This window comes from Manacus candei, unplaced genomic scaffold (assembly GCF_025592945.1).
Source record: "Manacus candei isolate 608988 ecotype Guabito, Panama unplaced genomic scaffold, ASM2559294v1 h1tg000014l, whole genome shotgun sequence".
NCBI lineage: Eukaryota > Metazoa > Chordata > Aves > Passeriformes > Pipridae > Manacus > Manacus candei.
The window spans coordinates 77,766,891-77,889,913 of NW_026138062.1; the positions used below are offsets into that span (position 1 = coordinate 77,766,891).

The following is a 123,023-nucleotide window of genomic DNA, read 5'->3' on the forward strand; positions in this document are numbered from 1 at the left end:
ACCCCATGTCCCCAAGTGCCACATGCCACGTTTGTTAAATCCCTCCAGGGACGGGGACTCCCTCACCGCCCTGGGCAGCTGTGCCAGGGCTGGACAACCCTTTCTGGGAAGAAATTTTCCCAAATACCCAACCTAAACCTTCCCTGGTGCACAGTACAGGTGTCCCTGTCCACATCTGTGTCCTCCAGCTGCTCCCGGTCACCCCTCCCCGGGCTGCCCTTCCACCCTGCTCCCGGTTCCCCCCTCCCGGTGCTCCCGGTCCCCCGCTGGCTGCCCCGGCCCGGTGCTCCCGGTCTCCTCCCCGACATTCCCGGTTTCCCCCCGGCTCCTCCTCCCTGGTTCTCCCGGTGTCCCTCCCACCATCCCCCCCCCCCCTCCACGATCCCCCCGGCTCCTCCCTCCTGGTGCTCCCGGTCCCCGCTCTGCTCCCCCAGGATCGCCGCCGGCTCCCCTCCCTGCCGGGTCCCCCCGGTCCCTCCGGGCCCCCTCCCGCCCCCCCGCCCCGGTGCCGCCCCGTCCCGCCCCCGCCGGTCCCATCGCGCCCCGCGCACGGCGATGCCGCCGTAGGGGCGGGCGCCTCCCGCGGCACCGGCACCGGCACCGGCGGGGCGGGGGCGTCCTGGGGCCATGTCGGGGCACGACAGCGGCATGTCGGGTCGCGACAGCGTGCAGATCCCCGACGACCGGGACTTCGGGGCGTTCCGGGCGCAGTGCGAGTCGGAGCGCGGCTGGAGCCTCACCTACAGCAAGGGCGGGGTGGCGGTCTGGGTGCAGCTGCTGGAGCCCGAGCGCGCCCTCCACAAGATCAAGGTGAGACCTCCCGCCCGGCACCCCCTGGGACACGGGGAGACACCCCCCCCCCCGCCTCGGCGCCCTCCGGGACCGCGGTACCCAGCGGCGCGGGGGGAGCGCGGAGACCCCGCGGGGCACCTGGAGGCAACGGGGACCCTGGGGTGATGCTGCACTTTGCACTTGGAAGGGGGCTAGCAGGGACCCCACAGCGACTGGGGACCCCACAGCGACTGGGGACCCCATAGTGAGTGGGAACTCGGGGGTGAAGCACCCCCCGGGGGACCCAAGGAGATAATGTGCCCCCTCGAGTGATGCAGCACCCTGGGGCGAGCAGGGACTTGGCCGAGCTGACCCCTGATGGCAAACAGAGACCTCAGGACAGGTGAGGTCCCAGGGGTAAGCTGGCACCCCGGGACAGGTAGAGACTTTGGGGGTAAGTGGGGACCCCAGAACAAGCACAGCCCCAGGGCTGAGCTGTCACTGTGGGATGAGCAGGCACAAGTAGGGACCTCCGGGAACAAGGAGGCTGCAGAGGGGTGACTGGGGACTCACACAGGGACAAACAGGGACCGTCAGGGTGTGGGACCATGGGTCCCCGGTGCTGCCTGTCCCCACTTTACCCGTAGGAACCTACCCCTAGAGTTTGCTGCACCCCAGGGCTGGTCTGGGGGACTCCTTGGAGCCTGTGGCCACCAGCCTACTGTCACTGGGGTTGTCCCCATTGTCCATCCCCTCGCCCAGGGCTCTTGTGTCCCCCTATGTCCCCACTGTGTCCCCAGCAGGTCCCTTCCCCCTTGGTGCTGGTGTGCTGGCACAGGCTAGTCTGTGCTCATCCTGGCTCATCCCTCTGGCAAAGCAGGGACACCAGGAATCAAAGGGACAACTTGCAACAGGAGCAGTGTCCGAATGGTGTTGCCGGTGGCCACGGGCCACCATGTCATGCTCAAGCCTCTGGCTGGTGTCCTTGTCCCTTTGGCACCTCCAGGAGGCTGTCCTGGCGTGGTGGTTGGCACGGCCCTCCCCGCGGCGCCTAGCCCAGGTGGTGGTGGCGCGGTGACGGTGGTGGTGCGGCCTGCTCAGACTGCTCATGCTGCTCACACTGCTCAGACTGCTCATGCTGCTCACACTGCTCAGACTGCTCACATTGTCACACTGCTCAGACTGCTCACGCTGCTCACACTGCTCAGACTGCTCACATTGTCACACTGCTCACACTGCTCATGCTGCTCACACTGCTCAGACTGCTCAGAGTGCTCACACTGCTCACACTGCTCATGCTGGTCACACTGCTCACACTGCTCAGGCTGCTCAGACTGCTCAGACTGCTCACTCTGCTCTGCTCACACAGCTCAGACTGCTCACACTGCTCATGCTGCTCACACTGCTCAGACTGCTCACGCTGCTCAGACTGCTCATGCTGCTCACACTGCTCACGCTGCTCATACTGCTCACATAGCTCACACTGCTCACACTGCTCACATAGCTCACATAGCTCACACTGCTCACACAGCTCACACAGCTCACACTGCTCACACTGCTCACATAGCTCACACAGCTCACTCTGCTCACATAGCTCACTGCTCACACAGCTCACTCTGCTCACACAGCTCACTCTGCTCACACAGCTCACTCTGCTCACACAGCTCACTCTGCTCACACAGCTCACTCTGCTCACACAGCTCACTCTGCTCACACAGCTCACTCTGCTCACACAGCTCACACAGCTCACATTGTCACACTGCTCAGACTGCTCAGACTGCTCCCTCTGCTCACACGGCGCTCTGCAGCAGCCACGCGAGCACTCGGCGCCGGCGGTGGCGGCAGAATCTGTCCCTGGGGCACTGGCACTGGCGCTGGCTGTGCCCGGTGCCGCCGCAGAGCCGCCGGGCTGCTCCCCCCGCAGCACATCGGAGGTGGTGGGGCTGCCGGTTCCTGCCGTGCCCTGATGGGAGTGGTGAACCCCGAGGAGGGGGGGTGGTCCCTGGGGTGTGGGACTCTCTGGTGCCGCTGCTGCCCTGCCCCACCCCCCCAGAGGTGGGGACCCATGGTTGGTGGGACGTGGAGCGTCCATCGCCGTGGTGTCTGGGCATGGGCATGGCTCTGTAGGGTAGTGCATCCTGACTCCCCACTGCTCCCCCCACCAAACCCCCCGTGTTCCCCAGCCCTGCTGCTTGCTCTTGGGGTTGCTGCATCCCAAAACATCTCCCAGCGGGATTGAGGTGACGCTCGGGTGTGTCCCCTGCCCATCCCACAATCCTGGTGTGCCACGTCGGCATGGCAGGGACCCAGCCCACTCCAGGATGTCCTGGCACAGCTGTTCCTGCCATGGCACCAGGAGCTGTCCCTTGCCTGCAGGGGTCCCTGAGCCAGGTCCTGCCCCTTTCCACACCCTTCTGGCTGGATCCTGCTTGGAAAGATCCTGCTGGGTGTTCATGTGTTGATGCCATGCGTGTGCCACTGGGTATTGGGGACCTTGGGGAGGGTAACAGTCCTTTTCCCCAGCCTGTGGCTCCCAGCAGCACCCGGACCCACCATCCTACCCAGGATGGGATGCTCCTGCTGGACTTTGATGGGATGGGCACATGTGGCATTGCTGACGTGGCATGGTGAAGTGCAGCCAAGGGGTTTGCCCCCCACGCTGGGGGTCTCCGCCTGGGTACTGGGGGTTCTCCACAGCCCCCCAGGAGCTGATTTCTCCCTGGATTCCTCCTGGATTGCTCCTGGATTCCTGCTGGATTCCTTACGGATTACTCACCTAATTAAGTGGAACCTGAAGGTCTTGCCTTGCTTTGAGGCTGCAGCCCCCCCTGCCCCTCCTCCCTCTTCCATTAGGGATGCAAGTCCCGTCTAACCTGTTTCCTGGAGTCTGGGAACAAGTTGGTGCCATGGCTGATTCATCACCGGGACATTCAATGGCCTCAGGGCTGGGATTTGGTGGCCTTGGGACTGGCTACATGTTGGGGGACCCCAGCCAGGACCCCCCATCCCACTCCTTGGAGATCTGAGTTTCCCCAGGGGAGATGGTGTCCCTACAAACCCTTGGGATGCAGTGGGAGGGTCTGGAGTGCTGGTGGAGCTACCAGTGTGGCTGAGCTTGGGGACCCCCTTGGTGGCCGTAGCCCCCTCAGGCAGAGGGCTGGGTCTCCCCCTTGGATATTCTCCTGTTCCACAGTCTGATGCCCATTGGCTGTTGCCTCGGGCTGGCATAACCCCAGCCCTGGGGACTTTGTTGCCCTTCCTCCTCCTCCTCCTCCCCCTCCTTCTCCCTTGCCCTGTCAGTCAATATTGACTCAGGGCTGGGACGTGCGTGTGGCTCTGGGCGCTTCCCTTCCCGGGTGGCACTGTCCCCTCTCCTGCTGCGACCCCCCTGGCACCCTGGGACATGAGTCACCTGAGGCAGCTCCTGCTCTACCAGCTGCACCAGGCTCACTGCTCTGCACTGGGAATAACCGGGAGCAGTGCAGAGCCTGCTCCCACATCCACCTGGACACGGTACCGGGCTGGCCTGGCTGCACCTGGGAGCAGGGGCTCTCCAAACATGTCACCTGGGGGGCACTCCCCAAAACCACCCTGCAAGGGTGTCCCTGGCTGAGTTTTTGGGTCAATGGAGGGGCTGGAGATGGGCTCTGTGGGGCAGGGTGGGTCTCTGGGATTGAGGATAAGCACTGTGGAGTTAGGGTTGAGTTCCATGGGGCAGGGATGGGTCTCTGGGGTTGAGGCTTGGGGACAGGCTGCATGTCCGTATCCCACTCAAGGGGCCACATGGGGATGTTCCCCGTTGCTGGTTGTTGCTGTGCCCCTTCCCAGGTTGGTCAGCGAGTGCTAGGGTGGCAGCTCCACCCCTAAATCCTGAACCCCAGGGCCTGGGGGGCAGGAGGGGTTGGTGCCATCCCTGGGGATAACCAGGAGCCGGTGGCATCCCCAGGGACAGCCTCTGGCTGCTCTCCCTGCCCCACGCTCGGCTCCAGCGCCCTCGGCAGATGGCATCTCTGCTGCTCGCACCTTCTCCTTGTCTCCTCGCCTTCCCTGGATCTGGCTGCCATGGTTACAGAGCAGCTCCTGACCTCGGGTGGTGCTTCCCACTCTGCTCCCCCCACCTAGCGTGACCCATGCTGCCCCACAGCACCAGGCACAGCCCCACACACGGGCTCCCCCTGGCTCCCCCCTGCAGGGATGCAGCTCTGGGGGGAGCCCAGTGAGGAAGGGGTGGGGGGTAGGTGGGAAGGTGGCCCTCCAGAAGGGACCCCCAGACCCAGGGCTCAGTGCCACGCTGCCTCGAGGTGCTGCTGGCCCTGTGTGCCTGGGCTATGGGGTGCCTCTGGGTGGCAAACTGGGCCAGATGGGGCAGAGCTGCTTGTTGGGGTCGAGGTCTTCTTGGAGGGGGGTTGCATTGGGTTCTTTTGGGAATCTAAGAGGAGACCCTGCCACCTGGGGGTCCCCACAGCCACCTTCCCACCTGGGGGTCCCCACAGCCGCCCTCCTGCCCAGGGGTCCCCATGGGCACCCTTTCCCCCCAGGGCCCCCCTGGGAGGTGTGTCACAGCCCCTGCCTTGCAGTGCAGGATGGAGTGCCGGGACGTGCCGGCGGAGACGCTCTACGACGTGCTGCACGACATCGAGTACCGCAAGAAATGGGACACCAACGTCATCGAGACCTTCGACATCGGCAGGCTGACAGCCAACTCTGACGTGGGCTACTACGCCTGTGAGGAGGGGCTGGGGGTCCCTGGGGAGGGCTGAGCCCCAGGGCTGCCACCACAGCGCCCCTGGGTTTGGCACCCGGGGGATCTGTAGGGCCTGGCATGGCATGGATGAGCCTGGGTACCGGTCTGGGGGGATTTGGGGGGCAGGAGGGGACCCTGCACTAGGAGGGGGGTGTCTCACTTCTGGAGCCTGCGCTGTCCCCAGGGAGGTGTCCCAAGCCCCTGAAGAACCGGGACGTGGTCACGCTCCGCTCCTGGCTGCCCATGGGCTCCGACTACATCATCATGAACTACTCCGTCAAGCACCCCGTGAGTTTAGGGGGGCACCAGTGGTCCTGTGGGGCTGGGCTGGGGCTGGGGCTCACTCAGAGCTTGCAGGTGGGTGGGTTGGAGGGGGTTGGGGGCTGCTGTGGGGGGTCATGACAGCCCTGCCTGTGACTGGTGCCTGCTGTACCTCACCTGCCCTGCCACTGACTCGAGTGCCCCCGTTGTGCCCCACCACAGAAATACCCCCCCCGCAAGGACATGGTGCGAGCAGTCTCCATCCAGACGGGATACCTGATCGAGGGCACGGGCGCCAAGAGCTGCACCATCACCTACCTGGCACAGGTGGACCCCAAAGGTAAGGGGGGGACCCCCCTGTCTGTGCCCCAGGACTCAGTACCCCCCGGTCCTGCCCTGGTGTCCCTGGGGGGCAGTCTCGCAATGTGTGCCTGGGGGGGCTCAGTGGGGTCTTGGGGAATCTCATGGGGAGCTCAGGGGGGGCTCAGGGTGGGCTCAGTGGGGGCTTAATAGAAGTTCAGTTTGGGCTCAGTGGGGGCTCAGTGTGAGCTTGGGGAGGCTTAATGGGGGTTCAGGGTGGGGCTCAGGGGGGCTCAGGGTGGGCTTGGAGGATCATCTCAGGTTGCAGTGGGAGCCAGATGCAGAGTGTGGAGCAATGCCAGGAGGAAGTGTTTTGGGCCTGTTTTTTTGAAATCTTTTATTCTGGGGGCTGAAGAGGTGCCCAAGATGCCGAAATTGCTGTTTTTGACCTCTGTGAGAGCAGAGAGCAGTTTGAGTTGGACCCTGTCCCCTGTCCCCTCTCCAGCTGTGTGTCCCCAGTGAGGGTGCCCGGGGGTCCCGTATGTGCGAGGGTCCTGGCTTTCAGGCACCCAGGGGGTGCTGGGGGTCCCACTCCCAGCCTCCCCCCTCCCTTCTCTCCAGGTTCTTTACCAAAGTGGGTGGTGAACAAATCCTCCCAGTTCCTGGCCCCCAAGGTGAGTTGGTTGCACTGGGGTGGGGGTGTCCAGTGTGGGGATAAGAGGTCCCTGTGCCCATCTCTCCCTTCCTCCCAGGCGATGAAGAAGATGTACAAGGCATGCCTCAAGTACCCCGAGTGGAAGCAGAAGCACGACCCCCACTTCAAGCCCTGGCTGTTCCCCGAGCAGAGCCGGCTCCCGGCCCTGGCGCTCTCCGAGCTCTCCCTGCAGCATGCGGATTCCCTGGAAAACATCGATGAGAGCTCCCTGGCCGAGAGCAAGGAGGACCGTGGCGAGGGCAGCGACGAGGACAGCCTGACCTGATCCCCCTGGAGGCTCCTGTCCTTGTCCCTCCAATGAGGACAGCCTGACCTGGGCCCCCAGGGGCTCCTTTCCCCGTCCCCCCACTCCCAACACAGTCTGTGTCCCTGTCCCGCACGCCCGTGCACGTGCACCCCCACTCTGGGCTCGGGGGACTCCCCACTGCTGGACCCCCGTCCGGGGATAGCGGGGACACACTGGGCCCCCCCAGGGTGGGAAGTTGGGGGTTGTCTGGTCACTTCCAAGCCCTCGAGGGACACCAGTGTTGTCCCCATAGGTGGCAAAGCCAAAGTGCCCTTCAGCTTTTGGGGGGGGCAGAGGAAAATGGGGGCCCTGTGCCTGCTCCCCAGCCCTGGGGACCCTCCCACTGCACTCCCCCTTGGCCCCCCATCCCTGCTCCCTATCTCTTTTATGGCCCAACAGAACTGCCTTCATCCCATGGACCCCCACCCCTAGCAGACCCCCAGAGGCAGGGGAATGGGGGGCTTGGGGATCTGCCTGCACCCCTGGGCACACAGAGGGGTTTGGGGGTGCTCCTGGCACTTCCTGGCATGCTGGGGAGGAGGGGCTTTGGGGTTTTGGGGCATCTCCAAGCATGTAGAGGGGGGGCTTCTAGGCTGCCGGCACCTCCAGCATGTTGGAGGGGACATTCGGGGTCTTACAGCACCTTCAGGAATGCGGGGGGATTGGGGAGCTCATGGCACCTCCAGATGTGCTGTGGGGAGTGCTCTGGGGGCTCCTGGGACCTCCGTGCATGCTGTGGGGCCCTGGGGGGCTCCCGGCACCTCCCTGCGTGTTGGGGGGTCTCGTGGGCTTTCAGCATCTTCAGGGTGGTTTGTTGGGGGCTTCGGGGTAAGCTGGCACCTCCAGGTGTGCTGGGTGTCTCTGGGGGCTCCCAGCATCTTCAGGCATGTTGGGAGGACTTGGGGGGGCTCCTGGCACCTCCAGATGTTCTGGGGGTCTGTGGAGGATCCTACTCCCCCCTCTTTCCAGGATGGGAACCCCAAGCTCGGTGCCTGAACTCTTCCTCCACTGGAATTCGAGGCCTTGACTGGGGTTTTGGGAGCTGGTCCTTGGCCATGCTCCTGGCCCCCCCTTTTTCCGGGGGTGCACAGGGAGGAGGGAGATTTTGTACCTTGTACTGGAGCTGATTATTTAGGAATAAAACAATTAAATCCGCCACGGGGGGAACTCGACCTCTGTCCTCTGGGAGCTGTCCCAGTCCCTGTAGTGGGCTCAGGCAGGGGGATCCCTGCTCATGGGGGGTGCTGCTGGGACCCTTGGGGGTTGTGGGGACCCCTTGGGGGCTCTGGGTGGTGATGATGCCACCAGAGGGTGATGGAAAAACCCCTAAACTGAATTATCGCCGGGCACTAATTAGGGATGAGGCTGCAGACCCCTGTAGTGGGTCATCCCACAGCCCCAGGCAAACCAGTAACAGCAGTAGCAAACTGGGGCATAATCTCCCCCCAAAAGCACCTCTGGGAGAGGAAACATGGGATGCTGAGCTTTGGGAGGCACTGGGGGTACATCCTGGCTTCTCCAGGGGGACAGAGGGGTCTGGGAGTCTGTGAGATGTTGGGGTGCCCAGAGCACTGGGGTGGTCAGAGGGGATGATCCATCCTGAGGGACAGGCTAGCACTCCTAGGGGTCTGGGAGCCTGGAAGGTGTTGGGGTGCCTGGATCCCTGGAAACACAGGTCAGAGGAGATGATCCACCCTGGGAACACCCCCAGGGAACTGTGGGCCCTGTGTGGAGCCCTGGGACCCCTGTGTCCTCCTGGGGTGCACCCGTAGGCAAAGCTACTGGTGCACCCCACTGCTTCCCCCTGGGTGTGCTGGGCGCCCCAACACCTCAGCAGACCCCATCCCCTCTCTGCACCCCGGTGGGGTTGTGCTGGATGGTGGGTTCTGGGGTCTAGTGTGTGCCATTCCCTGTGCCTCTGTGTCTCTGTCACCCGTGGGGCCAGGGTGGGCACTGGGTTGGGCACCGGGGACTCGCTTCCCATTTCTCCTGTTAATTTCCACCTGCTGTGCCTCCTCCCCTGGCCCCCCCCGTACCCCCCCCCGGCACCAATCCCAATTAAAAATAGCACCCAATTAAAAAGGGACCCAGCTGCCACCCCCCCCCCGCCCGGCAGGGCGAGAATGGAGCCGAACTGGAGCCAGGACACAGCGTGGCAGCTCCAGAGCCACAGGGACACGTGGGGGGGCAGGTGAGGGGGTAAAGTCCCTCCTGGGGGGGGTTAGGTCTGCTGGCTCTGGGAGGTGCAGCTGGAGACCCAGAGCTGGGGGACCGGAGAGAGGAGATGGCTCCATAGGGAAGCAGAGGATGCTCTGGCACACGGCTGGTCCTGGGGGGTTCCAGCAGAGCCAGGGGCTCAGGTAGGATATGTGTGGGGTGACATGGATCTTGGGGCTGTGCTGGGGACTTCCTTGGGCTGCTGACATGGATGATCCCCCAAACTCTGCTGGGAAGGGCTGCGAGGCCTCAGCCCCTCCCGGATGAGCCTCGGGTGTTGGCACTGGCCCCTGGCATCTCAGCGTGACACCCCCTGACCCGGGGGAGGCCACGGCACCCTCATCCTCTGCCAAAGGCTTTGGGAGGACATCTCACCAGGATGGCTCTGATGGTCGGGCAAGTGGGATAGGGAAGCAGGTGGGTGTGATCTGGGAAGCAGGAAGGGAGAGGTGATGGTTCTGGGGAGCGGGATGAGAGAGGGGAGGTGTGGCGTGGATCTGAGGAGGGAGATGGGAGATCTGAGGGGGGATGTGATGGCTCGGGGGAGCAGGATGGGAGAGTGGGGGGATGCGATGGACTGGGGGAGTGGGAATTCTGTGAACAGGGACTATGCAGGAAGCGAGGCACTTTTTGGGATATCTCTCGCCGGCGCCCGGGCTGAACCCCGCAGCGCACCGTCCCCTAATCGTGGGGCTGAGCCGTGGCCCCTCCTGCCTGCGGCCTCGCGTGGGCGAGGGGCCGAGGGGGGGCCTTTTCCCCCGGAGCAGGCAGCCAGCGTGTCCCGGTCCCCGAGCGCCGGGATGAAAGGACCATTGTCCGAGGCTGGGCGGCCGGGAGGGCTGGCCTTGGGCACCCCACGTCCCCCCCGTGTCATCAAACCCTCCCACTCTTCTTCTTACCCCCCGTCGCGACCTTGGGAATTGGGTGGGGAGGGACACCCCCCCCGAACACACACGCACACACACAACCCATTTATTATTTTTTTTGGGAAAGTCCCAGCGGTTTTCCCCTCGAACCCTCTTTCCATGAGGCAGCCAAAGCTCCGTGCGGGAACAAGTCCGGGCTTGGCAGGGGGGGCCCTGGGTGCCCCCGCCCCGGGAAGCGCCCCGGCATCCTCCGGGAGCCGCCGCCGACACCGCACAGAGGTACCGGGTGCTCCAGGGGGGCTGGGGGGGCAACCCCAGCTCGGGGGGGGGGGGGGGAACCCCACCTCCCCAGTCGTGCTTTCTCTCCTGGGGGGTTTGTGCTTCTCTCCACGTGCTGCTGTAGGTCCTGGGTAGACGGTGCTGGGCGGGGGGGGGCACTGGGGGGACTGGGAGCTGCTGGGAGGTGGGGGGAGTGTGTGTTGTTCCCCTGCTCGGCTGCGACAGCGCTGTGCCCCCCCCCCAGCTTGGGCACTCGAGCCCCCAGCACGTCCCAGATCAACCCCAGTACAACGCAGATCAACCCCCGTATGCCCCAGCTCACAACACGAGTACTCCTCAGCTCAATTCCAGTGTGCTCCAGCTGCCCCCCAGCAGACTCCAGCTCACGCCCAAGACACCCCAGCTCGATCCCAGTGCATCCCAGCCCAACCCCAGTACACTCCAGTTTAACGCCAGTATTTTCCAGTTCCCCCTCAGCAGACCCCAGCTCCCCCAAGCAGACTCCAGCTCAACCCCAGTACATCCCAGTTTAACCCCAGTACTCTCCAGCTCCCTCCAGCACCCCACAGCTCCTTCCCAGAATATCCCAGTTCACCCCCAGCACACCCCAGCTCAATCTCAGCACGTCTCAACTTCAGCCCAGTTTAACCCCAGTCCCCCCAGTTCAGTTCCACTGTATCCCAGCTCCCCTAAGCAGAGCCCAGCTCCCCTAAGCAGAGCCCAGCTCCCCTAAGCAGAGCCCAGCTCAAGCCCAGTGTAACCCAGCTCAGTCCCAGTCTCCAGGGGGCCAGGCACTGCCGACAGCCCTCATTCCCTTGATACCTGGCCAGGAGGAAGGATGTGTTTGGGGACACTGGGGACATGGTGGTGATGCCGATGCCAGGGGTGAAGCTGGGAAAAGGGGACCCCGAGGGCCTGTCTGGCAGATTAGTTTTCCGTTGGAGACCTGGCACGTCCCAGTTCCCGGCCAAACCGCGGCAGCAGCTGTGGCTGTGCCGGGGCCCCGGGACCCCCACCAGCCGTGCCTGTGCCACACTGACCGCCACCAGCGGTGCCCAGACACCAGGTGATGCTGCTGGGGGGCTTGCCTTGCCTTCCTCCTCCTCTTCCTCGCTCATTCCCAGTCTGTCTGGCGAGGCCTGGAATGTTACCAGTGCTGCGCAGCTGGAACGGGGACGGCGGCGGCTCCGTTCCGGGGTAACCTCGAGCTGGCTCCACGCGTCACCTTCGTGCTGCTGGGGCCACTGGGACGGGGTTTGGGGTGCCCAGGGGGTGCACCTGCATGAGGGTGGTCCCTCGGTCCCAGGGAGTCCAGCACGGCTGCAGGGGCAGCAATATTAATTTGTGGGTTCAGCCCAAAAAAACAGCTTTTGGAGGCACAGAGCAGAGTGCAGGGGTGGGTGGCTCTGCTGGGGTGCTGGGAAGAAGGTGCCAGGGAAAGCTCCTCTGAGAGCTGCCGGTAGTTTTCCAGGAGTGCTCCAGCAGCTACTGGGTGTGAGCTGTTATGGGCCACAGCCAGGACACCAGGGATGGGAATGTTCAGAGCAATATTGAGGATGCATTTGCCGTCAGAACCTAGAAAATCCCACAACAAAGTGAGCCGCTGGGATTCTGGGGGTGTCATGGGAGAGGCAGGGAGTGATGCTCCCCCATGCCAGCATCTTGTGGCTCCTGTGGCAGGACCCTGTGGCCGTGGGAGGATTGGTGCTTGGGGAATTTTTACAGATGGACCCCCCAAATCTACAAGGGATGGGGTGCTGGCTGTGTAGAAAGGCTTTTGCAAAGAGGGGGTGGGTGTGTGCGGTGGGGGGTCCCTGTCCCTCTGTCCCTGCTGCAGCATCTGTGTGACATGGCTTGGCTTGTCTGCAGTGCTCTGGTGCCCAGGGGTGGCCCTGGCACGGGGTGACCCTGCTGCTGGGAACAGGGCCTGAGCATGGGTTTGAGGTGCCCACTGCACCCTGAGGAGAATGAAGAGGAGGCAGGAGGGCAGCAGGGCTGGAAAAGGGACCACCCATCCACACGAGACTTTCACTTCCCACTTATGGGAAGATGAAACAGGGACCCACACAGTGTCGGTGCTGGATGCTGGTGCCACGAAGGAGGGGTTGTGCGCCCAAGGGTGACCTGTCAGGGCACCTTCCACCTTCAGCTGGGCTGTTGGCACGGGCCCCCACAACATCACCAGAGCCCGGGACACGGGGGCTGCTGTGGGAGGGCTGTGCACGTGGGGTTTGGCTTCCCGACCTAGTTTGCTTCCAGAAAGTGTGTCAGGAGCTGAGCGCATCCCAGCGGGGCTCGGTGGGCAGTGACAGCATTGCCAGATGGATTTGCCCCTTTTCTGGCCGGATTTGCCCATTTCTGGCTGGATTTGTGAGGCAGGCAGCAATGCTCTGGGAGGGAATGCAGGGAGCTCAGGTGTCCTTGTTCGTGTGTGCCACAGCCCAGGGTGTGTTTCACCTTTCCAGGTTTTGCTTCCAGGGGAGAAGGGGAATGCAGGTGGGACCTCGGGGAAATGAGGAAACCCCAGTTTTCCTGCCCCCTTGTCCCTGACTCCTGACCCTCCTCCTCATCCCCCACCTTCCACCTCTTTGCACTCCCCCATCTCCAGGCACAGGCATCTCAGGGCGGTTCCCACGTTGGGGCGGACCCTGGTGCCCCTGGGCGCAGTTGGTGTGTGTGGGAGCACTCAGGCTGCTCCACATGAACCACCTGGAGATGGGAACACCTGACAGTGGGAGGAGGCTCTGAGAGAATCTCTTACACCCCTGGATTGTGGCTCTGCAAGCCTGAACTTGATCCCTGAACAGCTCCTTGGGAGGTTTGAGTGCAATTTGCATTTTTTGGGCTGAGATCTTGAAAATTAAAAAGCTTCATCCTCCCAGGTGAAACCGTGGGCACTGCCACACAGATGGGCACCCACTGAGGTGGAGTGGGGAGGGGTTTGGGTGGGAGGGGGTCTGGGAGTGCTGGCTGCTGTCCCAGGACCCTTCTTCTGCTTTTGAGTGTTTGCTGCGAGCTGGGGATTGCGGTTGGGCAGTTTCAGGGTGAGGATGCAGTGCTTTCGATTCCCAGCCAAGCACAGCAGCGTCTGCGGTAGCGCCAGCGGGTCTGTGTCCTGGGTCCTGTGGGGACACCGGGGACAGCGGGTTCATCCACCAGATCCAGCAGGGATGTTGGGGACACTGGCCCCATCCTGGCTGGCCACGGTCCCTGGCTAAGGATCTCTCCTTAATTTTGGCAGAAGAGGGTAAAAATCGCTGGGGTGTGAGGCTGGTTGCCCAATGCTGCTGGAGCGTGATGGCTGACGAACCCCCTTCCCACTGGTGGCTGTCCCTGTTCCCACAGGTTCCTCCGTCACCCGGCTTTGTCCCCTTTGCCTACCGGGACACGGGTGGGTGACAGCTCAGTGCCCTCCCTGGGGATCCACAGGGGTCCTGGGGTGGTGGGGACACGGCAGCCACCCACCCGCTTGCCCGTTCTGTCTGGTGGCCAGCGCTGCTGCCCGGGTAGCCCCGTCCTCGGTGCCTGGTCCCTGCTGCGCTGCTGGGGAGCCCTCACTTGGCGGGGACCATCCTGCCCAGTTCTTCCTTCCTCTCCGGCCAAAGGCCCTGCCCCATCCTGCTGTCACCTGGGGCTGTAACGGCCCCGGGGTCCAGCCTCCCTGTCCCCGTGGTGGCTGTGGTCAGCAGTGGCTGTGGTTGGTGCATCGCTGGGCTGAGTCCCTGCAGTTCTGCAGGGGCCCAGGGCGGGTATTGCACCACGTCCCGGCTCAGAACCCGCTCGGCTTTCCGGAAAGTTCCCATCGCTGAGGTGGCGTTTGAGGAAGTCCTGGTGTGGGAAGAGACTCCTCAGCAAACCTCTGCTGCAGCAGCCAGACCACAGGCACAGCGGCCACCTCCTCCTGCCGAGCCCAGGGACCATGTGCGGGTAATTAGCTCTCCTTGATTAACAAGCCCATGGGGCTGGGCAAGGGGAACGTGGGGTGCAGGCAGAGTTTGCCTTCACTGGAGGAGGAATTGCAATGGGAACTAGATCCATCAAGAGGGTGCTGGGCGCCCGCCAGGCTCCTATGGTGGATTTTCCTGGCTCATGGCCACCATCCTGGGTGCCAGTGAAGGCACGGGCAGGGAAGAGCTGTGGACAAACCTGGTGCTCGGGTGCTGTTGCTGGAGCCGCTCGGTGCAGCTGCGCCAACGAATACTGATGGCCCTGGTCAAGCTGCCTGATCCCCAACACCTGGGTAGAGGTAACGGGATCACCTGGGCCTGCGCTCACCCCCGCAGTGCTCGTGGCTTCAGTGGAGCCAGGGGAGGAGCGCGCTCGCCTGCTGTACACAGCTCGTTAATCCGAGGAGCCTGGCCCTCGTTAGTGCCCCACCTGTGGGATGGGAAGCCACCACCTTGAGAGCAGCACAGCAGTAGGATGTGGTGGGCATGTCCCCCGCAGCACAAGGGACTCCTGCCTGTGCTGGGATCCTTAGCTCTGCTGGGGCAAGAGGTGAATCCCGAGCCCTGTGAGCTGAGGGCATCTAAGGTGGGCTGGGGCGACTGGCAGTGCCCCCGAAAAAGCAGCCAGCACCAAAGTTTGGGGACAGAGGGGCTCAGTGAGCCCCTCAGTCCAGAGAGTGGAGACCAGCCTCAGGCACCCCCAGGTCCTTCATCCCCAGTACTAGGAAAGTGAGGGCTCTGTGGGTTTGAGATGGGGCTGAGGGGTCTGGCCCCAGTGTTTTTTGGCATCCTTGTTCATTCCCTGGAGTGCTGGTTCCACAGTGCCAGGGTGGTGGCAGCTCTCACCATCCCCTTGTCATGCCACTTGTCCAGCCTTTTAAGTCTCTTACAAAACAGCCCCTGTGGTTTTGCCTAATCCCAGAGAGGAATGTGGTGGGTCAGCACAGTTAGGATTTGGGCTCGGCAGGGGCCCTGGCCAGGGTGACTCCCTAATCCCCAGCAGCCGGCTGGGTTATGTTGTCTCCCTGGGTTGATTTTTCTTCTGGAATATCCTCGTCTCATTTAGGACAGAGATTAAATGATTAATGACCGGAGGAGGGAACCCAGTGAGGACCTGATGAATGATTTACTTGGTGAGGGCGAAGGGCGAGAGCGGGACGTCGAGCTGCCAGCCCAGCACACCAGGGACCCCACAGGGCCCTTGCAGGAGCTTTGTCCCCATCCCTGGTGAGCAGCAAGGAGGGCCCTCGGCCACCATGGGTGGTGCTGAGATGGTGCTGGTGGTGAGCGCTGGTGCAGCTGCCCCTTCCTGATGGGTCTGTCCAACCACTGCGTGGATGTGCTGGCACCTGTGCCAACAGGTGACACTGGTCAGTGTGACTCCTGGGCACTGGCCAGGAGGGCACATGTGTGGCAGTGCCATACTGCTGTCACCGTGCTTCCCTCTGTTTCTGTGCTCCCCTGCTGTTTTGCCTCAGCAGGCAGCACCCGGCTGGGGTTGAGCCTGCCCGTGCTGGTGTCGCTGGAACCTGGTGACAGCAGAGTCACCCAGCACCATCACTCACCCATTTTCAATAATAGATGAGGAGTTTTTAGGTGTGGAGGTGGGAGAGGGAATTTTATTCTGATTCAGGGATTTTCGTGCTGTTGGCGGGGATTGCTGGGAGCAGTGGGAAAGTCCTGGATGCTGTTGGTTTCTCTGGTGCTGCCAGTGAGGAGCCCCATGGGTCAGCCAGCCCTGGGGTCCCTGTTGCTCCTTCCTTGGACACTTGGCCCTTGCACAGGACCTTTTGCAGCCCGAAGCAGAGCCAAACTGTGCTGGGAGGTGCCAGGGAAGTGGCACTGTGGCTGGATCCCAGCGGCACCGGGATGCCTGTGTCTGGAGGTGTGGGGGTCACTGGCTGTGGGGACCCCACAGTGCCACAGGCTCATCAGTGTCCGGTTAGTGTCGGGTCAAGGATGAGCTTGGCTCGGCTGCACCCTTTGCACCAAAACCACAAGTGCTGCCGGGGGCTGGGACCTGCCTGAGTCACAGAAAATGTGACTCTGACGGCAAATCAGACCGGCCTATTTACGGTTCAGGAAATCCTCAAGCTCCTTCTTAGCAGGTCTAAAAAAGCCTCCAGCCAACCCAAAATAAGACAGTGCCGGGGTCACTGGCAGCGCTGCGTGTGCCAGCACAGCTGGAGTCTGCCTCCCTCCTGGAATGGGCACTGCCGGGGCTGTGATGCTGGTGGGTGAGAAGGGCAGGGTATCCCACCAGCTACTGGGTGGGATAACAGGGATCGGCCCCACTGGCAGCTACAGCATGGCATGAGAGCTCTGCCAGCAGGGCAGAGACCAAGCAAGCCCCTGCTTGGCTGGGGGGGCTTCATGGCCAGTGTGGGACCTTCCCACACGCTGCTCTGTCCCCCAGCCCACATGTCACTCCCCAAGAGCGTGCTGGGGCCCTGTGGTGCCATCACCTGTGAGGCTCAGTGGGGATGGCCTCTATATTTTGACACCTAAATGGGGACTGTCCAATGTTCCCACAGCCCTGCAGCCCCACAGTTCAGGACTGGGTGATCCTTGGGGCATGGGGGAGTTGGAGACCCTAGGAAAACCAGGTGACTTCACTGGGAATGTTGATTTTGGGACCCCCGGCTTCAGCTGGAGCGCGTTTTGGGACTGACTGTGACCCCATTGTCTCCATCCCCAGGTCCTGATGCCATCCTGAGCCTTGCCAGGCACAAGAGATGCACTGAGTGGCACGGGGTCTCTGTGGCCAGTGCCCTGCCATGGAGGAGGAGGGATCTCTGCCAGTGGCTGCCTGGCTGGCCGCCCTTCACCTTGACCAGTACGTGGAGAGCTTCCAGCAGAGCAACCTGTGGTCGGTGTGGGACTGCCGGGCGCTGACGGATGAGGGGCTCACCCGCCTCGGGGTGCTGCTGCCCGGCCACCGCCGCCGCATCCTCCTGGGGCTGCAGAAAGCCTTCGCCGAGGCTGCGCTGCCCGCCGGGACCCCCCCGGCCCCCGCCGGGAAACCCGTCCCCATGAAACGCCACATCTTCCGCCTGAGCACGGCCACGGTGCCGGAGCAGCCGGAGCAGCCGGAGCCCCGGGCCCTACCCGTGCCCGGTGGGATGCCCGGTGGGACCCCACCACTTGAGCCGGAGCGGGCTGCGAGCTTCGCCCAGCTGCCCCCACCCATCCCGCCCAGGGTGGGCTGCCGCCCCCCCCTCAAATTCTCCCCATCGCTATCGGGGGGCAGCCCCGAACCCCCCCCCCGCGCCCCGCAGCCACCTCCCTGCCCTGGAGGAGCCCTTGCCGCCAGCCCTCGTGGAGAAGCCCGCTGCCGAAAGCAGGGCCAGACCCCCGCTGCCACCACTGCCAGCCAAGAGACACCAACTGGAAGCCAAGGGCCAGTCCCTGAAGGGCCCCCCGGTGCCTGACCGCCCCCCCGTGCTGCCCCCCAGGGCCGTGTCCCAGAGGAGGTAAGGGGGTGGCAGGGGGGTGGGCCTGGGGGTGCCCCAAGGAGCGGGGTCCCTGTGGGGGGCTGCTGTGGTGTGGGTGGAACCCTCAGGTGGGAGCACATCATCGTGACGTGGGTGGCCTGGGGTACCCGTGCCCTCCCCGCACCCCAGCACATCCCCCTGGGGGTACCCCTGACCCCGCCCAGCCCCAGCCCGTCCTGTGGGGGTACCAACCTCCCTCCAACCCCAGCACATCCCCTGGGTGTACCCCTGCCCCAGACCCCACATTTCCTGGGGGTACCCGCACGGGGTGGGGGGGCTAAGATACTTATTTTGGCTGCGGCTGGATGTGGCCACCCTGATCACCCCAGTTACCCTGGTCACTCCAGCCTGGCTCGGGCTGGGGTTCAGTACCCCCCCAGCAATGCAGAGCCCCTGCCTTGCCCCTGCCTGCAGCGTAGGCAGTGCTGAGGCCTGAGCAACTTGTCACAGTGGTGGGTGCAAGGCAGTGAACTACAGCACGGGGAAAGGTGGAGGGAGCAGGGGGCAGGCTGCTGCTGGCTACTGTGGCAGGATGACATGGGAGCAGGCTGGAGTTTGGGGGCAGCAGCACTTGCAGGCCCCCCCTTGATGTCCCACCCCCCCAGTGCACCCTCGAGTGCTGCAGACCTGCAGGCAGGTGTGAAGCGGGGTCTGGGAGCGGAGTTTGGAGCGGGCAGAGGAGCCCCTGGGTGCCAGCACCCACCTGGGGCAGGGTGGGGGAATGTTAGCAAGGCTGTGTGGCCCCCCTGGGAGCTCCCACCCAACCTCCCCAGGACCCCTGGACCCTTCAGCAGTCCAAGGCACGTGTTGCTGGAGCTGGGGTGTCCAGCTGGTCCCCAAGGGGAGGCAGAGCCTGCACCTGGGGGTGAGGTGGGGTTAGTCCTGAGTGATGATGCTGGATGGGACCCCCTGTGTAATCAGGGTGAGAATGGGGGGGCTGGTGGCTGGACTGCCCCTCCCAGCTTCCCGTCCCTGTGCCTCTGTGGGCTTTTTGGGGTGAGGGAGATGGAGATGACCCCCATGCCTGTGCTTTGCCCCCTGCCTGGTGCTGATGCAGCAGGGAGCAGGCTGTGATGCTGAGCCAGGGAGAGGCCTCAGGCAGCTGATGTCAGGGGTCTGGCACCCCATGGGGTGGGCAGCACCCACCCCTGGGGCTCCATGGGCTCTGGATCAACAGCATCCATCCTGGCACCGAAGGGACTGGCCCCACCACTGCATTTCTGCACCGAGATGGTCCCCAAAATCCCCTGGAGCCACTCTCCATCCTACTCTGGCGAGGAGCCTGCCAGGGCATGGCGAGGGCAGTGGCTGCCAGTTTGATGCCAGCTGTGCCAATTTGGTGCTGGCTGTGCTAGGTCGGTGCTGGCCATGCCATGGTTTTGGTGCTGGCCATGCCAGTTCGGTGCTGGCCCTGCAGTGGGTTCAGTTCTTGCTATGATGGTTTGGTGCCAGCTGTGCCATGGGCTTAGTGCCAGCCCTGGGGGTTTTGGTGCCAGCCATGGTAGTGTTTTGGCACTGGCAGTGCCGTGGGCTCATTCAGGCTGTGCCGTGGGCTCGGCGCCGGCCATGCTGCCGCTTCAGCCAGCTCAGGAAGTTTTGCTGCAGCGCAGGAAGTGCCGGGGTGACAAACTCCGCTTCCCACCGGCCTCCCCGAGCCCTGCCCGTGCTGCCGACCGGCCCTGCGGGGTCCCTGCCGCCTGCCCAGGTAGGGGGGTCACCGCTGGCACGGTGCCAGGCGTGCCGAGCGCGGGCAGGCGGCGGGGCCGGGCCTGAGGGGTCTGGGATGGGAGCCAGGGCTGCCGCTGCTCCCGGCTGCGAGTCTCGCTCCGCCGGCTCCAGTGGGTGTTTCCTGCTCTGGCCTGTGTGCCCACAGGCATTGTTGGCACCCCAGTCCCTGCTGGCCCAGAGCGGGCGCAGCCCGCCCCGGCACAGCGCCCCGAAGGCTGTGCCTTAGAGTCCTGGGGCTGGCATTCCCCCCTGGAGCTGCCCCGGGGCATTTGGGACCCTTGGGAGCTACGTGCAGGACCGCGGGACTTGGGAGGGATGGGGCTGTGGCCTGGCCGGGTGCCAGTGGCTGAACAGCACCCCCAGGACAGAGGGGTGGTCCAGTGGCCTGGGGGACTGGGGTCACCGTGGGGGACTGGGGTCACCATGGGGGACTGGGGTCACCATGGGGGAGCCCTGTGGGCTGTGCCAGTGCGGGGCAGGGCGGCGGCCGTGGGGCCCTGGCACTCGCTGTGCCCTGATGCACATGTAACATACAGGTTACACGTATGTGCTGGTGCTTGGTAGTGGCAGAAGGGGATATGTATATGTGTACAGGTGGGTGTATATTTGTACAGTTGTGTATATATGTATGATATCTATCTATCTCAAATATGTGTGTGTGTGTATATATGATATCTATCTCATATATATGTGTGTGTATATATATATATATGATATCTATCTATTTCATATATATGTCTGTGTGTGTATATATATATATATATATACACACCTTGATGCTCTAGTGAATATACACAGGCGAATATCTATGCATCCATATATGCTTTATGTGTGTATTATATGTATATATTGAGGAGATCAAAACTAACCAGTTGAACCCCAAAATTCTTATCTCAAAGTCACTTTAATTGTACGACCAGCAATACATTGGTTATAGGTGGGTTCTTGTTTCGGGAACATTTAAAAAATAAAGAGCTATTACCTCCTAAGAAATTCTTCCCTCTGAGGGTGGTGAGACACTGGCACAGGTTGCCCAGAGAACCTGTGGCTGTCCCATCCCTGGAAGAGTTCAAGGCCAGGCTGGACAGGGCTTGGAGCAACCTGCTCTAGTGGAAGGTATGTCTGCCCATGGCATTAGACGAGCTTTAAGGTCCCTTCCAAACCAAACCATTCCACGATTCTGTGCCTCTTTGGCCAGTGGCAGTGCCTGGCCATGCCCGTGGCTGGAGGAGGTGCTGTGGTGCAGGACAGCCGGCAGGGACAAGGGGTGCATTCAGGAGGGTGTGGGTGTGAGTCACCCCGTGGCAGGCATTGGGTCCTGGCCCTGCGTGCAGGGCAGCACGTGCTGGGAGCTCAGGGGACCCCCTCCCTGGGGTCCCCTGCAGTGATGGGTGCCCTGTGCTGGGGCCGAGGGAGCTCCACAGCCCCGGGGTGTCGCTGCTGGCCCCCACACCCTTCCCCTGCCCCCCTGGGGGGACCTGCCCCGGGTGCCTGTGGCTAGTGAGCACAGGGGGCGGGGGGCAGGAGGGACGGTGCTGGGCTGCCCAGGGACCAACTGCAGTGGAGATGCTTGCCCATGTGGGGGGTGATGCTTGCCCATGTAGGGCTGGTGCTTGCCCACATCAGGGTGATATTTGCCCATGTCTGGATGGTACTTGCCCGCATCAGGGTGATGCTCGCTGCATCCAGGCTGGTACAGGGCTCTGGCTCCTTTGGACAGTGAGGCAGCTGCATGGGTCTGGCCCTGGTGGCCCTGGGTTCTCTGGACAGGGGTGAGTCCCCCACCATAACCCCCTGTGGAGGTGGGAGTGCCCATGGGGGAGGTACCTCGGAGCACGAGACCTGGGCATTTCTGGGGTGACGCCACCCCCCCAGCTCCCGTCGCTTCCGGCTGTGCTGCCGTGGTCCCCGGCACTTCCTCACAGCTGCTCACAGAACATGTTGTGGTTTCCTCCAGGCCACGTTTGCCTCCGGGGTCTCACCGTCCTCCCAAATGCTGGGCCACCCACGAGCACCCCTGTGCCAGGAGGTGATGGGAACATCCCAGCCCTGCTGGGTGTGGGATGTAGCGATGCCACCTCCCACGGGATGATGCCAGCAGCCGTGTTCAGCACTAGGAGCTCTCTCTCACCAGCTCTGCATTTGATGCCCCCCTCCCTGTGCCAGCAGTGGGGCTGTGAGCCCCTCAGTTTTGGCCACTGATGGCTCAGAGCTGCAGACCCCGTGAGGGTCCCAGCAGCAGTGGGTGCTCGTGTCTGCACCCCGATGGTGTGGTGAGGCTGTTGGTGTGAGGGCACCCCCTCTCCATGGTCAGGGAGTGGTCTGGGTGCAGAGCAGCTCCCTGAGCAGCTGGAGGGGGTTGAACCCTGAGGGGGTTGTAGAAGGGCAGTGAATGATGTCCAAGGAGGTGATGACAGAAGACTCCTTCTTGGAGGGCTGGACAAGCTGGGCAGGGGTGGTGGCCTAGGCTGAGGTTTGTCTTTGAGGTGCTGTTGTCTGTGGGAGAGCAGTCCCCCTGCTGCCCTCCTTGGGGGAGAGGCCCAGATAGGGGACAGCAGATAAGGCACCGTTTGACACTTCTCTAATGGCAGATGTGGCACTGGCCAGACCCTGCCTGGAGCAGGATGGACATCCTTTGGGCATGGCTGCATGGGGGGTCAGGGGGTGATGGGGCACCTACACTGCCCCACAGAGCCATGGGGGGACATGAAGCCCAGGGATGCTACAGCACCAGAGGATGACATGGAGAGAGGGCACACCAGTGGGAAGGCCGTTTTGGGGAACTGGGGTGTTATCTGTGCCTGGGCTCTGTGAGTGCCCATCCTGTGTGTCCCTGGGGTGGCAGGACTGGGGCTTGGCCAGAAACCCTCCTGAGGTGTCCCCAGCCAGGAGATGGAGGTTTTCCTGGCCTGGAGCTTGCTTCCCTGGTGGTCATGAGGCTCATGCTGCAGCCTCCCAGCCCCAGAGCAGGGGCTGCACAGACGCAGACCCCAGCTGGGCTCTTGCCGGGCCCTCTGTGGCTTGTGCACTGCCACCTCCTTGTCCCTGGGTCCCCGCACCCCCGGGTGCCTCAGCAGCCACTGCCTGGCAGTGCTAGGAGCAATCCTGTTGGGCTCCCCTGCCCACGCTCCCCTGCCCACGCTCCCCTCCTTCCCTGCCAGCATTCCCTAATGTATGGATGGTTTGTGGCTGGTTCCCATGGAAATGCTGCTGAGAAATGAGGTCAGGCTGACCCAGGGACAGCCAGCGCTCCCGTCCTCTGCTTCCTGCTCCAGCTAGGGAGGTTTCCTTTCTGGCTCAACCCCAAGCCTGGGGAAAGCTCCTGTGCACCAGCCATGGGGCTGGGAGGCACCAGGGTTCACCATCTCCAGTCACAGTGGGGTGCTGGTGGCTCACTGACTCTGGAGAAGCTCCATTTCCAGGGGTTCTTGCTGCCCTAGCAGCCACCCCAGATCTCCAGTGTCCACCCCACTGTGAGGACCCTGGTGGCATGGAACATTCCCAGCACCCCCCATCCTGCTCAGGGGACCCTGTGGCCACCTGCAAACCAGCCAAGGAAGCGGCTCCGCCGTTGTTTAGACTGGAGGAGAGAAAACAATCTGCTCTGGGATGTGGCTTCAAGGCTGTGGGCGGCTTGGGGTGTCCTGGAGCCAGATAAGGATCCTGAGCTGCAGAGCAGACACAGGGAGGTGAGGTTGGATGCCAGGAAAACAGTTCCAGGATAGAAAAGCAGCGGTATAACCCCAGCACAGGGGAGGCTTTGCCGTGGAGTCTCTTAGGAATTGGTTTGTGGGTTTGGGTCTGCTGGGGTTTGGTCCCTTTGGGGCTTCCTCTTGCACTCTGGGACCCCCTGTTGATGGCTGCTGGGGTGTGGGGGTTTGGGAGGTGGGGCAGGGGCTGGCATAAGGCAGTACTTCCTCCTGTCTCCTGCAGCACCCCTGCCAAAGAGGAGGTCCCCGTCCCTGACAGAACACCCAGTGTCCCCCTGTCCCCACTGTCCCCCCTGCCCCGCACGAAGCCGCCAGTCCTGCTGCCCCCGGAGCTGCCCTGCAAGGCCAGCGTCCCCTTCGTGCCCGAGTTCGGTGAGTACTGGGGGGACCCTCCAGTCTTCCCCTGTCCCAGATCTTCCCTTGGGATATCTGGGTATCCATCTATCAGCGTTCAACCTGTGGGTGCTGTGCCTTCCTCCCCTAACAGTTTGTCGCTCTGTCCTTGCTGGGATCCTTCTCTCCTCTGTCCCCTTCCTTGCCTGCTGGGGGTGTCGGGGTGCAAGATCTGGGCTGAGGGTTTCAGGGGGTGCAAGATCTGGGCTGAGGGTTTCAGGGGTGCAAGATCTGGGCTGAGGGTTTCAGGGGGTGCAAGATCTGGGCTGGGGCTTTGGGTGCAGCCTTTCTTAGAGGAGAGCGAATGTGTCTGTGGGTGCTGGAAGCCCCTGTAAGCATTCATGGAGGAAAAGTGAACCTGACAAGGGGGTGAAATGTGGGCCCCCTTGCATGTCCTTGGTTCTGGGGTCCCAGCACCATGCCTTTGCATCCTCCAGCCCCCTCCCTGGGGGGTCCCCGGAGCTCAGCCAGCTGCAGGGAGCGATGCTGACCCCCATGGAGGGTGCAACCCTGGTTGGACTCTAATTCAGCTGGAATAGCTCTGCTGCAAAGAAGGGCTGAGCTCTGCGGGGCCCTGGGTGCCTGCTCAGGGCCAGCGGCCCTCCGAGAAGTGGCACTGGTTTAACTGAGAGCTGGGCTGTGTTTCAGAAGCTGGGAGAAGCCGTGGACAGGAGCTTATCTGTTTGTCATGGGGTTGCAGGGAGGAAAGCTGCTCCCACCCCGTGCCTGGCTGGGTTGGGGATGCAGAGTCTGCAGAGGGGGTCCCTGGTGCCAAGGCAAGCATCTACCTGCATCCCTCAACCTCCTGCAGCCTGGGAGCATCTTTGCCTGCTACCAGTGCCCAAACAGCATCACCTGGGTTGCGATTTTGGGAGGAATCTGCTCCAGGTTCTCAATGGGATTTGGGAGTGAGTGTCTACCAGGGTCAGGCTATCTGGGGCCACTTGTTCCCTGCGGGGTTACAGTCTTGGCCAGGAGTCCTGTTGCTGTGGGTGCTGGGTGAGGAGGAACCACCTCCTCGCTCCCATCCTCCTCTGGGATCTCGTTTCCGTGGGTGCACAAGCTCGTGAGCTGATAAGGAACAGAGGAGGAGGGAATCCACCTTGGAAAACAAGATGTGGGAGAAGCCCCTGGGACCCCTCAGCAGCAGGAGTTCTCCGTTAGAGACATGAGAGCCTGGACAAAGCTGTGGTGCTGGGGCTGGTGGCACCAAATCCCCCTAGGCAAAGCCAGGAGGGTCGTGACAGTGCTGAGAGGTGCCACTAGCGGGACTTTGCCCTTTCCCAGCTCTTCCCCAAACTCCTCGATAAAAGCCTTGTTGTCACAGGAATGGTGTGGTTTGTTTGCCAAGGGTAAAGCAAGGGGGGAGCCAGCCCAGCCATACCAGCATCCTCTCCACAGGCTCTGGGGTGGTAGGGGGGGATGGGACCCCTTGCTCCACCCCAGCTGATTCCCAGCATCTTCCCTTTCCTTTGTCAGATGACTCGGACTACGAGGACTCAGCCTGGGAGGAGGAATTAGCCAGACCCGTGGGGGAGATGGCCAAGGTTGGTCCCACCATGGGGTGGGAGGTGGGCAGGAGCTAGTAACTGTCCCGAGGAGAGCTGCTGGCCTTGGGATGTCCAGAGATACTGGTTAGGGCTGGAGGAGCACGTCGGCAGTGCCTGGAGAGGGAGTTGTGCCTTGCTGAGCACCCACCGGGTCTCCCAAGGGTCCCCGGGGAGCACCCACTGGGTTTCCTGGGGGTGCTGGAACCCCAGAGTCACAGAGATCCTTGGGAAGCACCCACCAGGTCTTTCAGTGCTGCTGAAATGCCAGGGTCCCCAGGGAGCACCCACCAGGTCTCCCGTAGGGGGTTGGAACCCCAGAGTCACCAAGAAGCACCCACTGGGTCCTTCAGTGTCCCTCGGAGATACCCACCTGCCTTTCAGCGGTGCTGGAACCCGAGGGTTCCTGGGGAGCACTCACCGGTGTCCCCAGGAGTCACGCACTGGGTCCCCCGGGCTCTCCGCAGAGCACCCGCAGCCGTGCAGCGCCCTGGCACACTCCCGTGCCCAGGGTGCATGCTAGTGGACACCTCCGGCATTGCATCCTGAATTTAAGCCCTGGGTTGGGAGCTTCTGTCTGCCCCCCGCGCTCCCTGGGGCGGGAATGGGTGGATTTGAGGGATCCCAGCAGCTGCAGGTCCCCATGAGCGCCTGGAGCCCCCCACTTGCCTCTGCTTGGGAACGCTGTGGCCGAGGAGGGGGAGATGTTGGATTTCTTGATAAGCGCCGACATTTTTAGCTGCTATAAATAACCACCCCGGTGTTCAGCTCCTCCCCTGACTGCGCTTCCCTCCCTCTGCAGGCCCCAGCGTGTCCCTTCCTGGGCACCCTGCCATTGTGGGCACCTGCCAGCCAGTGCTGGTGACACGGCATCGTGTCCCCTCTCCCTTAGCCCCCCTGCACCCTCACGGTGCAGCGAGGGCACCCAGGGGACCCCATGTGTCACCCCTGCCCGTCCCTCATGGTGCAGGGGGGCACCGTGGGGACCCCGGGTGTCACCTGTCTGTGTCCCTGCAGGAGGATGCTGAGCCTGGGACGGGGCGACCGCGGTCCCTGCGCTTCAACAGCCTCTTCAGTGACGACGAGCTCGGCGAGGACCAGCCCGAGGTGTCCCCTGCAGAGTACGAGCTGGACAGGGGACGTGTGTGTGGGCAGGGACACACACAGGGAATGTGCCTGTGTGCGTGTGGGTTCTGCTTGTGTGTGTGCCCTGCTGGGGATGTGTGTGCAGGGGCTACACACGTGTGTGCACGGATGGGACGCGTGGCTGGTGACGCTGTGTGTGTGTGTGTGCATGTTTAGGCAGGGGATGTGTGTGCACGTGCCAGGGGGTGCTTGCGTGGGGGGAGTCTGTGAGCACAGGCACAGAGCACTTGTGTGTGGGAGTGCACAGGTCAGGGCCTCTCGTGTGTGCACAGCTCCACATGTGCCCGTGCAGGACCCCTGTGGGGGAGCACATGTGTGTGCGTGTGAGCAGAGGGCAGCTCTGCACGTCGCTGGGTTGGGGCTGTGGTCCTGGGAGTGCCCCGTCCTCCCTGCCGGGGTGGGACCCAGGCCTGGGCTGCTCCAGGAGCTGGGGGATGTGCCCATGTCCCCGCTCACACACAGCTGGCGCCTGCATTGCCTGTGCCTCGGGGAAGGGCACAGGGAGGCTGAGGCAGGCGGGGGGAGCCTCAGCCCCTCCTGGGACCCGCCAGCTCTTAACCCCCTCCCCTGGCTCCTCGTGCCCAGTGGCAGCAGCAGCTGGAGTGACAGGGACCCCAGCCCGCGCCCGCCCGCACCCGACGCCTTCCCCGGCGGCAGCCCCGGCACGCTCGGTGACAGCATGGAGGGCACCGGTGCCACCGCCCCGCTGTCCCCCACCATCAGAGCGGGGTGGCTGGACAAGAACCCACCACAGGGGTGAGTAATGTGCTGGGGGTCTCTGTGTGCCATGGAGGGGTGATTGTCCTCCCCTTTTCCCGCCTGTAATTCCTGCTCATGGGGGCGTAATTTTGCTTTGGTGAAAATACATCACGAGGGGTTCCTTCTACTCCCTTCTAACCCATGATTTAGGTTAGAATGACCCAGTTTTGGTGAAAAAGCCTTTCTCAGAGCGGGTGCCACCAGTGGTTTCACTGAGCTGGCTGAGGAGGAGGAGGAGGAAAGGCTGCAGCTTGAGCTCCCTCCTGGACCCTGTGTCACTGGGAAAAGAGCTACCTTTGCTCTTGGGGAGCCCTGGAGTAGCGGTAACTCCAAAAGAAGCTGTCAGGGATGAGGTGAGGTGTCTGGGATGACCTGTGGGTTTGGGGATTGCTGCGTTTGCCACAGGAGGAGGCAGTGATGGCCCCCATCCCATGGGATGCCAGCCCCAAATCCCAGTGTGTGCAGCCCTGGCCCCTGAGGCTCATGGTGCAGAGCCACAGGGGTGCAGCAGAAAAACAGGGGGGGGTGTCTGTGTGCTCCAGGGCAAGCAAACCCAGGGGTCAGAGGGAGCCCAGAGAGCCCCCAGGGAGTCACAGGGAGCCCAGGGAGACTTAAGTAGTCCAGTGACCCCAGTGAGCAGAACAAGCACAGCGTGCACAGGGAGCCTACTTGCCCCCATCTCAGCAGGGAACCCACTCAAAGAGCCCCTGCTCCATCTGGGAGGCAAAAATCAAGCAGGAGATGTGAAGGATATTTGGGGACTGCTTAATCTGGGCTGTGAGGAAGCCCCAAGGCAGCAGTTCCACTGAGGAGGAGGAAGCTCCCCTGTTTGCAGCAGAGCATCCGTGCTGCTGGGGAAGTGAGAGCAGCTGGAAGGTCCCTGGGAAGCTGCTCCGGCAGCTGCTTGGCAGCGACTCAGAGCCTGGGAAGGCAATGAAAGGAAAACCAGGAGCCCCAACCCTGCAGCACTGAACGGCAGTGGGAGGTGAGAGCAGGGTGGGGGTCCCTGCCCCCGGGGACGAGGCTGGGCTGACAGGGAGCAGCGAGCCCAGGGCAGAGCCGAGGGCCGCAGTGCCGGATGCTGGAGGTGGTTACATAAAGGCTGAGTGTGGGGTCACGTGTGGCCATGGCCAAACCCTTCCTGAGCAAACAAGCCCTTGAGCAACCACCGTGTCCCTGCCCGTGCACCAGCCCCCGACCCCTCCAGCCGCGGGGGGCTCCGGGGATGCAGTGCTGGCAGGGGCTGCATGGCAGGGCTTGCCAGAACTGTGTGGGAAGGGGCTTGGCTTCTTCTGCAGCCCTGGTGCTGCACGGAGGGGCTGAGGGGTGTCGTGCCTTTTCCTGTGCTGCCTGGCTGGTCTGTATGCTGGGCTGGGGCAGGCAAAGGGGTCCCTGGTGGGCTCTCCTCCAGCCCCGGGGGTCCTCCCTCTCTTCTGTATCCCCATCCTGTTAGAGACACCCGGCTTCTCCTTCTGCCCCTGGTGCCACTGTCCCCTTCTGGAACGTGTCCCTGGATTGAACTCTGCCTGGCTGTTAGGTCCTGAGCAGTAAATAGGGATTTTGGGGAGCTTTTAGGGACAGCCCTTGTTCTCAGCTCCATGTTTTAATTGGTGCCTGGAGGAAAGCATGAAGCCTCCATTGCTGTCCCCAGCAGTGACATGAGGGCTGGGGACATGGCACAGGATGGAGGGCTGGGACATGGCACAGGGTCAAGGGTGGGGGATACAGGGCAGAATGGAGGGCTGGGGACATTGAGAGCTGGGGACACAGCGCAGGATGGAGGGCTGGGGATATGAGGCAGGATCAATGGTGAGGTGGCCCCAGGCTTTTGGCAACTGGGGCATGAACACAGAAGCAGAATTGTCCTGAGTTCAAGGGCATCCCCTCCAATGGGTCCCTCTGGTCCCCTCCCAGGTCCTACATCTACCAGAAGCGCTGGGTGAAGCTCGACGCTGACTACCTCCGCTATTTTGACAGTGAAAAGGTGGGTGGACAGATCTGGGGGTTCGGGGTGAGTAGGTGGTAGAGGAAATGCTCCAGCAAGGCCACTTTCCTCTGGGCACCCCAGCTGGGAGGTGTGGCTGTGCCAAGGGGCAGCATCCCAGGGACCAGCCGTGGCTGGGGTGAGATGTGGAACACTCAGAGCCTCCTGGACAACCACCCTGTGTCCCCGAGGCCCAGAGATGAGCGGTGTGTCTCCCCACTCCCTGCCCCAGGACGCCTACTCCAAGCGGCTCATTCCCGTCTCCTCCATCTCCCGCGTCACCAGCGTCGGGGACCAGAAGTTCGAGGTCATCACCAACAACCGCAACTTCGTGTTCCGGGCCGAGAGTGATGGTGAGCACTGGGGGTCCCTGCTCCCTGGCTGCTCCCTGGCTGCTCTCTGGCTGCTCCCCCTCCCCAGCCCATGGGATGGGTCCCGTTGGCTCGTGGCTCCGGGCTGATCCTGATGTGTCTCCTGTCTGGCCCCACAGCGGAGCGTAACGAGTGGATCCGGACCCTGCAGCAGATTGCAGAGGAGCGGAAGAGCAAAGCTCCGGAGAGGACACTGATGTCCTTGGCCACCGACGGTGCCCCTGAGCCAGCCGATAAGAGCGGCTTCCTGGAGCTGCGGGGCTTTAAGCACAAGCTCTTCGTGGTGGTGGCTGGGGACAAAGTGTTCCTCTACAAGAATGCAGAGGTGGGTGGCTGGGGGGACTGTGGCACTGAGAGGGACCCTGGTGCTGTTTCATGGGGGACCCCTTCCCTTTCTGCTCCCAACCTGAGCAGAGCAGCAGTGAACCGGGGCACCCGGGCCTGCCACCCCTCAAATGAGGACAGCACAGATCCCACAGCGTGGTGAGCTCTGAGCTGCAGCCCCTGGCTGGCCCCTCCCCGCTGGCTCTGAGCCTTGGGGTCCCCCAGGAGCATCATACCCACAGTAGCTACCCCCGAGTGTGCAGTGCCCCAAGGATGAGAACTGGGCAGGGAAGGGACATGGTTACCCCAGCTTCCAGGCACTGGATCCCATCATCCATTCCCTGCTCCAGAGGGGTCCCTGCTACCCCCTCACCTGCCCTCGCCCACCAGGACTATCGGCTGGGGATTGGCATCACCTACATTGAGATGAACGTGGGGAACGTTAAGGAGGTGGATCGCCGGGGCTTCGACCTCACCACGCCATACAGACTCTTCAGGTGAGCCCAGGGTGGGGAGGGCGTGCCGGGGGTGCTGCCCACCCCCAGCTGTGCTGTACCTCACCCCCATCCCCGCTGGCAGCTTCTCTGCTGACTCGGAGCAGGAGAAGGAGGAATGGGTGGAGGCCATGCAGCAGTCCATCGCCGAGGCACTCTCCAACTCCGAGGTGGCCGAGAGGATCTGGGCGGTGGAGTCCAACCGCTGCTGTGCTGACTGTGGCTCCCCCAAGCCTGAATGGGCCTCCATCAACCTCTGTGTTGTCATCTGCAAGAGATGTGCAGGTACCTGCATCCTGGGGGGCACAAATGGGGGTCCCCGGGGACCCCTAGACCTCTCCCACCCCAAAATGAGTCCCTAACAGCTCATCTTGGTGGCAGGGGAGCACCGGGGATTGGGCCCTGGCATTACTAAAGTTCGGAGTCTGAAGATGGACAGGAAGGTGTGGACTGAGGAGCTGATCAAGGTATTGGCACAGACTAGCCCCCAAAAGCCCTTTTGGGGGGACGACACCCTGTTCCCTTCGCATGATGGAGCTGCCAGCTGCGGGCTGGAGGCTGGGGCAGGGACCCCCCCAGCAGCCTTTCATCCGTGTCCCTGTGGACCCCTGGCACCCACCCAAGAATTCCAGCGACGACAGGCAGCACCTGTGTGCCTACACCACAGACAGACGGTGTCTGTGTGTCCGTGGGGACACGGCTGTGGAGCCGCTGGAGTGGCCGCGGGGAGATGGCTGTGGGATTGGCGTGGGGCCAAGGGCAGAGCAGTCCCCGGAGCCCTACGGCCGCCGGCGTGGAGGAATGTGTCGGTGCAGCCAGAGCCGGGAATGGGTGGGCGGGGAGAGCTGGGATTCGTTTCAAGACCTAACCTGGCAGCCATTTCTCGCCCGCAGAGCCTGGCTGGCTCCGTTCTTCCCATCCATCCTGCTCAGATCCTTCATTCCTGCCTGGCGTCCCACCCGCGCAGCCCCCGCCTCCGGCACTGCCTGCTCCCCGAGCTCCCAAACGCTTCCAGCTGCTGCCTGCGGCTGCTGCCTTTCCCCTCCCCTCTCTGGGAACGCTGCCCGAAACCCCTCCAGCATCCCCAGGCTTCCCGCCCGTGCCGCCCCCCCTCGACCCCCGCATGCACCCGCCCCACCCCAAAGAGCTTAGGGATGCTGGCAGAGCCCCCCGTGTTGAGTGATGTGGGGCTCCCTGAGACAGAGCTAAACCTCTTAATGACACTGCTCAGTGTGGACAGTGGAATGGCCAGGGGCCACCAAACGCCCTTTAAATCTGCCCCCCTGGATGCTGAGCACCACCCCGCTTCCCACAGCTGGGCGCTGCTTTCCAGATGTGATTTCCCGGGGCAAGAAGGGGAGTCAGCGGCTGCGGGGGCTGTCGGATGCTGCATGCCTGCAGTGGGTGGGGGCTCCTGCACCCTGCCCACCCAGGCTCCCCATTCACCCTACACCACCTATAAGCTCTCCCCCCCCCCCCCCCCCCGTTCTTCCTGCATCCCACTGTTCTCCTGGGCAGCAACCCCTGCTTCCAGCAAAGCCACCCCCCGAGCTCCACCCCCCAAACCCCCTCCAGCATGGTCACATCGGTGTCTCCTTGTCCTTGTCCCTGTAGCTCTTCCAGCAGTTTGGCAATGCGATGGCTAACGAGTTTTGGGCTGCAAATGTGCCCCCGAGCGAAGCCATCGGCCCCACCAGCGGCAGCCAGGAGAGGAGGCGCTTCCTCATCGCCAAGTACCGGGAGGGCAAGTACCGCCACTACCACCCGCTCTTCGGCAACCAGGAGGAGCTCGACAGGGTCAGTGGCCCCCGGGGCCGGGCACCTGCTTGGGGGTTCTGCCTGGGTCCTAAGCGGTGCTGAGCTGGGGTGCTGGGGCTGTTTTGGGGAGTGGGGTCTGTGCCCAAGCAGACTGCCCACCATCCTTCCCTGCCTGTATCCCCTAGCCCCCATTGCACACCCTAAGTCCCCACTGTGTATCCCAAGCCAAAGCCTGGGGTCTCCGGGAGGGACAAGCCAGCTGTGAGGACAGGGTGACACCTCTGCGATGGGGCACATGTCCAGCTGAAGCATAGAGCTTCATGTCCAGGCTGGAGAGCTTTGTCTGGTGTGGGATCCCCCTCCCACAGCCTAGACGGCCCCAGGGTTCACCTCTCCCTGGCTTGGAATTGTTTTGGGGGTCCAGCCCTGGGCTGGATGGGGCTCAAGGGGGCTGGTGCTGGTGGCACACACTGGTTGAGGCAACTTGAAAACCCTCCCCAGAGCACCTGACCGGCACCCCCAGCCTCCAGCTATGTGCCTGCTGCTGGCAGGGTGCCAGACCAGGGCGTCACCAGGGAATGCCATCCTGGCACTCTGGCCACCGGCCTTCGCCTCCTGTTCCGCCGTGGCTTCGGCTCTGCCGCGGCTTTGCCGGTGTTTGCACAAGCGCTGGGGGCGCGCGGGGCACCCGGGCGGCTGCGGGAATTCGCATGTGGGCTTGTTTGTTTTCCTACTCCGGCTCGGCCGTCCCGCCCCGCTGCTGCCGTATGACTTCACCCTGGCTCCTTAAGGGAGGGATTCGCTGCCTGCTCCAAACTTTTTCTTCCAGTTTGAGCCTCCTTTGTCCTGCTCAGGCGGCCGGGAGGCGGCCGGGGGTCCGGCAGCTCACGGCGCTCACCTGGCTCCTTTCGCTCCTTCTCTTCGGGAGCCTGTGGTCTCGCCACCCTCACCACCCTCCTCCTGGCGCTGCTGCAGGCTCTGTGCGTGGCCGTCACCACCAGCGACCTGAAGGAGACGCAGGCTCTGCTCTTCTGCGGGGCGTCGGTGACCTGTGACACCGGGGACTCCCAGTGCCCGACGCCCCTGGCCCTGGCTGAGAGGAGTGGGCAGCGGCTGCAGATGGAGTTCCTGCTCCACAACAAAACCTCAGGTAAGGGCTGGCCCCCCTGAAACCCCACCATGGGCTCAAACCCACCAACGACATTCCTGGAGTTGCTGCTGGGGCGTCCTGGGGGACACAGTCATGTGTTGAGCTGGTCCCAGCTCTGTGTCCTGCCCAGCAGCTCCCTGGCAGGGGCCTCTCCATCTGCTGACACTGCTGGGGCTCTGTACACCCTGGGAGAGGGAAGGGAAGCTTTAGGGAACCTCCTGTGCCCCTGGGGGGTCCATCCCAGCTGGGAGCTCAGGTCTTGGAGTCCTGCTGGGGATGCAGGCTGGTGCTGCGGACACCAGGAGGGACAGGAGGCAGGATTCCTTCACCATCCCGGCACCATGCTGCAGGTATACCTGGCAGCCTCATGGGACGTGCCAGATGGGCAGCCCCCACCTCTAGTATTGCCTCTGAGGTGGGAGGGCTGAACCTCTAACGCCCTCTCCCATTCTGTTGGTTGTTCCCCCACTTTTCCACCCCCAAATCCGGCTCCAGGTGGGCTGGTGACTCCCATGGAATCCGTTCCCTAGCGCGGGGGGAGTGTCTGGCCTCGGAAGGCTTGGGCAGGCGGGATGGAGGTGTGGGGGGAAGCCAGCGCCCGCCACAGCCGTCACCTCCCTCCCCGCCTCGGCGGCCAAGTCCGTCCCGCGGAAGTTGGAATTTGCCCAGGATTGGGGCTGGCCCGGCTCTTCCCTGACATGTCAGCACTGAAGGGGTCTGGGAGAGCTGCGGGGCCTCCCAGCCGCCCCGGTGAGCCAGAGGAATCCAATGCTGGGCTCGTCCTGCTGGGGCCAGCAATCTCCGGAGGAGCAGCGCTGGGAGGGGGGAGTAGGGACCTGCCTCCTCCTGGGTTCCCCCTCTCTAGAGCTCCAGGCCCTCCATGCTCTGACCTGGGCATACTTTAGGGGTGTCCCTGCACCTCATCTCTGCCTCATCCTGGAGAAAATGGGGGATGCCTCTTGCTGGCAGGCAAGGTGGGGCAACTGAGGTAGGGGGACGTGACTGTGGTCAGATGGGGAGGCAGTGGCAGAGCCCCAGCCTGTTATTTCAGCTGCAGGACAATGACGCTCTGCCCACAGAGCAGCAGGAACCTGGGACAGCCTAGGAGGGATCTCAGTGGTAGGGGAGCCTAGTCCCAACCTCTCCATATTGTCCCAATCCCGTCCCAGCTCAGTGCTTAGGGAGGGTGCAGGGGGGATGCAGAACGTGGGATGCAGGATGGTCTCCCAGTGGATAAACCTGACCCCGCTGGCTCCCAGGCAGCCCTGGATTTGGGGACTGGTGCTGTTCCTTGTACCCCAGCCGTGGTGGGAGCTCGGGGTGCAGCCTGTGGGATGTGTCTTGTGCCAAGATGGGGGACACCCAGCTGCCTCACGGGGCTGGGGAGGGGGCTGCAGCCCCCCATAACAGACTGGTCTCTCTGCTTGCAGAGCTGCCACGCCTAGAGATGGTGGGCAGTGAGGAGAAGCCCTACTCTGTGCCCCTGCCCTCCGTCACCCACAGTGGCTTCCTCTACAAGACCCCCTCCATGGCCAAGCCCATCAGCGAGCGGAAGGGCCTGGAAGGTACGTGGAGGTCTGTGAGGCAGGGAGATGGGGATACAGGGGACTGGGGGACTTGAAGCCAGCCCTGAGAGGGGGAATCACACCCTCCCCAATGAGAAGGCAGCGGGGAAGCGCAGTGCCACCTGGTTCGAGGGGGGTCGCGTCAGGTGGGCACCCAGCGGGTGCTGCTGGACCACTCAGGCTGGTTTGGTGGTTGTGTGGGCTGGGCAGAGCTCGGGGGGGAGAGGGGGGGTTTCCCAGCGCTCTCGTGTGCCACGCAGAGTTCAGCCGGCGGTGGTGCACGCTGCAGGACGGGGTGCTCAGCTACTACGAGAACGACCGCAACGCCGTCCCCAACGGCGAGATCCGGGTGGAGGAGATCGTCTGCCTGGTGAACAACCCACCCCACACCCACGGGTGAGGCCCTGCCCCCCGGAGCACCCAACAGCCCCTCTGCTCCTGCAGAGCCCGCACACTGGAGCCGCACCTACGGGGGGTGGCACGAGGAGAGCACATTCCCCAGCCCCACCAGTGGCCCCTGAACCAAGTGGCTTTGCAAGATGTCTGTGTATATCACTTGCAGCCCCTTTGGAGCCTCTTTGCAATTCATTTGTACACCTTTGCAACCTCTTTGCAGCTGCTCTGTAATCCCTTTGCAACCCCGTCCCAACTCCTTTGCATCCTTCCCCTCTGTAACCCCTGTGCAGCCTCTGTGCCTGATGGCAGCACAGCTGGAGGGCCTGGGGCTGTGGTGGGGGATCCCACACCCCATCAGCCATTGGCTCCCACCCCTGGGACACCCCTGTCGCTTCACCCCACCCGTGTGGGCACCCAGGCTCCCCTTTTCCTCCCTCAGGATCGAGAGCACATTCGAGGTGTACACCGAGGCAGAGCGACTCTACCTCTTCGGGCTGGAGAGCTCTGATTCCGCTCGGGAATGGCTCAAATCCATTGCCAAGGTGGGAGAGGGAGGGCTGGGGTGGCCGTGGGTGCTGGTGGCAGCCGGGTGTGGTGGCACTGATGGATCCCTCTCCTCCCTGGCTCAGTCCTTTGTCCATCCCTATGCTGAGGAGCTGCTGGCACTGGACTTCGAGCGGCTGGGCCGGCTGCACTACAAGGGGGGTCTCACCCTGGAGCGCACCCAGGAGGGCTGGTTCGCCCTGGCCAGCTCCACGCTCCACGTCTGCTCTGAGGACGGCCAGCGGCAGGAGCCTCTCCAGCTGCGCAAGCTGCAGGAGCTCTGTGCGTGCCCCTGCCCTGCCAGCGGGACCCCCTGCCTGAGAGGGAGGGGGTGTCCCCCAAATCCCCCCCCAGGTTCCACTCAGCTTTTGGTGGGAGGCTGGTGGGTGCTGCTCCCATGGAGCTCAGTGGCTCTTGGATGAGAGGGGATGCTGTCACTCTTCCTCCTCTCCATCCTCTTCCTCATCCCCATCCTCTTGTCTCCATCCTCTTCTCCCTTTCCATCCTCTTCCCCATCCCTGCTTGTCCCGTTTGGACTGGAGCTGGACCTGTTGGCACAGCCCCCGCCCAGCACGTGGGTCTAGGGGGGCTGGGTGCCCCATGTTCCTGTAGGTGATGGGCTCCTTCCCTTCCCTTCCAGCCATCCAGGGGGAACACGAGGTGCTGGTGCTGGTGGAGAGGCGGAGGTAAGAGGGGAGGGTAGGGGGGATGAGATGCCCCTCAGCAAAATACTACACCCTGCCCAAGCCCCTGCCTGTTCTGGGGTGTCTTTACCCTCCCTGCCATGACTGGGGACCCACAAAATTGAGTTGGGACCACCTGCAGGCCCCCAGGGCCAGCCTTCCTGGGGGTTGTGGACACACAGTGGGGTCTGGGGGGCGCCTGGCCCCCTGCTGAGGCCAGTCGTGCCGGCAGGACGTTGTACATCCAAGGGGAGCGGAAGCTGGATTTCCTGGGCTGGGTCCATGCCATCCAGAAGGCCGCGGGCAGCTCGGGAGACACCTTGTCAGAGCAACAGCTGACGGAGTCGGACGTGCCGCTGCTGGTGGATCGCTGCATCGACTACATCACACAGTGCGGTACGGCCAGCGCCGCGCTGCTGGGGGCAACCGGAGCGCTCGGGTCACCCCCTCAGTGGGGCATGGCAGGCTGAGAACCCAGCACTCGTGACACGTGCTTCCCTCCCTCCCTGAGCACCCGCGCCAGCTCCGTGGGAGGGCTCCACTTATGGCAGGGCTTTGGCTCCGGTCAGGAGCACCTGCGGGATGAGACGCTCCGCGGTGTCTGGTGGTGTTTGGTGGGGAGCTGGTGGGCCGGGACTGGAGCCTGTCCCTCACAGAGGGGGTCACATCCCCACTGGCTCTGTTGCAGGGCTGACGTCTGAGGGCATCTACCGCAAAAGCGGGCAGAACTCCAAGACCACCAGCCTGCTGGAGGTGCTGCAGCGGGACGCGCGCCGCGTTCGCCTGAAGGAGGGCGAGCACCACGTGGATGACGTGGCCAACACCCTCAAACGCTTCTTCCGTGACCTCGGGGATGGGCTCTTCACCCGGCAGTGGGCCCCGGACTGGCTGTGGGCCACGGGTGAGCCCTGGGGGCTGCTGAGGGGTGGCAGGAGGAGTGGGATGGGCTGCCTGGTTCTGTGCAGCCCCTTTGTCCCCTCCGTGGGTTGGGGGAACATGTCTGGGCTCCACGTGTTCCCCTGTGCCAGGGTCTTGACTAGCAGGTGGGGAATGGAGTGTGACCGGTGCTCTGGCATGGCTGGGGCTGAACCAGGGCAGAGCCAGATCCCCTCGCCCTTCCCTTCTGGATCTGGTCATTGGACACTGGGGATTGATGCACCACACTATGGCTAGGTTATGGCCCTGTGGAGCTGGGATGCTCTGGCTTCAGAGAGCTGGGATGCTCCAGCCCCATGGAGCTGAAATGCTTCAGCTCTGGGATGCTTCAGTCCTATGGAGCTGGGATGCTCTGGCCCCATGAATCTGTGGCAATCCAGCCCTGCAGAGCTGGGATGCTCCAGCCTTGTGGAGCTGGGATGCTCCAGCCTTGGCATACTCCAGCCCTGCAGAGCTGGGATGCTCTGGCCCCATGAATCTGGGATCCTCCATCCCCATGGTAGGACAGGAGGGTTTGAGGTGGGGTGTGAAGGGGAGGATCTGAGTCTTAATCTCCCCTTTGTGCTTCTCCATGTTCATCCTCTTCCTCACGTCCTTCTGGCAGCGCTGGAGGATGAGGAGGCGAAGGTCAGCGAGTACCGGCAGCTCCTGGGTGCCCTCCCCCCGGTGAACCGGGCCACGCTCAAGGCTCTCATCAACCACCTCTTCCGGTATGGAGGGCCTGAGCCCAGGCTCCCCAAGCCCCTGTGGGGCATCAACCCAACCCCTGCGGGGTCCTGGGGGGCTCTGGGGCATGGGAGAGCCCTCATCCCTTGGCTCACATCCCTTGGGGTCAAGCTGTGCCCAGCGCCAAGCATCATGTCCTGGCATGGGGGGCTGAAGGAGGGGGTCCCGGGGGGGCTCTGGGGCAGGAATCTTAATGGTGTTCTCCGCAGGGTCCAGTGCTTCTCTGGGGAGAACCAGATGAACACGCACAACCTGGCCATTGTCTTCGGGCCCACGCTCTTCCAGACGGATGGGAAGGACTACAAGGCAGGGCGTGTGGTGGAGGACCTCATCAACCACTATGTGAAGATCTTTAACGTAGGTTCACCCCTGGGTCAGACCAATGTGTGGACGTCCCTGGGGGATGTGGAGGTGGAAGGAGGAGGAAGCTGGGTCTGCTCTGTCTGCAGACATCTCCCTGCTTTGGAGATGAGGGGACGGGGTACCGTGTCTTTTCAAACCCTGGAAACCCTGAGCCTGGAGCCAGGGTGGTTTGGTCAGCCCTGATGGCTCCTCTGGCAGGTGAATGACCAAGAGATGAAGAAGCAGCAGGATGAAATCATGGCCATCATGAAGATGCGAGAGGCGTCATCCAGCGGAATGCAGGTGGGTCCTAGACATGGGGACCTCTTCATCTGGGGCCCCCAGTGCCTACTGTAGCATCTCCTGGAGATGCCCCATGCAGGGGGTGTCCATGTTGGCTGGGGAGATTTCACCCATGCATGGGAAGCTGTAGCTTGAAGCATTTTCCTGTTGCCCTCCAGCAAGCTGGGGACTTCATCTGCACCGTCTACCTGGAGGAGAAGAAGACAGAGACAGAGCAACATGTCAAAGTGAGCCCTGGGATGGAGGGCACAGAGGGTGAAGAGGGGAGAGGGACACCCTTGTTGTGTGCCCAAGCCTCTGTGGTGTCATGGGGACACACGCTGAGCTGGCACCTCTGTGGTGTGAGGATGGAAGGCCCGGGGCACTGGCTGATGGAGACATGCCCCCTTCCCCCCAGATCCCGGCCACGATGACAGCTGAGGAGCTGACCTTTGAGATCCTGGACCGGAGGAAAATTGTCATGAAGGAGAAGGACTACTGGAGCTGCTTCGAAGTGAATGAGAGGGAGGAGGCAGGTTGGTGCAGGGGTGTGAGGGTGGTGAGGAGGACAGGGGTGGGTATGGAGATGGGGATGCAGATGGAGTGAGGATGGGTATGGGGATGGAGATGCAGATGGAGTGAGGATGGGTATGGGGATGGAGATGAAGATGGAGATGAGGATGGATATAGGGATGGGTATGAAAAAGCTCCTGTGGGGATCACTGCACAGAGCAATGCTGGGATGGACTGCAGGCGCTCAGGGGAGGGCAGCTGCTCACTGCATCCAGTTGGCACGTGGCCAAGTGCTGCCGGTGGGCTGAGTTTGGGCCAGCACTTATCTGCATCCTTAGGGGTTCAAATGCCTCTGAAGCTTGATGGAGGGAGGTGTCTGGGCTCTTCAACCACCAAAGGGAGCAGCCTTGGCTTGCCCATAGGCAGCAGTGAGAGCTCAGCTTGAGCAGGATGAGATCCTGGTCCTGCCTGCTGTTGCCCTGACCTCCTGCTGACAGTGCCTGGGAGTTGGTCTCTTCTCCCAGCTAAGAAGTGATAAGAGGAAATGGCCTCAAGTTGTGCCAGGGGAGATTTAGGTTGGATATTAGGGAAAATTCCATTGCCAAAAGGGCTGCCAGCCCTGGCACAGGCTGCCCAGGGCAGTGGTGGAGTCACCATCCCTGGAGGGATTGAAAAGACACATAGATGTGGCACCTGGGGACATGGTTTAGTGGCAGGACCGTGGCAGACCCTCAGGCCACAGGTGTGACCCCCAGGATGGGAGCTGGCCCTGGGGGTACTGCCTGAGACCTGCCTGTCCTGTGCCTGACAGAACGACCCTTGCATTACTCTGAGAAAGTCCTGCCCATCCTGCACTGCCTGGGGACAGAGAGTTACCTGGTGGTGAAGAAGCAGATGTCCATGGAGAACATGCTCATCTACCTCGGTGAGAGCCAGGGGCCACAGTCTGGGCAGGGGGAGGAGAGAGAGGATGGGGTGGGGATGGGCAGGGATGGGGGTACGGAGGGGAGGGGAGGGGATGGGGGATTGGATGGGAATGGGGAAGGGGATGGGATAGGGTGGGACGGGATCCATGTAAGTGGAGTAGGCTCCAGCCCAGTTAGCACGTGGCTGGGAGCCCCCTGATACAGGGTCACCCATGGATGCTGTGCCCAGTGGGTGGCGGAGCTGGTCCTGCCTGCCCTGCCTGGGCTGGGCACAGAGGGGCCGTGCCGGGGCCCTGCAGCAACCAGAGCTGCCACGGTGTGGGCGAGGGTCTGGCTACACCCTGCGCCCTTCCTGGGGGGCCTGACCCCCCCGGGGGGCCGGAGCCGCTCAGGCACGTGCCCCCAGCCAGCAGAGTGGGTGACTGCAAGCACGGCATGATGAAATTCCGGGAGGAGAGGAACCTGCTGGGGCTTGGGCTGAGCACCGGCTTCCACGATCGCTACTTCATCCTCAACCACTCCTGCCTGCGCCTCTACAAGGAAGTGAGGGTGAGCCCTGCCTGCTGCCTGCCATGCCCCTACCTTCCCTTCCCTTCCCCTCCCAGCCCTGCCACGCTGTGACTCTGTGCGGGGTGTCCCTGGGGACATGAGACCCGTGTGGGCTGGCATCGCTCAGGCAGTGCAGGCAGTGGTGGGGCTGGGCAGTGGCATGGGCAGTGCAGGCAGTGCCAGGCAGTGTGGGCAGTGCCAGGGCTGACCCCAGAAGCGCTCTTGCCAAACCCAGAGTTTCCCGGAGTAGATCCCAGAGCTCCTGGTCAGTGCCAGGGCTGAGGGGGGCACACGGGCACCCTGGCTAGGCTGGGACAGCCACTCCCCACCCCTGGTTCCTGCTCCCCCTGATCTGACACTGCACCCTGGCACGTCGCTGCTCCATCGCCATGCCCTGCCCCTGGGCACAGAGGGGGCTGCAGGGAGGGGTCCCCCACCTCTGCTTTAACTGCTCTCCTCTGTTGAACAGAGCCTGAGGCAGCGGAGCCCCCCCTTGGAGAGCGTGAGTAGGGAGGGGAGCGGGGGGCTCAGCTGGGGTGCAGGGGCTCCAGTGCCCTCTGCCCTTACAAGCCTGCCCAGGGTTGATCCCAGATCCAGTCTGGGGTCAGTCCCAAATCCAATGCCTCAGCATGTGTGTGCCACTCACCGAAGCTGTGCCCGGTGCTATCATCCCTCCCGTTAGCCCCTGGAGTTCTCTGCTCCCTCTGGTTCAGGGGTCCTGCTGCCCTTCACTCCAGGCAGCCAGAGCTGGGTCTGGGAAGGGGCTGGAGAGGATGGGGATGGGCTGAGCTGCTTCCCCATCCTGCAGGCATTGGATCGGGCTCTTGTAAGCCAACGCCGCTTGCACGTGAACACGGATGGGGGGTCCCCAGCAGGGTCCCCAGCAGGGTCTCCAAGGTCCCAGGGCATGGCAAGGCACAGCCAGCACTGCCATGATGGCGGTGGGACATTTAGGAATGTGCTTCAGGCGGAGTGGGTCTGGGATCACCATTGCCATTGCAGTGTTCACGGTGCTGAGGAGGGCTCTGACGTGGGACCCCCACAGGAGATGTCTGGTGCCCTCGAGACCCTGTCACAATGTGCCAGTGCTGGTCCCAGCTCTGAAGGCAGCTGGCACTGTCTCTGGGGGACTGTGCCCCAGGGACAGGCCTTCTGTGTCCCTTTCCTGCTACCTGTGGCCCTTGCCATGGGTGATGGAGACCTGCTCTGCTCCATCCCGGGCTTCACCCCGGTCCCTGTCACTCATCACCCTGAGTTTTCCTCCCTGCCGGGGGAATGGACCCCATCCCAGCATCGGTGGGGACTGTGGTGGGTGGGGACAGGTTTGGCAGCCACCAACCCAGTGCTGGTTCCCTGTCCCCTCAGAGCCACAAGCCAGAGAAGGAGTGGCCTGTCCGAAACCTGAAGGTCTACCTGGGCGTTAAGAAGAAGCTTCGACCCCCGACATGGTGAGCAGCCTGTGGGGCTGGGGACAGAGCTGGGAACAGGCCTGGTGATGAGGACGGGATGGGAATGGGGATGAGGATAGGAGTGGAGATGGGGACGGGGACAAGGACAGGGACAGTTTTGCTGCTGGACCCGTCCCCTGCCGGCCGGGCCTCCTGCCACCAGGTGTCAGAGCAGCCCCGCAGGACGCGGCTGAGCCCGGTGCCACCAGCGAGGACTGGGCGCCCAGCCCTGTCCCCAGCCCCTGTCCCCTGCCCTGTTCCTGGCGCTGTGCCCTGCCTTGTCCCTGTCGCCGGGGGGAAGTTGTGGGGCTGGGGTGTTGTGGGGCTGGAGGGAGTTTGCAGGACTGGGGTAGGATGTGTGGGGCTGGACGGGGTGGTTGCAGAGACAGGGAGTTTGCAGGGATGAGGGGTCAGGGATGGGAGGGTTGCAGGGACAGGGGGTCGCAGAGATGAGGGGTGACAGGGATGAAGGGGGTTTGTTGGGGTATTTGACCAGCAGAGGATGGCAGTGTGGGATGTTGGGGTTCATGTTTTTACTCCTCTGTTCCAGCTGGGGCTTTACAGTCTTCTATGAAAATGAGAAGCATGAGAAGCAGCAATGGTGAGGGAAGGCGACATGGGGACACTGAACTCATTCAAACATGCAGCAGCTCTCTGGAGCTGTGGCAGGGGGAGGTGGGGAATCACAGGGTCATGACATGGTTTGGATGGGAAGGGACTTTGAAGACCATCCAGTCCCACCTCCCTGACATGGGCAGGGACATCATATGTGTGGGCACAGCCTGGCTGAGCACCCACAGCCCTGCTCAGGTTCCCCCTGGGGCCCATGTCTGTCCCCTTCAGTCCCCCGGGCTCTCATGCAGAGCGGTGGCTGAGGCCCCTGGAGCAGTCAGAGGGGACACCCACTGCCTCCTCCATCTCCTCTGGCGGCTGACACTGTGTCCCCACAGGTACCTGTGCTGTGACACCCAGGCCGATCTGCGGGAGTGGTTTGCCACCTTTCTCCAGGTGCAGGTAGGGAGCAGACAGACCGTCACTCCCTGCAAAAGCGGGACACCCCGTGGGGGTCAGCCCTGGAGGGGCGCTTGGCCGGCGAGGAAACCCTTTGGGGTATCCAAGTATCCCTAAACACCAGCGTGCCAGGGTGAAAGGGAGGTCCTGGGGTGGCCGAGGCTCTGGCCTCCATGGGAGGTCCTGGGGTGGCTGAGGCTCTGGCCTCCATGGCTGTCCCCTCTGTCTGCAGAACGGGGGGGCCCTGTGGCCCTCGGAGCGCCCCAGGACGCGGGCGGCGCGGCCGCAGCAGGACGCCAGGTTGGGTAACATCTCCCTCATCCCGCTGCGGGGCAATGAGAGCGAGATGAGGAACAGTGTGGCTGCTTTCGCTACTGACCCCCTAACCGTGAGTGACCTGGGGGCACCGGGGGGCCCTCCACGTGGGGCTGCATCCCCCCTGCATCACATGCTGGGGGGCCCTGCTCCCCAAACCTGGGGGGGATATCCCCGCTCCCATCCCTGCTCCCCTTCCTTGCGTACCACATCACCTCCAGTCACCCCAGAAGGATCTGGGAGGTCTGGCTGATCCTTTGGGGGCCCATGGGGGGTCTCCTGGGTCCAGGAGTGTCCCAAACCATGTGATGCAAGAAGAGGGGATGCTGCCATGCTCCTGATTTTTCCTCTAACAGGGGGGGGATTTCTGTCCTGGTCACAAATCAGCTCCCGATCCCGCTGTCTGTCTGTCCTTCTGCGCCAGCTGTCCTGCCCAGGGGCTGTCACGCGTTGGGTGTCCCCACCCCACACGGGTGCTGATGCTGGAGTCTTGCCCAGCCACGGGGCCGGCGGTAGGACAGCGATGATCCCACCGCCCCCGAGCCAATCCCTCGGGCCCTCGTTGCTGTTATAAACCTGGGACACGGCCATGCCAGCGGGATCCCATTGCTGGCATCGGTTGGGCATCACCCAGTGGGCACCCAAGGGTGCCCCAAGGACAGAAAGCAGCATCCTTGCTGCCCTGGGACTTCCCCCAGGCTCAGGTTTATAACGGGGCAGCGGCGAAGCCCCCCCGGGCTTTGCTGTGGGCTGTGCTTCGCGGTGTGCGTGTACTGGTGTGCTCTGGGACAGGGAACCAGCACACCGGGGCTCCCAGGGACAGTGGGAGAGTGTGCCCGGCCGTGGAGCCAGCATGGGGAGGGGTACTGGCACCCCAGCAACCCTGGGGGACCATGATTTCCCTTGGTGGGGGTTTTCCCTGTGTCCCCCTGGGCACCACGCTGCCAGTGATGCCCAGACATGGAGGAGAGGAGGCTGAGGATGAAGGGTGACCTGTCTGCTCTCTGTTCCCAGCTCCTGCGGAACGTCTGAGCTGGAGAACTGACATGCCAGTGAGTGTCCTCCCCTGCCCACCCCCCCTACCCAGACCTGGTGGCAGTGGGAGCCAATGGCCCTGCCTGTCCTATTGCTACCCCGGCTTGAGGACATGGCACGGCTCCCACAAGGTGGGAGAGGGATGGAAGTGGCTTCCCCCTCCCCTTCACGGACCCTTTGCTCTCCGCTTGTGCTGCAGGTTCATGCCCAGGTGGGGCAGCCCTCGAGGTCCTGTGCCAGCCCCGCACCCCGGCCCCTGCCGGGGGCCCTGCTGCCTCTGGAGCCTCCCATGGCCTCTCACCTTCCACCACGGTGACCCACGGGCAGCCAGGAGTGGAGATGGCAGCAAGGCCACCCACCCCCGTGGAGCTGGGCTCAGGAGCCATGGCCAGGCAGCCCACGGGATGCCAGCCCCCTGACCCTGCTGCCTTTGGCCACCACTTCTTCTCCCAGCTCCGGGCAAAGAGGCAGAGCCCGGCTGGGGGCTGTGGTTGAGGGTTTTTACTTTTCCTCCTCCATCCCCTATTTTTAATTCCTTCTCCTCTAAAACGACAAGGCAGGTGGGAGCTGCCCTTAGGGTGGGATGTGGGACCAGCCCTTCCCATGGGACGCAAACCTGGCCATAGGCACCAGTGTCCTCATGCTCCCGTCACTCCTGGGGAAGGGTCCCCTCCGTGCTGGACAGGGCAGGGTGACAAAAGCCTCAGCATCCCCCCCAAACTGGGGAGGGGGTGCACCCGGCCTCTGTCTCCCATCCACCAGGGTACAGGTGGCAGGAGCAGCCCCTGCTTCCTGCTGCTGCCTCTGGACAATATTAAAGGTCTTGAGAAACAGAGTGGAGGTGTCTGTGTCTGTCAGTGGGGTGGGGGCACCAGGAGCTGGTGACCCTGTGGGTGCAGAGGGACAGCCCTGGATGCATCCATTGGGTGCTTGCCAGGGGATGGGTGATGGGTCCCTGCAGCGTGAGGCACAATGGGCTCTTCAAAGCCAGAGGTTGGAGCGGCCTCCTTGGATCGTGGCAGCCCTGGGAGTTCCTCCCCACAGCCCGTGGCTGAGGCCACTGCCTGCCAGTGCCCGTCACCTCGGAACCTGCCGTGGAAACCCCTCGAGCTCCACCCGGGGATGTGGAGATACAGGTCCCCAGGGAGGCAGAGGTGTGGGGATGGATGGATGCAGGGGGCTGGGAGCATCTCTCCCCGCTGAGTTGCCTGCGACAGCCCTGGGTGGGGGTGTCCCCCCGCCCCCTGCTCACGCTGAGCCCCCCCGGGGCTGTCGGTGAGTCACACGTGGGAGTGGGAGGGTTGTCAATCACCCGCAGGCACTGCCAGGTGCAGGATTGGGGATTGGGGACTGGGGATTGTGGCAGTGGCGCTGGTGGCACCTGCAGCGCTGGGAGGGGTGGATGAGCCACCCAGAGCGACACAGAGGGGAGGCACCTGTGTCCCCACCGCCCCCGGAGACCAGCACCCCTCAAGCCTCACTTACACCATTGGGTGGTTTGGGTTCCTCCTTGCTGTGCCAGGGTGAGGACCTGGGTGTTGGAGAGTGGGGAAGAGCCTCCACCAGCCCTGACTCTGTGACCCCTCTCCCCTTCTGCTGTGCCAGGCAGTCCTGTCGGGCTCCTGGTGCCCAGGGCTCTGCGGGCAGGGAGCGGGTGCCTGGCACCAAACCCCAGGGAAGTGCCATGAAACACGGTTAGTGCTCAGCTTTGTTCAGATACTAATCCATCATTCTATCCATCCACCAGTCCATGCATGCATGCATGCATGCATCCATCCATCCATCCATCCATCCATCTGTCCATCCATCAATCCGTCCCCTCATCCATCCAACCATCAGTCCGTCCACTCATCCCTCCCTGCCTCTATCCCTCCCCCTATCCCACCACCCATCCCCCTCAGCAGCTCTCCTGTCCCTCTGGCCCTGCAATTGTCCCTCTATCCGCCTCCTTCCCACTCTCTCACCACCAGGACACCCAGCACTGCCCTGCTCAAGGAGCTGACCAAGCTCTTCCTGGCTCCCAACCAGTTGAGCTTCCATCCAGGGCTGGGTCTCCCTCCCTGCACACCCCACCAGATGGGGGGGCTGAGTGTGGGTGCAGCAGCAGGATGCTGAAAATCCCTCTGGATCCCACGAGCATGAGGTTTGGGGTTCCTTTCATTTCCATCCTGTTTTTTTGGGGAACGGATGGGCAGAGAGCTGCTGACAGCCCATTAGAGGGGATCCAGGATGCAGTGGTGATACTGGGGCACCCCTGCCCTGACACCCCCCAGCCCAGTGCAGGCAGGGGGGGCCGGGGTGCTCTGCAGCACCAGCAGCACTGCTGCACTGAGCTGGTGCAGTGCTGCCCTGCCGAGGGGTGAATCCAGCCGGGAGCCCGTCACTCCAGGGCGGGATGGATGGGGCCCCTCTCCAGCTCTCTCTATACATAGCACTGAGGAGGCGAGTGCCATGTGACACCCCACACCGGCGAGTGATTAATTGCAGAGACATTTACAAACAACTTAACAAACCCCAGCACGGCGGTGGGGGGTGTGTTGGGCGTGTGAGGGTGTCTTTTGTCCCCTTTGCAGCCACCGACTGGGATCCCACTGGGACCTGGCTGGGACCCGCTGCCTCTTCCTGGGGTGCTGGAGCCCTCGGCACGTGGCAGAGCCAGAATTGTCCTTGTCCTTGCCCACGGTCTGGTGGGGGTGGGAGCATCAGTGACCTTGTGTGCCAGACACATGGATTTGGTGAATACCAGCCTTGGGTCATGGTGATGGTGCTGCCATTCCTGAGTGCTGCCTTCCCTGGGTGTTGCCTCTTGTGGGGGGGAAACCCCACATTCACCCTCCTCATTTTGGGTAGTGCCAGGTGATGCCCAGACAGCCTGGTGTGATGCCACAGTCGTCCCATGGCACCAGTATGGGATGTCTCCACGGGTCTTCCCATGCATCTGTGCCCACGTCAGCTCAGCCCCCCACTCCACATCCTGCCAAGTGGCTTCTACCCCTGCACCCCCCTCCCCAGTAATGAACTCAGCAGACTCTCAGCTTCCAGGTTTAATAGAGAGCAACCACGCTCCAGCAGACTTTAAACCAGTCATTATTCTATCAGAGACCCCATTAAACTGTCACTGGATTTTTCCAGCCTTTCTCCCATTATTTTTCACTTTTCCTTTTGTCCTGCCTTTTCCCCATCTATGTGTGTGTCTGCCACCCCACTCGGGATGCTCCCAAGGGGTTCACCACCTTCCTCTGCCATCAGTTTATCCATACAGAAAACGGGCTCAGGCTGGGGAAAGATTTGGAGAAACCTGCTGCTCCCCAAACTGACACGGGGGACCACCCATCCACTTCCAGCCTGGCCAGAGCAATGGGAAGGGGCTCTGGTTGGTGAGGGTGGGAGAGGAGAGCCCCTGGGAGGGTTTTAAGAGCAGAAAGTGATGGGGCAGAGGAAAGGCCTGGCTGCTTGAAGTCTTTTATCCCTGGCAGTGCTCCCCCTGCTCTGCCTGCTCCCTCCTCCCTCCCTGGCAGCCGCCCACTTGCCACTCCAACTTAATAAGAAAAATAAAGGAAATTTAAATAACTAAACAACTGTCGGGCTGGTGGGGGGGAGGAAAGGGTGCAGAGGCGGGTTGTGCCCAGGAGGGTCCCGTGGGATGGGGGATCTGCCTCTCCCAGTTCCCATGGGATGCTGGCAGTGGGGGTGGTGAGCGTTTGGGGCTCAGTGTCTGGAGGGAATTGAGACAGTGTTTGGGGAAGGGTGGCTGCCCTTGGCTTGGCAGGGCCAGAGCTGGGCAAGGAGACATGACCAAAGCAAGGTGGTGATGGGCAGCAGAGGCGGGAGCCAGATCAGGATTTTCCTGGTCGGGGGGACCTCCTCAGTGGGCACAGGGACCAGTGGGCACAAGCAGCTGCCAACCCCCTGCCCAGCAGAAGCCAGTGGTGTCATTGCATCCCAGAGCACTGGGGTCTGGCACCTGAGGAAGGATGCTCCGACTGGTGGCTCTTTTTCCACTTCTGTTGCATCACTGGCTCTGAGGGGGAGCTGGGTTTGTCTTTCCCCATTAAGCAGACGCTAATTTGCACTTATTTAAAAAAAATGGAGCTTTCAATCTCTCTGTTAACATTGGAGCAGCGACGCTCCTGGGTTGTCAGCCCAGAGATATCCCTGCTGGATCCCTGTCTGGGGCTGGGCACGGAGCTCAGGGAGCGGGATAGGATCCCCAGGGAGGTGTGTGCAGATATACAGGATTGCTGACCTGGCACCACGCCGGCTGCTCTGTGTCCCCTGGGGGACAGCCCTGCTCCCCTCCACTCTCCAAGTCTGGTTGGGATGGGGAGAAAGGGGGATGAGATTTCCAGGGATAGTGGGGATCCTGGGCTGTAGAAGGGTCAGAGAAGGGAACTGAAGCATCTCTGGAGCATCCTTAGAGCATTCTTCCCCGGGTGGAAGCCGCAGGCAAGCTGCAGACAGCCCCAGTCATTTCTCCAGTGAGAGAAGGCAGTGAAATCCCTGCAGAATCCATCTCCTGGAGCCCCGTGGGGAATGACCACAGCGCTCCAAGCAGGGGCATGGATGTGCCAGGTGTCCTACAGGCTGGACACCCATCCCCAACCCAGCCCTACACCCAGATGCACCCGAGTTGGGGTGCAGCCTCAGAGGAGCAGGTGTGGCTCTGCCCATCCACTCGTGGAGGATGAATCTCAGGTGGCATCTGGCTGTGGGTCACCAGGACTCCAAAATCTTCATTTCCTCTTGTTCCACCCCTGGGAGGCTCCTGAGGAGCCCATGCTGGGCTGTGACTCCTGTGACACACACGTGTGCATGAGCCTGCCTGCACCGACACAGCGCGCCTGGATCTGCAGCTCCACGCACAGCCACACATCCAAACACACACACACGGGCACTCAGGTGCACACACGTGTGTTTATCCCACCCAAATACGTGCCCAGGTGAGCAGCAGCTCCATGCACACGTGGCCCTGCACCCCCTGAACGATGTCACCCCACCTGTGTGTGTGCTGCCACTGGAACAACAACGAGCTTCAGCTCACTGACGACGAGGAAGGCTGCAAGTCCCAGTTTTGAGTGTTCACAGGGCTCAGGCCTCGAGTCGAAGGAAAAATAATAAAATAAAGAAAAAAATAAGAAAAGCAATGAGATAAGGGAAACCAATAACACAAAGGGAAAATAATAAGAACGTAAAGGTAAACCTAAAAAATGGTTGGGACTTCACGTATCAAAAAATACAGGGGAAAAAAAAGCAGCTCTTTGAGGAGAATCACTTCAAATTGGCTATTTATCGGCACAGCATCCTGCCGGGAGGTTTCCATGGCTACCTGGCAGCCAGCAGCCGGGGCGGCAGCGTGCCAGCCCCATGTGCCACACCGCGTGTCCCCGTGGTCCCCCCCTGGGGACGAACCTTTGTACCGCACCCGTGCCTGATGCTGCGGGTGTTGGGCGCCCTCAGCCCTGCTGTGGGGGGCTGCCCCCAAAGGCCAGACCCCGAGGGTTGGTACCCACCTGGGGGGATGCCCGAGGGGCTGGAGGGTGGCAGTGGAGGCACGCTGGGAAGGGGATGCCCTCGCAGAGCCCCCCCTGCGTGCTGGCACGGCTGTGATGGGATGACCAGAGGGTGGTGTTATCCCAACCAACATCTCTGTCCTTCTGGGGAAGGACTGTGTTGCTTTAGTGGGCATGGGTTCTTGGCCCACAGGACACGTGGCATATCCATGTCTCTGCTCCAAAGCCTGTGGTCACTAAACTGTGGGACTCCAGGAGATTGCTTCCACAGGGAATTCACTGCGTTATCCTGCTGGGAAGAAATATCTGAGAGCTTGTTTGCAGGTGAGAGAGCAGAGCTGACCCCCCACCTGGGAGAGGGTGATGCTCCAAGTCACTTCTGCAGCCCAGAGGAGCACCGAGTCCCTCCCATCACCCCTGGAAATCCCATCCCTGCTTTTCCCCACCCCAAGATGCCTTGGAGCACGGTGGAGAGCAGGGCTGTCACCCAAGGGACGGATGCTGCCACCTGGGCAACGGCACCGCGGGGACGTTGCTGCAGACTTTGGTCTCGGGGATGTATCGATCTGTGGGAGGTGGGAAGCGTTTGAGGGGCAATGAGAACGGGGGTTGGAAGGAGGGGACAGAGGGTCCCCCCAGGCCCAGCATTGGCCATGAGCGCCCCATCCCCCTGGCTCAGCACCGGGCAAGGTCACCCGTGTGACGTCCTGAGCGCGGTGGAGCCGGCGGGTCCCTGTCCCCTCCCGCAGCCGGCTGACAGATGTGAGCAGGCAGGGGACGCCGGGAGAGGCCGGAGGGCAGGCTCAGTGACAAGCGCTGGACGGGGCTGCAGGAGCTGGCACCAGCCGCCCTCCTGCTGCCCTGTCAGTCCCGGGGGCTGCGGGCAGAGGGGGCTGCAGAGGGGGGGCCGGGGGGGCTGCTGGGACCAGCCTGCAGTGGTGTGATGGCTGATCCAGGTCTGTCACCCTTCCACCTCCCCTTCCCCATCCTTACACTTCCCATCCTTCCCTTTCTCTCCTACCATTTCCCCTTCCCCTTCTTTCCCCTCTCCTCTCCCCTTCCCCTTCTTTCCCTTTCACCATCCTTCCCTTTCCCCTTTTTTCCCTTTTCCTCTCTCTCAACCCCATTTCCAACCCCTGGGAAAGCTCTTGCCCCCTCAGGCTACCCAAGCTGTTTCCTGGGGTGTTGTTATGATACGGTTATTAAAATTATTAGATAGATGCCTCTGCCTGAATTAAGGTGCAAATGAGACCACGTGTCAAAGTCAAAATGTTAATTAACCATTTCAGTCTCATTGGTGTTCAGGAGCTCCATCCCAGAGCATCCCTGCCAGCATGGGCTGTCCCAGGGCCTTGACTGTGGGTGCAGAGCTCCAGCACCTTTCCAGCTAGCATCCAAACCAGGATGGCTCTGGCACAGGATGGGTGGGCACTGGGGACAGCGTCTCCCTGGCATGGGGATGCAATGGGAATGCTGCACCCTGACAACCCCCAAACTGCTCCCTGGGACACCCATCCCCACCCCAAAATACATGTGGGGGGGTTTCTCCCTGCTCTGCCCACACCACAGTCAAAGCTGTTGGACCTGTGGATGTGAGGAATAATTTTCCAGATCACTGTAAATTTCTTTCCTTTTTTTTTTTTTTTTTTTTTTCTTTGAGAACAGCTTGTACCGACCTTGCAATAAAAACAAGGCTTCGGGTTCCTCTGTGTGTTTTTTTCTGTTCTTTATCTGTTCCCAGGATAAATGTCAATGAAAATGGAAAAGCTTTTCTCTGTTTCGCCGTTTTCTTCCCTCCCTGAAAGAGTCCTCATATTTGAGAGGGAAAATGGTGGAAAAATCAGAGAGGGACACCCCCCTCGAAATTGCTGAAATTGAACTTTCTCATGGATATTTCTATGGGCGTGGTAGGACCAGGAGGGATTAAACAGATATGTAGATGGGGCCCTTGGGGACATGGTTTAGTGGTGGGCTCGGCAGTGCTGGGGGAACGGTTGGACTTGATGGTCTTGGAGGGCTTTTTCAACCTTAATTAATCTGCGGCTCCACGATTCAAAGCAGGAATCAGCATGGCTTGGACCATCCCGGGAAGCTGGGCTGGGTGTCTTCAGAGGAAGGAAGGTATCTCCTTGCATGCACAGCATGGGAGCTCACAGCTCTGAGAGTGATGTAGAACCCATTTGCAGGGAAAGGATCCACAGAGCAAATTGCTTTGTATCAGCAAATACATCTCCATTAGTGCTGGAATTGGTATCCTGCACAATGTGCACTCGAGGACAAAGCCCGGCTATTCAGAGCTCACAGAATTCAATCCTGTGGCTGAGGAGTCTCAGCAGAAGGCAAAGCAAGGCTTGTTTCATATTCACACCACAAATATCGGTACGAGGGCACAGAGCTGGAACGCTGCCTTCGGAACGCTGACAGCACCTCGCCTTCCTGGAAGTAAATAAAGACATGCAGCCTGTGTCAGTGCCCAGGGCAGGATCACCAGCAGCTCTAGCAAGGAGAAGCAAGAGAGATTTGTAGGAGACACTGTGTTGGACTCTCCCAGGACCCTCTCCTGCCAGCCAGGAGGTCCCTATCAGACGCAGCAGGAGGAAGTTTCTTTGTGAATCTCACTGGCCACCTTTGAGCAGCAGGTTGGGCCAGGGAAGTCCATGCCCTATAGCAACCCAACTAGACAGGGGACATCACAGGGAGGGGACGGGCCACCACGGGCAGCATCCCCACCGCCAGGCACATTCCTCTGCCTCTCCGTGGGCTGGAAGGGCTACCCAGCAATGTCCACCCAGCAATGTCCACCCAGCAATGTCCACCCAGCAATGTCTACCCAGGGATGTCCACCCACCTGCCTGGGCACCCAGGCTGCATCCAGTGATGCCCACCCAGCAATGCCATCCTGGGTGCTTCCAAGCAAGAACGAGCGGGGATTTCTCTGCCAGCCCCCAGCCAATGGAGAACCCAGGGCAGGAGATCTGCAGGTTCAAGCTGGGGGCTCACCCATGTGGTTGGGACCTGCTTGTGGGCAGGGACCCACTCTCTGTCAGGGACCTGCCTGTGGCCAGTGCTGTCCAATATTAAAGAATCACAGAATTCTGATTTGGAAAAGCTGAAACCATCAAGTTCAACCGTTCCCCCTGCACTGCCAAGCCCGCCACTAACCCTTGTCCCCGAGTACCACATCTCCATGCGTTTTAAATCCCCCCAGGGATGGTGACTGCAGTGCTTGACTGGGGAAGAAATTGTCCCTAATATCTAATCCAAACCTCCTCTGGCACAACTTGAGGCAGTTTCCTCTTATAGAAGAGGAAATATATTGCTTAATGCCGCTCAGTGCCTTTGGGAAAGCAACCTGCTGGTCGGGTGTTGCCTAGTGCTGCTCAGCGCCCCTGGGACAGGGACCTGCGGGACCGGCGCTGCTCGGTATCGCCGTGCGCTGCCGACGTCCCCAGGTAGCCGAGCAGACGAGGCTTGCGGTCCCGGCAGGGCCAGAGGCGCCGGGAGGGACGGCTGCGGCCGCGGGGAGCGCGGAGCGGGCAGGGCCGGTGCGGCGTCCCCAGACAAAGGCGGCCCCCCCGGCGCGGAGCGGCTCACGGGCGCGGCCGGGCGCGGGGCGCGGGGCGCGGTGGGCGGCAGGTGCGGCCCCTTCGGCCCCTCCGCCGAGCGCTCGGCCCCCGCCCAGCCCCGCGGAGCCGCAGCAGCGCCGTCAATCAGCGGCGCCCCCCCCTCCGCCCTCCCCTCCCGCACGCCTCGGCGCGCTGCATCGGGCTCGGCGACAGCGCCGAGCTGAGCGCGGTGGGAGTCTCCGCTCCCAGCCGGCACCGACAGTCGGGCGCGGCGGCGGCGGGGCTGGCAGGGCTGCCGAAGCATGCGGAGCCATGGGCCAGGGCTGCGGACACTCCATCCTCTGCCGGAGCCAGCCGTACCAGGCGGCCGCGTCTGACCTGTGAGTCCCCTCCCGCCGGCACCGGGGATGGGGGGACCACGGCAGGAGGGAGGGATGCTCTGGGAGTGATGCTGGGCAAAGGAGGGAAAGAGACACCAGGGAGGCAGGAAAAAGTTCCTCCTGCCTGACAGCTGGCAGGGAGGAGGTGGCAGGGGAATGACAAGAGTCTGTGACCCCCCTTTCCCCCACCCTGTTCCCCACTTGCCACCTACGTTAGCCCAGGGCAGGTCATCGCTGGCGTCCCTGTGACAGAGGGCTGCTGTGAACAGAATCTCCCTGTTTCCCCATCTCCCTCACCCCACGATCATTTCCTGCAGGGGTGGAAGGCTCCTGGCCCAGTGGTGGGCTGCAGGGGGGCCCTGGGTGACTTTGTGAAATGCAGGTCAGGCCTCTGAACTGTGTTTTCGGTGGCTTCACGCAGGTCAAGAGAAGCCGCCCCTTGCACACCCACCCACGTACACAACAGGTCTGGGGGTCCCGGTGCCACAGAGCCTGTCTGCATCTGGCGAGGGGGGAATAGGGCTCCAGGGGTCACAGTGGTCTCGTTCTGCAGCAGAGACATCGGGGGCTTTCAATGAGAGCGTGGGGTGACCTTGCTGAGGGATGACAGTGCTCCCTGGAAGCGGGGAAGGGTGATGCTCTGAAGCGCCCACGTGGGAAGAGGGGCTGAGCTGGATAACGGGGATCTGGCGGTGCCTCAATTCCCGTGGCCCACGGGCTCGGCTGGGGCTGGCGGAGACCCCCCGGCTCTGCCCGCGCATGTGCAGCGCTCACGAGGCTCCACAGCTGCCGGGGAGCAGGCTGGGCACGGGCCATTCACAGGACCTGGGTGCTCTGCCTCCTGGGTACCGGGAGATCTGGGGTGCTCCCGGTCGCTTCCCATCCTACCCCGGTGGGATCAGGCTCCACATTGCCAGAGGGTGAGCTGAACCGCGGGAAAGGGATACAGGTGTAGGGCAACGAGGAGGGAGGCTGCTCAGTGCTTGGATTCCTTTGTCTGACAGTGCCAGCTCCACATGCTCGGGCTCTGGCTGAACTGCCTGGCTCAGCAGCTCACACAGGGAACACGGGGACCACCGCTCCCTGGGGGCACCTTGCTGCACTGGGATGTGCCCAGGAGCAGCCCCAGACCTCCTGGAGCAGGTGCTTTAGGTGATGACAGGAGTATTGGGGTTCAGGGAAGTTGCTGCCCAGTCCTGCCCCAGCCCAACACATTACCCTCCAGCATCACCGGTTTTTGCACCTTCGTGAGGTCACCTTTGGATGAGAACTTTACCCCTCTCTGTAGAAAACACCCTCCAGCATCTCTGGGGTGTGGGGCTTGGACCCACCTTGTCAAGACCCCAAGAGCTGCCAATCCTCCTACGCTGCCACGGGTGCTGGGTCTGTCTCTGCAGGCAGCATCCTTCCCCCAGCTCTCCCGGCTCACTCCCTGGTGCTGTGTGTGCTTTGTTCCCTGCAGAGATCCTTCCCTGGTGCTGCCTGCACATGTGCACGTGTCCTTTTCTTTAAGCAAAACACACAAAGGTCTTGAAATGCCATGCAACCCCCATGTTCCCTCCAGCTGGAATGCCTCTGCTGCTCTCTAAAGGCTTTTAAAAAAGGTAGATGATACAAAAACTTGGCGTAGCCGAGTTGGCTGTGCCCCTCAAGCTGCCCCGGGCAGGAGAGGTGGGGATGGTGAGCCCAGCTGCTTCCTCCTTTTACCCGGGATATAACCACATGTCCCTCATAGATATTTGTCCCTGTCCCTGCATACCCCGAGGGTTATACAGAAGTGGAAAAGCTTCCCGGGAGCTGTCAGAGGATGATGCCCTTGGCCCTGCAGCGCTGGCTGGAGGGGTGGCCGTGGTGATCCCAGCGCTGCGGGGGGATGCTGCCGCCTCCCTGCTCCCGCTCCAGCCCCCTGGTGTTCGATGCTGGCCCGGGAATGCCGCGTGCGGCCGGGATCCAGCGGCGGCCCGGCTCTCCCACGTGCACGGTGCGTTTCGTGCAGGGAGATGCAGGTGCAGCCAGTCAAGTGCCATTTTGCCTTATCCAGGTCACGTTTTAACCCATTTCCGCCTTTTCCCCCGGCGGGAAGCGGGTTCCCGGGTGGGCGGACGCTGACCCGGTTAGCAGTGGGTGGGATGTCGGAGTGCCCGTAGCTGCTGCTGTCGCAGCATCTGAGAGCAGCCGGGGCAGGGGGAGAAGCCGCCGAGCTCTGTGGATGGAAAACACGAAGGAGGAGACGCTGCTTTGAGCATCCCTGCGGGAAGGACCCGGCTCAGCGGAGCTTGGGAGAGGTCAGGGCTTCCTTCGGGCCGTGGGCAGGGCTGCCCGCCCCCTGCCCAGCCCTCCCTGCTGCTTGTCTGGCAGCTGCCTGGCAGGAGCAACCGCACAAATGTGTGAGCTGGGCAAGTGTCACCGTGCTCAGCGCTGGGCCGGTGACAGGGTCAGTGCCAGGCACGCGACGGAGGAAGGACCGTGGCTGCAGCCACAGCTGGGATGAGGCTCCATCCTGCCCGAGGCACGGCCGGGAGCCCCTGGGCAGCGGCAGTGTCCTGACCAACCTCGTGTCCTGCGAGGGGACAAAGATGGTTCTTATGCATCTTTGCAGGGGGGTGTTAGTCTGTGCTGGCTGTTCCAGGTCAATGCCAGGGCCCGGATGGTGTGTGCCCACATCAATGCCAGAACCTGGATGATGTGTCCCCATCAAGGCTCATGCAAGGGTGATGTGTAACGCTCCACCCCCATTTTACCTCCCTGATGCACCAAACTGGGAGCTGCTTTCTCTAGAGTCCCAGCCTGGAGGGTACCCGGGAGCAGCTGGGGGGGCTGATGGCATGAAGTGACATTTGTGATGCTGCTGATGTCCCTACCTGCCACTGCCCATGTGTCCTGGGAAGGGAAACTCTAGTCCCTCCACGCTGTGCATCCTCACACTCCTCCTGCTTGCCTCTCAGCGTGCAGCCCAGGGGCATCCATGGCAGGTGACCTTTAAAGGACTAGGTGACCTTTAAAGGTCCCTTCCACCCCAAACCATTCCACAATTGTGGGGCTTGCTCCAGTAGCATTAGCCCTGCAGAACCCAGAGAGCAAGGCTGTCTGGGACACGGGGGCACAAGCTGGGCTCAGCCACCTTTTGGAGCATCTGCAAAGGTGAGGGTGGGCTGTTGAGCCCCCTGGAGAACTCCCCAGACCCTCTGCTCTGTGGTTATTGCTGGTCCCTGGGCTGCATGTGTAAAGTGCCATGGAAAATACCGACTCCATCGCCCCATCAGCGTGGCTGGGGTGGCTCTGCTTCCCAGGGAAAGGGGTTCAGTGGGGTGAGGGCAACCTGACCCCCCATTGCTGGGGTTCTCAGGTGATGTTCTCCAGGTTTTCCAAAGCCTCAGGCTCTTCTTGCCCCTGTATCTGGGGTTCTTCAGCGTCACCCACCTGCCTGGGCACCCAGCCCTGGAGCTTGGAGGTGCCTGGTAAGGGAATGGAGGGGAAACTCCTGTCTGTGAGCATCCTGCATCCTGCACCTCACCATGGAAGATCCCCAGGGTGAGCCAGGAGCCTCCCTCCATCACCCTGGGACATCCCACTGAGCATCCTCAACTTCAGAACAGCCAGTGGTTTGGAAGTGTTGGGAATCAGGCCGGATTCTGGCTCTGTTAGTGAGGGATCTCACCAAGTGTGTCCTGGCCATCATCTCCAGCAGAGCCCTGCACATTCCCCACGAGCTGTGCTGCTCCGGGGGCTCCAGGAGGCTGATCATCCATCAGGGAGTGAATGCAGGATTCCCCAGGGCAAGGATGGATGCAGCAGCCCTTTCCGGGAATCCTTCCTTCCTCCTCCTCCCCTCTGACCCTGGTCCCTGCTTTGGCTTTTGTCTCCTTCCCAGCTTCCACGTGGCTCAGTGGGAGCTGTGTTGGGCTGTGGCCAGAAATGCCGGCAGGGCCTGGAGCTGCCTGGGACTTTCTGCCTGTCCAGCTTTCTCCTGTCCTCCTTAATGGATGGACCTGTCTGGAGGGGGGAGTGAGGGGGATGGAGAGTGCTGGGAGATGCTTTGCCTACCACTGCTCCATCGGCACAGCAGCAGCAGCGGGGTCAGGGATGGAGAGGCTGCTGAGGGTGGGCAGCCTGGGGCTCGGATCACCTGGGTGATGATCCCAAGATTTGATATTTGGCGGGGGTTGGAGCCTGGACTGTGGGATGGACTGGATGGTTCAGGTTGGAAAGAATCTTAAAGCCCACCCAGTTCCAACTCCCCTGCCATGGGTAGGGACGCCTTCCACCAGACCGGGTTGTTCCCTGTCCGATGTGGCCACGCAGGAAAGTGTAGGAAGGTGTTTGGGAACACCTTGTAGGAAGATGTCCCCAAGCCTTGTCACCCACATAGCACCCTGGAGGGATGGACCAGCACAGTGGTCTGTGGGACTTGCTGAATGCCAGCTCAGGAATGTCCCTGAGGCTGATTATTTGGCAGCAGCAGCCCTTGGTCCTGCTCCTGTCCCAGATCCTGCTCTCAGCCCCAAATGCTGCTCCTGTCCCCACATCCTGCTTCCCAGCCTCAAATGCTGCTTCTGGACCCAAATCCTTGTGCCCTGCCTGCAGCACCAGTGTATGGAGTCAGAGGGGAGGAATGACTTGGGAGCATCCTGGGTGGCTTCAAGCCTTCTGGGTCTTTGTCAGTTTGTGTTTTCTATGATAAATCAAATAGAGAGAGGAGGAGGATTTGGAGGTGGGGTGGGGTTCATTTCCCACTGAAAATATTAACCCCTGATTTTTTGGCTGGGGCTGGGGAGGGGGTTAGGGCCCAGCCCGAGCGTTGCAACCATCAAGGACAGCCTCACCACGTGTTTTGGCATTCCCAAAGCCCTCTGCTCTCCAGATGTGCTGGAGGTCTGATGCACCTGAGGATGGAAAAGCAGCCAGTAGCTGCTGGTGCAGACCTGGCATGAAGTGCTGACTGAGCCAGAAACCTCCCCTGGCTCCCAGTCTCTTCCCAGCCCCTTCCCAGCCCCTTCCCAGGCTGTTATTAACTTGCACGTTTCAGCTGGGTGACTCAGAAGACACCGAGGAGCTATTTATAAGGAGGATTTGAAAGGCAGAGACTGGTGGAGGGTTTTCTCCCCCCTTCTCTTCCCTTGAGCTGTTGGTGGCCAAATGTGGCTGTGCCCTGCTGGGCTGTGGAGTGGGGTCTGGAGAGGGATCTGTCTGTGTCCCCTGGGGTTCAGTGTCTGCTTGTTATGGGGTGAGGATGCTGATGCTCCAAGTGAAGCCTCCGGGCAAACCCCTCCTTGTTGATGGGCACCCCAAATCTCACCCCGTTGCAGCAGAGCCCTAATGCTTCTGCCTGCGAGGGCAGATAACAGGCAGGGCTGCTGGAATTTGAGAACAGAGGGAGCTGCAGCCTGGAACAGGAGCCCTGGCAGGTCTGATGGCCCCAGCCTGGCTCTGAGGCGTGGAGCCCTGCCAGGCGGTGGCATCGATCAGCCTGGTGAGGGTGTCACTGCCCGGTGGTGATGCTCCATCCCTCTGCTCCAGGATGTCCGTGTGGCTTCGCGGTGGTTTGAGGTTTATCCTCACACTGGAGCTGCCCCATGTCCCTTCTCCTGCAGCCAGGATGGCTCCACAGCCCTGTCCTCGAGCAGCTCCTTGCCTGGAGCTCAGCTGGAAGGACACAAGTCTGTGGGTGCAGCTGTGTGTTTCCTTGCTTAGGCTTTAGGGTTAGCATTAGGTGAGGATTAGATTTTGGGCTAGGGTTAGGGTTACGGTGGAGGTTGCTGTTACCTTTAGAGTTAGAGCTCGGGTTAAGGCTAAGTTTGGGGTTAGGTTTATAGTTAGGTCTCTGTTTAGGTTTAGGGGTAGGCTGGGTCTAAGTTTAAGGTTAGAGCAATGGCTAGGCCTTGGATCAGGGTTGGGGTGAGGGCTGGACTAAACAAAGCATGAGTCTCCCAGGACAAAGGCACGTGGCCCACCCTGTGCTCCCTTGGCATCAGCACATCCTCCCCATCAGCACAGCCTTGTGGCCTCCCCATCCACGGCTTTTCCCCTTTGGCCGTGCCAGAGCCTGGCTGGGACCTGCCGTGGGGTTTGGTTTTGTCTCCCACCCGTCCTGGGCTCCCCAGGGAGGGGAGAGGTGCTGAGTCAGCAGCGCTGCTGGCGGGAAGCCCCAAAACTCGAGTGTTTTGCCGAAGCTCGGCCGAGGAGCGGCGGTGCCAGGTGGGGACCAGGGGGTGTTGTTGAGGCGTGAGAAGTGTCTGTGAGCCCCAGGGTGTTGGTGCCCCACGGCACTGCCCCGGGAATGGTGTGGGAGCCGGGAATGGTGTGGGAGCCGGGCGGTGTGGGTGGGCTGTTTGGGGAGGACAGAGGGGCTCTGCGGAGGAGGGGGCTTGGCGCTGCTGGAGACCCCCCCGCCTCCCCCCGCTGCGCAGGCAGGGACAGGGACAGCAGGTCCGTGGGCTGCAGAGAAGTGCCGAGTCAGGCAGGGTGTGCGTTGCCATGCATGGAGCCGGGAGCGCGTCGGGAATGAGCTCCACGTGCCAGCCGAGCGTGTGGAGAGCCAGAGTGCAGGCAGGGGGACCTCAGTCCCCTCCCTCCTGCGACCCCCAAATCTGCAGGCACAGCAGAGAGCCACAGTGCTCCCAGGAGGGACCACGGTGACGCCCTGGGAACCCTGTTTCCATCCTTACCTGTGCGGTTCAGTTGGATTCTGGCTCCTGAACCGGCCCTGTCGTGGGGATCCCAGCTCAGGGGAGGGGATGAGGCTGGGGACTCTTGCCAGGTGGCACCTGCTCTGTCCAGGCTCCGTGAGGCAGGGGAGCTGGAGCCAGCAGTTCAACCACAGGAAGGCCATTAATTAATGGAAAGCGCAATCCAGGATTAAAAGCCTGACCTGCTCCGGCACTGGTCCCAGCACCAGTGGGATCTTGGCTGTGCCAGGGACCATCCTGGAAGGATACACCAGGGGAGGTTTGGATTGGATATTGGGGAAAATTCCTTCCTTGAAAGGATCCAGCACAGGCTGCCCAGGGCAATCGCATCCCTGGAGGGATTTAACAGCCGTGTGGATGTGGCACTTGGGGACATGGGTCAGTGGTGGCCTTGGCAGTGCTGGGGGGAATGGTTGGACTTGACGGTCTCAGTGAGCTTTTCCAACCTCAACAATTCTGTGTTTCTGTGATTCCACGTGGCATCTCCGTGGCCCATTCCAGGACTGAGCTACATCTCTCAGCCAGCTCCATGTCTCCCCCAGTACCCACACCCGCCCCGGGGCTGTGCCCCCACTGCCACTCCCCTTCCCCAGCTGCCCCCTTCCCCTCCTCTCAGGGAAAGCTGAGGCTTTGGAAATTAAAAACTCAGCTCAGCTCCAGGGAATGGGGTTGGAAGTCTCAGACAAAGCTGTTCTCACCCTGATGAGCCTCCAAGGCACGAGTGGCTTCGTGTCCTCTCCTGTCCCTCTGCAGATGGTCCCTGCTCTCTGCACTCTGGCTCATAGGGATATTTGGATCATCTGGGAGGGGATCCCAGGCCACTGAGTGGCTCTTGCTCGTGCCATGTTCACAAATGGAGGATCCAGGGAGAAACCTGTGGTGCTGGTGCCTTGGAGAGGATTCCTGCTCCGAGGGGGCTGCGATTCTGGAGACGGATGGGGCATGGAGAGCAGAGGCAGGATCCTGGGTACTGCTCCATTGCTGCTATTTTCAAGAGAAAAAAAGGCAGAAAAGGGGAAAACCAGCAAAGGGCAGATGATGAGCACGTGCTGAACCGCCACCACCAGAGACCTTTTCCCCCCCTCTAGTTGCCAACTAAACTGACTAATTTAAAGATGAGTTGGCAGCGTCTGTAGTACTGTGTCTATCCAAGGACAATTCCCCAGGGATTCAGGGTAACTGTGTGTTGTCTCTCTTGCCTTGCCATTCTCCTACCTGGTTTGGCTCCCTTGGGGTGCTGGTGGCCTCTCTTGGAGGTCCCTGTGGTGTGGCACTGCTGCCCATGTCAGCAGCATTCCTGGTGACCCACCTTGGGGACAGCTTGGTGGGGAGTTCCCTCCTGCATCCAATGGGCTGGGTCCTGGAGCCATGGGGTGCTGCGAAATGAGAATAGGGATTTGCAGGGCTGCCATGCAATGGGGCCAGGGATTTGCAGCCTTGCAGCACTGCCAGGCTTTCCAGCCCCGTCACCAGGGCCAGCTGCATTCCTGTGGCTCCTGGCAGCCCCCAGACCTGGTCTCCCAGCCTGGCCATGAGGCAGCTGCCTGCACAGGACCCGGTGCTCCAAGGCCAGGAGCACCTGGAGCAGCGTGTTTGCCGAGCAAACAGGGCTCAGCCTCCTGCAGCCGGATCAGCAGCCTGCACGGGTTTGCTCAGCAAACAAATCCCACCTGGCAAAGCTCCGGTGCCGTGAGTCCCCTTCCCACCGCGCTCCCGCAGCTGCCGTGTCACTGCCCAGCACCCCTCAGTGCCTGCCCAGTGTTGTGCAGGTCTGGAATTACCCAGGGCTGATGATGGCTCCAAAATAAGTGTGGGAGCTTGGCAGCCATCCGTGCCTGTCCTGCCCACAGGTGCCAGGGTGGTGCTTAACCAGGAGCGCCCACGCCAGGATCCGTCCTGTGGATGTGCAGGGTGAAATCCTTCGGCTCCAGAGAAATCTTTTGGCTCTGGACTGGGTGATTGCAGGAAACAGGCAATTTTCTGTCACTGCTGGAGGCTGGGGAAGGTGGAAGCTGTGTCAGCAGGTGCTGGCCCTGGAGGTTGACTGCTCTGTGATGGAGGAGAGGTGTCTGGGTGTTTGGGGACCTCAGAGCTCCCTATCCATGCGAGACCAGCACATCCTGACATTGCTGCTTCCCTTGCTCCAGGCTCTCCCATGCTCCCCCTCTGCCCCAGCCCATCCTCCCTCCGGGGTCCTTGTCCCCCCATCACACACCGCCCACAACAAAGGCTTTACTGAGGTGGGGACAGACACCCCCTTCCCTCTTCCCTTTGCCTGGAGACTGGGAGATGTGATCCCAGCCTTCCTGTGGGTTGGTTGGCTGCTGCTGCAGCTGTCATCTTCCTCTGCCTCCCATTTATTTTCCCCTCCCAGATACACTCTTGAGCCCCAGAGCCAGGACTTCCCCCTTTGCCCAGGCACCGGTGCCCACCTCAAGGACCCTTTTTCCTCCTGTTCTGTCATCCCTGGTGTGCTGGAGGCGTATCCTGCCTTTTGCCTTGGCTGCCAGAGCAGCAGGGCTGTGGTGTGGCTGGGATGGGGCTGTGGGTACTGAGCATTTCTGCTTGCTGCCCACCACCCCTGCAGAGTGAGCAGGCCCTGGGGTCACCCCTGTCACCTTGTGGGGACACCGCCACAGAGCTCTCTGGTGCCAGGGCCAAGCCACCCTCCAGGCTTCCAGCTCCTCCAAAGTCACCAGAGTCACTTGTGCACTTATGGGCCACTAAGTGCTGTAATTACAGATATGCTTTAATTAACATAATTGCGTTTCTACACAAATAAAACATTTGGCACAGTTAATTCCAAGGCTGCAGCTCCAAACACAGGGCTTCCTGCCCCCCCGCAGTGGTGGCAGGGGGACTGGCAGAGAGTGGGGTTCTCACCTCCCTGCAGGAACATCGTCCCAGTCCCAGCCAGAGCCCGAGCCTGAGCCCCCATTTCCTCCTGGAGTCCCCTGCCCTGGTTTGGTGGGGACAGCTGTGCTGTCAGACACAAGGATTGCTGGGACACAGTGCTGGGATTGTTGGGACACAGCCTGGGGTTTGATGGGGCTTGGTGGGACACAGCACTTGGTTTGTTGGGAAGTGGCCTGGAATTGCTGGACCACCGTACTGGGCTTCCTGGGATGCATCATTGAGATTGTTGGGATGCAGCACTGTGCTTGCTGGGCCGTGCCACTGGACTTGCTGGGACACTGTACTGGGCTCAGTGGGAAACAGCACTGGGATTTCTGGGATGCAGCAAACCCAGTGGTTTGTTGGGACACAGGACTGGGCTTGCTGGGATGCAGCTCTGGGGTTGCTAAGATGTAGAGCAGGGCTTGCTGGGACACAGCACTAGATTTGCTGGAACACAGCGCTGGGTTTGCTGGGACACAGCACTGGGTTTGCTGGGACACAGTACTGGGTTTGCTGGAACACAGTACTGGGTTTGCTGGGACACAGCACTGGGTTTGCTGGGACACACCACTGGGTTTGCTGGGACACAGCTGGAGCCCAGCCTGTGCAGCTGTGCCAGTGGGCGCTCGCCCCAGCTGGACAATGGGCACTGCGGATCCAGCCTCTCCATCCCATCCCAGAACCTCCCACAGAGCTGCCCCCAGGGTGCTCCTCCCTCCCAATATCCAGAGACCCTACCCCCCAAAGGCTCCCCAACCCCCCATAGCAGCCCCCCAGTGCCCCCCAGGCTCTCAGGAGTCTTTGGATGGAGGCTGGAGCCGGCGGCAGCGTCCTGGCCCTTCGCCGGAAAGATGCCAGGAAGAATTGGGAAAATGGCCGGTGCTCATTTGCTAAATGCCCTTTTCATTTAAAAAAACAGAAGAAAAGGGGAAAAAAAATAATTCCATTTTTCTCCTGCTGAAAATGAAAGTGATTATGTAACGAGCAATAAATTACGGAGAGGAATGAGTCATTGGAGCAAATCCCGAGAAAGGCACATGGTATTTTTAGCTCCAACACCCCGCGCTGTACCCGGCATTAACCCTTGCAGAGCTTGGCCCCCTCCCCTTTCAACCTGCCCCCAGGGTGACCTCCCCCCTCAGCGGTGCCACATTGGGTTCTGTGAGGATTTTGTCCCTGTGACATATTCCCAAGGTAGGATGGAAATGATGGAATCTGTGGGTCCCCCATCCCACAGCCCTCCTTTGGTGGGATGCTCATGGGTGGTCCAGGGGATACTGCTCACCCTAGATCCATGTTCCCATCTTGGGATGAGCCCCTGCTCCGCTTCCCCTCAGCTCGTTCCTACCGAGATAATTAATCCTGATCCCTTCCCAAGACCCTGGGCACCACTGTTGTTTCACAGCCAAAGAGCCTGAAGAATTAATTTGGAAATAAAAGCGAGGAACAAATTAATTGGAGGAGAACCAGCTAGGGAGCAAATGAGTGCTCCTGGCTTAATCCAGGTTAAATTGGGGAGTGATTGCTTCGTTAACAACAGAGATAATGAGGGAGGGTTGGAGCAGGCAGGTGCCAGGTGAGACAGTGGCAGAAAGCACCCAGATGCCACGGGATGCCCATGGAGAGCTGTCCTGAATGGGAGAGAAAATCCTGGGGACACCGGTGAGAAGCTGGAAGAGGGATGTGGAAGGGAGGCTCAGAGCATCCTGGGACTGGGGCTCAGATTGTCCCAGGATCAGCACTCAGAGCATCCCTGGGGGCTCGGAGCGTCCCTGGGGTCAGGGCTGGGAACATCCCTTTCTTAAGTGATGTTATCATTCATGCCTGCTTTTGAGAATCCTATGGGATCAGGTATCAGCATGGGGACAGGGACCCCATTCCTTGTGTACCAAAGTTCTCTGGAGCCTCAAAGCTGGTGGGAACCAGGCCTGCTTCTCTGCCCCTGCACAGAGCCCTGGGTGCTCATGGTGGCACCTCATTCCACTCTCTTCTGGAAGCAAAACCACCCCCAAAGGAGGGGCCAAGGAGAGTGGCAGGGACAAGCAGGAGCTGGTGACCCAGTCCCCGTGTCCTGCAGCTGGAGCTGGGTCAGCTCAGAGTGATGGAGGCAGCGCCAGCAGATGTCACCTCCTCATCTTTTATTTGATCCGGCAATAAATTCCTGTTCTCCATATGCCTGGACTGAGCTGGGATCCTCCTTAGTGCCACTGGGACAGCTGGAACTGTGGCGTGGCTGGGGGCTGCTGTCCCCCAGTACCTGCTGTCCCCCAGGCACATGCTGTCCCTCCTCCTGCTGCGTGCTCTCACTCCAGCATGTGCTGTCCCCAAAATCCGTGTGTCCCTCCAGACACATCCTGTCCCTCCAGGCAACTTCTATCCTTACAGGCATGTGCTGTCCCTTGTCAAACACGCTGTCCCTGTGCACACGTGCTGTCCTTTCAGGCACCTGCTGTCCCTCAAGACACGCTGTCCCCAGGTGTGTAGTGTCCTTCCAGGCACAGGATGTCCCCCAGATGCACGCTGTCCCCAAGGATGTCACCTGTCCCATTGGACTCGTGCTGTCCCCCTGGATGCAGGTTGTCCCTCTGGACACGTGCTGTCCTCCTGGATTCAGGCTGTTCCCATGGACACACACTGTCCCTCTAGACACACGCTGTCCCCATGGATACATGCTGTCCCTCTAGACACACGCTGTCCCCATGGATACGTTGTGTCCCTCTGGATTCAGCTTGTCCCCATGGACACATGCTAACCTCCTGGATGCAGGCTGTCTCCAGGATGTCCTGTGTCCTTCACCCCTGTGAGGGTGCAGTGGGGGTGTGCTCTGTCCCTGCACACACAGGACACTCTCTCAGGACAGGCTGTGTGACCCTGGGGATGAAGGCCCACAAGCCAGGCTGGAGGTGCCAATGGCCACCACGGCCAGAGCTTGTCCGTGGGGACTGGCCAAGCCAGCTGGGAAAGCAGCTGAGGAATGGGGGGAGAGGTGTGGAGACTGAGCCAAGAGCCATCTCAGCCTGGCAGGGAGCTGGCTGCCCTGGTGGGACCAGCAGGGCTCTACCATCACACTCATCCCCCTAATTAGCCCCGTGGGGTGTGGGGGCTGCTGCTGGACCCCGGCCCCTGCCGTGCTCTGAACTGTCTCCATAGAGACCCTCCAAGGGCTTCATCACTTATTCATCAGTGGTATCACTCGATCAGCTGGGCCCTTCCTCATCCCTTCCTCATCCCTTTGTTATCCCACTCCAAATCCAGTGATAGCCTGAGCCCTGGGCCTGCTGCCACCAGGTCTCTGCAGCTGGCACCTCTGGGGACCGTCCCCTCTGAGGGGCTGGTGCCAGGACACCCCCAGCCCTGCCCAGCCTGAGATCGTTCCAGGCTCTGGCTCCTGTGGTGGATCAAGGGATCCACCTTGATCCTGGATCCCACCCTGCAGGGGTGTTAGGGCTGTCTGTGGTGCACACACATATGCACACACACACACATATGCACACACACACACATGTGCACACACACACACATGTGCACACACACAAACACACACATGTGCACACCTATTGACAGCTGCAGGCACAGCTCCTCCTTGCTCCCATGCATTCTCAACTCTCCCGCTGCTCCCAGTAGATCCATGCCATAGACCTGCCTGGTCCCATGGAACCTCCCAGCACCTCCAGCCTTGTGGTTGGCATAGCCTGGGTGAAGGATGCTGCAGCATTCCCTGCTCCATAGCTGCATTCCCTGCCCCGCGGCATTCCCTACCCCACAGCCACACGGCATTCCCTGCTCCACAGCCACACGGCATTCCCTACCCCACAGCCACACGGCATTCCCTGCCCCGCAGCATTCCCTACCCCACAGCCACACGGCATTCCCTGCCCCGCAGCATTCCCTACCCCACAGCCACACGGCATTCCCTGCCCCGCAGCCACACGGCATTCCCTGCCCCGCAGCATTCCCTGCCCCACAGCCACACGGTGTTCCCTGCCCCACAGCACTCCCTGCCCTGTCTGGACACCAAAGCCCTCTGGGGGGGGTGGCTGCATCCCAGGCTCTGGGTGGGATTTATCCATGGGGAAACCACCGAGCAGTAAATGGGATATCGATCGGGTGCCATTGTGAGGATTAGTGCCGAGCGGAAGAGCAGATGGATTGATTTCTGATGGGATTTAGGGCTGTCAGTGTAGTGTATCCCGGATTAGCAGCTCTGGAGGAGTAACACACCAATTCATCCATGGATCCAGCAGCTCCACTGGTGGCTGCATCCCTCAGGCTCGGCCGAGTCCCAGTGCCCTCCGTCCCACGGGCAGAGCCCGCAGCCCCAGACACCCCTGTGCCAGCTGCACTGGTCACCACTGGAGGACAGGGATGCCCTGGAAGGTGGCACAGCCCTGTGCTTCCCCAGAGCCAGGATCCAGCCCTGGGTCTGTCCTGGTGCCACGGTTTACTGGAGCATCGCTGATCCGACGTGACTCACAGCAGCCATGCTCCCCTCCCCTCCCAGTGCCCCCGGTGTCCCCACGGATGCTGCTCTGGGAACAGATTGCTGCAGTTACCCCTCCTGAGAGTGATCCCAAAGAGGGCTAGGGATGGGGAGAAATGGGATTTTGGGATTACACAGGGTGTGAAGGCCCATCTTGGTGCCTTAGCCCCCTCAAAATCCTTCCACTTTGACGGTTTGACACCATTTAGTGCCAGCACCCCCCAGGGAAAAGCTGGAGTGTGTTTATTCCGGTGTCTCTGGTGTGGAATATTCCATTTCCATGGAATAAGTGTTAATATTTACTTGCCTGTGTGAACTTTGCTCCCTCTGATGCCATCAGACACCCTCCAGCTGGGATGCGGGGTGGCTGCTCCCCAAGGGCCTGGGGAGAGGCAGGATGCACAGCGCTGATTGATCCAACCCGGGTTGGGAACAGGGAAAAACCACAGGGAGGATGGAAATGTGGGAAGCCCAACTGGGAAGCCCCCACTGCTGCCTCTCCCCACCACCCACGGTTATTTCCCAGCAGCTCTGGGACCGGGTTCTGGGGCTGAGTGTGTCCATCTGAGTGTTGTGACATTCCCATCCAAGGGATGCCATTCCTGGGGCACACAGAAGAGCCAGGGAGGAGCTCGTAATTACACCGAGTCATTGACAAGCCAGCTGGGAGATGAGCAACGGTGCATGGATGCAATGGGGTGCTGCAGCACATGTCCCTGCCCCACTGTGTCCCTGCCCCACTGTGTCCCTGCCCCACTGTGTCCCTGCTCCCCTGTGTCCCACTCCCCTGTCCCCAGACCCCTTTGTCTCTGCACCCCTGTGTCCCATCCCTTGCACCCCTGAGCAAGCAGTTGGGGACAGGGATGCAGGGACAGCCCTGCACTGTGTCCTTGTGCCCAGCAATAGCTCTGTGTCCCCCGGGCTGTGACCTGCCCTGTGGGTGGCTCTGTGACAGGGATGTGCCAGGCTTGGCACGGATCCTGCCAGCACCCAGCTCCTCGAGGTGTTTCCACTGCCAGCCCCGCAAGGAATCTGCAATTCCCACTGGGCATCTGCTTCATTCATGGAGCCCAGGACCCACATCTGTGCCGGCAGGACCTGTCCGGGCTGGGTGACACTTGGTCCCTGCAGCAGGGTGTCCCCAGAGCTGGGGACCCCATGCCTTGATCTTGGGGACACAGTGGCTCTGGTGCTGGCCTAGTCAGGGCCGTGGGCACAGTGAGACGCTGTCCTGGAGGGTCTCTGATTCGGGGTGAGGAGCCCGTGATGCTGTGCCACCCCGGGAAGAGGTACCTGTCGCCCTGGGTCACCCCCGGGGGCAGGAGGACCTCTGAGGCCGGGGGGGCTGCGGGAGAGTGCCCGGGATCAGCCCCCTGGAGTGGCCCCGGTGGCTCTGGCCACTAGATGGCCCCGCGGCTCCACCGGCCACCCTGACCCTCCTCCGGGACGGGCCCCCCTGTCCCGGCATCCCTGGGGTCGGGCTGCAGGAAGTGGGGTGCGGGGAGTGGGATGCGGGTTGCAACATGCAGGGCGTCCCAAACCCTCCCCTGCTCGGCCCGCGCCTCGAGGTGGCATTTCACTGCGAAATGGTGCGACGGGGGCTGAGCCCTGACGAGCCACCAGCGAATCCCCAGAGCACCTTGTCCCCGAAGAGCACCAGGGACACGGGAGTGCCTGGGGACACACACTCCCGAGATGAGGAAGAAGAGCAGGAGTCTTTCCTCCCCCTCTGCCCTGAGGAGGAGAATGAGGACGGATGGAGGTTGTCGCGCTGCCGGTGTCCCTCTCACCGCGTGGCATGTGGCCACCGTGTCACGGCCGAGCACCTCGATCCTCCATGTGGGTTCCTCGGGGCCGTTGGGGTGGGGGCAGAACCCCAAAATCCTTGTGCTTGTCCCTGGGAGAGGGTGGGAGCCGTGATGGGGGTGGTCATTCCTCAGCGAAGGCGGTGCGGTTACATGGGAGGGTGGGAGTGAACAGACCCTATGAAGGTCTCCAACATGGGGGTCTCTCCCTGTCCAAGCGAGGGGTGCTGGGTAGGACACCTCCGGTATCCCACGGGATGGGAGGCAGGGGAGCCCTTCTGTACTAAGCTCTGCATCAGAGTTACCCCAGGGCCGGGGATGGGGTGAGATTTCAGTGCCCCACCATGGAGGAGGAGGGGAGGACCCCCCAACTCAAATGTGAGGTGCAGCCCTTAAGTGTGTGGGGGTCACTTTATCTGGAGACTGCACGGGGGGTGGGGGGAGATTGGCAGGTGACCCCTGCCCAAGAAGGGAGCAGGGGCAGGGGGGTGGCCCGAGCCTCACGAGAGGAGGGTTTAACAAGGAGGACGAGTGTTCCCCCAGACGCCAGAGCCGTGGGGGCACAGCCGGTGCCTGCGCAATGGGAGAGCACTGCCAGCCCCCACGGCCCGAGCAGGGCCACCCGAACTGGGCAGTGATGCCCTGACTCTCTCCCCACTTGGGGACCCTGGCACCACCCCGGGATCCCCCGTCGCCCTTCTCACACTGGGACTCCCACCCCTCTCCATGCCGGGGAGTGATGTCCCCACCCCCTCTCCACATCGGGACCCTCAACCCCATCCCACACACGCACTGGGACCCTCACGCCGACCCCCTCCCCACAGCGGGGAGTGATGCCCTGATCCCCTGTCCGCATCGGCACCACCACCTCGACCCCCGTCCCACACCGGGGACCCTCACCCCACGTTGGATAGTGACGCCCCGACCCCCTCCCGACCCCACGCCCCCCGCCCATCCCCGCCCCTCAGGACCCCGCGCAGCAGGTGCGGGCCGTGTCGTGTCGGGGCGTGTCGCGGCGGGGCGTGTCGCGGCGGGGCGTGCCCACAGCCCCCGGGCGGTGCGGGGGCGCGGGGCCGGGATGGTGCCGGGATGGTGCCGCGGCTCCTCACCGCGCTCCTTCGCTTTTTCAGCCGCGGGTTCCTGCGGGCGGGGGACGCCGCGCCCGGCCCCGAGGCGCTACAGGTAGGGATGGCGGGACCTCCACCGCGAGGGACCCCCGCACCCCTCTCCCACTCGGGACCCTTCTCTTTCCCGCCGGGATCTCCATCCCCGAGCACCTCCCCTCCCATTCGGGACACCCATCCCACCGTCTCCCGTTCCACCCCGGACCCCCAACCTCCTTCCCCTCCCACCCGGGATTCCCGACCCTCCTTCCCTCCTATCCAGGACCCCCACTCGCCTCCCCTCCTACGCGGGACTCCCACCCCAACCACCTCCCCTCGCAACCACGACACGCGACCCACCTCCCCTCCCACCCAGGACCCCCATCCCACCCGCCTCCCCTCCCACTCGGTCCCGGGGGTGCGGGGAGTCCCGGTGTTCATGCTGGGGGGCGGGATTAGGAGCCGGGGCTCCCGGCCCGCCGTGCTCGGTGCTGCATGGGGCAGGGGGCTGATGGGACTGGGGGTTGCGGGACCCCCCACCCCTTTCTCGCGCCGGCGCGGGGGGGAGGTGGGTTTCCCGAACACAACACACTTGCACCCGCTTATCTCCCCCTTTTCTGTGAGGGGCTGTGAACCCCACCGGGAGAGCCCGACGGGGAAACTGAGGCACGGATGGGGCTCCCGGGATGGGGGGCGGCGGTGCTGTTTTGTGGGCCCCCCCCGGGCTTGGGGACACGCTGAGCTCCACGCAGGAAGGAGGCGGCGTTGGGGGGGAGATGCAGATCCCGGCGGGATCCCGGGAGGAAATGGGCTGGACCGGGGGGGGGCCGGTCCCGGTCCCGGGGGGGCCCCCACGCCCTCCCGCAGCCGCGCCAGGAGCTGGGCCGCGCCATGGGGACTCTCCAGGACACCGTGAGCCACCCCGGGGAAGGGGGCACCCAGGAGGTCCCGGGGGGGTCGGTGGTCTCGGGGCTGGGGGTCCCTTGTGTGCTGGGGGTCTGGGGGTGTGATGTGCTTAGGAATGTCCGGGAGTCCCGTGTGTCTGGGGGCTTTGAGTCCCCACTTCCCTGTGTCCCCTCGCTCTGCTGGCAGTGGGAGCCCCACGATCTCGGCTCTGTTCCACCCGGCGGCCAGCCCTCGGGGTGGGGGGTGCTGGGAAGGAGGCAGCCCCTTCAGCACCCCCAGCAGGACCCTGCCCTGAGCCCCCCACCCTCCTTGGACCAGCTGCACGTTCTGGGGAGGTGGAGGCTGAGTCCCAGTACGTGGGTGGAAAAACACTTGGTCGTCAGTGCTCCCGCGCCTTTGAGCACACCCAAATTTGGGGAGGGGGTGGCTTGGGGGGGGTTCTCTCCCTCTTGTGACCGCCTCTTCAGCTGGATGGATCCCTGACCTGTGTGCTGACGGTTTTGGGTGTAAGAGCCGTGGCCTTGGTCCCCTTGGGGGTACAGCTGCTTGGGGCAAATGGGGGGGCTCCGGGGGGCTCCAGGGGGCTGTGAGTTCAAGGCCGGAGAGAGGACCCATGCTGGGAAATGAAGGGAAGGAAACGCTCTTCGGGAAAGAGCTGAAAGCTGCTGACGGAGGGAAAGGAGCTGAGCGGGGCCGGTGTGTCCTGCAGGGGGGCACTGAGCCCCCGCGAATGGGCAGGTGAAGACTTGAGGGCACCAGAGCTGCCATGCAGTGTGGGGACGGGACGTGAGAGACGGGGATGGGTCCTGCCGACCTGCCCCCCTCCAGCACATCCCAGCCCGAGGTGGGTGAGGGACAGCTCACGCCCCACAAAATACCTCAGGCGCAGGATCCCCGCGCCCGTTGGGGTCCTGGGTGCTGGCTGCATCTGGAATCTCCATTCCCGAGCCTTGCGGGGGCGTGGCATGTAGGGCTTGAGGGGTTACTACCCCCTAACACCGGCCCCCTCCTCCCGACCACCCTGCGGTGGGGTGAGGCTGAAGATGTCTGTTCCTCCTCTCCCTCCCTGCCTCCAGCCCCAATGCAATTACCCGCGGACTGAATCATGAATCAAACCCTAATTGATACGTGTTCGCAGCCGGGTGGAGCAGGAGGGGTTGGGGGCCCCCGCTGTTCCCAAGGGTCGGGGGACAGGGGGAGGGCACTGTTCCCCGTGGCTGCGGGGGCTGCGCTGGGGCACCTTTGCCCACCCGGATCAGGGTGTCCCGGCCGGCACCGCGGGGCTGCCCCTGCCTCAGTCTCCCCCGCGTGGAACCGGCCGCGTTCGGGGGCCGGGACCCTCCGGGGGCAGTGAGGAGACGCGTGTGCGGGCGTTTGTCCCTGCGCTTCCTCCGGCGGACACAAACACATCAGCAGGGCAATAAAGGGGAGGAAAGGGCCGCGGCGGCTTCTTTCCGTGACGTGGGGCAGGGCTGGCTTCCTCCCCCACCCAGCAGGGCCGGGGGGGCACAGCGAGACCCCCAGACCGGGGTGGGTGGGTGTGCCCCAGTATTTCCCAGCCTGGTGGTCCCCTCGGGCCAAAGGTTTTTTTCTAAGGAGTGACAGCTCATGGGTGTGGAATCAGCCTGTGCCAGAATTGCAGTGCCCTGCTGCTGATTTCTGGGGGGCAGTGGGGTTTGGTATATAAGTCCCATGCTCTCATGCCCCATGGCATCACCCGGGAATGGGGATCTGGGGTAGGGGTACCCCGCTGCACCCCGAGCAGAGGGAGCTGGGATGGGGGTGTTCCTGCTGCACCCCGAGTAGAGGGAGCTGGGATAGGGGTGTTCCTGCTGCACCCTGGGCAGGGGGAGCTGGGATGGGGGTGTTCCTGATGCACCCCGAGCAGAAGGAGCTGGGATGGGGGTGTTCCTGCTGCACCCTGAGCAGAGGGAGCTGGGATGGGGGTGTTCCTGCTGCACCCTGGGCAGAGGGAGCTGGGATCAGTATGCTCCTGCTGCACCCCATCAAGATGGCATAGTGGCATCTCCCCCAGACTGTGACAGGCCCTGTGGGTGACCTTGGCTTTTTGGAGCCCAGCTGTGACATTTGGCAGGGAGGTGATAGGCTGGGATCCCCTGCAGGGCTGAGTCTGGGGGGGCCCCTCTGGGAGCCAAGTCCATAAATTTGGGGACTGGGCTGGGATCTTTGCAGCTGAATCTGATTGCATCCCTACCATGGCTACCCCATGGATATGGGGACCTGCCTGTATGTGGGGTGCATGTGGGGTGGGAAATGCCAGGGAGCAACGCTGGCTCCTGAGTGTCCCTCTTCCTGCTGCAGGAGAGGAGATCCTCTCCGGCTGCTTCCAGCCTGGCTTTGATGGGTGCAGGATGCCTGGCAGCTTTGGGTGCCCTGGACATGGCTTTGGGACCCCCCATAGACGAGGAGGGCTGGAGGCCAAACCCCTGGCTGGGTTCTGACCCATTAAACACCAGCACTGTGATCCTTTCCCCATATAACAGGCTTTGGGCTTCTCCTGGCTGTGCCTCAGTTTCCCCATCCGAGTAGTGAGACCCCCTGTGATTCCTAGACCCCTCCCTGGCAGCCAAGAGCTGGATCCCATCATCACACCCTCACAGACATGGAAAATAAGAGCGGTCCCCGTACGGAGAGAGCAGAGCCCCAGGGGGAGGCAGCTCTGCCAGCCCCCCACGCCCTGCTCCAGAGTGCTGCCCCAAATCGAATTCCTCCCCAGCTGCAGATGGCTGGCAATTCAATTTTCCCAGATCCCATCAGAGGCTGATAAATGAGGTCCCTAATCACTGTGCAGATCCCATTAGCGCCAGCCGTGCCAGGAGGGGTTGCAGGGATGGATGTGGGAATGCCGCATTCCCCTTCCTGTCCCACTGCTCCCCGTTCCCCCTGCAAGGGACCTGGGTGTCCCTGACCCCATGAGCCCCACTCTGGCTGCACCTCCAGAGCTTTGCCATGATGCTCCCAAGCAGAGCCAGGCCCGGAGAGCCCTGGCATGGCTAATCCACCAGGAAACATCTAGGAAAGTCCTGGAAACCTGGCTGGGAGGTGCTGGTGGCCAGTGGGGATGGGAAGGGGACCGTATGCCAGGGAAATCTTTCCAGGAATGCCATGTCCCAAGGATGCACATCATGCCAGTTGCCTCCTAGCACTCCTGGCAGTGCCAGCACCCAAGGCTTGGTGCCAGCTGGGTGCTGGGATGTCTGTGTCCTTCCAGGCGAAGGTATCCTCGTACCAGGGATGCTCCTAACCATGGAGCAGTTTTCCTGTGGCTGCCACAGGACACCCTCTGCTCGCCATGGCTTAGGGACAGGTGACACAGGGCTGAGTGGTGTCCCTGTCTCCCTCCACACCGTGGGACATGGGTTAGGGACAAGTGACAGTGAGACCCCCAGTGCTCGCCACCTCCCTTCTTAGAACAGTGAACTAATTAGGGACAAAGCAGTGACAGATCATTAGCCAGTGCTGGCTGTTCCAAGAAGGCCACGATGTTCTGGGGACGGAAATCCTTGAGGAGAGCGGCTGCAGTCCCTGTTTGTCCTGCCTGACAAAGGGACATCAACAGGAAGCAACCTTGACTCTGGCCCCATTCCCTCGACCACGGGGGGCTGGGCTGGGATGTGGGGGGATGGATTAGGAGCACCCCAAGGGCTAAGGGGGTGGCAGAGGTTGGGAAATTTGCTTGGATCAGTAAAAAGTCCCGCTCAGAACGTGCAGGGTCTGTGGGGAGCAGTGTCTGCCTGGTTCTGGGCTGTGGAAATTCCACCTGCAAAGGGTCTGTGCAAGTGCCCTGTGCAGCGTGAGCATGACAGGCCCTGGTGAGGCTGATGCATGGGTGAGGAGGAGGATGGGGTGAGGGTTGCCCTGAGCTCTGGGGAGATGCTGGGCTCAGCATGGCTCATCCCACCTGTACCCAACTCCAGAGCCACCCCGAGAAGGTCTTGCATGGCTGTGACCCTCTGCAGGTGGGGACACCGAGGCAGGGAACCTCCACAGACATGGAAACTGAGGCAGGCATGGGCATGCAGGGCCCCTTTTGTGCTTTTTTGGGGTGGCTGATTCCACGGGTTTGCATCCTCCAGCCCTGGGAAACCTCAGCACGGATTGCTGGGTGCCAGGGTGGTTCTGTGCCAGGCTCCTGCACCCCAGCCCCTGCTCCCCACCCATCTGTTGCCAGGACCCCAGGCAAACGACCATGGGGAGACGAGAGATCCCAGAAGTGTTTCCTTCCCGTTTGCCCTCATTATCCCCCTGGAAAAGATGAGGTAATTAAGGAGCTACCGTGGGTTACAGGTTGTTGCTGCCTGATTAGATTAAAGCAATGTAATTTGGGACTGAGAACGGGGCTGGGAGGAGATGGATGGATGGCTTCCCGGCCGGAGTTGGGCAGAGCTGCCAGCCCTCACCTCCATCCATCCCTCCATCCGTCTCTCCATGCTCTGCTGCCATGGACCTTGCCCCAGGGATGCTGCTGCAGGGGGATGAGGGATACTGCCTCTGCTTCCCCACCACTACAGAGAGGATTCCCCAGGGAATTGTGGCTGTGGGGCTGAGGGAAGAGGCCTGAATCAATGTGGGGGACAGGGTGACAGGCTTTTCAGCAGTGTCACCCAGCCCACGGCAGAGCTGGGGGTAGCAGGAATGCTGTTTCCTCAGCCCTACGGAGAGGATTCCCAGGGAAACTGCGGCTGTGGGAGGGAGCAGGGAGGGGGACAGGGCTAGGGTGACAGGGTGTTCGCAGTGTCACTCTGCCCACAGAAAAGCTGCAACCTGCTGCCTTCAGGAGCTGCTTCCCGGCTCTGTGCCTCAGTGCCCCGCTGGCACCGCGGGGTGAGAGGCCGGTGACGCTCCCGCCGGCCCTGCCTTGTTGTCAGCCCCTTGTTGCCAACACACGGCCAGGGCTCGGCTATATTTAACCGCCTGGGCCGGAGCACGGGGCCGAGCAGCCGGGGGGAGCAGCCCCCCGGGAGGGGAGTGGGGCTGGGGGGGGCTTAGCATCGCCGGAGGCGGGAGAGGAGGCTGAATCACGGCTCGGGGATATTTCGGGATATTTTTAGCGCCGCCAGATTGCTCGGCAAATGCTTGGGCAGGGCGGCGCGGGCGCAGGCTGGGCGTTTGCTGGCAGCTGTGGCTCAGCCTGGGGGGCCCGGGGGGATCAGCTGCTCCCCCTGGCGCTGTCACCCTGCGGCCGCGCGCTGGAGAGGTGACAAAGGCAGGGACATCCGTCCCAGTGCGCTTGGAGACAGCCCCGGCTGCAACGGGCGGGGGCAAAAGGGGGTCCCGGACCAGCGTCTTTCTCCTTGAACCGGAGGAGTGAGGGGAGAAAGTTTCCCCATCACTTTTCCTGGAAAGGTGAAAGTGATGGGAAAAGGTGGAGCTGGGGCAGAGGAGAGGGTGTGGGTGTCCCTGCCTGCAGGGTTGGGGTAGGCAGGGAGCCCTTGGCCAGGGCCAGGGACCCAGGGTGGGGAGCAGTGAGGGGCTGTGCCGGTGGAGGCAGGCTGCCTCCCAGGAATCTGAACAGGATTTTGCTTTTTGACTGTCAGATGTAACAAGATCTAGAGGCTGGCAGCTAAAAATGCATCCTATGTGAAGAGCCTACAGTGGGAGGGAGCCCTGAGCCCCCAGCCCCAGCTTGGTGGGACTGCGATGGGGGGACCTCATGCGGGGCTCTGCTCCATGGGGAATGCCCTGGGGAGCAGCTCCACTGTCCTTGAAGCCTGCAAACCCCCTATGAGAGACATGGGGCTGCAGGGGGGTCCTTTTCCCTGCCCCAGACCCCTCCTTGCTGTATTCTGTGCTCCCAAGCATCCCCATCCCTTTGCACCTTGAGCCTGGCACACCCACCGGGCAGCACACGTGTGGGATGTGGGTACTGGGATGCGCTGCCCACGGGCACAGATAGCTGTGCAGTCACCATCTCGGATGCTCTAATCGGATTTGGGGTCCCCAACTGGGGGTGAAGTTGTCCAGACGGAGTGATGTCCAGCTCCATCCCAAGGGTGATCACTCAGGCAGGGGCTAATGCACTAATAATCCACTGCCAGAATTAATTGGGCTCATTTCCCTTGCGTTCCCTGGTGGAAGAAGTCCCACTGGAGGGGCAGGAGCTGGGCTCCGAGGGCTCGCAGTGAGATGGACGCCTCAAGCTCAAAGGGTCACCTCTGGCAGATCATTCACTTGGAATCTTTACAGCAAAGCTGGGCTGGAAGCTTGGCAGGGAGATGATTCACTTCCTCGAGGTTCTTTGGGGAGGGATGTGGCAGAAGCCTGCCATGGAAGCCTGGTCTGCTGCCAGCATCCTCCTGTGGAGCCAGCACCCATAGGTGCTCCAGCAGCGATGGCAGGATCCATCTGGGGCCCCCTCGGCCCAGCATCCCCTTGCAAGGCAGGGTGGGGGTCCTGCAGCCTGGCTCAGCAATCCCCCAGGAGCAGGATGCTCCCAGGCACTAGGCATTGCTGCCTGGCTCAGCTTCCCCGTGGCTAAAGAGGAGTCCTGTGGATGGCAGGTCCTGGATTTGAGCTCTGCCTGGTACAAGCTCTACTTGCCAAGTGGCCGAGTGTCCCCTCCTGGGAGAGATCCCAAATTCCAGGTACCCTCAAGGGGGCTGCACACCCCAGCGGGTGCCTCACTGCACTGAATCTGCCTCTGCCTGCTCCTGGGGGCTCCTCCTCACCCTGGGGGTCTCCATTCATCCCCCAGGAGCAAGGCCAGGGGAAGGGGTACAAGTCCAGGGACTGAGACCCCGTGAGGCCAGTGAGACCCCCCCAAACCCTTGGTGTCCTCCCCATGGCAGGTGTGAAATGAGCCTTTCCTGAGAGGAAGCCATCCAGGATGGGATTTCTCTATTCCGTAAACATCCAGAGGGGCTGAGGGTGTCAGGGGGGACAAACCAAGGTGCTGTGGCCAGTGTGGGGAGCAGGGCACAGACGTGGCTGCCCCTCCCGAAAAAAGGAGAGACAGCCTCCTTTTCACTGCTGCTGAATTCCCTCCACTGGGAGGGAAAAGCTGCTTTTCCATTCCAGCTGGGTCTGTGTAAGCCTGGAATGGGTGTCGGGAGGACTGTGCTGGAGTTTCCCACCACCTTATGGCTGGGGATGGGATGCTGCTGCCACTCTCCAAAGGGAAAAAGGGGGGAAAAATATAAGGAAAATTAAAAAGGGCCATTTTCCATGGCAGGGAGAGCAGGCAGTGCTCCGGAGGCTGGGCTGTGGTGGGATTTGGCTTTGCTGGAGCCAGAGCAGGAGTCTGTGTTGGAGCAGAGACAGATCCTTACTTTGAGGAGATGAATGGTGTCATTAATCACCCACCAGCTCCAGCAGGAATACTGAGGCAGATACGGCTCTGGTGTTGCACCGCACCATGGGATGCTGGCCAAGGGCAGCTGGCAAAATTCCTGCTGGCATCACGGTCCCCAGGGTCACCCTGTCAGCTCAGGAGTTCAGCTGAGTGAGACCAGTATCCCTGCCCTCTCAGGCCAGAGCAAGGGTGACAGCATTCCGTGGGTGAGAGTCCATGGGGCCATGTGAGTGTGCCATGGGGACAAGGCAGGAACCTGGACAGGGACAGGGCACTGCTCACCTGCTTTACAGCAGCAGCAGCATCCTCGGCTCCTGAGGCTGTTGGTGATGCCATGACACGTCCCCTGCCCCACACCCTGTCCTGGGATCTGTTCCCAAAGTCCTCTCCATGCAGTATTTTCCTCCGGAGTTGCTGAGTGTGCAGTGCTTGGGATGAGGGCATCGGGCTCTGATGAGGGCATGGGGCTCTGCTTCAGCAGCTGGGAATTGCAATCCCTCTGTGCCTCCTGTTTCGGTGAAGTTAATTAACCCGCCGTGCCCCCTTGGGAAGCATTACCATATCTCTGCTCTCCATGGAAGCTGGGATGCGGAGCAGGCACTGGGAACTGCCCCCTGGGAGAGGGGTGCAGGTACAGAGCTGGATGAGCTGGATGAGGCCGGCTTGGTGGGTCCTGGTGACATTCCTGGTGACAGGCATGGGGTAGCCAATAGCTTCATCTCCGTGCTGGTGCTGGAGCATCCCATTGCACCAGGGATGCATCCAAATGCCCCGGCATCCGTGGAGTAGAGATGGATCTGGAGGAGCCTCACCCAAACTGGGGTGGTGCCTGGATGGGGCCCATGGCATGGAGTTCTGGGAGTGGGACATGGGGAACCCCATGGGAGAGGCTGTTTATGGCAATACTCAGGATGTGGCTGTGCTGTCTCCAGGCCCGGGCCGTGTCCTGGCAGAGCCCCCAGAGCGGGGCTGCAGCACCCCCAGGCCTGAGGGACTGGGGTCACATGGGGTGAGGGTGTCAGGGCAAACCCCTGCTCTGGGCTGGGAGTGGGACGAGTGGGACAAATGGGATGAGTGGGGTAAGTAGGATGAGTGGAACAAGTGGAATGAGCAGGATGAGTGGTACGAGTGGGACGAGCCGTTGAGTGGGATGAGAGGGGCGAGCTGGATGCACGGGACAAGCAAGGTGGGTGGGATAAGGGGGATGAGTGGTTGAGTGGGATGAGCAGGATGAGTGGGACAAGCATTTGAGTTGGATGAGCCATTGAATGGGATGAGGTAGGATGAACTAGACTAATATGGTGAGTTGGCTGAGTGGGACGATGAGGTGAGTGGGATGAGCCATTTACTGGCATCAGTGGAACAAGTGGAATGAGTGTGACGCCCTTCCCAGCCCACCCTCACTCCCCCTGCCTCCTCCTCTGCAAACTTCCCTGCCTGCCTGAGCGCTCTCGCCTCATCTTGGGAGTATCTTTTTTTAGCTCCTGCAGCTTTCCCCTCACCACTCCAGAGAAGGACCCACATTCCCAGCCCTATTAAAGCCACCACCCACGTCCAGTTGCCACCTGTCTGTCCCCGTGCCCAGTGTGCCACTGGCACATGACACCCCAAGCAGACCCGGGGTCCTGCTCGGACTTTGCCCCATCTCCCCCCGCCCCCGGGGGGGCCGCTGTGGAGGATCCAGTGGGACAGAGGGACGGCGGGACGGCCACCTGGCCCAGGCCTGGCTGTATTCTACAGTGCATGTGTCTCCAGTGTGTGTAAGTGACTGGAGATGCGGCCCTGTTGGAATAACATCCAGCGCCGCTGTCTCCAGCCGGAAGCGCCCTCGCCTCCAGCCGCGCTCCCACGCGCCATCAGATCCCGCCCCGCGGCCGAGGGTGACCCGGGCTAGGGGTGGGGTGGCATGGAGAGGGGCTGCTGTCCCGGGGGGGATCCCTGGGTGCAGGGATGGGAACGGTCCTCGGGTCTGGTTGTCAGGGATGCAGCCTGGAGCTGCCTGGCAGAGCTGGGACTGAAGGAAGAGCAAATCCCAAAGCTGTTGTCTGGTGTCTGACTCGGAACATCCACTATTCCCATCATCACGTCATCCTCATCCTGGTCTCCCAGACGAGGGCTGGAGGCAGGAGCAGAGCTGGGAGGGTTGTACCATGAAGGCCCCTGTGCCCCCCAGCTTTTCCATGTGTCTGTCCCAACACCTCCATCCCTCCACGGGGTTGTTAATCCCCAGATGAGCTTTTATCCATCTTGTCCCATTTCTCTTCCCAGTGGTGCTTTATGGCATGGCTAGCACCGAGGGCAGTGTGGCTCAGTGTCAAAGCCTCCCCCCCCTTTCTGGGATGTGTCCGTATCCCCCATCATGGACACTGACCACAACAGGAGGGCTTGCCCCCCCAAAAGGCTCCGGGCAGGCTGGAGGCAGCTGCGAGGGGTCTGAGGGCAGGCGGACCCGTGCCATGGTGGGGTGAGGGAGGGTGGGTGCCGCACGCCCCTCCCTCTGGTGTGGGGCCGCGGTGACGCCCCGTTCTGCTGTGCCGTCCCTGCAGGATGCTCTGCTGAGCCTGGGCGCTGCGCTGGATGCCCCCGCCCTGCGGGATGCCCTCCGCCACGCCCTCGTCACCCTGCTGCCCGCCGTGGTACGTGGGGGCCTGGGGGGAGTGGGGGGCAGAGCATCCTGGGAGTTGTGGGGTTGCTGAGACCCCCTGGGCTGGGGGGAGCCCTGGGAGGGGACGGAGGGTGGATTCGTTGCTTGATTTCTTTGGTTGATTCTGAGGTTGAGCCTGGGGTGGGGTCTCCCTGTCCCCATCCCTCTGCACAATTCTCCCCCTATATGGGCCAGGGTGCTGGGGGTGGCCCTGGTGCTCGTGATGGCCTGAGGGTGCTGGTGTCCTTGGGGGTGCTGGTGTCCCTAGGGGTGCTGATGACCCTGATCCTGATGGCCCTGGTGCTGTTGAGCATTGTGCCAGAGCCATTCCACGGGGAGCCCTGGCCATGGCTGGGTGTGGATGGTGCACACGTGTGCAGGTGTGTGCAGGTGTGTGCAGGTGTGTGCAGGCGTGTGCACACGTGTGCAGGTGTGTCCAGGTGTGTGCACATGTGTCCAGGTGTGTGCACGCATGTGCAGGCGTGTGCACACATGCATGACTCTGTGTGTGTGTTCAGGATGTATCCATGTGTGTGTGTGTGTGCAAATGTGGGTGTGCACGTGTGTGGGTGTGCACGTGTGTTTGCACACACGTGTGTGCTGCCCCCCTGCCCCCAGGAGCACGTCTACATCTACCTGCTGGATGGGGACACGCGGCTGCTCTGCGACGACCCCCCCCACGAGCTGCCCCCCGACGGGAAGCTCAGGTGAGCTCGGCCACCCCCTGGCCTGGGCGTGGGCACACGGGCGTGGCCTGGCTGCTGTGCACCCACAGGCGTGTGCACAGGGGGCACGAGGTTTCCCACCCCGACCCCATCCCCGTCCTCATTCCGGCTCCATCCTCGTGCCCATCTCCTTTCCCTTCCCATCCTCGTCCTCACCCTGGATGTGCACGTGTGTGCGCAGGGGCCGTGTGTGTGTGTGCAGGGACACACGTGTCCCTGCCCAGGAGGTTGCCCCTTTGCAGGGGTTTCTCTGCCCAGGTGCTCTTCCCAGGGGGTTCTCAAGGTGTCCCTGTCCCCGCAGGGATGCTGTGCGGAAGCAGAAGCGGCTGGAGTGCGAGGGGCTGCTCCCTGCCGAGCTCCCTGGCCGGCACCTGGGCCCCCTGGCAGCACCCCTGGCCCCTGGCACGCAAGGTGGGGGCTGTGGGGAAGGGGGGTCTCGGGGGACAGGTGGTGGGTAGGTGGAAGGGTGGGTGGAGGGCTGGAGGTGTGAGGAGGCGGATGGGTGGAAGGATGAATGGATGGATAAATGGGTTGGTGGGTGGATGGAGGGTTGCAGGGGAGGATGGCTGAGTGGGTGGGTCATGACACATGGGGGCACAGTGAGGACATGCACCCCAAGAGCTGAGCTCCACCCAGGACTGACCCTGTCTCGCTCACAGTGCTCATCATCCCGCTGGTGGACAAGAACAGTGGGACCGTGGTGTGTGTCATCCTGGTGAGTGTGGGGACACGGGCAGGACTCTGGAGGACAGAGCCAGGGCCTGGACATGGGGGCCCTCACATCACTCCCCCTCCAGGTGCACTGTGGCCAGCTGAGTGACTCAGATGAGCAGAACCTTCGTGCACTGGAGAGACATGTGAGTGACTCCCTCTGCACTGTGAGACCCGCTGCCTGGGGACCTGTGACCCCCCCAAACTTGCTGTTCCTTGTCCTTTCTGCCCCCCTTGCAGGCCCTGGTGGCATTCCGGCGCCTGCAAGCCCTGCAGAAGCTGCAGCCCTGGCCCCAGGTCAGCCTCTCCACCAGCTCCTCCCAGACGTCCCTGGCCAAGCCCGAGAAGGCGCCTGAGAGCAGCTACAGCGACCTGGACTGCAAGATCCTGCAGCTCTGTGGTGAGTGGGGGACTCTGAGACGGGTGTCTGTGTGCAGGGTGGAACCGTGCCCGGCCCCTCACAGCACTGTGACCCCTCCCACAGGTGAGCTCTATGACCTGGATGCCGCCTCACTTCAGCTCAAAGTCATCAACTATGTGAGTAGTCACCCCGCCGGCCCCAACCTCCACCTGCCCCGAGCCCCGGGACACACTAGGGAGCCCTGTTTTATTTCAAAACACAAGAAAATTCCCCAAAGCAGAGACATGCCTCGAGCGTCAGCTGTGCAGTCACCAGCTGTGACCAGAGTGAACAGCCTCGTCACAACCATCCACAGTCTCCAGAGTTAACAGTGCCACCCTCAACCCAAAAACTGCTCTCTAGCACCCTGTACACAACCCCCAGTAGTGTCCAGTGAACAGCCTTGCCCTTGCCATCAGCGATTTCCAGAGTGACCCTGCCCAGGCACAGGGAAGAGGTTCTGGGGCGGGGCACCTGGTTTTGCATGGCACGTGTGGGTGCCCTGGGCACAGGGAGGCAGAGGAGGGGCCAGATCCTGCCCTGGGAGTGCTCAGGACAGGCTGAGGTGCTGACCCCCTGCTATCCCTTCAGCTGAAGCAGGAGACCCAGTCGCTGTGCTGCTGCCTCCTGCTCGTCTCCGAGGACAACCACCAGCTCTTCTGCCAGGTGGGTGCCACGAGGGTCTCCCAACCCTGACCCCCCAGCGGGTGCCAGGACACCCCCTGAGCACGGCGTCATCCTCAAGGGTACCTCCTTCCCTCCATCTCCTGCAGGTGGTGGGGGACCGTGTCCTCGAGGAGGAGATCAGCTTTTCGGTGAGCGGGGTGGGGGTGGTGAGGGGTGGGGGGCCTGGGGGGTGGGCAGGAGGTACCACGGGCTCACTCGTCCCCTCCCCCCACAGCTCACCTTCGGGCGCCTGGGGCAGGTGGTGGAGGACAAGAAGCCCATCACCTTGAAGGACATCAGCGAGGTGGGTACCAGCCGTGTGCCCCCTGCCCCTGAGGACACACAGGGGTAACTCCGGTGCCTCCCGGGGGCCGGCGGTGTTGGTTCCACCCCCACCTCACCTCTGCCCGCAGGAGGAGCACAAGCAGCTGAGCAGCATGTTGGGCTGCGAGGTCACCTCCATGCTCTGTGTCCCTGTCATCAGCCGGGCCACCTCCCAAGTGGTGGCACTGGCCTGCGCCTTCAACAAGCTGAGCGGGGAGAGGTGAGCGGTGGCTTGGCCGGGGCTCTGTGGGGCTGCACCCCCTTGCTTTGGGGGTGCTGGAGCACTGTCACCGTGGAGGAAGGGGGGTGGCCAGCGGGGACAGGGAACTGAGGTGTCCCCCCGCCAGCTACACGGACACGGACGAGCACAAGATCCAGCACTGCTTCTGCTACACCTCCACGGTGCTCACGAGCACCTTGGCCTTCCAGAAGGAGCAGAAGCTCAAGTGTGAGTGCCAGGTGAGTGCCTGTAGGGCCGTGTCACACCGTGTGTGTGTGTGTGTCCCACCTCGTGCTGGTCACTGATGGCATCCCCTCTGTCCCCCCAGGCTCTGCTGCAGGTGGCCAAGAACCTCTTCACCCACCTGGGTAGGTGCACGGGAGAGCCCCCATGGCAGGGGAGCACACAGGGGGCGGTGGCACTGGGGTCTGTCCCCAGCCAGGGAGGACCCTGTCCCCTTGCTGGGGGATGGTCACAGAAGGGTGACATGAGCTGGCACAGAGCCTGGCATACAGTGATGCTGCATGGCTGCACATGTGCATGTGGCATGACCTTGGAGCTCTTAGGAACGCGTGTGCACACGTGCTGCTGCAGAACACATGTATGTGCTGCACACACGTATGGGCACTGCTGCACACACGTATGGGCACTGCTGCACACACGTATGGGTGCTGCACACATGTATGGGCACTGCTGCTCACACGTATGGGTGCTGCACACATGTATGGGCACTGCTGCACACATGTATGGGCACTGCTGCACACACGTATGGGTGCTGCTGCTCACACATAGGTGCTGCTGCACACATGCATGTGCTGCTCACATGCCACACACACAGAGCCCTGTCCATTCGTGCCCCCCAACCTTCCTGCTGTGCCCCTGAGCTGAGCCCCCCCCTTCCATTGCCCGAGTGTGGGGTGTGGGGGCCGTGCTGCCCCGCTGGGGGTCCCTGACCCTGCCCTGCACCCCCCACAGATGACGTGTCCGTCCTGCTCCAGGAGATCATTACGGAGGCCCGGAACCTCAGCAACGCCGAGATGTGAGTGGGAGGGGGGCACACGTGTGGGGGGACACGGAGGGGACACGGGGCTCCCCTGTGCGTGCCAACGGCAGCGGCGCCCCTTGCAGATGCTCCGTGTTCCTGCTGGACCGGCTCAGCCACGAGCTGGTGGCCAAGGTGTTCGACGGCGGCGTGGTGGACGACGAGGTGAGCGCGGGGCCAGCGGGGTGGACTTGGGCGGTCCGGGGGTGTGTCCCGCCCCCCGAGCCTTGCTGGTGACGCCCTCCCCTGCCCGCAGAGCTACGAGATCCGCATCCCGGCGGACCAGGGCATCGCCGGGCACGTGGCCACCACCGGCAAGATCCTGAACATCAAAGATGCCTACTCACACCCGCTCTTCTACCGCGGGGTGGACGACAGCACCGGCTTCCGCACCCGCAACATCCTCTGCTTCCCCATCAAGAATGAGAGCCAGGGTGAGGGGGCGAGGGGGGCACACTGGCACGGGGGGCACACTGGCACGGGGGGCACGGGTGCCTCCGTCAGCACGTGGTGGTCTGGTCACTCGTTATGTGGACGTGGCACTGTCCCCAGCACGCGGGCCTGACCCCCCCACTGCCCCCCTCTGCTCCAGAGGTCATCGGGGTAGCGGAACTGGTCAACAAGATCAACGGCCCTTGGTTCAGCAAGTTCGACGAGGACCTGGCCACCGCCTTCTCCATCTACTGCGGCATCAGCATCGCCCACGTGCGTGCCGGGGGGGCTCAGCCCGGGGGGTCACACACAGGGGGGGTCCCGGCTCTGCCACGGCACAGAGGGACGAGGGGATGTGTGTGTGGTCCCTGTTCTGTGTGGACAAGCGGTGGTGGCCATGGGAGGGGGAGGGCAGACGTGGGGATAAGGATGTGCTGGGGTGCCAGGGTGGGCTGGGGTGCTGGAGGGTGTCTGCCCACCCCCAGCGCTCCCGTACCCCAATCCCACCCCGCAGTCCCTGCTGTACAAGAAGGTGAACGAGGCACAGTACCGGAGCCACCTGGCCAACGAGATGATGATGTACCACATGAAGGTGAGGTGGCATGAGGACAGGGACCAGGATGGAGACAGGGGTGGGACCCCTGCTCCCAGTGTGGTGCCACCACACTTCACCCCGAGGTGGTGGCACAGTGGGGTGGCGTTGATATCCCAGGGCTCTCTGCTCTCACTGTGGCTCATGTGGCCCTTGGGTCACTCTGGGGACCTGGTCATGGGCCAGCATGGGCCACTGGCTATGGCTCCCACAGGTGTCAGATGATGAGTACACCAAGCTGCTGAGTGAGGGCATCCAGCCCGTGTCCACCATCGACCCCAACTTCGCCAGCTTCACCTACACACCACGCTCCCTGCCCGAGGACGACACCTCCATGGTGAGGGCTGTGGGGACAGTCCTCAGCTGCCACTGTCCCCTGCTGCCCTCTGTCAGGTCACGTACATCAGCCCTGGGGGACTGGGATGGGGGAATGTGGCTGCATCCCTGAGCATTTCCCTGCTGGGCAGGGGTGGCTTATGGTGGGCATTGTCAACCCCTGCCACCCACCCTGTCCCCTCTGCAGGCCATCCTGAGCATGCTGCAGGACATGAACTTCATCAACACCTACAAGATGGACCGTCAGACACTCACCAGGTGGGTCCCAATCCTTCTCCACTACCCACCTTCTTATCCCCATCCTCATAACCGTCCAACTTCCCTGCACTTATCCCACTCCTTTCCCTGTTCCCTTCCCTGTCTCCATCCCCATCCACATTCCCATCGCTGTTCCTGTCCCTGTCCCAGTGCCTATCCACAACCACAACCACATCCACATCATGATCCACCTTCCCTGTCCCCATCCCTGTCCCTTTCCCCATTCCCAACCTGTCCCATCCTCATCCCCATCCCATTCTCCATCCCCAACCCCATGACTGCCCGGGGGACACCTGGCCAGGTGGAGGTCCCCAGGGGGTGAGATTGCCCCCTGCATGGGCCTGTTCCCCTGCCAGGTTCTGCCTGATGGTGAAGAAGGGGTACCGTGACCCGCCCTACCACAACTGGATGCACGCCTTCTCCGTCTCCCACTTCTGCTACCTGCTCTACAAGAACCTGGAGCTTGTCAACTATCTAGAGTAAGGCCAGGTGCCATCCCCATCCTTGTCCCTCATCCCCTGGCCCAGCTGGGGTGCTCCCTGCCCTCCTGCCTCCCTCAGTTTCCCTCCTCCCCCTCCCCAGAGACATCGAGATCTTTGCCCTCTTCATCTCCTGCATGTGCCACGACCTGGACCACAGAGGCACCAATAACTCCTTCCAGGTGGCCTCGGTGAGCCGAGCCCAGCGCTGGGATGGGCAGGGGTGGGGGGCACGGGGACAGGGGCAGAGCTGGGGGGCCTCTTTGCCCCCATAGCTCCATCACTCCAGCTGCTCTGCCTTGCAGAAATCGGTCCTGGCCGCGCTCTACAGCTCTGAGGGTTCTGTCATGGAGGTAAGACCCCCCAGACCTCCCACTGCCTTGCTCTCTGGGGTTCTGGCTGCGTGCCAGCATCCCTGCCTGCTCCCTGCCTGCTCCCTGCCTGCTCCCACCATCCTGGTTTCTCCCACAGAGGCATCACTTTGCCCAAGCCATCGCCATCCTCAACAGCCAAGGCTGCAACATCTTTGACCACTTCTCCCGAAAGGTGAGCCCCCCACCTTGACGCCCCTCCCGGGCCACCCCCTGCCCGTGCTGAGCCCCTGTGTCCCCTCCAGACCCCCAGCTCCCCATCCCTGGATCTCTGGGGATGCGGGAGCTGGCGGAGGCACAGAGCTGGTCACGGCAGCTGCCTTGTCCACAGGACTACCAGCGCATGCTGGACCTGATGAGGGACATCATCTTGGCCACTGACCTGGCCCACCACCTGCGCATCTTCAAGGACCTCCAGAAAATGGCAGAAGGTGAAGCTCCTGGGATTGAGATTGGGTCTGGGGGGGTGGTGAGAACTCATCCCACCAAAGCTGGGAGGTGGCATTGGAGGTTCTGGCTGTCCACAGAGTCCTCATATGTGGAGTGGTGGGGCTGTGGAGCTCCTTCCTGAGCCCCCCACTCCAACCCCTCCCCACTCTCTGCCCGCAGTGGGGTATGACCCCAAGAACAAGCAGCACCGCAGCCTGCTGCTCTGCCTGCTCATGACCTCCTGCGACCTCTCTGACCAGACCAAGGGCTGGAAGACCACCAGGAAGATCGCAGTGAGTGCCACACCACGGGACTGCCCCCTGAACACCACCCCACAACCCTCCCAGGTCACCTGCATGGCACCAGGGACCCACCTGCCCCTCCACGCGGGACCCTGAAGGGTGCAGCAGTCCCCCCCATGCCAGGACTGTGTCCCTGCCTGATGCAGAGCTGTGGGGAAGGGTCTGGAGGGCAGGGGTTGGGGGGTCAGCCCGGGCTGCACCCCCTGCACTGACACGTTTCCCTTGCAGGAGCTGATCTACAAGGAGTTCTTCTCCCAGGGTGATCTGGTAGGTGCCACCTGGCAGGGCTGGGCTTGGCCAACACCCTTGGCAAGCACCAGGGAGAATGGGATGTGGGGGTGGGTGGTGAGCAGAGAGGTGTTGCCCAGGAATGGGGTGGGGGACTGCCACTGGCACTGTTGGCTAACATCTGATGGCTCCGTGCAGGAGAAAGCCATGGGAAACAGCCCGCTGGAGATGATGGACCGAGAGAAAGCCTACATCCCCGAGCTGCAGATCAGCTTCATGGAGCACATCGCCATGCCCATCTACAAGTGAGCCCCGGGGCTGGCACTGGGGTGGGGGGACCCCCTGCCACCCCCCACCCCTCTCAGGGTGGGAAGGGGGTGCTGCACGGGGTGTCTTGCATTCGTTTGGGTTCCAAGCAGTAGGGATGGGGCTCCACCCAGCTAAGGAGGTGCAGCCCCGTGCTGATGGGGTGTACCCCCCACCCCCCAGGTTGCTGCAGGACCTGTTCCCCAAGGCAGCAGAGCTCTACGAGCGGGTGGCCAGCAACCGGGAGCAGTGGACCAAGGTCTCCCACAAATTCACCATCCGAGGCTTGCCCAGTAACAACTCCCTGGACTTTCTGGATGAGGACTATGACCCCCAGGCCCCAGACCCCCAGCTCAATGGCTGCCTGGACCCCGAGGTGGGGCAGCCCCCCGAGGCCGTGGCCGAGTGAGGGAGGCGATGGGGGGGCCACAGCCATGGCTGGGCCAGGAGCATCCCCAAGCCTCATCCCCCAAACCATGGGGGGGAGTTTTGGGGGGACATCAGTGACTCTGGACCATGACAGCAAGGGCTGTGTGCTGCCAGCACCCACTGCTGGCCCTTCCCCACCAGTGGGTGACTGTCTCCTCCCTCTGGGGCAGGTGTCCAGGTGTCCCCTCCACCTGGTGGGCCCAGGGACACTGCCTTGTTGGCTGGGAGCACCAGGGGACACTGTGGGGCTGGGGGATGGATGTGCTTTAAACTGCCTTAAGGCTGCAGGCCCTGTCCCCGTGGGGTGACGATGAGAATGAGTCCTCAGTGGAAGCAGCCCTGGAGGGGTCAGTGTCCCTGAAATGGGTGTGTGGGGGCCAGTGGGACAGAGGGGGATGGCAGGATGGTGAGGGGCAGTGGGAGAGCCATGGAGTGGCTGCAGAGTGGAGGTGTGTGTTTCTGTGGACCGTGGATCTGGCCCACTGAAGGAGGTTGGCTCCAGCTGGAGGAGGGAAGAGGCACCTGGAGCGGGATGGCCATGGGGATACTGTGCCTGCATGCCCTGCTGGGTCCCACCATGGAGAAGCTGCTCTGGCCTCTTCCCAGTAGCTGCTGAGCATCTGTTGGCTAACATCCCCCACTGCCTGGGACCCCTGGATCCGCTCACCCATGGAAGGACTCGTATCCCTCGCCCAGCTCAGTCCCACGCAGCCACGTCCCCTGCAAGGGCTACACGTGTGCCAAGGCTGGGGGCCCTGCTTCTGCTTTGCACACACGGGAGGGGGGGGGGGCCTGTGCTCCGCAGGGGGTCCACCCGGTCCCAGCCGTGTCCCTGCTGTGTCCCCACCGTGTCCCTGCTGCGTGGGTGTTCCTGTGGTGCCCACCCAGGAGCCTCTTCACTGCAAGCAGCTTCCCTGGCTCCCAGCGCGTCGGGAGCACCCCTGGCTCGCAGTGGCTTCACAGCTCCAGCCATACTGACCCGTGTGCACGGACCCCGCCGGCGCCCTGGGCTCCCTCTGCTCCTGCTTGGCCCTGTGCACGGATGCTGTTGGTCTCCCGTGGTCACTCTGGCCGTCCATGGACCCTGATAGTCTCCCACCACTCCCCTGTCATGCTGACAGCCGTGCATGCACCCCACCAACCTCCTGTGGTTCCTCTGGCCCTGCAGACCACCCTACCTGGACCCTCACGGTCTTTCGTGGTTCCTCCTCTCCTACAGACCACCGTGCGTGGACCTTGCTGACCTTCCTGTGGTCCCTCCAGTGCCACAGCTGAACCCCTATGGACCCCCTCAGCCCCAGGGGGTCCACCAGCCCCACAGGGTCCAACTGTGTGTGACCCAGGGCTCCGTCACCCCATCCAAAGCCACTTGAAACACCCACGAGCAGGGGAACCGTGGTGAGCAGCTTGCCCTGCCGGGGGTCAGCCAAAGGGGGTGTCGGGGATGAGGGTGGGAGCTGAGCCCTGAGGGATTGAGGTGCACTGAGCCCCCAGGCTGCATCACCCAGCTCGTGGGAGCTGCATGGGTTCACCACCAGAGCAGGGGCAGGTGATGGGAGCAGCATGGTGAAATTCTGGCACTGCTGGCATCAGTCCCACGGATGCTGGTCCCACCAGGCTCAAGAGTGGACGTGGGGCCATTTGCTGTGCCATCCTCACTCCTCTGCAGCACTCCATGGCACCATCCCAGTGGTGCACAGCAGGTCCCTCCAGGATTTGGGCGACACTGAGGCCGTTCCTCTCCTGGGCTCGTCTGTAAGCAATGCCTTCATTCCCGTGTTCTTGGGATCCCTGGAGCGTGTGCCTGCAGCAGCCACGGGAGAGCCCAGCGCTGAGCTGCCCCCGCGCAGATGAAGTGACCTGAGTTCCTTTTGCCTTACCTACTCGGAGATGCCTTGAGCGAGACGCTTTGCCCGAGCCCTGGTGGGACCCACCTCGTGACCGCGTCTGGCTGCTGGCCCACGGCTTTGTCCCCAAGGCCCCCTCAAGCCCTTCTCCCTTCCCCACGCCCACCGGGGGGTCCCAGAAGGCAGCAAACCCCCAAGCAGCAGGAAGAGGACAGTGGCTCCACCTCTGGCGTGGCGTGGCGCTGGCATGGCTGTGGCACCAATGTCCCGGGGGTACAACTGTTCCCAGATGGGCCCCGCATCCCAGTGCCGACCCAGGGGTGCCTGGCGACGTGGGGGTCTCTCCATCCGATGGATGTGGGGGTGTCCTGCGCTTGGGTTCTGCATCCAGGGTACCACACCACGGGGGGTCACGCAGGGATGCCTGTTTCCCAGCTGTATCCCACTTTTCCAGCCCCGGCTGCTGGTGTGCATAGGTGGTCGATGCTTTCCTGGCTCCCGCCCCTGTACATACCCCTCTGGATCCGGGGGAGCGCAGCCAGCCCAGCCCAGCTCACCCACGAGTGTGCCTGGGCGTGTGTGGGTGTGCAAACCTCCTCCAGCTTTTCCGTCCTTCCCTCTCGCAGCACTGGTTGTTCTGGGCTCCAACGGAGCCTGGGGAGGAGACGGCTCTTCTCTTTCTTCCTCTCCTCCTCCCCTTTCTCCTTCTTTTTCCCTCCTCTTTCTCCTCTCCTCCTCCTCCTCCTCCTCCTTCTCCTTCTTTTCCAACTTCTCCACCTCCTTCACCCCCTTCTCCTCCTACTTTATTATTATTTCTCTTTTCTGGTGGGTTTTGGTTTTCCTAAATAAATTTCATACACCGACCTCCCTGTGACGGGTTGGTGGGTGGCCTCGTTGGGAACTGAGGGGCTCCAGTTGAGACTTATGCACTCCAAAATTGCCCTCGGGGGGGCGACTCAAGCTTGGGCCATGTAGTTCTGACCCCTCCTCCCCAGGAAGCTCAAGCCCCTCCCTGGATGTTCCAGTCCTGTGGAATGCTCCAATGCCCCAGGATTCACTGATCCCCACCCTGGGTGCTCCAGCCACCCAGGTGCTCTGGTTTCCCCCCCCCCCCCCCCCATGCCCTGTTCCCTCCTGGAATGTTCCAGAATCCCAGGATGCTCCAATCCACTGGGATGCTCTTTCCACCCCCATCTGCCAGATGGAGACTCCCCATGCCTGGCCAGGAGCTGGGCTTGGGCAGGATCCAGCTTGGACTGGAACTGCAGTGGAGTCCCGGGCTGGGATGCAGGATGGGGCCTGTGCCGGGACCCCTCAGTGCCTGGGCTGGGACTGGGGGAGGATCCAGCCCTGGGCTGCTCCTCTGGCTCCAGCAGCCATCCCTGCACGGCAGGAGACACCCCAGTCTGCCCGTCATCCTCGCATCAGGGCTGTGGTTTTCATTCCCACCATCCTGCTAAGGAGCAATTTATTATCCGGGATCAATGCGGCGCTTTCATCCCAGCCCAGTGTGACAGTTATCCCGGGCCATGGAATCTGATGCTGGAGGAGAAGTCCCCGGAGGGTTTGGTGCTGGCACGCGCTGGCGCTGCCCAAGATGCCAAAACTGGAATGAAAAACTGCCCAAACTACCAAGTGCCCCTCCACCCGCCCTGCTCCCAGCCGCGGTTCAAATCCCGGATTAAATCCTTTAATCCTCCGAACTAGTCCCAGAACAGGGCCTGGGGCTCCCGGCCAGGAGCTGCCCCGCTCCAGCCTCTCGCCACTGATGGCTCCGTGACATCCCTTCGCCTTCCCGGACGCACGTGGGGTATCACGGCCCCCCTCCTGACCCTCACCCGCCTCGGGCCTGCCTTCGCTTCCTGGCTGTGTCACCACTCCGTCCCCGCTTCCCGGGTGTCCCTAAGGTGGGGTGCACGTGTCCCCTGGGGGGTGCAGGTGTGCCCTGGACACCCCACCTGGGCGTCCCCAGGTGACGTCCCTCGGTCCCAGGGATGGGAGGGGGTTCTCCAGCGGGGGTCTGGAGGTGCCACCGGGATCACCTGGAGGTGCCACCGGGATCACCCGGGGGCCGCTCCCCTTTGGCTGCTCTGCGGGCGGGAAAGGCAGGCAGCCAATGAGGAGGGAGGGGCGGGGCTGCCTGCGGGGAGGGCGGGGATCCCATTGGAGGAGGGGCGGAACAGGGGCGGGGCAGGGATATGCAAATGAGAGGGTGTGTGTGCACGTGTGTCTGTGTGTACACACGTGTGTGTGCACTTGGGGGGGGCGGGTGTGAGTGTGTACACACGTGGGTGTATGCACGCGTGTGCACATGTGTGTGCACGTGTGTCTGTGCACACGTCTGTGTGTGCGTGCACGTGTGTGTGTGTGTGTGCACATGGGGGTGTGTACATGTGTATGTGCACATGGGGGTGTGTGTGTTCACCCGTGTGTGTGTTTACACATCTGTGCCTGTCTGTGCACACGTGTGTTTGTGTGTGCTTTTCAGCACGGGTGTCTGCCCATGTGTGTGTCTGTGCACACACCGTCTCTGTTTACACGTGTCTCTGTGTGTTCATACCTGTGTCTGCGTGTCTCCGGGCCCATGTCTGTTCACACCGGTGTCCGTGTGTTCACACACTGTGCTCACACACATCTGTGTTCACACATGTCCCTGTGTGCGTTCACAGACACGTCTCTGTGTGTTCTCCCATGTTCACACGCATGTCTTTGTTCACACACGTGTCTGTGTCCAACTGCATCTGTTCACACGCATCTGTTCACACGCATCTGTTCACAGCCATATCTGTGTATATGTGTGTCTGTGCCCCTGTGTGTGTGTGTCCCTGTGTGTCTGTGTGTCCCTGTGTTTGTCTGTATGTCTGTGTCCCTATGTGTGTGTGTGTCCGTGTGCGTGTGTCCATGTCTGTGTGTGTGTGTCCCTGTGTGTCCATGTGTGTGTGTGTGTGTGTGTCCCTCTGTCTGTGTGTCCCTATGTGTGTCCCTGTGTCTGTCTGTGTATCCATGTGTGCGTGTGTGTGTGTGTGTCTGGGTGTGTGTCCCCCCCACGTGTATGTCCCTGTGTCTGTGTGTCCGTGTGTGTGCGCGCCTGTGTGTCCTTGTCTCTGTGTCTGTGTCCCTGTGTCTGTCTGTGTGTCCATGTGTGTGCGCGTGTGTGCGTCTGTGTCTCTGTGTGTCCCCGCCCGTGTGTGTGTGTCCCTGTGTCTGTGTCCCCGTGTCTGTGTCCCCGTGTTTGTGTCTGTGTCTCTGCGTGTGCGTTCGTGTGTGTGCATCTGTGTCCCCTTGTGTGTGTGTCCGTGTGTGTGTCTGTGTGTCCGTGTGTATGTTCCTGTGTGTGTTTGTGTCCCTGTGTGTGTCCGTGTGTGTCTGTCCGTGTGTCCCCGTGCCTGTGTGTCCCTGTGTGTGTGTGTCCCTCTGTGTGTATGTGTGTCCCTGTGTGTGTCCCTCTGTGTGTGTGTCCATGTGTGTGTCTGTGTGTCCCTCTGTGTGCGTGTCCGTGTGTCTGTGTGTCCCTGTGTCTGTCTGTGTGTCCGTGTGTGTGTCTCTGTGTCCCCGCGCAGCCCCCCCGCCGCCGTTCCCCGCCCTTTCCCCCCTCCCCGTCCGTGCCCCCCCGCCCGGGGCCGCCGCTCGGGGGCGGGCGGAGGCGGCGGCGGCGGCAGCGCCCGCACCGGAACCGGGACGGGCCGAGCCCTGCCGAGCGCCTCCGAGCGGCCCCGAGCGCCTCCGAGCGGCCCCGAGCCCTTCCGAACCGGCACGAGCGGTTCCGAGCGCCTCCGAACCGGCCCGAGCGCCGGCCTCCCGGCCCGAGCCGAGCGGTTCCGAGCGTTGCCGAGGCGGCCCGAGCGGTTCCGAGCGGGCCCGAGCAGGGCCGCACCGGGCCGCACCGGGCCCCGCGCCCGCCCCGCGCCGCTCCCGCCGCCGCCGCACAGCCAGTAATTTTCCAAGCCCGGCCGGCGCTGCCCGGCTGAGCCCGCAGGATCAGCGGGGCCATGGGAGACAAAGGCACCCGGTGAGTGAGCACCGGGACCGGCACGGAGCGGGACCTCCCGGGGGCGGCCCCGGGCGCGGCGGGGTGGGTGGGACGGGCGCTGCCCGCGGCCCCGCGGGGGCTGCCCCGGGTCCCCCCCTGCCCGTGTGCGGTGCCCCCGGGGGGCAGCGGGGACCCGGCGATGGCGGAGGGTGTTCGGGGGTCCGGTCCCCGCCCCGCCGGGGGTTCGGGGGGTGCTCGGGGGCGTCGCTGCTCCCTCCCCGTCAGATGCGGAGACCGGAGGGATCGGGGGGGGGTATTGGGGGGGGTCTCGCCCCCGTGACCCCCGGGGGACCCGGGTGCTGGTGTCACCCCCCTGCCTGTGGCACGTGCCAGCCCTGGAGCGCGGGGACACGACGTGCGACAGCTCCGTCCCACGGGAACGCTGCCGTGGGGATGCCGTGCTTTGGGGACCCCCCGGGCTCCAGGGGCAGAGCGTGGCAGGGACCCGCCGGGCTGCCCGTCCCGGGAAGGGGCTGTCGGGATTTCGGGGAGAGCCCGCTGACCCCTGCCGGCCCCTGCAGCTCTGACGCCCCCTCCCCGGCGGGGTCTGGCTGTTGGCCCCGCTGTGGCCGAGGGGTTGATGCTCCCGTTCCTCACCCCAGTCTCTTTCTGTCGCCATGGCCATTAATCGGGGAGGACCAGAGATTTCAGGGTGCTTCTGCTCACCCCTCAGCACCGCTGCCCTCTCCTTGCTCACCCCCTGTGTCCCCTGGGCATCGGGTTTAGGGGGCTGTGGTGCCGCCGCTGCCCTCGCCGTGCCCACGGCAGGAGGGAAGGATGGGGGGGTCCGGCCCTGCCGGGGCAGAACCTTCCAGAAACACTACAGCGTTTTGGGGTGGCAGGATGGGATTTGTGGGTTCCTGTTGAATCCCCTCAGCATTTTGGGGAGGGGTTGTCCCTGCTGGATGGGCTGCCTGGATGTTGGTGCCTCAGGCATGGCCAATACCATCTGCTTCCCCCTGGCTCAGCATCCCGAATCCTTGAGAGCCAGCAGGTTGCACCCCCGGAGCGGGCAAGTAGTCCCTCAGATCAGGGGGCTGGAGCACCCCTTGGGTTCCCCCCACCCCTGGGTGCAATCCCTGGGATGAGCTGGCTCAGCCCACAGATGTTTTCGGGTGCCGGGGGAAGGCGCTGAGCGGCATTCCCATCGGCATTCCCATCGGCAGGCATGCCAGCAGGAGGGGCAGGAGCTGATCTTCTCCCTGCCTACGCAGCGCGTACAGAGGGAGCTGGGGAGGGGAAGAATTAGGCTGACAAATCCTCCTTCGTCTCCAGTTTGGATCTCCAACCCCAAATCCACTTGGATTGGTCAGGAGGTCGAGCTGCAGGAGCTGATTTACCATCTGACACGCCAAAAGCCCATTTCTGCTGATTCCTTCTGTGCACCCCACTTTTCCTGGGAGCCACCGAGCCCTGCAGTGGGAAGAGCTGGAGGAAGCAGCTCCCTGGAGGAAACAGCAGAGCTGGTGGCTGTTGGCACCACTGATCATCCTTCCTGGCTCTTCCCGCCCAGCACCCAGCCAGGGCAGCCACTGCCCCACGTGGGATGCCTGGATGCTGGGCTTCCTGGCCGGTGGCTCGAGGGTGGTTTCCCGGTGGCTGGGAAGCTCTGTGGTGGTCCTGGTGCAGCAGAGTCCACCTTGGTTGGCACCAGGCACCCCTTGCACCCTTCCTGGCACCCCGTGGTCCCATCCAGCCCCTCTGCAGCATCCCAGTGTGCCAGGGCAGCCCAGTCCCTCTGCCATCCCATTCATTCCCTCAGATGAAGCCATAGGATCTGGGAGCAGGACAGGGATCTCCACTGGGAAGATAAGAAGCCCTGGAAGGTGGCCCAGGACAGGAGACTCCTGCTTCCTGGATGTTGTTTAGAGAGCAAACTCTGGTAATAACAGCAGGATCCAGACACATCCCGGATCCCACAGCCAAGGCGTTTCCTTGCCAAGGAAGTCGGTGGAGCTCCGACCTGGGTGGGGGATGCTGCTGCTGAGCCTGGCAGGGCTGGATGGGTGGATGGATGCAGCCGGGAGGGATGGATGCAGCGGGGATGCAGGATGCAGGACTGGGCCTGTGGGATGCTTTAGCTTTGGGATGGGCTGGCACGGTGCTCCGGGCTCATCCCGGCGTGGCTGGCATGGAGCCACCGGCCGCCACCGCGGGGTTGTGCCGGAGCGTGTGATGTGGTTACTGGCAGCTCCTTATCCCTGGAGGTCCCTTCTAACGTGGCTCTGGCTAATTAGAGCCGCCTGCCAGCCTCGTTAGTGTGAGAGCCAGTGAAAACCATGGGTCCTCCGCCCTGGGTTCAAAGGCAATTGATGGTGTTGCCATCAGACCCTGCTCCAGTGCCCAGGGGAATCAAATCCTCATAAATCTTCCCAGCCGAGATCCAGTGGACCCCACTCAATTATTGGCCACCTAATAAAGCCATCGTTAGCCCTGGCCGGGTGCCTAACGAGCTCATTAAGGGATGGGATCCATGGCAGGGAGAGGGCAGGAGAGTGGAATCTGGCTGTGCGGCAGCGCGCCAGGGTCTCGGGGGGCACGGGGCCTGCCAGCCCGTGGCGTGGGGCCCCAAGTCCCTGATGGGCAGCGGCGGCCGCCACTTCCTGCCTCGTGTCTCCAGTGTTTCGACACCAGGAAGGGCTGGAGGGGGAGGGATGGCTTCACGCTTCCTCCTTCCCTCCCTCCGGATCCGGTGGCGGGCGAGGGTCACCCCCCTGGCAGCAAGAGGCCACCGTGTCCCCACATGCCCCTTCCCTTCTCTCACGGGTGCTTCTGGAAGCACCTGGCTGCTGGGATGTGAATCTGGGGAGATCCGAGCTCCTGCACCCATGGGGTGGGGCCAGGCAGGGCTGGTGCACCCACAACGTGGGGCTCAGGCTCTGTGGGGCTCCTGCAACCATAATAGGGAGCTGTGTGGGCATCCCGTACCCCCAGTGTGTGGTCTTGAATTCTGTGAAGCTTCTGCACCCATAATATGGGGCTTCTGCATCCCCAGTGTGGGGCTGTTTGGGGCTCTTGTGCCCACGGGGTGGGGCTGTGCAGGCCTTGAGCTGTGTGTGGCTCCTGCACCCTCAGTGTGGGGCTGTGTGTGGCTCCTGCACCCGCAGTGTGGGGCTGTGTGTGCCTCCTGCACCCGCAGTGTGGGGCTGTGTGTGGCTCCTGCACCCCAGTGTGGGACTGTGTGTGCCTCCTGCACCCCTAGTGTGGGGCTGTGTGTGCCTCCTGCACCCGCAGTGTGGGGCTGTGTGTGGCTCCTGCACCTGCAGTGTGGGGCTGTGTGTGCCTCCTGCACCCCAGTGTGGGGCTGTGTGTGGCTCCTGCACCCCAGTGTGGGGCTGTGTGTGGCTCCTACACCCCAGTGTGGGGCTGTGCAGGTCTCAGGTTCCTGCCCGGCGTGGGGCAGTGCCAGGCAGGGTGGTGAGGCTCAGCTTCCCGCAGCGCCCGCCATCGATCTGCTCTCACCAGATTCATTAGTGGCTCCATCGGTGTCCCGAGGGCTGGGAAGGAGCATCGCCCCGTCCCCGGGGGGCTGGAAGGCACACCCGCTGAGCCTCCAGCCTTGGACGCCTTTTCTGGGGCTTCCCGGCACAGCTTGGGTTGGGATCCAGCGTGCTGGATGCTCTCCGGGGTCTCCTCTGTGTCTGGGCTGCTGGGGAAGTGTGGGGTGACACGGGGGTGACAGGCTGGCAGGGGATGTTCCCCATCCTGCTTTTCTGTACCGTGTTTATGGTCCTGGAAAACCCCGCTGTGGGTTGCTCTGGCTCTCAGGAGGATTCATCCATCAACCCTCCATCCCCGGCTCTGGAGGCTGGGTGCTCTGATCTCCCAAGGCCTTCAAACCCAATTGTGGGGTGCTCATGCCCTTCTGTGGCAAGTTGGGCTCTTTATCCCCCCAATTTTTTAACTGGAGCAGCATTCCCATGAATTCCATCTTTCCTCTCACCGGTGCAGGGTCGCACCCTCACCGCGGTGCCCATAAACCCTCATGACAAACATCCCACCGCGGAAGTGCTGTCCCATCTCGGCTGGGAAAAGTCAACCCCCACCACTCTGCAAGGAAAAGGCGCCTGGGAAGGGCCGGTGGGATGTTCCTGACATTCCCAGTGGCTTGGCTCAGCCAGCAGAGTGTCCCAATGTTTTGTGTGCCTGGCAGAGTGTTCCTGAGGCTCGTCTGGGGGTGAGGGAATAAGGGGCCTGGGGGACCCAAAACCACACACTCACTTATCTGGGCTGGATCCTGCTTCCTGGGCAGAGCTTGGCCAGGCCACGCTGGGCTCCACAGCTCTCGAGGGGGTGGGATGTGGGGACGTGGGGATACAGGGATGTGGGAATGCAGGGACACACATGTGCAGGGATATGGGGATGCTGGGATGTGGAGAGGCAGGGATGCAGGGAAGCAGGGACACAGGATTTCAGGAATATGGGGATGAGGGGCGTGCCCACACATCTCCTGGTACATCCCAGCCCATTGCCAGGGTGATGGTCAGGTGGTCACCCCGGAGTGGCACTCTCTGGGCCGTGTGGGATGGCCGAGGGCCTGTCACCCCGGAGCAGCCCTGGGCATTTTGGCAGAGCCGAGCAGCTGCCCTGGGAAATTGTTTTTTCCAGCCTGAACCACCACTGCTAATCTTCCCGGATGGTTTTAATGGAATTTAAAGGCGAGGAGGGATTATCCGAGGAGAACCCATTATGGGTGGCTTCGTGCCAGGGCAGGCTCTGAAATCCAGCAGCGCCGGGCGAGGGAGCCCTGCCTGCCCCTGCCCGCTCCCTGCCTGCAGCAGGCAGGCTGGGAATGCTCTGGCATTCCTGCCGGTGGCATGTTGGACCCACGTCCTTCTCCCGTGTCTCTGTGGGATCTTGCAGAGGGAATTTGGGGGGTGTCTGGGGGCTGTTCCCATAGGATGGAGGATGAGGGTGCCTCCTCCAGCACTAACCCCCCTTTGCTGTTTTGCAGGGTGTTTAAGAAAGCCAGTCCCAACGGGAAGGTAAGGGGCACACGGCAGGGCAGCCTTGGGGGGCACAGGCATGGCTGGGAGTGGGGACAGGTCCCTGCACCCCAAAGCTGCCCTGCCGTGGCAGCGGGAAGGGAGACTGAGGCACAGTGGGGTTCGGGGGGGGCTTGTCCCAGGTCGGGGTTGAGCAGATGGGTTTTGGGGTGCTGGGGTGCAGGCAACCCTGCTTGTGGGGTTTTGGGTCTGGCAGCAGGGGCTGACGGCACCAGCCTGGCAGCTGCCTGCCCTGTGCCTCAGCTTCCCCATCAGGAGAAAGGTGGGAAGGTGGCACCTGGGGGCTCATCTCTGTCCCACAGCGGGGGGGACAAGCCCTTAGGGTACCACCCAAGTGTCCCCAGATACAAAGTTTCTCCAGCTCTGGGGACAGGTGGAGGGGTTCCAGGCTCTGCCTGGGATGGAGGGGAGTTGGCTTTTGGGTGCCAAAGGGATGGGGTGACACATGGGGATCGTGGGGAACACGGACCTCAGTGGGTGGTTGACTACATGGGGGGACCCTGGGGGCTGCTCTGGACACCCCTGACCCCCTGTTTCCCCCACAGCTCACTGTCTACCTGGGGAAGAGGGATTTTGTGGATCACATCGACGTGGTGGACCCCGTGGGTATGTGGGGGCAGGAGGGGGGGGCTCAACTGGGGGAAGACACACATGCTGGGGTGGGCTGGACCTGTCTGGGAGGAAGGATTTTGGGGAGCAGAAAACAGCTGGTTTGGGATAATATTCATGTCCCCCTGTGGCTTTGCATGTGCCCTGGGTGTGGTGGGTGCCGACTGTCCCCCTGCTGCCAGCGTGTCCCTCCCCAGCCCCAGCTGGCAGCTTGGAGGTGATGCCTCTCTGTGTAAAGGAGGGGCAAGTCCCCCCTTAACCTTGCTGGTGTCCCCCCAAACCTTGCCTATACATCCCCCACTAACCCTACCAGCGTGTCCCCTGACCCTGACAGTGTGTGTGTCCCCTCCCAGCAGCATCCCCTGACCCTGCTATCATGTCCCCTAACCCTGCCATGGTATTCCCTGGCCCTGCCAGTGTGTCCCCGTGTCCCGGTGATGTGTCTCTGACCCGGCTGTTCCCTTGCAGATGGAGTGGTGCTCGTGGATCCCGAATACCTGAAGGAGAGAAAAGGTAACAGCTCCCCTCAGGATCGCTGGGGCCACAGAGGTCGTGCTGCCACAGGGGGTGGCTGGTATCCTCATGTAGTCCTACCCAGGCATTGGCATCTCCCAGCCCCGTGTCCCCACGGAGGGTGCCCTGTCCTGTGGAGGACGGGAGTGCTGTGGTGGGCACCCCAAGGCACAGGTGGCTGCTGCATCCCCGTGTCCCCACCACGGCACGTCCTCAGGCCACCACTGCTTCCCGGCGCCGGTGGGACTGGCATGAGCCCCCACAGATCTCCCCGTGGTGCCCCCCTGGCACATGGATCTCCCCAGGCACCCCCTGCCCTTGTCGCCCTGCCAGTGTTCGTGACGCTGACCTGCGCGTTCCGCTATGGCCGTGAGGACCTGGACGTGCTGGGGCTGACCTTCCGCAAGGACCTGTTCGTGGCCAACTCCCAGGCCTTCCCGCCCGTGCCCGAGGAGAAGAAGCCCCTGACGCGGCTGCAGGAGCGGCTCATCAAGAAGCTGGGCGAGCACGCCTACCCCTTCACCTTCGAGGTGGGGGCAGGGGCAGCACCCTGGGGCTGGAGGGGACCGTGACCCCTGCCCCAGGGCATTTCCTGCTTTCCAGCAGCCCCCCAAAAGCCCCTCTTTCCCCTCCAGATCCCCCCCAACCTGCCTTGCTCTGTCACGCTGCAGCCGGGCCCGGAGGACACGGGGAAGGTAAGGTCCCCCATGTTCCCGTGCCACCGGGCTGTGGTGGGTGGCTGCTGCTGGGGTCACCTCTTGGGGAGGTGCAAAGGAGTTTCCCTGCCTCCTTCTCCCCCCTTCCTGGTTTCCAGGCCTGTGGGGTGGACTACGAGGTCAAAGCGTTCTGTGCTGAGAACCTGGAGGAGAAGATCCACAAGAGGTGAGTGGAGAGGATCTGTCCAGCCTGGATGGGAGCGGCATCCCTGGGGTGCTGGCAGCAGGAAAGGGGCACCCTGCTTTGTTACCCACCTTGGGAGGGATGGGACTGGGATGGAGGTGTCCTCCAGGATGCACCTGCTCTCCAGGGTAGCGCTGGGTAAGAGATGATCCTGGGGCTGGGATGGAGACACTGTGCAAGCAGCCCAGTGGTTGCTGTGGGCAGCCTGGCCCGGCCATGGGGCTGCCCCCTTACAGCCCTGGTGGGCATCCATCTGAGGCCTCCCACAGCATCCTTTTGACACAGCAGACCAGAAGAAAAGAGGGATTTCACCCAAAATGGGCCAAGAAAGGGTGGTCTGCGAGCGCCTGGGTTCTCTGGCTGTGTCCTGCAGGAACTCGGTGCGCCTGGTGATCCGGAAGGTCCAGTATGCGCCGGAGCGGCCCGGCCCCCAGCCCATGGCAGAGACCACCCGGCAGTTCCTCATGTCAGACAAACCGCTGCACCTGGAGGCCTCCCTGGATAAGGAGGTGGGCGAGGACTGCGGAGGGGACGCTGGTGGGGTGACCCTGGGGACCTCACCTTCCCCCTGCTCTGCTGCCCTGCAGATCTACTACCACGGAGAGCCCATCAGCGTCAACGTCCACGTCACCAACAACACCAACAAGACCGTGAAGAAGATCAAGATCTCAGGTGAGGAGCAGGGCCACTCCCCCCCCAGTGGTGTCCCTGTCCCCATCTCTGTCCCGACCCCCATCTCTGTGTCTCGCCCCAGTGCGCCAGTACGCCGACATCTGCCTCTTCAACACTGCCCAGTACAAGTGCCCGGTGGCTGTGGAGGATGCTGAGTGAGTGACGGCTCCTTGGGGACATGAGGGGTCCCGGAGACCTCGGGGGACTCTTGGGGGAGCCTTGGAGATCTCCTGTCCCAGTGCAGCCCCAGTGGGACATTGCACTCAGCAAGCAGGAACTGATGGGAGGAACAGGGAGATGGAGACCTTCCTTCTGGTGGCATCCTGGGGACATGACCCTCTGCATCCCCCAGGAAGGAGATGTTCACCAGGCTGGGGCAGGGATGAAAATGTGTGGAGAAGTTAACCAAGCTGGGATGGAGGTGTCCAGGGTGACCCGTGGGGCTGTGGGGGCTGAGGGCAGCTGGGGCTCTGGCTGATGGTGGCTGTCATCTCCAGCGATATGGTGGCCCCGAGCTCGACCTTCTGCAAAGTCTACACCCTGACCCCCTTCCTCGCCAACAACCGGGAGAAGCGGGGGCTGGCGCTGGATGGGAAGCTCAAGCACGAGGACACCAACCTGGCCTCCAGCACGCTGTGAGCCCCTCCACCCCCCAGGGCTCCTGTCCCCCTGACAGCACGGGGGCAGGACCCGGCCCTGGTGGGCATCCAGCCCCTGTTCCAGGGGTGATGCTTGGGGTGGAGGAGACCCCGTGGGGGGACCTTCAGGATGACAGGGGGCCGGTCCCCATTGCTGTTCCCTCGCTGATGCCCACCTTCCCCTTCCTCCAGGTTAAGAGATGGAGCCAACAAGGAGATCCTGGGCATCATCGTCTCCTACAAGGTGAAGGTGAAGCTGGTGGTGTCACGAGGAGGGTGAGTGCCACACCTGCTCCCTTCCCTTGCTCTCCTTGGGGCTGGTCTGTGCTGCAGGTGGGGCCCATCACCCCTTAGAGCTCCCTTGGGACTCAGCAGCACACGGGGGGACACAAAAGGTGGGGGAGGCTGTGTGTCCTTGGGGGGATGGTGACTAATGTGTTGTCTCCTTTGACCCACGCCAGCCTGCTGGGAGACCTCGCCTCCAGGTAACGCCCCGCTCCCCTCAACACCCCACTGTCCCTGCTGCAGTCCCCCAGTGGCACCCCCAGCCCCTCAGGGTGCTGCCACCCTGGCCCCATGCTTGTCCTTGGGGTGCCACTGCGCTGGGGACACTGTCTCACCCAAAGCCAAAGCCTGGCAGAGGTGGGTCGGGGTGGTGGGGCTGGGGATGCTGGCAGTGTTTGGACCCTGCATCCCCCTCCCCAGACCAGAGAGAGAGGCAGTGGGTGCTGCTGGGGACTGTCACCAGAGCATGGAGGTGGCTCCTTGGGGCTGAGCATCTCTGGATGTGGGGAGGAGAGTCTCTGGAGCTTTCCAGGTCTCCATCCTCATGTTGCTCCCCGACCATGGGGTCCTGCAGAGACCACGGGGCCTGCTCGCCCTCCCAGGGGGACACTTTTCTGTCTGAGCCCCGTCCTACCCCTGTCCCTGGAGCAGCTCGGGCTGTCCCACCCTGCCACCCCCGTGCCTACTGAGCACTGGGAAACTCTGTGCACCTCCCATGGCACTGCCAGCCACAGCCTAAACCCAAGGGATTTGGATCCTTTAAGCTGCTAAAAGGCAGATTTCTGCCATGCTGCTCTCCCTCCTCGTGCCCCCCTACATCCCGGGGGGGCTGTGCTGATCCCCGCTGGGGTCAAGCTCAGCCAAGAGGCACGAGAGCTGCCGAGTGGCTCTGCGGGGGATAACATGGGGTTTTAGCAGCTTTGTGGGCTCTGCAGCGGCTGAAATGGCGGGTGCTGTGCTGCCCTTGCCCCCCACCCCCAGATCTGTCCCACCCTGCCTGCAGAGTGCAGGCAGGCCCGTGCTTTACCCCGGCATCTCTTGCAGCGACGTGGCGGTGGAGCTGCCCTTCACGCTGATGCATCCCAAACCCCGGGAGGAGCCGGCACACCGGGACAGTGAGTGCCCTGGGGGACGGGGGCAGCATCCTTGGGGGGCAGGTGGGGGCACAGGGGGCCACTGAGGGTGCGTGGAGGGCGATTTTTGGCTCCTATTGAGCCTGTGGTGACCTGTTCACTGGGTCTCAGGGTTAAAACCATGGGGGTGCCCCCATTACCCTGGTGCAGCCAAACCTTGGGGGTGTTGCACCCACCCAATGGGACAGTGGTGATGACCCTAGGGGGGGTGTGTGGGATGGCAGCGACCACCCTGTGACTGTGCCATCCCTCTGTTCAGTTCCAGAGAACGAAGCGCCCATAGATACAAATCTGATAGAGCTCGATACAAAGTAAGAGACTAAAATACCCCCCTGCCCCGAGTTCCCATGTTCTGTGTGGGAATACGGGATGTTGGCAGCGGTTGCATGGCACCCCCTAACGCGCTAATGCCCGCCGTGCCATGGCATCAGCACGTGTGACTAACCCCCCTGCACGTCACCTGTAATGCATGACACACGCCATCCCCCTCTCTCTTCTCTCCTCCCTCGCCCTTCCCTGCATGGCTTTCCAAAAAACAGGAGAAACCGCAGTAAGAGCCCGCTGGGGTCGTGTGTTGGGATGGGAGGGGATTGTCCCCATGGTGTCCCCTGGGGCTGGTGGTGTGTTTGGGAGGTTCTGGGGTGCTTCACCCACCCAGCTCCTCCCTGCAGGGCTGTGGTCCCTCTGGAGTGGGGCAAACGCTGCTGATGGCCCTGGTGATGCTGCACCTGCTGCTCTGGGGCCCTGCATCCTTCCCTGGGGGGCTTGGGGGCTTTTTTTGTGTGCATTGCCCAACAATTAACAGAGCTTTGAGAACTACGGCTGTTTGCTGAAGGACGGGGGGGCTCAGGAGCCCCCTGGGCTGCTGGAACACCATGGGGGTGCAGGCTGAGCTGTGCAGTGCGGGAGGGGGGCTCCCTCGCACCCCACCTTCCCCCGTCACGCCCCGTCCCCGTGTGCCCCCAGTGACGACGACATCGTGTTCGAGGACTTCGCCCGCCAGCGACTCAAAGGCATGAAGGACGACAAGGAGGACGAGGAGGAGCGGACAAACTCCCCGCAGCTCAACGACAGATAAGCGAGCTCCCCCCCGCTCGCCGCCCCGCCGCAGGGACACCCCTACATTAGGCTGCTTCTCTTTTCTATAATTAATTAATTAATTTTGTTTTCTACCTGTACCGGGAGCCTACGGATCGCCCGATGGCCACAGGACCTATAACCGTCCAGCTGTGCCGTGTTGTCACTCTTCATCCAGCTGCCAGAGCTGCTGTTTCCCGTGCAGGGCACGGCTGGGGGGTGCTGGAGGCAGGGGGGCTCGCTCTGACCCCGTCCCCGTCCAGCCCCCTGCCACTTCCCATCCCAGAGCCCTTTCCTATGAGCTGCCTCTTTTATGTGTTTTATATAAGCCCAGTCTCAACACCAGTTTGCTATGGGGAGGGGGGGTTGCAGCAGAACAGGGGGGGTGTCTTTTTTGGGCAGCCTTCTCATGGGAAAGGGCACCTGTGCACCTTGGTGTCCCCTCCTCTCCCCCACGGCCAGTCCCCCCTGTCCGGCCCTGCTGCATGTGATCCCTCCCTGGGATGCACGAGCCTGGCTTTGACTATGGCCCCTGCCCCAGCTGCTCCAAACCAAGCGGGTGGGCAGCACCCCCTGCTCTTCCCCCGAGCCCCCGAAGCGGCCGAGCCCAGGGGTCCTCCCAGCTGCATCCCTTTCCACAGCGGAGCTGCCAGGGCTGGGTCTCAAATGCCTCTTCACAGCCACGGCAGGGTCGTGGCGAAACAGCCTTGTCCCCAGCAGGGTGACACCAGGGATGCTTTGTTCCTCCCGAGCTGCAAAGCCCCCCTGGTTGATGTTTTCCTCTCCCTGCATGGGGTCCAGCACCCATTTGGGGTAGGGGAGAAGGGGAGCAGGGTGTTTGCCACCCTAATCAGTATTTCAACAGATTCTTGTGCCTCGCAGGTTTGGTGGTGTCTGGACCTCCCCCCAAAGGGTCTCAGGTCTCCCACCACCCTCTGAGAGGCCATTCCCAGTATTTATTGTGCTGTTGCAATCAGCGTTGTCATCTGAGAGCATTCTGGGGGATAGCTCCATCCCCCCCTCCCAGTCTGTGGGGTGCTGAGCTGAGCCCCCACCCCCCACCCGTTATTTTTGGGTAAAGCTGAGGGGCAGCGTGGTACTTCTTTTTGTAAAGTGGTTCCTTTGTACTGATCATTGATACTGGCTGCTTTGGTTTCTTCACCCTGTCTGTGATGTTTCTGTGTTCTGTCGAATAAATTATTCTAGTTTATTAAACTCAGAAAAAAAAAAAAAAAAAGAAAAAATGATAAAATAGTCCCGGCCTGAACACTTCTGTTGGCTCAGGACAGGGGAGCTGGCACAGGCAGAAAGTCCCACAGTCATGGAATGGTTTGGGTTGAGAACAACCTTAAAGCTCCCCTCACCACGCTGATGCTGTGGGGACAGAGAGACCGTCCTTAAGTCGGTCCATCTCAGGGTGTCCACGTTTTTGCTGGAGGCAGGAGCTGTCCCAGCCTTCCCCACCAAGGACAAACCTGGCTCCAGCAAAGCCAAGGTCTCCAGTCACACAGCTGGACTCTGACCCCACACGGGCTGCTGGGGGCTCCACGTGGTGCATTCCTGGGAGCAAGGTCCCCACTGCCCACTGTGATTTGCAGGGTCACGTTTACAGGGAGGTCCCCCCGTGCGTAATCCCTTCCCACAGCAGCTCTTGAGTACGTCATAGTTGGGACATCTCCAGTCTCCTGTTGAATCTGGTTCAAGCTGGACAAGAAGGCTTAAGTTATTTTGGGAGAAAAAAGGGAAGTTTAGATGGGAACAAACCATGCTGTTGCTTAAGCCCCATTTCTTTTGAAAGCCAAGCAAATTCGGTTCCCTGTCCTCGCTGAGCTACCTGCATCACCATGGTGTGGGAGGGATCAGCTGCTCCACCACATCTGGCAAAAGAGGCAGTGAGGAAGCACCTCGGGTGCTGGGAAGGCTCCAGTGGTCTTCTCTCCTCCTCAGAGCCCACCTCCTCCATGGCCAGACCTTCACCCTGTGGGTGTTTTCCCCAGGAAGGAAGAGCCACAGCAGCCGAGCTCTGCACCTTCTGTTTGCCAAACCAACTGCTCCAGGGGTGCTTGAGGAAAACCCACCGAGCTCTAGGATCCCACTCTGGAAACTTCATGTCTGTGTACCCACAGGCTGCCTGGGGTTGCTGGGTTCTGGGGCTGCTGCAGGTCCCCACTGCGGGGCAGAAATGCCACCTCCTAAACTCAGGAGCCCAGAGGTCTTGCTGCAGGGGAAGGGCAGGCTCAGCTCTGCCACAGCAGGAAGGAACTGACTCAAGAGCAGATGGAGAGCCAGGAAGCCCTGGTCAGAACCCATTCCCCCCAGTCTGACTCTGGCTCAGCTGGACTGGTTTTGCTGTGGACCCTTGGGGGTGGAAACGAGGCTCAGTCATACGTGCAGGAGTACTCAGCTTCTCCAGGGCTCAAACAGGCTTTTCCCTTTGCTGCTGCTGGTGACAGACCCATGGCTTCAGTAGGTGACAAAGCATCAACCCCCTGGCCTCGGGCAGGACACTCTGCCCCCATTTCACATGCTGCCAGGGGAAGTTCTGGGAGTGGAGTGGAAGCACTGGCATGGCTTGTGCTGGGAGGAAGATGGAGCAGGCTCCAGCCTCAGGCACACAGCTGTTGCCATGGCACAGGTCAGTATAGCACATTCCCAGTGTAAGGTTTCCCCAGGTGCTCCTGAAGTACAGCCCTCACTGCACCTCACCTGCTTTCAGCCCCCCTTGTCCCAGCTGACACCACCCAGAGCAGCAGGGAGCCTTTTGCAGGCAGATTTTTTTCTCCCCAGGTAACACCTTGGTAACAGCGTGGGTGTTGCAGGAGTCATTGCCTGCTTCCTCAGCCCCGGAAATCACATCAGCTCCATCAAACCTGAACTTGCAGTTGGTGGGAAGAGAGCCAAAGGACACCAATGCCTGTCTTAGGCCAGGTGCTCTCAGGGTGCAGAGGGGGAGGGTAGAGCTTGGAGCAGGCTGGGGCTAGAAAGGTTGTTCCTGTTGCTCTGGCAGGCTGCAAGCAGGCTCTGTGGTCACACTGCAGCTTCCTGAGTGGAGGCTGCTGCTCGTGATACACGCACGTGACAAATGCCAACACCCCTCGGGGAGTGCAGCCTCCCCTCGGTGCTCTGGGCCTGGAAAACAGCGGGGAAATATCCCACAGAACAGCCTGTTTCCTCAAACTCCTGGTTTTTTAATCAAATCCCAGAATGGTTTGGGTTGGAAGGGATCTTAAAGCTCATCTCGTTCCACCCCCTGCCATGGGCAGGGACACCTTCCACTGTCCCAGGCTTCTCCAAGCCCCATCCAGCCTGGCCTTGGACACTTCCAGGGATGGGGTAGCCACAGCTTCTCTGGCCAACCTGTGCCAGGGCCTCCCCACCCTCCCAGGGAAGAATTTCTTCCCAATATCCCATCCAACCCCACTCACTGGCAGTTTGAAGCCATTCCCCCTTGTCCTGTCCCTCCAGGCCCTAGCCAGCACCACAAGCACAGCTCTCATCTGAAGGCTGGTACACAGGAGAACAAGTAGCACAACCAAAATTTTTACTATTAGTAAAATAGAACCTTTACAGTTGTTTCTGCTCACTACAACAGTCTCCAAACGGTATCTGCAGGCAGACAGACACCCCACAGCCCACACATCTAGAGCAGAGGCAGGAAACACGCCCCACCTCACCACAGCACCGTCTACCCACACTTCCCTCAGGGCTGAACCCAGTCCCAGACGTGCAGGGAACCGTCGCTCGCTGCAGACAGCACAGTGCGGGGTTTCTGCGGGTGCCACGTGTGCACAGTGACCAGGGCAGGGTCCCCACTGCCGCCCAGCACGTGGCCTTTGTGAACAAAGATGGGCTCTGCTTCCCTGCCAGAGCCGTCCCAGCTCTGCGTGTCATACACGTGCACAGTCCCATCAAAACCTTGGATAAAAAGGGAGTCAGAGAGCGCAGGGATTAACTGCTTTGCTCCGGTCTGGCTGGGCTCAGGCTCACCTCCCAGCAGGAACAAGGACAAACAGCCCAGACTGGGCTGTGAGAGCAGAGCAGCCATGCCTCCGAGGAGCACAGCTCAAGCAAACAGAGCCCAGGTCAGATCCCAAAAGCTTCTGGAGTGATGAGTGTGAATGTGCAAGGCTCTGGCCAGGAGGCAGCCCTGCTGCCCAGCTGGCATTATCAATGCCATGCCCTGCAGCCAGGCTGTCGTGGGCACTGTCAGGGCAGTGCCTGTGGTGGGCATGGGGACTTTGATCACCCGAGAAGGCAGCAGGCACCTCCCAGAACCCATCCAGGCCCCTTCTGGAGTTGCTGGGGAGAGGCAGCTGCAGAGCACAATCAGCTGGATATCCGCTGGCTCCAGGGGCAGCTCTGAACAGCCACCCCATCACTGGGGGGTTTTAGGTGGGGTGAACCGGGCCTTGACAAAAACACAAATCAAAAAAGCACCCAGAAAAGGAGATGTCTGCCCAAAGCACCTACCTGAAACGGCAAGGCAGCCTTGCAGAGCGGGAGCCCAGGACACGCACAGGAACTCGGCGCCCGAGCCGGGAGAGGGGACTCTGGCCGTGGCCGAGGCCAAGGGCTCAGAGGCTTTCCTGAGGTCCGTGAGGGTGAGGAGGCCCCTGCTCGAGAGGCGAGCCACGGGCTGGGCGCCCGTCCCCGAGCCCTGGGTGGCACAGGGGGTGCCCAGGCACCAGCGGTCCCCGGCGGGCGAGGCAGGAGCGGGCAGGGCCGTCAGGGCTCCCCGCGGCTGCCGCACGTCGGCCACGCAGAGCCGGCCCCGCACACAGCACAGCAGGGCCGTGCTGCCGTCCAGGAACGCCAGCCCCGCCAGCTCCTCACGGCACAGAGAGCCTGCAGGCAGAGCCGGGGCTCAGCACCGCTGCAGGGCCACACTGCAGGGCCACGCTGCAGGGCCAGGCTGCAGGGCCACGCTGCAGGGTCAGGCTGCAGGGTCAGGCTGCAGCCCTGCCCGGGGCAGCCAGCGGGGTGTACACTCAGCAGGCACAGCTCACAGCACACAGCACCCCAGGGGAGCTGCTGGAGGCCAGAGCAGGCCAAGGGGATGCTCCAAGGGCTGGAGCCCCTCTGCTCTGGAGCCAGGCTGGGAGAGCTGGGGGGGTTCACCTGGAGAAGAGAAGGCTCCAGGGAGAGCTGAGAGCCCCTTCCAGTGCCTAAAAGGGCTCCAGGAGAGCTGGCGAAGGACTTGGGACAAGGGATGGAGGGACAGGACACAGGGAATGGCTCCCACTGCCAGAGGGCAGGGTTAGATGGGATATTGGGAAGGAATTCCTGGCTGTGTGGGTGGTGAGGCCCTGGCACAGGTTGGCCAGAGAAGCTGAGGCTGCCCCATCCCTGCAAGTTGGACAGGGCCTGGAGCAACCTGTTCTAATGGAAGGTGCCCCTGCCCATGGAACCCTCTGGCACACACCTGAAGGCACCCGCTCAGTGGAACGTTTGCTACTCAAGCTTGCTTTGCCCAACCCTCCCAGCTCCAAACGATCAGACATTAGGCTTGCTTCGAATACCTGCTGTGTAGACATTTTTCCTCAGCTCCAGCTCTGTGATTTGGATGCTGTCCAGCGTTGAGCCATGAAGGACCCAGGGGGCTCTGGCTGAAATGGTGGCAATTTTCGCCCAGGGCTGCCCTGTGGCATTTTCTGTGGCTATGGTGCTCACAGATTTAATAACATCTGCCAGGAAGAGACAGAAACAGTTGCAGGACACATGGGGAGCCAAGCAACCCAGCAGATTAGGCTGTTTCACAACGACGCCTCACACAGCTAAAAGTGACCTACTAAACCAATAAGAAATCTTATCATGCCTGACCCCCTCTCCAGGATAAATTCCCTCTTTCCCACACATCCAGCATGGACTGACAACAAGCAGAACAAAATGCTTGGCAAGCTGTGAAGGGGGAGCTGGAGATGTTTGATGCAACGACTACACTGAGAAACCCTGTGAGCTCAGAAACACGTCCCCTTACCAGAGTCCTCTGCTGACACCTGCCAGACCTGGAGGGAGCTGTCGGGGGGGCCACTTGTCACCAGCAAGCTGAGGAAACAGGAAGGGTCTCACAAACCTCCTCAGGAGCAGAGAACAGTCTCGTTTACCCCAAATAAGACAAATTGGTCTGCTCCTCCTGTGAGCAGGAGCTTTGCCTCTGCTTGGAGCAGAACACGGGCTGGAAGGACCATAATCTTGTGCAGGGTGTTCCAACAGCCCAGGCAAACACAGCCCCAGGCAAAGGGCCTTTATGAGGATATCTTATGGGATATGATGAGGAGTGGCTGAGGGAGCTGGGGGGGCTCAGCCTGGAGAAAAGGAGGCTCAGGAGGGACCTTCTGGCTCTGCAACCCCCTGACAGAAGGGGGGAGCCGGGGGGGGGGGTTGGGCTCTGCTCCCAGGGAACAAGGGATAGGATGAGAGGGAATGGCCTCAAGTTGTGTCAGGGGAGGTTCAGGTTGGATATTAGGGAAACTAATTAGGGAAACTGGATATTCCCAACCCAGACTCGGGCTGCTCTCGGGGTTGGCAGCCCTGACCAGCTAGGTAGGGAAGCAGGTCTCTGTGGATAACTCCCCTTCCACCTCCAGTACTCCCTGGAAGGACCTGGAGACCATACCTGGTGTCTGGCACAGGTTTCAGGCTGTACACCGGGCGCTTTGAAAATCCACCACACTCCACCTTGAAGTCTCTCTCTGGACACAGGCCCTAGAGGGTAGAGGCAAAGCCACTTCTTCACACAGTGGCACATAACTTGGGCTCGGTTACCACAAGAAAAGGCAGAGACACGAGACACACTCTCAGTCCCTGGCCATGCCCCTGTCAGAGCAACGGGGAGCAGTGAAGGCCACCAAGCCCTGGTCCCTGAGGACACCAGGAGGGCAGAGAGGTCTGGTGCCCCCTGGCTGCACACCCACCTGTGCCTCCTTCGCCTGCAGCGCCGGCGGTGGGATCAGCTGCAGGATCTCGTTCCCACCGGACTGTCCGTACCCGGCCACAAAGACACCTTGGGGGTGGGCACGGCGGGTCAGGGACACAGCGGGGGCTGAGCCCTGCCCGGCCCTCCCTCCCTCCCTCCCTGAGGCACACCCGAGCTACGGCCCAGCCCACGGACCGCCGGAGCTCCAGCCCCCCTCCCGGCCCGCACTCACGGCTCCCGCGGGCCCATTCGATGACGCGGGTGGGCGCCTGGAGCTCGAAGGTGTGCAGGTCGCGGTACCTGCGGGGAGAGGGCGGGTGTGAGGCCGGCGGGGCGGGGGGATGCCGGGGGGGTGCCGGGGGGGTGCCGGGGGGATGCCGGGGGGGGGTGTGTGTGTGCGGGATCCGGGGGGGTCCCGGGGGTCCCTCACAGGCGCAGCGACTGCAGCAGCCACTCGTCCGCCGCCTCCATGGCAACGCCCCCGCCCGGCGCGCCCGGTGACGTCACGCGGCGGCGCGCAGCAGTGACGTCACCCGGGGCGGTGCCGCCGCCGCCATGACGGAGAAGGGCAGGAGTGACGGTGCCCGGTGTGACTGTGCCCGGCGCGACCTGGCCTTGGGCACCGCGGGATTGCATCCTCTGGGTACAGTCCTCCTGGAAGAAAACGGAACCCCAGTTAATATAAGTAACGTTTTGGAAAGGGAAAAAAAAAAAAAGGTTTCCTGTGGCTCGCTGTGGCTGTGCCGCTAAAGCGGCCCACGGATGATGCCCTCCAGTCTGTGTGTGTGCAGTAGTCCGGAGTCCGCACTGATTTTGAAAAAAAAAAAAAAAGAAAATATCCCAATAAATATGGAGTTACTTATTTTGCTGTGCAGAAGTTTTCTTTTCGCCCAAAATGAAGGAAAAAGGAACAGGGGGAAAAAAAACCCCAAAACAACGAAACCTGACCCAAGCCAGAAAGAAGGTGCTAGGTGCTAAAGAAGCAAATGAGTGAAATAAGTGATCAAACGTAGAATCATGGAAGGGCTCAGGCTGGAAGGGACCTCAAAGCTTATCTCATTCCACCCCTGCTGCCTTGGGCAGGGACACCTTCCACTGGAGCACGTGGCTCAAAGCCCCGTCCAGCCTCGTCCTGACAAAAAGGTTTAATAGAAATCTCAAGCTGCAAACCACATCATATAAATTATTGTATATATGTATATATATATGTGTAAAAGAGTGGCTTGTGCATATGAAAATGACTAAAACCTAGAAATGAGACGGAAATAGTTCCCCTGCAGACAGCTGTATCAGAATCGGAAATGAGCTGTGCACTCCGTGTGTTCGGGAGCGGAGAAACACAAAAGGGGACAGCGAAAGGGAAAAATGAATTCTTGTATCAATTTACATGACAAATATGTGCTGATTAGTACATGGGCTGACTAAGCTGTTCCTTTTTTTTTTTCCCCACACAAGATGTCACTGGGACAAAAGACTTATCAGCATCTACACGTAAAAATTAGTAGAAGCAGGAGATGGAAATATTCTTCCTCCCTGCTTATCTCCCCAGAGCCGGTGTGTGAGCTGAGCAATTAACAATTAATGTGAGAGACAGCACCCTCTGACACCAGGCAGCAAACCCAGCAGGTCCAGGCTGTGAGCTGATGGCACAGCCCCTCTGCTCTGGGACAGGCTGGCAGACCTGGGGGGTTCACCTGGAGAAGAGAAGGCTCCAGGGAGACCTGAGAGCCCCTTCCAGGGCCTAAAGGGGCTCCAGGAGAGCTGGAGAGGGACTGGGGACAAGGGATGGAGGGACAGGCCAAGGGGGAATGGCTTCTCACTGCCAGGGGGCAGGGTTAGATGGGATATTGGGAAGAAATTACTGGCTGGGAGGGTGGGGAGGCCCTGGCACAGGTTGCCCAGAGAAGCTGTGGCTGCCCCATCCCTGAAGTGTCCAAGGCCAAATTGGAGCAACCTGGGCTAGTGGCAGGTGTCCCTGCCCATGGCAGGGGGTGGAACGAGATGAGCTTTAAGATCCCCTCAACCCATCCCCTCCTGTGACTGTGTGATCCTGTGAAGACAGGGAGAGCTGGCACCCCTGGCACCCACCCTGGGCACCAGCTTGTCCCCGTGTTATTCATGCAGGAACCAGTTTCCTGCTCGGGCTGAAAGACCTGAGCATGCCATTTATTGTGGTGTATCCAGTAATTCAGTGGAGCTTTCCATGTCACTCAGTTTTGAGTACCTAGTGGTGGATGCACCGGCCCCTTGTAGGTGCATTCCTGCAGGAACAGCAGAGGATGGAAACTCTCGTGGTGCTTTGGAGGACTCGGAGCGAGAGGGAGGTGAAGGGACAGGTCAATCCCAACCACCTGCCAGGAAGCATTTAGTAACAACAATGTGTATTCCCAAGCAAGTGTTTTAAAGGGCTGATGTCAAAATTATCTTTACACTGGCTGGACTCATGTTTGAAGCAACTGAATGGTTGAAGTGGGTGTTACAGCACCGAGGAACACGTTGGTCCCTGGTGGAGTGGCTGCAGTCAGGCACAGATCAATCCTCTTTTTCCCAGGGCAGTGGCCTGCACAGGCAGCCAGTGGAGCAGAACAGTGACTGTTGCCACGTCATTAAAACTCACTGTGTTCAGGAGGTTTCTTACAGACATGAACAGATGTAGCATCACAGTTTGGTTGCAGGGATTAACTTTAAACTGAAAGGGGGAAGGGCTGGGCTAAGATAATATCTGGTGGTCACAGGGCAGAATCTGGAGACCAGGAACCTCCTGGAAGTGAACAAATAACTCTGGGTTTTCACAATGCAGAGTAAGCTTTAAAGCTCCTGAGCATACCTCAATGGCTGCAAAGTGGTGTTAATCAAACTAATCCAGAATTTCCGTCAAGTACAGGAACACGGAGCAATTATGCATTAGAGAAGGATTAGTGAACGTAATGGGTAATCAGGGTGAGAGCAGAGCGATCCAGAGGCAGAGCACAGCCGTGGGTGGGGTCTTCTTGGCAGCAGGGGTGTTGCCTGGCACTGCCCATGCCCAGCCAGCTCACTGCTGCAGGCTCCTCCACGTGCTCTGACCATTTCTTCACCGTTACATCTGACACCACAAAAACTGCCTCAAAGGGAGAACTGAGACATGTTAGCATTCCCCTGGCAGAGTTCCCAGGTGCTTTGATGGTAGGAGAGAGGAGGAGGAATTGCTTGCTCTCTCTCAGAGAAACAACCCTGTAAATGCTTTGGCTTTTGCAGAACTATGCATGGCTAAAAAAAAATGCTATTGCTGCAGTCATCTTAAGCATGAGGACTCACCTCTCTTCTCTGTTGAACAAATACCACTTTATTATTATTATTGTTATAAATTATCCTCTTGCCCTGGTAGGTTCTCAGTAAACTCAAGTGAAACTGTAGCAATTTATAAACCTGTGTTTCCGTCATGAGTGCTGATAGGTAATATTTTCATCTGAATGCTTCGTATTATTATCAGGAGGCAGCATCTCTGAATGTCACTCCTTATTTCGCTCACCCAGTGCAATCACGGTGTGCTGGCAGGGCCCAGGCTGTCTCTATAAATAATCCACACTCCAAGGTACAAAAATAACACTTTGTCTCAGCTCTGTCGAAAGCAGGAGCAGCAATGACAAAAGTTCTCACAAGCTCTAAGAGCATTTGCAAATCAAAGCAAATAAACTATTTTTTCTGACCCACCTGTTTCTGAAAACAACTGTGTCAGTCACATCCAATACCAAACGATGTCAGAGCAAACGGATTTCCTTCAAAAACATGGAAACCGAGTTTCTCAACAGCAAAGAACCAGCAGAGGTGTGCATTTCCACATTGCTAAAGCATTTTGGTGTGTAATTTAGGCAAACTGGAGCAGGACAATTTAGGTTTGCTCACCATAAGGTGGGACTGGGGGGGGGCCTTCACTACCTGCAGATGTGGTGAAGTAACGAGGAGAAAAAGAAGCTGAGCCCACACAAGCCTGGAAAACTGGTGCTCAGAGCTTGCAGCTTCTTCTGCTTGATGTAATTCTCATCTATTTTTTGTTTCATATAAAACTGAGACGAAGGTTTGGAGCAGAAAACACATTATGGGAATGCAATGCCTTGTACAAGGCAGCTGCCTGACTCTCTGGATATTAGGATAATGCTATTGCCGAAGATAACAAATAATATTAGTTGAAAATGGTTTCTAGCTCTTAGGCAAAATTATTGTATTGTCAGATGTGATGAGTGAGGGAAGTGGAAGGGGGTTTAGCGTCCCATCTTGGCAGTTATGTGATATTGTTCTGCATGCTGCCTGCAAGCCTCTCCACCCTCCCTGCTCCAACCTTGCTGTTGGACACAGGTGTCAGGAGCCAGCTGAGGCGTTGGCTTCCCTCCTGAGCAGCCAACAGCATTTCCAGCTGAAAGGGTCCAGCTCCTCAGGGTGAAGGAACAGGTCCCACTGTACAAGGGGAAAATGGTTTCTAAGCTGTGCAAGAGCCTTTGGGTGGGTTTTCTTCTCTCATGTAGCCATGCTGGCAAAGAGGGGCTGCCCTCGGGCTGCTCCCCTCCCTGCAGACTCCTCTCCTGCTCAAGAGGTCCAAGGAAGGTCCCCTCCTCCTCGAGGCTGAGTCCCAAAGATCCTGCAAGAGGGGACACAAGTCCAAATCGTGGTTAAACAATCTTACACATGTCAGGAGAGGAGCGCTGGAAGCACTGGGTAGTGATAATCTCTGTTTCATGATGGTGCAGCCAACACAGGATTATTACACAGAGTTTTTACGGTTATCCTTTAAACAGGATGTTAAAACATAAAGATGTTGAAACATCAGAAAAATCCTGAGAATGGTTGAAAGTTTGGAAAGTGTGTGTTACAGCCAGAGCCTCTGGACACCCATTTGCTAGGGAAGAGTTGGATCATTGTGTGTGAATGTACCTGGGCAGCAGGGATCTGGTGTCAGACAAAGAACAAAAAAACATCCTATGGTGGGAAATGAGTTACACCAAACTGGAAATAAGGCTTAAGTGTTTAGCAGTGAGAATAATACAAAAAGAACATTTTGCTGGTGGTTATGAACAGGTCTTCACTACTGAACACTTTGTTAGGGGGAGGATTTCAGTGAAAACTGAAAACACCGGGCTAGAAGCGGTGGGTCATTGTGCTGCAGGGAGACTTTGGCTCTCCCAGACCCAAAGGCCACGGGGCAGAGATTTGCACTGACTATTGGCCTGCTCTGGAGGAAAAAGGAATTAAATAAGCTCTGAATGAACAATCCCGCTTTCTGATGCTTGATAGCATTGACAATTCATGGTGGTTTATTGTGTGTTGCTTCCTACTGTCTTTCCTAGTGCAGGAGCCTGGGGCTCAGGCTGTTGGATGTCAGAGGTGGTTGCACACAGACATGGTTTCACCCAGCTGTCCACGCTCCATTTTTAATTACCTTTAACTTTTCCCACTGTTCTGCAGTCCCGTCAAGTGATTTTGCAGTTTTCTTACCCGGGAGCAACAGAGTCCAGGGTCACCTTTGTCATTTGTAGGGAAAGTAATTTCTGTCACCCCTGAAGGTCTTAAATGGAGGAATTAAAATAATGCATCCTCCGTGGTGGGGGAAAGTGTAAAGAAACACAGTACTGCTCTAGTTCAGCTTTATTTAGTGCATCCATGGCTTTATTTAGTATATTTTCAGGGTTTTTTAGCACATTCACAGCTTTATTTAATGCATCGGTGATTTAGTCACCGGAGGATAGAAACCAAACCAGAAAATCATAAATATTACAGCAAGTCTACTGAAAAAAAAAAATCATCAGAATAGGCTGGAAGACGTTAACAGGATATGCCCCAGTTCAGGGGAAGCAAACAGAACTCCAAAGGCAACAAATTTACCAGAGCACTGAAATAATAAATAACACGAGGCTGCCACACTGCTGCAAATTTTACCCAAATAAATCTGAATTATTTTGGAAAGGGACTCAGATGAAAACCCAGAATTTCTTTTGACTTCCAGGTCATTTCCTAGTACACGAAATACTAATGGTAATAATTTTCACTGTAATTTTTTGGGCTGATGGAGGTCATCATCATGTCTTTTACCACGGTGAGAAATGTTCCATGACGTTCAAAGACACTGTAATAAAAAAGTAGTAATAAAAAAGTGTGTTAGTGAGTTCAGCTTAGATGGAGGGGGACACAACGTGTGGCAGCCCTCATGGATCTTTATTTTATATAATGTAGCTCTACAGTTGCATTATTCACATAAACTTGGGATCCTTTTTTGGGTTTCTCCAGGAAGGGTAGGACAAAGTGTGCTGTACTTTTCCATTTATTTTACATTATGAGCATTTAAGGTTCCTGAGGTACAAAGATTTTCTTCCTTCTCAATAGAAAATACTTCCTTTGTTGCTCATAAAGATTTCATGCAGATTGGGAAGGACTGTTCTGCCCAAACCCTATGGAATATGCTTGTTTGCTGTGGAAAAACAGAGCAGCATTTTGGAAACTTCCAGCAACTTCTATTCAAGCCACAAAAGAGCTGCTGCCCTTTCATGGGCACAAATTCCCTGGGAATTTATCTATTTTCTCTAACATTGGGCAAATCAAAATTAAGAAAATGTTCAGCAGAAAAAAACCCCAAAAAGCACCCTTATTTTCGTTAGGTTTAGGCTAAAAAAAGAAGGAGAAATGATGCTTAATTAAGTTTTTATGCCTTTTCTCGTTTTCCTTATCCTGATTTAAGAGAGGGGGAATAAAGCTTGGAAATGTTTTGTGTAAGGCCACAAGCACCTTAGAGTGATGGTTGATCTCATGCAATTTCCAAACTTTATTAAATCTCTGGTAATTTTCAGGTTGTTTTACCTTTCACCCAGAAAATCATCTCCATAACCATATGGGAGAGATCCACTTAATATTACAAATAAATAGATTTTCTGCCACCCCGAGATTTAAATACAATTGATATTTTGTTTGCTCTCTACCTCTCATCTAATTTAACCTTCTCCATTTCTCATCCTTGTTGTTATTTGTTTCTAAACTGGCAAGCTTTGAGGATGTCATTTGTATTAAAAAATGCCAGGCTATTAAAAACCCAAGATAATTTATTGTACCAAAATAAAATTGCCAGCATGTAATCTCCTTAAAATTAGCATCGATTTGAACTTGTTTTCAGACACAGTGCATCAAACTCTCATCCCTTGGAGCCCGTTGACATGGATTACAGTCATATTTTTCCATCCTCGACCCCCATAGAAAAAAGTAAATCAAATTGAAGCACTTAATTAAGCCTGAAAAATATTTTCCTGTTAACAGAATAGTGGCAGCGATAACTCAGTTGTCCTTTGGAGCTGTAACAAGGTTTCCCCCCTTCCTTAGTGTTATCCTTGGTGGGAAGTGTGTAACTCCTGCAATAAATCAAGCTGCTGCTCTGGATCCTGGGCGAGCTGCTGCCCTGCTCCCAGGGGATGCTCCCGGGGAGGTTTTCCTGGATGTGGCACCTGGGGACGTGGGTTAGTGCTGGCCTTGGCAGCACTGGGGGAATGGTTGGATTTGATGATCTCCGAGGGCTTTTCCAACCCAAACGATTCCGTGGGTTTTATGATCCTGTGACTGCCGGAGCAATTTCCCACTCGAATTTCCGATTGCATCCAAGCGCCCCTCACGGTGGAGTCCCTGGCTGCTCATGTTAAAGATCCTCCCTGTAAACATTTGGGGGAAGCTGCATTTCCAAACATTTACATTTGTTTGGAAATACTAATTTTGTTTTGAAATACTGATTCTCACGCTCGGGTGGCAACGCCACTGAAAACAGTGCAAATTGGTCTCTCAGTGACTTGGAGATCTTTGGAGTTTTAGGAATGTTTTTCAGAATAATTAACATCCAGGGACAGCACAATCAGAGCTTGCAGAGCTCGGGGCTGGAGTGTGCTGAAGCCTCAGGGAGCCCGAGCATCAGCTGGCCTGGGTCCTAGAGAGCACGAGTGGGAGCTTTAAAGACATTAAAGCCTTTCAACTGTATTTTATTTTGCAGCTCTGACATGATGAGGAGTTCCAGGGGACTTGTTCTGTGGAGAGATGTTACACTTTGGGCCGCTCTGCAGATGTGGGGCATCATCCTGGAGCCCCGTTTTGTCCAGCTGTAAATAAATTCATGAGCGCTGCTGTGCCCTGTGGGTGTCCCACAATACAGCAAGGGTTTTCATTCTCCTAATTATGCCTTGCTGGGAAATACTTTCATTTTTCTCACAGATGCTAAAGAGAAAAGATTCAGTGAAGCATTAATTTATGTAAAAAAATTCTTACATTGACGCTGTCTGAATTAACATTTGCTCTCTTTATTTCATTTTTCCTTAAAGAAAATTAATAACATGTCTGCACGCCTGTTTAAAACCATCCACAGAATCAGAGCATCACAAAATCATAAAATCACAGGATGGTTTGGGTTAGGAGGGACCATTAAAGGTCACCTATTCCCAGCCCCTGCAATGAGCAGGGACATCTTCCACTAGACCAGGTTGCTCAGAGCCCCCTTCTCTCCTCCAGTAGATCCCTTTGCTGATTTTGGAGAGCATCCCCTGCTCCTGCCTTTGGGGTGGTTCACATATCAGCTCTGCATTCACCTCATCTTCCTCCCCTCCACCCTGCTCCCTGGGTGGGTGTGTTCTGGGTGTGATCCCACACAGGAGCAAGCAAATGCTTTGGGAATAACGATCCCAGCTTGCCCCAGTTTCAAAGATTATTGACCACACTGCTGATTTTGAATTTCAAAAGATCTGGGTAGGAAAATGCCCGTTTCTCTCTAAGGAGATAAAAGGCTGGATGTCACTCCTCAGCTCCACAGTTTCACCGAGCGTGCACAATCAGTTCTCAACAAAACAGTGGAATAAGGGCAGATTAATAAATGGATAAGCTGTGAACATGCTGAGTGACACAGCTGGATCTAATCTGTATTTGGATGCCGTAAAAATGCATTTCCCTACAGCATGTGAGTTTTATATAAATCACTCCCGGGGCTCAGGCAGCAAAAAAAACAAGAACAGAGAGGGATGTGGGGTCAGGGGGGCAATGGCCCCTTCCTTCCCTGTCCTCCTGGTGTTTTTCCTGTGCACCAGGCACGTGCCATCCTGTTCCAGAGGGCTGAGGGATTTGGGGATTCCCAGGAGCGCAGGCAGTTTTGTGCTGTGTAGCCTCCGGGGGGGCTGTTCAGGTGAGCACCCCCAAATTTACAGGCAGGGCTGGGGGTTTCTCGGGGGGTGGGTTGAGAGGTGAGTCGCAGTGACTTGTTTCACGGGACAGCTCCTCTGCAGAGCCCTGGTGTGGCAAACGGGGACACCGAGGCTGCAGGAAACCACGGGACCCTTTCAAGGTGCAGGGGGGCAAC

General features: G+C 61.0%; 6 protein-coding genes across 23 annotated transcripts; 4 read left to right on the plus strand and 2 right to left on the minus strand.

Moving 5' to 3' along the window:
* Positions 1 to 524: 524 nt before the first annotated feature.
* On the plus strand, positions 525 to 8,255 carry STARD10 (StAR related lipid transfer domain containing 10). Its single transcript, XM_051779448.1, has 6 exons — positions 525 to 810; positions 5,349 to 5,496; positions 5,700 to 5,803; positions 5,999 to 6,116; positions 6,698 to 6,750; positions 6,829 to 8,255. Exons 1-6 carry the CDS (start codon positions 628 to 630, stop codon positions 7,054 to 7,056), a joined length of 834 nt encoding a protein of 277 aa, XP_051635408.1. The 5' UTR covers positions 525 to 627; the 3' UTR covers positions 7,057 to 8,255.
* Positions 1,549 to 3,226, minus strand: LOC127467450 (uncharacterized). 17 transcript variants are annotated; one of them, XM_051779411.1, is made up of 4 exons: positions 2,515 to 3,226; positions 2,173 to 2,372; positions 1,989 to 2,131; positions 1,549 to 1,927 (listed from the first exon to the last, which is right to left on the minus strand). In XM_051779411.1, exons 1-4 carry the CDS (start codon positions 3,224 to 3,226, stop codon positions 1,549 to 1,551), a joined length of 1,434 nt encoding a protein of 477 aa, XP_051635371.1. The 17 variants fall into 17 exon arrangements, with proteins under 17 accessions (XP_051635371.1, XP_051635377.1, XP_051635375.1 ...); XM_051779417.1 differs by having other exon boundaries at positions 2,254 to 2,372; positions 2,506 to 3,226; XM_051779415.1 differs by having other exon boundaries at positions 2,245 to 2,372; positions 2,506 to 3,226.
* A 1,770-nt stretch (positions 8,256 to 10,025) lies between the features above and the next one.
* On the plus strand, positions 10,026 to 45,356 carry ARAP1 (ArfGAP with RhoGAP domain, ankyrin repeat and PH domain 1). Its single transcript, XM_051779386.1, is given in 36 exon segments — positions 10,026 to 10,439; positions 17,085 to 17,643; positions 17,645 to 17,859; positions 23,542 to 23,690; positions 25,191 to 25,258; positions 26,276 to 26,379; positions 26,990 to 27,160; positions 29,078 to 29,147; positions 29,380 to 29,500; positions 29,638 to 29,843; positions 30,233 to 30,339; positions 30,422 to 30,621; positions 30,718 to 30,803; positions 31,951 to 32,133; positions 33,070 to 33,244; positions 34,675 to 34,809; positions 35,070 to 35,205; positions 35,645 to 35,747; positions 35,835 to 36,030; positions 36,389 to 36,434; positions 36,664 to 36,827; positions 37,120 to 37,332; positions 37,972 to 38,077; positions 38,303 to 38,450; positions 38,655 to 38,738; positions 38,897 to 38,965; positions 39,136 to 39,253; positions 40,042 to 40,155; positions 40,563 to 40,705; positions 41,175 to 41,207; positions 42,071 to 42,153; positions 42,704 to 42,754; positions 43,104 to 43,167; positions 43,397 to 43,552; positions 44,494 to 44,531; positions 44,714 to 45,356. Coding segments are annotated over 34 exon segments (4,515 nt in total). The 5' UTR covers positions 10,026 to 10,439; positions 17,085 to 17,163; the 3' UTR covers positions 44,512 to 44,531; positions 44,714 to 45,356.
* Positions 45,357 to 53,864: 8,508 nt separating this feature from the next.
* PDE2A (phosphodiesterase 2A) lies at positions 53,865 to 92,764 on the plus strand. 2 transcript variants are annotated; one of them, XM_051779393.1, is made up of 31 exons: positions 53,865 to 53,970; positions 70,970 to 71,021; positions 81,707 to 81,796; positions 82,423 to 82,511; positions 82,831 to 82,940; positions 83,189 to 83,244; positions 83,327 to 83,386; positions 83,481 to 83,640; positions 83,725 to 83,777; positions 84,232 to 84,306; positions 84,414 to 84,455; positions 84,542 to 84,610; positions 84,720 to 84,850; positions 84,978 to 85,089; positions 85,179 to 85,218; positions 85,826 to 85,889; positions 85,979 to 86,057; positions 86,149 to 86,326; positions 86,485 to 86,597; positions 86,839 to 86,916; positions 87,131 to 87,253; positions 87,440 to 87,510; positions 87,867 to 87,989; positions 88,093 to 88,180; positions 88,295 to 88,342; positions 88,461 to 88,535; positions 88,692 to 88,791; positions 88,970 to 89,082; positions 89,320 to 89,358; positions 89,518 to 89,624; positions 89,809 to 92,764. In XM_051779393.1, the coding sequence occupies exons 1-31, from the start codon at positions 53,903 to 53,905 to the stop codon at positions 90,032 to 90,034; spliced, it is 2,832 nt and encodes a 943-aa protein (XP_051635353.1). In that variant the 5' UTR covers positions 53,865 to 53,902; the 3' UTR covers positions 90,035 to 92,764. The 2 variants fall into 2 exon arrangements, with proteins under 2 accessions (XP_051635353.1, XP_051635354.1); XM_051779394.1 differs by lacking the exons at positions 53,865 to 53,970; positions 70,970 to 71,021 and adding an exon at positions 71,790 to 71,854.
* A 2,967-nt stretch (positions 92,765 to 95,731) lies between these two features.
* ARRB1 (arrestin beta 1) lies at positions 95,732 to 107,983 on the plus strand. Its single transcript, XM_051779429.1, has 17 exons — positions 95,732 to 95,910; positions 100,886 to 100,916; positions 101,483 to 101,543; positions 102,015 to 102,059; positions 102,393 to 102,589; positions 102,695 to 102,754; positions 102,874 to 102,941; positions 103,333 to 103,468; positions 103,547 to 103,631; positions 103,714 to 103,786; positions 104,129 to 104,266; positions 104,462 to 104,545; positions 104,731 to 104,754; positions 105,599 to 105,669; positions 105,947 to 105,998; positions 106,654 to 106,761; positions 106,867 to 107,983. Exons 1-17 carry the CDS (start codon positions 95,891 to 95,893, stop codon positions 106,904 to 106,906), a joined length of 1,293 nt encoding a protein of 430 aa, XP_051635389.1. The 5' UTR covers positions 95,732 to 95,890; the 3' UTR covers positions 106,907 to 107,983.
* Positions 107,984 to 110,288: 2,305 nt separating this feature from the next.
* Positions 110,289 to 114,177, minus strand: WDR73 (WD repeat domain 73). Its single transcript, XM_051779433.1, has 8 exons — positions 114,111 to 114,177; positions 113,913 to 113,980; positions 113,679 to 113,767; positions 113,381 to 113,469; positions 112,742 to 112,809; positions 112,284 to 112,448; positions 111,235 to 111,609; positions 110,289 to 110,679 (listed from the first exon to the last, which is right to left on the minus strand). Exons 1-8 carry the CDS (start codon positions 114,149 to 114,151, stop codon positions 110,465 to 110,467), a joined length of 1,110 nt encoding a protein of 369 aa, XP_051635393.1. The 5' UTR covers positions 114,152 to 114,177; the 3' UTR covers positions 110,289 to 110,464.
* Between the last annotated feature and the right edge of the window lie 8,846 nt (positions 114,178 to 123,023).

What these genes read in the sequence shown, in the direction of transcription:
- LOC127467450 (XM_051779407.1), bottom strand. Translation starts at nt 3,226, where the DNA reads ATGAACACCCAGCAGGATCTTTCCAAGCAGGATCCAGCCAGAAGGGTG. An exon ending in AGTGTGAGCAGTGTGACAAT is followed by an intron (nt 1,928 to 1,988) that starts GTGAGCAGTCTG and finishes CAATGTGAGCAG; the next exon opens with TCTGAGCAGTGTGAGCAGCA.
- PDE2A (XM_051779393.1), top strand. Translation starts at nt 53,903, where the DNA reads ATGGGCCAGGGCTGCGGACACTCCATCCTCTGCCGGAGCCAGCCGTAC. An exon ending in CATCAAGAATGAGAGCCAGG is followed by an intron (nt 86,327 to 86,484) that starts GTGAGGGGGCGA and finishes CCTCTGCTCCAG; the next exon opens with AGGTCATCGGGGTAGCGGAA. An exon ending in TCTTCTCCCAGGGTGATCTG is followed by an intron (nt 89,359 to 89,517) that starts GTAGGTGCCACC and finishes GGCTCCGTGCAG; the next exon opens with GAGAAAGCCATGGGAAACAG.
- WDR73 (XM_051779433.1), bottom strand. Translation starts at nt 114,151, where the DNA reads ATGGAGGCGGCGGACGAGTGGCTGCTGCAGTCGCTGCGCCT. An exon ending in AAACCTGTGCCAGACACCAG is followed by an intron (nt 112,810 to 113,380) that starts GTATGGTCTCCA and finishes CTGTTTCCTCAG; the next exon opens with CTTGCTGGTGACAAGTGGCC. An exon ending in AGGCTGCCTTGCCGTTTCAG is followed by an intron (nt 110,680 to 111,234) that starts GTAGGTGCTTTG and finishes TTTTTATCCAAG; the next exon opens with GTTTTGATGGGACTGTGCAC.
- STARD10 (XM_051779448.1), top strand. Translation starts at nt 628, where the DNA reads ATGTCGGGGCACGACAGCGGCATGTCGGGTCGCGACAGCGTGCAGATC. An exon ending in GGCACAGGTGGACCCCAAAG is followed by an intron (nt 6,117 to 6,697) that starts GTAAGGGGGGGA and finishes CCTTCTCTCCAG; the next exon opens with GTTCTTTACCAAAGTGGGTG. An exon ending in CCCAGTTCCTGGCCCCCAAG is followed by an intron (nt 6,751 to 6,828) that starts GTGAGTTGGTTG and finishes CCTTCCTCCCAG; the next exon opens with GCGATGAAGAAGATGTACAA.
- ARRB1 (XM_051779429.1), top strand. Translation starts at nt 95,891, where the DNA reads ATGGGAGACAAAGGCACCCG. An exon ending in GAGGAGAAGATCCACAAGAG is followed by an intron (nt 102,942 to 103,332) that starts GTGAGTGGAGAG and finishes TGTGTCCTGCAG; the next exon opens with GAACTCGGTGCGCCTGGTGA. An exon ending in AACCTGGCCTCCAGCACGCT is followed by an intron (nt 104,267 to 104,461) that starts GTGAGCCCCTCC and finishes CCCTTCCTCCAG; the next exon opens with GTTAAGAGATGGAGCCAACA.